We start from the raw sequence: 144,179 nt of genomic DNA, 5'->3' as shown, positions 1-144,179 counted from the left end.
TTTATCAAGCCTGTTCTTTTCTTGGAAGAGTTTCTCTAACACAACAGCACACCACAATATTTTGGAGTTGGTAAAGAATACCATACACTTCTTAAACATACCTTTTGCAGTGTGTTACTAGATGCCTTATACTTGGAGTAAGACTTGGCTTTTTAGTACACATTTGTCTAGCTCCTCAAGACATGGAACCTTAAGCCCTGATAGAAAGGAATTTTTATTCAGCTGAGTTTTCTGTGTGAGTTCATGACATGCAATTGACCGCCAGATAAAGACAGGCACCAAAACTGAACCTCAGCAAAGGACTCAGTGTATTCAGTCATCCTTCTGAAAAATATGCAGACCATCATTCTTTGATCATTAGCATGTACTATTAATTCTGTGGAAACCCACACTGGACGCAGCACACGGGGCTGAAATGGCACACAAAAGGGGAAGGCCGACAATGTCAGCTGGAGTGCCACAATGCTGTATGCCTCAGAAGTCTCCTGTGTGATAGTGAGATCTGAGCATCACATCAGCAGAAGAAGATTCCTTGGCAGAACACACCCCAAGGACGTGACACTGCTGCTGGCTGCCATGGAGCTGGACTTGCACTCAACTTCTCCAGGTCTTCCATATGCTATGTGCTATCCACTCTGCCTTTCTGCTCAGACACACTGAGAGGCTGACACGTCCTGTGGCTTCTGCCTGTGCAAGATTTGTTCTAGAAGGCACCAAAGCCAGTTGAACATCTTCACATCATGGGCCTTTGTGGACTACAAATGAGAAACCCGAGTTGTCACCAGAAGATGTGCTTTGCAGGCTGATCTTGAGTAAGCACTGGACAGGAGTACAGGGATATTGTTGAGCCAAAACTGTTCAGAATGTAAACAAAATTGAATGGAAGGGAATATGATGTAGAGCTTGTGTCCTTGAGAGCTAATTTAGGCTCTTGTGGTTTTAAACATTTCTGGTGATATGAGGGGGACAAGCAGCTGCAATACAAAAGATAAGAGCTGAAGGCTGATTAATATTGGTGTTTTGAAGGAAGAGTTTCCACAGCCCATCTGGAATTGATTTATTCCCACTCTGAGATACCACCAAACAGCCATTTCAGAAACGAGTACTCCCAAAACCCATAGTCCTCAAACTGGAGTGAAGAGAGGGGCAAGTGCTAAGGTTATTCAGCCAGAAGCTGAATAACAAGAGATGTCAGTTAATAAAAACTAGCAGGAACTGCAATTCTGACCATATTCTTAAAAGTAAATAAGAATAAGAGGGCATTAAAAAGAGGTAAACAGCATCTGAGTGCTAGGCAGAAAGCCTAGTATGTTCCAAAACATTGAAGAGCACCTTTCAATCCCAAGGGAGTTTGCGGGTTTGAACACATGAAGAACTTACTTCTGGGTAACAGATTACCAGGTGTCTCCTGATCCATGGCAACTGTCCCTGCAGATTTGCATAGTGGTATATGTGGGATAAGCTGTGATCTCTGCATCTTCCATGGAAAATGAGAGGTCTGTGCTAATATGTACAACCTCATTTTGCTGCAGCCTAAGAGCAGTTGTGTACACAGTTGTCTTCTACCAGTTGACTAGTGGCAACTGGTTCTCCTGTGCTTTCTTGTTTCTGTGGCTGAGCCTGGATAAGTGTGTTATTGCCTGTATTTTAGACATTAGCTTTTCTTACTGTGATATTCTTTTCTCCTTGTCTCTCTCCACAGTCAGTGAGCCCAGTGTTGCTCACCAATAATGGGACTGTTCCTATATAGAGGGCAGAGGGATAAGCAGACCATCCTGTGGTGAAAAGTGATTTGGGGACCTTCTGGTAAATAACCACTATGATTTTGACATGACTATGGCATTCTTCTAAAATGTAGGTCCCATGTGGCCACTGATTTACCTTCCATCTAAGGCCCTACCTGCTTTTGATTTTGATTTTGACATGACTATGGCATTCTTCTAAAATGTAGGTCCCATGTGGCCACTGATTTACCTTCCATCTAAGGCCCTACCTGGTCTGTAGGACCCGAGTACATCCCTTCCTTGGAAACAAGGAGGTGAAGAACATTTGTTATAAAAGCGGGAACTGCACAAAACTAACATGAATTTAGTTTTCATTACAAACATGGAACCCGACAAAGGTTAATTGAAGCATTTTCCAAGGGCCAATCTAAAGTTTGATGAAATTAAAGGGGGACTTTAAACTTACTTTAATGGTCTTAGGGTCAGGTTGTAAGGCAAATTGAACAAGTTTCAAGGTCCGTAAGTCAATGGATTTCTTTTTCTTTTTTTAAATCAAACCCACACCATGCTATTAGTTTAAAAGACATTTTAGCCATCAGCCATGTGGTACCAGTTCAACAGGAACTGGATCAGCTCCTCCAGACCATAGAGTACAGTGTGTAATGCTTAGCTCCTGGGGTGTTATATTGCCCTCGTGTAAAATGCCTGTCTCTCTGGTAGGGGGGTAAGGGAGAAACCAGGTATCAGGTACTCCTGGGTCTGAGAGTCCCAGACCTCACCGGGGTGACCCACGGCATGGCACTCTAAAGAGATGACCCTCACCAATAGAGCTCTTCACTGCAGAAGGCAGCAGCTTGAAGATCTGTGAGGCACAACACAAGGCTGATCATCTCTTCCTCTAGGTATTTGCTTGAGGGAATGGGTGGGTGGGTTGTTTATTTTGTGGGGAGGAGCCTTTTCCTTTTGGTTCTTGGGAAAAAAGGAACTGCATTGTGTATGTTTACTGGAAGTCCGATGTGTGCCCTGAGGCACGAAGATAGGGAACATCCTTATAAATCAGGATGGAGAAAAAAACCAGAAAGAAATGGGCTGGCAGAGCTGCAAAGACAGCCTGTGTGCTCATGTGCGCTCAGCCAGCAAGGGGAATGACACTGACACTGTTTCAAAGGAAGGTCATTGCGTAGACCATAAATCTCAAACACTTCGAATATGCTTCATTTGTCTTTGTTAATTTTATTTTACAGGAAGTTCAGCATCTATCTGAAAATTTTGAAATGATTATTTATTTATGTGGCCCTGCAGCTGTTCATGGCTAGTGATTTAAAGTTTGATGCAGCCAAATACAACACATCTGGCCTGAGCCTACCTGTGAGGGACCTTTCCTTATCAGGGTTGCCAGTGTCTGCAGAGGTTGCACGAGTAAGGGCCAGGATGCTGGGGCAAATGGTATGGGAATGTGAAATATAAAAGCCCAGCAGCAGCACTGGTGTGAGTGTTCCCTTTGCCTGGGTGTAGTCAATGCCAGCAGCAGGCAGGAAAGGGGGAGAGCCTTCTGAAAGGGAGCAAACCTTTGCCATAGACTTACACCCACCCCCAGCCCTCCACTTCTGGGTGCTCGGGGGAAACAGACTTCTGCTTTGAGGTGGTGGAGCCGTTCTTATATCTGCTGCTGGTCTAGCTTTGCTGCTTTGGCTCTTCCAGTTAGCTTTGTGCCCATGAGGTTTTGCCAAGTACCAGACATGGTTCGTGAGTCAAGTTTTCCAAAACCCTTTTGCTCAGAGAAGAGGGGGAGGGAAGAGTTTTCTCTAATTGGTCACAATTAAAGTAATTAGTACTTTGCAGTTTTTCCTATCCATGCCTCTTTACCTTTGAGACCTTCATTCATCTCAATGCCTATTGCCACTCTTAATTACTTTCAGTGAGCCCACAGCAAAGAATAGATATGTCATTCTCTTCTGTGATCAGCTGTACAAAAATATTGGAGACAAACTGACCAGACAGAGCATTTAGTCAAATTTCAGCTCTGCCATTAACTTGCATGGTAGCCATGGCAAGTCATTCCACTTTGATCTGGGCTGTTCCATTCATATAGAAAATAGAAATAACAAACTGATCCATATTAAAGGTCTACTCCAGCCCCAACTAGGATAATAGAAGCTTGGCTTTGCTTAGCTTTGCTTGGCTTGGTAAGTCTTTCTGGAAATGTAAGCCTTATTGTTTTGGAAAATCCTTGTTAATCACACAGAGAAAATCTATTGTGCTGTTTAAATAAGCAAACTAAACTGAGGAAAATAACTACAGCCTCCTTAGCAATTGTGAAGCAGATTCTGTAGGCCCATGTTTATAACATGCAGAGCACCCTGGTCTCAGCATGCTTTCCACCACTGCGTGTTTCCAACAGAACACTAGAATGCTTCCTTCAGAAAGTCCAGGTCCACCAAAGGTCAAAGAGGACCTTGATTTAGAAGAAGTTTAGTTAGAAGTACAAGAGCTCCTTCCCAAGCAGTTGGACACTTGACATCAGCCTTTGCTTGCTAACTAGGAGGATTAATGACCACTTTCCAATTCCATCTTCTGCTACCAACCACAGACTGTCATGCTTGACTGCCTCCTTTTCCAAGACCAGGGGGCTAGAGACATCTAATGGCAACTACATGCATAGCAGAGCATCTTCTCCCACTTGTAGCAGGCTGTCCTGTGAGAGGCGAGTTCCAATATTTAACCCTTACAGTACCTCAGAAGTGTGTGCATGCAAGACCAAAGAAATGACAATGGCCGTGTAGTTGTATGACACCATGGCATCCTACTGGAAGGAAAAATAAGTTGTGCAGATTGGTCTGGGGTAGAAAATAGACAGTGGTTGGCCAAAATATGTTTGGGTGCCTGTGTGTTGCTGGGCTGTCTTGGCTCTCTTCTCCTTTTCCTTGAAGTGTGGGAGAAGGATGTAAAACAGGAGGGGTGCACAAATGAATTACTACTGTATTCTTGACAGTATCCTCACACTGGAAAAAACCCTATGGTCTTCAATGGAAGAGAAGGGGAATAAAAGAACCTATCGCTGGAGACAAGAAAGGGAAAACAGACTAGGTTGAATGGACAAATGCCTTTTGTTCTGCCTTCAGGGTGCCCCATCCCCTGAGTGAAACAGGGCCAGAGAGGAAAGCTACGAATTCCTGAGCCTGGAAGATGTAATATTTCCTATCAGTCTTTGCTGAATGGAGAGAAATAGGTGCTGTTGAGCAATCCAGGTAAAATGCACAGTAACAAGTATACCTTCAAGGAGGTGCTCAGCAGCTGGATGGTTTATGGCCCTGCCTGTCAGGATCCCTCAGGAATGACACAGTTGATGACTCAGGCAGTGTGAGAGATTCAGCATGGGATTTAGAGGACAGCCTTCACTTAGCAAAGCCAGTGATTTATACACTGGCACAATGTGTGTATCCAGAAGCTTCATTTTTGTGCAGAAGCCTCATTTTTGTGAGGGGACAGCAGAAAGCTCCCCTCCTCCACAACTTCAAAACAGACTAGATAAATGAGAAGAGACCAAACAGGGACATGATTCAGAAGTACTGAAGGCCCCCTACCTTTTACAAAGGAATCCCCTTGTTTGTATAGACCTGATGTGCCTGGGGATTTCCAGGCATGCTGCAAGTTCTCAGCTCTTGTCCATACTCAGCCCCTTTGCTAGCAGAGGTGGGACAGGAGCTAGAACAGGGCGCTGCGGAGTTGGCTGGATCATGACACTGACTGCTTTCACTGGAACATTCCTATTTGTAAGACCGGAACAGCAATTCCCCATGCAGTCCCCAAGGATGCTGGGAGAATTCACCATGGCCATTGACAAGCAAGTTGCGGAGAATCTCACTCAGCACTGGAAACTGTTCCCATCTGTTCCTTCCCTACCAGAGTCACTCTCATCTCAGAGTCTTCAATGTCAGAAGAGATAATTCAACTCCTTTCATGAAAAAGCCAGACATACTTAAACTCACTGACACAGTGGAAAGCTGTGAGCAGTTACTTTGTAAACCAGCAGGATTGCCTGTTGGCCTCCAGAGTAATTAGTGTCCTAGGGCACTACAGCTGAAAGGTGGAGAAGCAAAGCCCAGGAATGGCTGTAGAGCACACTGACATTTAAAAAAACCCCAACACCCCCCCCCCCAACCCAACCCAAACCAATGAACAAGCCACCCCAAATGCTGAAGTTTCTAAACTACAACTAAAGCCACCATAATCTGCGTCTGGCAGAAGCATCCAGCCATGCTTTCCACCAAGGGTGGCTAAGAGGGATCCCAGGGAGCAGAGTGGGAAGTCAGCCTCCCCACTTGGTGGAAGGTCACCCTCAGCCCTTTGCCAGCTGTGCTTCTCTCACTGCTGTGGGGCACCATCCTTTCCCTCCCTATGTGGTAGTGGTGCACTTGCTTGCTCAGAACACCAGGACTGTGTGCATGGTTTCCTCCAAGGAGGGTATTTAAGAAAGCTGTAACTGTCACAGATAGCCATGACAGTTAAATATCTACCTCTCAGCACATCTGGATTAGCAGTGGAGTTACAGCCCAGCTCTTGCCAACACCTAACACCCAGTCTGCTCCTCCGAGACTGGTCAGAAACTAAGTGGCAAAACAGTAGTGTGACAAAACACAAGAACATATTTTGTTTTGATTTTATGATTTGTCATGACTTACAATTGGCTACATTTTATTTCTGATATCCTGTTATATGCTATCTGCAGGGAGTTTCATGGCTTGTCCGAGACCCATTTAATTTGGTGGCTTTGTGTTAACTTCATTCAGTGCTGAATCATACTTGGGCCGAGAATGGGTCCTTTAAGAGGTACAGCTGTAAAAACACATTAGCTACTTCTCTGTAGGCCTGGTTTTTCTTTCAAGAAGTGTGTATTTGCAGAAGAATGGCGTTTCAGATCAAAGGAAGCTGTTTTCCATTTCAAGTTGAATTGGAGAAATAGTTATGACTTAATTAAAAAAAAAAAAAAAAAAAAGAAAGAGGGAATGTTGAAATTTTGGCATATCCAAGCCATCTTGTTGTTTTTTTTGGGAGTGGCCTTCTGTCCACAGTGGCTCAAAGGATAAAGCACAATCCTAAATGCGGGACACTTAGGTATACAAGCCTTACCTGCTTATACTGGAATAAAAATTATAACCAGTCTCTTTTCCCCGCCACTGCAGCACCAAGCCACCAAACATTCCAGAAGGATTGGCTCTCCATGTCCTGGCACAGCTATTGCACTCGGTAGAAAAAGACACTTCAACATCCACTTTAACTGGAGAAAGAAAAGGACTCTATAAGTCAGTAAAGAAGACACTCACATTTTTGGTCCAAGTGCTGGAGAGCTCAGACATTGACTCTTTGCTCTATAGGCTACTGTGGGTAGTGCTTATGGGGTCTGAATCAGAAGGCAGTCAAATGGCTTTCTGCAGTGCAGATGGTCAGGCTAAGGTGAAGAGAGAAGGACAGTTTGTCTTGTACAGTTGTACCAGCAGTGACTAAGCTAATGTCTAAGATGTATGATCTAGAGTTTTGATTCTAATCTTCTCCATTCTTATTTAAAACACCACAAAAGAATCTTCTGTTCTCTAAAAAAATTACTAGGTCAACCTCAAGCAATTTTGCTTCCATTTTTGAGATCTTACACGACATTGAAAAATTACTTTTATTGGAAGCTGCGTCCCATGTTTCCCTGCTAAGAAGTGCGCACAGTGCTTCAATACTAAGCTGTCAAATTCCATGGGACCCTACCACCCTCTGATTACCTCCTATTGATTTCGAAGCTGGGAACTTCTGTAGAAAACTGATAGGCTGACCGGATGTTAGTGTGGGTCTTGAGGCAATTCAAGGGTAAAATGATCTAATGTGACAATATGTGAGAACTCAGCATTCAGGGTATTACCATTCTTGTCTAATTGCCAGTGCCATGAAACTGGCCTTCTGTCAATCACAGCCAAGGAGAAGGCTGACATGATACCTCAATACACACACAAATACCTAATCTGTAGCTTGCAGTAGACTTAATGATCATAGAAGATTTCAGACAGAAAAAAACAAGGCAGCATCTATAAAAAAAAAAAAAAAAAGATAGATAATAGCTGATTCAACCGGGCTTCGTTAGTGGAGAAAGATGGCTGGCTGTGGGATGAAAAGAGGCTCTGATATTTTCTTGAGCTGAAGTCCTTTTGATCTTAAGCATGTCCTCAGATTTTGGGTTGGTTTCTTAATCTTAAAATGATTAAAAAAAAAAAAATCCTTTTTAGCAGAGGGCTGCCCCAGTCTGTACCCTGCTTCCTGCACCTGGACACCGGACAAAGATGTTACGGCTTTCAGGAAACAGCACATTTGTCAGCGTGCAGCCCCCAGCTGAACAAAGGGCTGGATTCATGAATGCAATATCAACCATGGAAATGTTCCACCCCTGCCCCTCCCTGGCTTCTGACTCAATCTGTTGAAACAAAAAATGAATTGTCATTGGATTTTGCAGCCTTTGAGGTTCCTCACCAGATCAATACATCTTGGACATGCTGATGGCCCCTAATTTGAATGAAGCTGCACAAGAATTGCAAGAATTTGAGCTTAGACTGTGAGCTGCTTTTTGAGGTTTTGTTTCTAATAAGGGGAAATAATACAAAGCTGCTACCAAAGAGGAGATGAGAGGCAGACTCTGCAGCAAGGAAAGGTAAGTGTGCAGTGACTTACAGTCAGATCTGACTTCGCTCCCACACAGCAGCACCACTTCAGAATTTCCCTTGCCCTGGAGAAGCAGGGTACCCTTTTGACAGGAACTTGGTGTTCGTTAACAGTGTTTGCTCTGCCTGACATGACATTTAAAAGCTCTAGACCTGCACCACATTTATTCAGTGTTGTCATATTCAGGAAAACATTTAAGCAGTTAAAGCACCTAAGTAGTCCCACTGTCAACAGCAGGACTTCTCAAAAGCTTAAATTCATGCATGTGTTGAAGTACCTGGCTGAATCAGGGCTTCAAACCCTAACAGCCTGCTGAACTGGAGTGATCGTTCCAGTCTTTATCCCTAAAGCCTTAAAGCCACCCTGGGAATGCAATGCACAAAACTAATTTTGGTTAATTGAATAAAATTGCATATGTACACTCAGTGATCCCTGAGAGTTTTGAAAACTAGTTATGGTGGTGTCACCCTGCATACTTATTTCTATGATTAGTCACATCCACCTATAGGGAATGTGGTGCTGACAGCAGAAACGCTCTGTGATCTGTCCTGAAGGCTGGCACTTCTCCAGCTCCGGGTGGCTTTCCTTCACAGTTGTCACACAGCGCGGTGCAGCTACCTGTGATAACTGATGAGCAGACAGACGTCTTCCGCACTGCCATTTTTAATGTGTTTCAGTACATATCCCTTTCAAAGACTAATAATTTCCGCCGGGCAAGAATACTGTCAGCCTGGCATCAGATAAGTTCTCAGGCAGAGAGCTGTACCCTGCATTGCCTATTTTATCTAATAAAGACTTTTCCATCTCTGGTCTACTGCTTATAATTTAGCTTTCCCAAATTGACTTGCCAACACGGTTGGATGGAAAAAAAGTAAGATGCTGATGTACCTTCAGACTCCTTTCAGCTGACATAAATCACGCATTGTCAAAACAGGGTAAGTAGATGGGAAATTTACCATCCTCCTGCCTTTCTGGTACTGTGACAAGAAGCAATGCTTTGGTCATTCGCATGCTGACACAAGGTAACATTTTGAGACTGAGGCTGAAATTCAGTTTGAGATTAACCTTATTATTTTGTGGAGGTGAGTAACTGCTCAACCTACCTAGCTGAAAACTTTAAATGAAAACAGGGCTGTGAACAGCGCAAGTAGCATCAGAAGTATCATCATCTGTTTCCTCACATGCAAGAACAGCTTTTCAAAGGTGTTTAGTCCCACTTCCCTTTCCTCCTTTCTTCAGCTAAGTTTGGTGCCACATGGCTTGGTCTCTGCTATTGACAGAGCCACCAGTACCTTCCCAGGCAGGCTGCAGCAGCCGGTGTGTGCTCTGCATCCACAGACGTGCAGGGTCTGTAGCACAGCTGGCAGGATAAAATGGTCCCCAGATGTTTGAAGAGTACACAGCGAACATTCCCAGGTGATATTGGCAGCAAATATTAGGAGGTAACTGGGCATTTCCGGAATGCTGAGGGGGCTGGGTTTGCCGTGGGTTGGATGCAGGCAGGGAGGGCAGGAGCAGAGCTTTCATCTGCATGTTTGGCAGCCTGGTGCCCACATGCTGTTTGCATTTTCCATGTTGCCTTAGTTCAAAGGAGCATTAATACTTGTGTTGCTAATGAAATAAAGCATCTGACTGCCTGCTGTGCTGGCTTAGGGAACAAGCATGGCTTTTACCACTCTGGTTCTCCTAGTGCTGAGCTAAGGGGACATCTGCCTTGGCACACACAGCCCTGTGGAAAGGTTTCTCCTCTTCTGCCCATAGTCCTCACCTGCCAGTACACTGAGGCAAGTGGCGCTTTCCCTCTGTCAGACTATTACATACCACAGCCCAAACTCTGCAGACACAGGCACACACGAGAGACCCCACAGAGGAAAGCCAGCAGATTCCTGGGAATGAAAGTGTTCATGGATACCCCCGCATGACTGAGTCCTTGTAATCTGGGAAAACTAAGCACCAGCTCCTAGCTATCCAATAAAAGCGCGCTATAACCTCACCCTGTTATATGTGTTAATCATGCCTTGATAATAGTCTCTAGAATTAAGCTCAATAACAAATAAAATGTTTCAGGAGTTTCCGTGGCAGGAGAGTTCATAGAATGTGCTACCTATGCATGCTGGAAAAGAAGATTAAATTATACAATCTAACCTCTGGGAGAAATAACAGCTTCGATTTGTTAATTTTGGACAACATTTAAATTCTTCTGCCTGCACAGTTTTAAACTATAGCTCTATAATGCATCTCCTCATACTTTTACAATTTAGAAAATTGGCTAAAAGATGGTAATGTCCCTTTTGGACCTCAATGTATCTTTTGAGTATCATTTGTTTAGTTTAATGAAAAAATAAAGTTTGTGCAGCCATATTCCAGTCCCAATAACAATATCCTCTGTTGGGATAATAAACTAATCATGGAAGGGGCAGGCAGTGTGCCTCCACAGCAGGGCAGAACCAGCCCTCAACAGCCCTCAGCAGCAGTGCCACTCTTCCCAGCTTCCCCACATCTAGGATAAAATAAGCATGCAAACAAGACAGAACCCAGTCCCTAGGGCTTCCCCAACTGGCCTGAGGGGTTCAGGATCACCAGGACAGGAGTGCAGGCTGGTACCTGAGGTGCCAGCACATCCCACCTCCTTAACTCTTACCACACTGGAAAGACAAAGTCTGCATAAAGACTTCTACAGAAGCTTGTGAAATTTGAGGGGTTAAATTGGTAGCTGGGTTGGAATTTCTTCAGCACATAACACAGTCAGCAGAGAAAGAAGAGTTGTTCAGATGAAAGTAAACAAATACTTCTTAGTTCTTAATCATAGCATGTTCACCAGGTATTTGACAAATGATTTGAGCCTTTAAAGTCATAACATGTTACCTGAAGATGTGGCTTGATTACAACCTCGACACAAATGTATAATACCAGTATTCCAGAGGCCAATTAGGTTCAGTATTTCATGTAGCTGTTCCATGAAGAGCAAAATTATGCCAATGTATGTTGATCATTTTGGTTTTCAGAGGCTATTTCTTAGTCTGATGACAGTAGCTTTCAGCAGTAAGAATGCTCTCTGCAGGGACTGCCCCTCAACTTGGGTTACAGCTGGAAGCTACACTGGTTTAATTACAACTATTCAAAGAGAGAGAAAGATTTTATTCTGACTTTACTGAGATGGAAAAGAAGGGGCTAATGGAAATCCTTTTATCATTCCAACTGTAGGGGTTGTGACCGAGAGCATGCTCTCATTTGCTGTCTCTACAGCTGTAATTAAATCACTCCAGCTTTCAGAGTTTTAGCCATACCCCAAGTTGGAATAAAAATTCACTGTGAAAGAGATAACACCACATGAAAGCGGTCAACACAAATCACTAGCTGCAGCAGCAAGAGAGTTTACTTTCTTCCAGAAAATTGAAGAGCAAAGCAGGACACAAAGCATGCCTCACTGCACTGGTGCTGCCAGCAAGGATTCAGCTGCACCTTACAGCCACACACAGCAACACTACCTGCTACTGATGTGCCCACTGGCCACTTCTGCTGGTTAATAAACCAGAAATCCCATCCATGACCAAAACTTGTGAAAAAAGTTTTGGAAAAGCTACATTTCCCCAGGGAATCTAGAAATCTTTCTTCCTAAGTGCCTTGAAGAACATAAGCACATTTTAATTCAAAATAACCACCCCACAATTGCATGAAATCAGCAAACTAGTTATGGAAATTGAAAAAAAAAATAGGTGAAGCTAAACCTCAGAGCAGGGTTTTGCTACAGATAGATGTATTGATCAAGTTCTGTACAAGTTTGGAGACATTCATTGCCGCTGTCACCTGCTGTGCTCTTGGCCAAAAACGTAGCCAGGCTGCTAGGGAATTAGGTGAAGTTTTGTGCAGGATGGCAATGACAGCAGGGTTGTGAGAGGTGTCTGTCCTCTGATTCAGCAGTACCTGGTCAAGCAGGCTCTGTGCATCCCGAAAAGCAGGGACCCCCCCAAGACAGGATGTCAGAATGAGCAACCTATCTGTTGTTATAGCTCGGCATCTTAACTGTAATATCTGGCCCCTGTTAGAGCTGGACATTTCTCTGAATCCTAGGTAGCGTTAGCTTGCATCATTACAGATGCTTGATCCTGTTGTTCTTGAGCAAAATTCATATTCAACTGCATGGACATTTTGCCTGATTCACAGCTGCTTGGTTGGACATTTTGGAGGTCAGGTTGAGAAACAGTGGGGAAGAAAGCAAAGGTAATACTCTGTACCTCCTAACGCAGCAGACCTTCTCAGTTCAAAAGCCTGGCAGAACTTAGTATCTCCTTTGACAAAGCAACAGTCAAATCACCATGATAGATCCTATAATTATCAATTCTGTTCTCAGGTGATATGCACAATTCAGAAGTTTTCTGAGCTCAAGGTAATAAGATAACACTTCAGGGGAAAAGCAAAAACACCCAAAATTTCCAGTCCAGTAGAATTTCAGAGTTAAACACAAGTTACAGCAGAAAGATTCAGGTCACTGCAAAGACCAAAGTATTTCTCACTGCAGGTGGGATGATGACCTGTTGTACAGACAGCAAATACAAACTGACCCAGACAAAGACTAATGAAAAAGTATTGCATCTGTTTGTATCCTCCATAACTAGTTTGGCTTGTAAATGTTGCAGTTTAAACTGCAAATAGTTTAATTTCTCTCTTTATACACAAAATCCTATCTTTTTCAAAGGTTCAGTTTTCTGGCTGAGATTACCCATGCTCAGAAGAAAAGTGATTTTAGGGAGTTCTCCAGTGAAATGTCACTTGGAAGACTGTCTTCTGTTTAACTGTTCTCCAGCTAAACCAAAAAGCTCAGTCTCACCCTTATGAAAGTAGTCTAATGACCTGTTTCCAGCTTGGTTTCTGAAAGCTGGGTGAACTTCAGCAGAAATTTGGCACAAAGGCATAGGACTAGTCATATGCTGCAGTCTGGGAGGTGGGGAGAATTCAGAGATATGTGATAGGAAGAAATCCCCTGCTGAGTGTGTTCGCTGAGGATCATTTCTACCCTTTCTGTGGCAAAACCAGCAAAAGCAATTAGGGGAAGGAAAATCCCTCCTCTGAGAATTTGCATGCAGACACTTTCACATGAACCCTTGCAAGGTTTGTGTTTTCCACCAACGTTCTCTCAAAAACAGTGATATCACTGTGCAAATGCTGGTGAAAGACAAATATAGGCAGATTTTTAAGGTTTTCTCTGAATGAATGTTCACAAATAATGCTTTGGAAAGCTCCTGGCTAGAATAGAATCTATCTAGTCAGAGTTTCCAGCACAGCTAGGGACACTAGACTAAACCAGCAGATGAGTTGGAAAAAACACACCCTACATACAGAAATGTCATGGGGACCTTCTATGACCCTCCTACTGATAATATAGCAGAATGAGCAGAGCACATAAACCTGTAAGCCTCCATACTGGGAATTGTCTCTTACTGAGCTCTCCCTTAAAAGCGTGCGCGTAGGATGTTGCCGTAAACTGGGCAGCGCTAATGCATTCATTGATCAGACAGGATCTGTCCATTTAACAATGCAGTGCAGGTTTTCCATTTGTGTACCCTTTCCTATGTTCCAGTGGCATTTTCATTTTAAGCAAATTTCAGCATAATCGCTGTATTTGCTTAAACCTGCGCATGTGCGGCAAAGCCGTTCCTAGCCCATCTGCTCTGGCAGCCTCTGTCATGTAAAATGGACACTCACCCGAGGTGTTAGAAGCAGAAGGAGGGATCCCCTGTCACAAGTGCAGCCGATGACAGAGGGGCAGAGGCACTGGGGAATTGTTATCACCAGACACTAAGAGGCACGTGATTCAGAGCCAAGGTTTTACTCCCCTCACACATGCATATGTATTTTACCTCATTATTGGCTTCAGCTGTACTTATTGTTACCAATTTGTGTCCCCATGCTATTTTTCTAGGCAGCCTCAGTGGGAGACACTCATGTGCAGAGGAATATTTGCATTTCTGCAAGCCTTTATGGGTATACATATTGTTAATACGCACATAAACAGAATGCCATTCATATTTAAACAGTGCTTTTGGAGTCGGATGGCATCACAGCTGAGGGAATGGAAATGTTCTGATTTGTATCACTTATTTCAGTGGAGGTTGCTTCCTCCACATATTCTGACTTCTGCAGAGCCACTGCAATAAGGTAGTTATACTCACATAGGATGAGACACTAGGCATTTAATAACCCCCGCTTCCTCCCCCCAAAGCCTAATAAGCTTGCTTTGCCAGTTGATCTTTACAGTCACTCGCCCCTCCGTTTTTTCCAGACTACTGTGCTTCCTTTATACTTCAGCTTTTTTCTTCATTTGCATTTGCATATATTCAAGGCCCTAAAGAAAAACAGCTCTGCATTAAAAGGCTATTACAGAAATATATGCTATTTAAGTAACAATAGAACATGTTTTTCATGGGAGAAAAAAAAAAGAAGAGAATATTTTAGTTCCGAATAAGATTTAAAAGGATGTCGGATGATGTTCAGAGCACTTTGGCTCTCAGAATTTGTCCTCCACTTTGCTGCAGCTTCTGTTTTAGTTAGTTCATCTCTTTTGCAGATACGGGACTATAACAAGACTGTGTGTGCTCAGACATGCCACCTCCCTCTTCATCTGAGGCTTTCTCCAAGCACAGAGGACCTGAAGCTTCACTGCACTGCACCCTCTACTGCAATTTTGCTAAGGGGGTGTAAAGCAGCGCTGCTCATGCTGGGCAGCATTTTACACTGCCTTCAGCAGGCTGCAGGGAGCCTGGCTCAGCAGGGTTCATTCAGGCATCAGTTCCAAAAGCTTTTCCTAGAAGTCATGGCTGTGTCAGGCAGGATGCTTCTCCACTGCCTCCATGAGATAAAGTGCCAAAGCGTATGCAAAAACATACGGTGGAAAAATTTTGATCACACAAACAACCTCTCACCGTTGTGCCTGGGGATCTGTCTTATCACTCCTGATGGGTTTAATACTCAGGACTGAGGCAGCTCTTGCCTGCTGTGGCCTTCATCTAGTAGTCACTGTCACTCAGGAGGACTTGACAATGGGCTGAGTGTCCTCTCCACAACTTTCTCAAGGTCCAGCTGTGCAATTGAATTAAACTGACCTAAAACTACATTCCCTCCCAAAGGGATGATCCTGCCCTCCTTCGCCCGGCTGCGTGTTCCTGGTGCCCCTCTGCTGCTGCTGGCTCTGCTCACCCTGCAGCTACGCAGGGAGTGGGAGCTGGGCTCTGATGGAGCTGAAAGCTCATCCTGCAAAGAGAGAAAAAGATCCTTTTCCACCGGATCAGCAGGGCGACCTGTCTCTCCCTGCAATGAGGTGGAGGCTGGGAGCAGTGGGCACTGTCCCTTTCGTTAGTCCGTTAGACAGTAGTTCAATGATGGCAAAGTCACATTTTGAGTTTACAGCTCGAGTGCTAATTTAAGCTGTTGTCAATTTTTGGTTTGCCTTAGCACCCAGGGCTGGCAGAGCCGCAGCCACAGAGACTTGCCAGTGCCTCTGCTAGGGGCAAGATGCTCCACCAGAAAGAGAGAAGGGCAGAGGATGGCAGCAATATCTGCACCTGCTGCAAAATCACCTTCTCTCTTGTACCTTCAGGAGGGCTATTTTTAACTGGATCATCTCGGTGACCCAAGATGTCAAAGTGCAGCTTCACAAACAGTTGTGTCAGTGCAAACAAAGTGGAAGCAAGCTGTGAGGACATGGGGACAGGGGAAGCATACGGGGGCTCTGGAGAAGTTTAGGAGGAAAGAGGCTTCCCTGTCACATTTGGGTATGTAAGTGTGGTGTTATCCATTCCCTTCAAGACTCAAGCTGGCTTTTAAGCAGGAGCTTTGCCTTTGCCTGGGCTCTGTGAAGGACTGAGCAGGATACATGAAAAATCCTAATGTTTTCCCCAGTGACAGAAAACTAATGCTCTAAGAGGAAGCAGAGTTTGGTTGTATTTTCATCATATAGTTTTCTTTCTTTTGCCAGTAAATCAAGAAGTGGCTGCTTTATAGGTGTGAATACAAAAGCCAAAGGACAACAAACTATTGCTTCCATCCCTGTATTTTAGAAAGTAGACAAACAGTCAGTTTTTAAATGCAGGGCGAAAGGTCCTCCAAACAGAAATGCACAGAGTTGAACTCTTCAATGTTATCCTCAGAGAGGATTAAAAAAAGAAACCTTAAAACCCCAGTGGCATATTTACTAATTTTGTGTGTGAAATACCAGAAACAACTAATTTATCGACCTTTATCCAAGTATTTCCACAGCTTATTTTTACCGGGTATCTAGGGCAGACTCACAGATAACCGCACTTCATCATTCCACCAGGAAGCTCATTCAGACTGAATCTTGGACTATTGGTTTTTAATTTTAATGCAGTTTTTCATTTTGATAGCTCTTCCACCTGACACGGAATTGCCATGCTGCAAATTGAATACAATAAAATTGCTAATCAGCCCATTAGAATATGTTGATGGTATAACATCTATTAGTTGTTGAATAATGTCTTCCTCCGATGTATTTTGAATTAAGTCTGCATGATAACAAAATTAATCCAGATAAGTGTAACTACCCATAAACACAATGTGCATGCAGCTTCCTCTTGGAAATCCATACAACTTTTTAACAATCCCATACCAATACCACAGAAAGAAAATGTGTCATCAAGTAGTGAAATAAGCAATTAAATACAAAGAAATTATCCACGAAGCAAGACAGCCTACAGCAGTTTGCTCTGATCATGTGTCTTTCATGGGAACACGAAACCTATTACAGGCTTCAGTCTCACATCACAGTGAATTTCTCTGACTTCGGGTGCTTCTTATCCCAGGAATACCTTCCACATTTTATTTTTCCAACAGTTAAACGAAATCACTCTCCTGCATTGACATCTTCTCACCCAATTTCTCTTGCCTTTTCCAAGCTCTTGCCTGACAATTGCTTAGGTCCTTAATTTTGATATGCAGAGGCTACAAATTTTCTCAGCACCCCAAGAAGAGCCCTTAGCCTGTTTCTTTTAAGGCCTCGTTTAATTTCTCTAGCCCAGTGCAAGTCTTCCCTTGCTCTACTATTGCAAAGACCAAAAACGTGAACTTCTTTTCTTGGTTTCCCCTCCCTGGGGAAAGATAATTTCATACTCTGGCAATTTCTCCTGTCAGCATCCTCTGGTGCTACATCCCCTGTGGCTGAAAGCTGCTACACCAAGAATGCCTTTGTTTGAAGCCGAAAACAGAAAGTAGTAGCAAATCTCAAATTTCTCTTATTTCTTTAATATGCTCCATTAAAAAGCTCCTAATCATTATAAAATAAGAATTGTTGAAGCTGTTAAGGGGAAATGTGTCCCTTTCCACAAACACAGGTTCTTTATATTCAGCAGAATCAACTTTTCTTGTAATCTTCTAAAAGAAACATAATGGTCCTATTGCAAAGGCCTATAATCTGGAAGTTTATCTTCTGATAGGAATCCTGGGATTTTAAACAGGTCAAAATCCAGACTTATCCCGAAATGCGTAATAAGAATGTAATGTTACAGAGATTTTCTCGACGAATAGCACAGCCCTCTAAAAGAGCCACTGTGGTCAGAATCTTACTGACAGTTTGATTTTCATATATTGGAAATGATAGTCCAGGAGGATTTGTAACCTTGGACATTTGAGAAAAATGCCACTAGGCATTTCTGCGTCTTTATGCATCTTCAAGGATCAGGTTCTCCGTGCACCTAATGCTCACACAAATCAGCATCTGTGTCACTTAAAGCACGGTTCGAGAGTCATCTACTTGCAAGAAATGTTAGGACTCTCTCATACACAGAGAAGAAAAGGAACAATACAGTTGAAATGGGCAAAGATGATTCAGTTCAATCTGAGGAGAGTTGCTTTGTATTCCCAGTCAGTTTAACAATCCTTTCATCCTTCAAGGAAATTATAACTGTGATTCATTGGGACAAAGTTAGCAACTTCTCTTTTTATCTAAGTCCTATTATTGGTGCTTGTCACAGCCATTCAAGGACCTCCTGGGAAACAAAATGGACAATTGCATCCTCCTCTCTCTGCCAGCAAGAAGCTGGGTATCATTAACAATGCTTAAATTAATAGCGAATTTTGGAGGGAGTAAATGTACCCCTGCAGGAAACCACGGATGAAGAGACAGGATATACATTTCAGTTCAAAGCCCTGCCTGTGAGTGGAGGTCTGTGACATTTTCCTGTTCAGAATTAGGCATTCATAAGTTCACTGCAGCAAGGTGCACATTATTGTTTTGGTCTATGGAATCAATAGCTGTCAGGGAGGGGGTGGAAGGTGGCTTTTTGAAAAAGGAAGTGTTTTTCAAAATGGAAAGAAATTCATAATGTGTAATAAGTGGCTGTAGGTGGTTCCCTGCCCTTGCTTTTTTTTGTGCAATATAGGTCTCAGGGCTCTGAAAGGAACTGGAACACAGGGTGAGGTCTTTTATCGAACCTTGTACTACTGTGGATAACATAGCGTCCAAATTTTGCCATATTATGTGAGCAGAGGAGACATGTAGAAGCAAAATAGCTTGAGCTTAGTCTAAGTGAGGTCAAAGTGGGGCTGGTAAGCACAGGGGAAGCCTGGCTTGTGGCCAGCTGTACCCCGCCAAACCTTCATGTGCAGCCAGGCAGAGGGATTTCATATTGGTGGCTGAGAGCCAGCTGATCTTGGAGGCTGCAGTGATTCTGCCTGACAGCCGCATAGGAGGGGCTACACTGGGATAAGTGTCCTGGTGCTCCAGGTTGGAGCTATAAGCTGGTTCAAGCTGAAAGCAGCCTGCGCCCCTGAACTTACCAGAGCACAGAGCATTCTGCAGCAGCGTGCTTCTCCATCATCCTGGGTACCTTTTACCTGCAATGAGAAACCATTGCAGAGCCTGCCTCGTGGGTACCACACCGCTGAGGCTTAGAGGACTCTATGCTTTCACAGAGATGGAAGGACTGGGAGACATACAGCCTAACACTCAGGAGATCAAGGGGCTGAATTGTCCAGAGGCTGGGGCATTTGGTGGCCAAAGCCTTTTCTGCAAGTTGCAGCACACGTCAGACTGAGGTAGTGCTCATCCTCAGGCTGAACTCTAATCCAGAATAAACAGAAAAACTTCTGAATTTACATTGTTGACACTGAGTCCGATAGACATGTAAGTACTTATTGCACTGCAAATAACTGAATAACTTTTGCTACCACACTGCAATGCTCCATTTACTAAAGAAACAAAATTCTGGGAACCATTGGTCTTGGGGCAAATGCCAGAGTTATCCCTGCCCCTCTTAGAAAGGATGTACATCCAGTCTGGGGTAGGATGGCGACATTGTGAAGAACCCACCACTGCTATGAGACTGAAGGCAGCAGCAGCAGTATTTAATGCCTTGTCTCACTTAAGGCTGATCAAAGTTGCTATATTCGTTCCTTTCTAAAGTGGACCAGACCGGTATAATGTATTTTTTTTGTAATTTGGAGGCTATGTAAATGTAATGCTGTCCTCCTAGTCTGAAGATCATAAACTGACATAAAAAAGAACATTAGATAATGTATTCCATCTTCCCTTCCTTGCAGTATCTTTCCATCTTAAGTCACAGAATCATAGAATGGCTTTGGTTGGAAAGGACCTTTAAGCTCACCTAGTAACCACCCCCTGCCATGGGCAGGGACACCTTCCACTAGACCAGGTTGCTCAAAGCCCCGTCCAACCTGGCCTTGAACACTGCCAGGGATGGAGCAGCCACAGCTTCTCTGGGCAACCTGTGCCAGTGCCTCACTACTCTCACAGGGAAGAATTTCTTCCTAATAGCTAATCTAAATCTATCCTCTTTCAGTTTAAAGCCATTCCCCCTTGTCCTGTTCCTACCTGCCCTTGTCAAAAGTCCCTTTCCAGATTTCTTGTAGGCCTCCTTTAGGTACTAGGAGGCTGCAATAACGTGTCCCCAGAGCCTTCTCTTTAGGCTGAACAAGCCCAGCTCTTTCAGCCTGTCTTCATAGGAGAGGTGCTCCAGCCCTCTGAGCATCTTTCTGGCCTCCTCTGGGCTCACTTGAGCAAGTCCACATCCGTCTCATGTTGAGGATAGCAGAACTGTACTCAATACCCCAAGTGAGGTCTCACGAGAGCAGGGTAGAGGGGCAGGATCACCTCCTTCGACCTGTTGGTCACGCTCCTTTTGATACAGCCCAGGGCATGATTGCCCTTCTGGGCTGCGAGCGCACACTGAAGCTGACTCATTCAGTTTCTCATCAACAAACACCCCCAAGTCCTTCTCCTCGGGGCTGCTCTCAATCCGTTCTCTGCACAGCCTATGTTTGTGCTTGGGATTGCTCTGATCCAGGTGTAGGACCTTGCACTTGACCTTGTTAAACTTCGTAAGGTTGGCATTGGTCCACCTCTCAAGTGTGTCAAAGTCCCTCTGTATGGCATCCAGCATGTCAATTGAACCACAAAACTTAGTGTCATCAGCAAACTTGCTGAGGGTACTCTCAATCCTAATGTCCAGGCTGCTGGCAACTATTTTGAACAGAGCCAGTCCCAGCTGTTCCTAGTTAGTATTACATATTGTTTCCTTAGAATTAACTCCATAGTTCCTGTTTCACTCTAAAAGATACTGTATTTTGACTTTGTTTTCTTTCACATGAACTGATGAATTCTTATTCAGCATCTTCAGAGAAAGCTGAGAGTGATCTCAGCCAGGATGAGTCTACGAAGGAAGTGAGGAATGTGTGTAGCTGTGAGGAGCTGCCCTATTCTTTCTTGCCCCATCTAGCACAGCCTGGTAGTGCTACAAGCAAGCAAGCAAACTGGCTAGACATTAGCAATACTGTTGAAATCCTGGCAAATTATGTCAGGTTCTCTTTTAAGTAAACTCATCAGGAACACTTTGAGCATGTACCTGAATAAAACCAATTGCCAGACTTCAGAAATTGGAATTGCAATGACCCATCCAGTTTGTGACTACCTGAGTTTCAGCAAACCTCTTCGTGCCCAGCTCTTCTCTCAGTTGCCTCAGTGGCACTAGCAGGAAGCACCTGCTAGTAAACTGGTGTTATTCTGGTTCCTCTCCATTACCCTTCACCAGAGCGTCTTGCCCCACTTCAGATTCTTCTCTGTCCAGTGGTATTTACATACTTCAGAAGCATGTTGTTGATTATTTTGTCACCCTCCTAGCTGTCACTTTGTTGAAATGTACGTATTTCTATTGTCTCCAGTCCCAGCTGAAGTGAGCTCAATTTGAGTGAACTTCAGCAGATATCATTGCAATTACAGCTTCCTCCTCCTTACCCTCTTTGCACACATTTTATCACAGACTAACAACATTTACCCTTTCTTTAGCATCTGAAAAAGCTAATGTGCTCAAAGTGGAAAAATAGAGGGTCTTCGCAGAGTACCACAGCAACAGGAGTTCTTGGAGGTAATATGAAGGATGCAGTGTATGGCTTTGTCCCCTCTCTGAAGAAAAAGCTGGTTGAAAAACAGTGATTTTCATGCTGTTAAAGAAACTCAATCAGTAACAGGCAAGAAACAATCCTCTTATATAACAGGTCAAATAATAATGTGTCATCAAGGTGCTTTTAACTTCATTAAAATTTGTCCCTTGATAAGTGACATTTTAATTATGTGATCAGGTAATAAAATAATACATGCCTGAAAACTTATGTCCAACCCACACATAATTGATGGTCCTAAATTAACCCTGGATGATAGGCTAGAACTTAATTTTGCATAGAAAATACTCTACTGGACATTTTTCACATGCCTGTTTTGGAGTTTTGAACTGAGGGTTCAATTTGGCAAAATAACTGACATAGTGATATTAATCTAGCCCATAGAATAAACAATAAAGGTAACAAATACTTTTTAATCTACACCATAATGGTGCCATAATCTAACAAAATGTCAGGAATTTGAGGATTAGACTTTTATATGGCTTCAGCATAAGTATTCCCCCAAGGGTCTTGGCATTTCATCTCAATGTCTAGCTGGGAGGTGGATCCCAAAATAGTGTGTGGAATGAAGCCTGGATGCTGGTTGGACAGGGCTTTGCTTCACCTACACCAAGCCTGCCTCGTCACCAACTGAACAGCTTTTCAGCTCCATGGGAAAAATGGTACATGATGTAGGGAGGTAGCAACCACTATTTTCATCTTGGGTACAGCTAGATGAAAGTTGTCCTGGAGAGCATGGCCTGGTCATCACTGTGAGCTTGCTGCTAATTTTTGAAAAACCAAATCTGTAGAGTTTTTTTTCAAGCACTGCTATAAAACAGAAACGTAGATTCTGTAGGCTTAGGCATGAAGAAGCTGGTCTAAAGCCAGTGCTTGTGTACCAAATATTTAAATATGCCTGGCCAAAGGCAACTGATCTTAGGTGATCTGCATTTTTATTTAGTGACCTTTAGAAATAAAACCAATCCTTGCAACTAGATCTGAATGTGTGCACTTTCAAGACTGCTTCATTTTAGAGCTATTTGTTGGAGCAAAATCCCTGGGAAAAAAAAGAAAAAAAGAAGAAGAAAAGAAGAATAAACTGTGCTGGTCAGAAAATTCAGCGCAAGCCCTAAACTTCAAGGGCGTAGCTCCGGATTTCAACCACTATGTCGTAAACAACACAAGTCTCAGCTAATGCATAAATGTCTCCAAAGCATTTACCACTGCAGTATCTGGGCCATGCACATGGATTGTGGGATACAGCAGGATCCGTCCAGAGAAGATCAATTTCCCATTCATCTGCTGTGCTTCCCTTTGGCTTCACCATTACATTTAAAATAATGAAAGTTACTCTGTGATCACAAGCATGTAATTCGCAAACGTGGTGTCCTGATGTGACTTTGATGCCAGCATTCAGGTTAAGATTTACTGGGGTTTAGATTTCTTCTTCTGTGGCTTCCCAAATATTTCCTAAGTATAGAATTTCTGGGTACATTGCTCCATCCACATCCTGCTGCTTCTAAACATCAAATTTAGGTATCAGGAGCCCAAGGAGTAAAAACAAACTGGGAAGACATGGTGTGCTGTTTCAAAGATGTTTGTGCGCATCTGTCACCTCTTTTATGCCGCAGAATGGAAAGCTATTGAGGAGCTTTGATGTTCTATGGGAAGATATAGACCAGACAAGGATGGGACTGGCCTGTCCTGGGGATTGTTCTTTTTTTATGCCCAAAAGGACTATTAAATTCTCCATACCACTTAGGAACTAGCAGAATCTGCACCTTGCAGCTTCCCCAGCCCCTTGAATTTCTTCTAACGGCGTGACTCTGATGCTGGGTGCAAGCATGCCATGTTTAAATGCTGAAAGATATGGCAGTTACCCCTAAAATATATTGTCCACCTCCAACTGGCAACCCGATAGTTCAAGAAGACTAGAGTAAGACAAGAAAGATGGGTGTCCAAGTACCCAGGTGCCACTGTTGTGACAGTGTTCCTTCAAAAACAAAGCAAGCGAGCAGTGAGAATCAGAATGGTTCTGAAGTGCAAAGTGTATAATAAAAAATGTTATTTATTAATAGCACTGCTGGGAACTCCCTGGGAACCATATCTGCCAGCAGTGATATCTGTGTGTCAATCTAACTCCCTTTTCTTTTTCTGTAGCAAAAAAAGCTGCATTATTGCTCTTGCCACTGTGATCCCCTCCCAGGCTGCTCTAATACATCCCTCTTTTTGGGATAAAACCCCTCCCATGCCATCTGTCTTACGCTCCACTTCCTCCTCAGCCCCCGTCACCGCTTCCCACACACAGCCTGAAACAGAGGCTCCTTAGCACCCTGCCAGAGCCTGCAGCAATAAAACCTGTGCTGAGGGAGGTTTGGAGGTCACCGATACTTCTGTTGGCCCAGAGGATCTAAGTGATGAGGCTGAGATAGTGAGGGACACTGATGGAGTGCTCTGTGTCATACCTGTGCGCTCAGGCTTTGCCAAACATAGAAGTATGTCATGTATTTCCTTTCCCGTATGGAGCTTGCCTGGCCAGAACAGCACTCTCATGAACACTGGCATGGGATGCACCAGGCAATGACAGGACCTAGTGTTTACTTCATCCCATACCCTGTGCTTGTCCTCTGTTGGTTTTGAGGACACTGCCAGTGGTGAGCACTCTGACCTCAGAGGACTGGCAGAAAAAGGTTTCATTACAGAGAGTGGCTGCAGAGCAGTGGCATTTTTGGCAGGATGAAGGACCATGGTACTGTCTCCAAAACCATTTAGATGCCCACACAGCTGAAACAACCAAGGTTATGGGGTAGTATCTTATCAAAACCCTTACAGGCGGGCAGATAGAGTAGAATTTGCCATATTTCCAATCATCATCATCTAACTGGTGGTAAGCCAGATTGGTGTCCAGCTGGACTTGAAGCTTTTACTGGACAGACTCTTCCAGGTGCTCTGGTCCAGACACTGCTTTTGGATGCATTTTCCCAAATGAAGTTTCACAGTTGGTTGTCCCCAGATATTAACCAGCAATCTGGTGTGCTCCCATGGCCAACAGGCAGCACAGGGGAAAAGGAGTTTCTATCAGAGCCTGCATGATGAGAGCTGGATGTTGTGGAAAAAGAGCAGGCCTCATGGAAAGCAGGCTCAGGGCATCTCCAGTGTGCAAAAGCCAGTAGGTAGCTCCCAGCACACTGGATGCAAGTAAGGAATGGAAAGGGTTAGGGAGTATAAGCCTGGGCCAGCGTGATATGACTCCGGAGAACAGAGGTAATGGCAAATGCTGCCCGCTTTTGGGTAGCAGGATCCTGTGGGTGAGGGGCACAATGCAAATGAAAGCGTGTTTGATCTGGTTTCCTTTCAGACTGCAGCTCTTTGTAAGAGCCTGCCTACACTCGGGCTGTGTTTGGCAGGGCGTCCTACAGGGAGCCAGCGCCGCTTCACACACTCTGCGTTGGCAGGATGCAGCCAGGCAGACGGCACAGTCACCAATTAATAGCAGACAGCAATATTTAAACTAATCATTACGGGGATCAGCATAAAACAAAACTCTTGTTAAAATTAACAACATAGCCACTAAAACTGATGCTGTTTCAAGCTATTCATTATAATTAACAATCAAATCCAGTCAAGAGCACTTGATCATGACTGGGGGTGGTTTTAGTTCTGTCTATTCTTGGAGACAAGGCTTACCTGATTTCAAACTCTCTGTGAACACATCGACCAAACAGAATGGGTCACGCTAAGCGGAAAGGACTCTAGTTCATTTTGCTGTCTCCCATTATGGTTCCAAACCCACATGTTCACATCACATCTTTACCAGCCATGAAGTCTGTGCTAGTGCAGTCTGCAATAAGATGCACCACACAAATCCAGAGCGCTAACAGCTGGCAGACCTCCTGTCTACTCTGCAAGTGGAGCACCTTGGGTGTCAATTCAGTGTGTGCCTCCAGCCTTGGGTCCAGCTGGTGGGAAATGGCCCTGACCTGGTCACTGCTGTGGTCAAATGGATGCCTGACTGCAACTGCAAGACTCAAAGGAAGGACACAAGGAGCATTTATACCAAGAATCCCCCCAACACATTAAATTGCAAAGGTAGACACCTGTTCCTAATAACTTTGGATCACTTTGACAGGGTATGAAAGGTGTTAATCAGCCTCCAAAATGTGTAGGCAAAGGGGCAGGCAGACAGAGCTGTACTAATGTCCCCACTGAAGGAAAGGTTGCAGAATGAATTTGGACTCCTCTGGGAGGAGTGAATCTACTCGTGACAGCACCCTCAAACACAGCTGCCTTGAGTGATCAAATTAGCACAGGATAAGAAATATTTGACCCCTAAAAGAGGGGGTTCCTGCCCCTCTGCTGATGTGATACAAACCTGTGATGCATCCTCTACTGGTTCACTGCAAATAGACAATGAAACATTTGCTTGAAAAGCTTTTCTATTTTACCTTGCATTTGCAATGGTCTAGACATGTATGCACCATCGTTTACCATGTATGTTAAGGGGAAAACCTGCTCAAACGTGATTTCCAAGAACCTGACTTGATACAACAGCAGATGCTAAACTGGCACAGAAAACTGCCATCAGATTTTTTTTAACCTTTGTATCTGTCTACATCCTTCATTTGACCTCCCACTCTCCCTCCCGTACACTCTTGAACTCTTCACTTTTATATCCTAACTAGGTCGTACTTTTGCTTGGTTTGCTTTGCTTTTGGCTTCAGATCCAGCACTCTCTCTGCTGACCTCCAGCCAGCTAATTGTTCAACTCCTTAATGTTCCAGAGGTCGCAGGATGTGTCACCTCCCCGCTGACCTCCAGGGCACTTTCAATCTCTTATGAGTTGAAGCTAGCAGCCGCCTCGTCTAAAACCTCCTCATCAGCTATACTGCAGTAGCATCAGAAGGACCCAGGGAGGATCAAAGCCCCATTGTGCTTAGATCTGCATAAACACCCAGTGAGAGACAGCTCCTGCCCTCCTGAGGTTATGGGCTGAAAGGGAAAGCAGGCAGAGTGAAGGCGAGTGGGAGACATGGAAGTGAAGTATTCATGGTGATGCTAGTCACATTGTTTGTTAGTTTCTCTATTATTTGTTCCTCTATCCCACCTGAAATGAAAATAAAATAAGTTGGCTTGTTTTGGGAGTGTTGTAAATTACTATTTGCGAAAGTGATCATCTGTTTCCATCCATCTTGGTCCTGTGCCAGTGCTGCTCTGGGCTGCACTTCCTGAGGAGATCCTGAGGCTCTATGGGAATAGCGCAGCACACAAGCACCAGAAGATGAAGGGAAAACACTTGATTGCCCACATGCCTTATAAGAGATGGCTGCAGTCTAGCAATAAGGCCACCAAGAACAATCTGAACACCATGTAGCCTGGTGTGTCCTGTCAGCCACCAGCCTAGGGCTGGAAAGGAGGGAGGGACTACATCCCTTCGCTTACCCTCATTACAACCCAAAAGGGAGGAAGCATTCCAGCCTGTTCACAGAACATACAGCTGCTGGGGGAGAAGGGAAGTTTTGAGAACTGGAAAAATTGCTCTGGAGTACAGCATCACTTCAGTCTAACCCTAAGGAGCATAATTTATTCTCCTCTGTCTTGGGCAGTGGAAGTGTACCAGCACCACAGAACTGCAAGGACAAAGGACAGCCTGTCCTGTCCTCATGCAAAAAAGTCTTACCTTTAAACAGAGGCTTCAGAACAGTGTGTGAGAGTTTGATTTGCATCCAGAGTGGAAACATGCTTGCCAGCCATCAGGCTGATGTGATTTGAAGCAGCTGAGATATTAAATGCACTAAACCAGAATGCATAATAGCCATGCTGGCAGACCTTTAATTATTGTCGTGCTTGTAGGCACTGATATCATTCAAATTAAAAGCTTTCCCCACCAGTTGCATTTTTTTAATACGCCGATGTACTCTGCGCTGATGGATTGTCCTCTCTTGTCCTTCTCTCACAAAATGCTTGGCACAATTTGCCTCAGTGCAGAAATAAAAATTATTGGCACCCACCTGCCATATTTTTGGTGCTCTTTTTGTTTTGTTTCGAAGTATGGGCCTCCTAACTAGAAACAAAGTTTGGCGAGTTTGGAGGGGCAGTGTTAATTCCTCAGTCATTGATCCTCCTCAGAAAAAGCAGGAATGGTCATAACTAATAGCAAGGCTGAAGCACCAGTGCAAGAGCTTCCCTAAAGCAGTGCCTTTGACAGTGCTGGCTGACAACATAGCAAAGTTTCCTTGCTGTGTGCTGCACAGGTGCTCTAATTTTCCTCTCAGCTGGTCCAGAGACAGATACTTTCATCCAGTCCAGTGCTCAGATACAGCAGCAGAAAGCTCTTGCAGCTCCTCTGAAGTTGAAGCAGCTTCTCTGTTTGCACCGTTGTCACTGATACCAGAATCTGGCTCCTTGTTTAGTGCCATGATAAGGCTTCTCGCTCACTCGGTGTAATGCTGGAACAAGTGGAACTGTTTTAAGCAGAGTGAGCAGAGCACCAGCACAAAATACTTATCAGAAAAGTTGCTCACACCCTCTCCTGAGATGGAAAACCCACAAAATAGGCAGACAAATATTCTTATTTATTCCCCTGGATGACAGGCATAACACATCATATCTCCATCGTATGGAGGCTCATTTGCAGGAGATGCAGCACTCATCTTCCACACTGCTTCCATATTACAGCTCCTGATTTGCCACAGCTGTTGCAAATTCCTTTCAACTCCTGCTACACTCTGCAGCTCCACTTGCTGTACGTGTTATGCAGCTCATTTTATCTTCGGGGCGGTAACAGAGCACAGTTAGAAAGCTTGGACCAGGACCGTGCTTGCCCCTACTTCACCTCTCTGTAGCTCTAAGCCTCAGCCTTTCTGTAGACCCAAGAGCAATGCTATTGCGTCAAGGTGGAGGTCATGCCTTGTAGCCTATTTTATCCATTGGAGACTTGGTCTAATTTCCTGCATGCAGAAGCGGGAGCCAGAAAACTCCTATGTTTATAAACCTGACTGCAGCACTAAATCTTTCACTAGCCTTGAGCAATTCACTTCACCTTTCTGCCTTAGTTTCCCCCTGTGTAAAAGTGAGATAATGTTTACTTTCCTCCCAGGGATATTGCAAGGATTAATTACTTAACCGAATTTGCTTGAAAGGTGAAAAGCATTTTACATATGTTAAGTATTGTTTCTTTGGGACAAAAAAACTTCTGTCCACTTTACACAGCTAATTTCAAATGCTCAGACCCAAAGAAGAGCTGAGGATAGTGGCTAACTCAAAACTTGCAGGATGTGGGAATACTGAGGAAGGAAGATCATTGCAACATGGAAAGGTTTGCAAACACAAAACCTTTCATCCCTTTGGAAATCAGGTGAGGTGAAAATGAGCAGCATGTAGTAGACAAGTAGGGTCTCTTCCTTGGTTCCTGGTTCAAGCCCAAAGGAGTCAGCAGCCAGCTATCCTGCCTGTCTAGTGGCCTCTGAATCCAGTCAGTCTGGAAGCAGTCATAGCATGGACCTTACTGGAGAACAAACTATCCCAGCTGGGCTTCCAGAAGGGCAAACAAGTTCAGTGCTGCCTCAGGTATGCTTCTGAAAGAGATCAAGGAAGGGCAGATCAATTTGCACTTTCCCTGCTCAGGCTAGAATCCAACATTTGGGATTAAAGGCAGGACCACACAGTTATTCTTCCTGCTTCTCACCAGTGTTAAACTAAAAGAATTAAAAAACAAATGCCCAGGACACAAAAGGAGCTGTTGTCACAGGGAAGCTGAGAATCTGCTCAGGAGTTTGGGATGAGCAGCAGCACTAGCTCCTGACAAGAAAAACAAACCCCAAAATTAGGCGGGATGAAGTAAATGAAAAGCAAACAGCTCTCGTAGGGTACCACTTACAGAGGTAAACTTAACAGGACAAAACCAATTACACTAGCTACCCTTGGAAATGCTGTTCTGCAGCTTCTCAAGCTGCTGTAGGTGTTTGGGCATCAGCAGGGTACCTACAGCCACAACCAGCCAGTCTCTTCTGCATGTAGTAGTCTCTGGGAGGCATCACTACCCTCAGGCCCACCTCCCCACCAGAGTATGGTCCTTCCAGACGTTATGAAGGAGTATCCCATATGCACATTTTCTATCCCACAGCAGAAAAGGTCAGGCATAAACAGACTGAGCTACCTACCTATTTCTCCTAAAGTAAAACAAGCTGTTTCCTGCCAGACCTGTCAAGGAGGGATTTAACGTCTATCAGCGAGGTGCTAAGGAGTACTTGCTCACTGACACAACTGGATCCAAAAGGTGGTGTCTGCTTATAGCCTGAGTGACGTGAGAGCTAGAAAAGGTGAGGTTGTATGATCAATAACTGGCAAAACAGTAGATGCAACAGGTGTTGCACTACTTCTGCTGTGTTCTAAATGGCATAGTCCCTTGCATAGCTGTAATTCAGCTTTCTCACATCTGCCCCATCCCCCTTCTCTCCTTTCCTGTATTTGTACCCACTGTGCTGAGATGTATTTGCACCTAAATTGATACACATATTTTGGCTCTAAATGCACTTAGTGGTCCTGTACCTTCTTGTTCTTGTATCAGTGTAAGTCAGGAGTAATTCTAAAGGAGATTCACAAGGGCAAAACCAGTGAAAAAATGAGTGGAATTGAAAGGAGGTCCAATGTACAGAGGCTGAAAGCTGATTTCCTTTCGAAGGGAGGCTAATCCAATCAAAAGTAAGAAGCTTCCAGGTTTCAGGACTTCTAACAAAGAAATTTTTTAGATATAAAGAACTGATCATTCCCGGCTGTCACAGGCAGTGCAGATGATGAAAGCAATGGCTGTATTGACTGGCTCCAGCTGAGGATCTGGCCAGGCGGAATTAACATTGTTCTGAAGAGCAACCCTGCATGAGTTTACAGGCAGAGAAAAGTCCACGTGACAGGTCTTGGTGTAACCTTCCAGGGGAAGTGATGGCTTGAGATATGTTCTTTGTTCACAGATAGGAAGGGCAGATGGGACCAGGCTGTGAGGCATCTGCACGATGTTCTCCCCATTCTGGATTAGCCTAAAAACCATAAGTGTTTGTGGACTCCTGTCTCACTGATGTAAGCAAGCAGTTCTTACTATTGCTCAGCATGAGAGAATGGGGAGAAGTTAAGGAAAAATAATAATAATAAAAAGAATATACATAGTATTTAGATACTGCTGGAGCCTGAAGTCAGTATTGCCTGCTGTTCACAGAGTTGCTGCTTCTGTTTGAAGGACCCTGTGCCTCTTCCTTTATCACATTTGCAATTAGCTTTCCATACACATCTGCTCCTGACCTTAAAATAATTTCCCCTCCACCCTCAAAGGAAATTACTTTCAGAATCACAGTTCTTTTCTCATCCTTCAGTGGCTTTGGCAGGCAGTCTCATACATCCCAGCTTACTCCAGAAAGAATCTGTGCCTTGCTGAGCATCACATTTCATGGCCAAGATTTTGAAGACAGCAAAAGGAACCAAAACTTCAAGCATCAAGCCCATTTTTCAGCCGTGCGTAGTGTGTCGTAGCTCCAGCTGGCTTCTTTTCAATCTTCTTCTCTTTTTTAACTCCAAGTCCCAACATATCCACGATGCTTTGATACAATAACAGGAGCATATACTGCCTGGTAGACTCAGATCTGTATTTCTGCATCCCGTCATGGTACTTCTCTGGAAAGGCAGAAGAGTGAATATCCGTGGATCTCACGGCCATTTAACATAAACAGAAAGCCAGAGCTGAACCAGAATATTTCCATGGCATTAGATAATTTACTTTGTTCCCTCCAGAGGCAGTTTCATTCACTCCTGTTTTCAGCCTACGCTCTAATTGCATTCCACAGGAATTCTTGAAAATGGTCTCTAAAGGGACTCGTGTAACGCAAAGGGCTCTTGCTGGTGCAGAAAAGTATCTTGTCAGGTAACAGCTTGGTCTTGGTTAGTCCTAGTGTAGATAGTTGAGCTTTTAGTCTTGTTTACTGGGTTTATTTTACCTTGGTTTGTTCAGCCCTTTCCCTGGTGTCCGGGTGCCCTCACAATACAGGCACAGAGCAAGAGGACTCATTAAGAAAGGCTGGGAAGAGGGATAATATGGATTTAGGTTATCAAAAAGAAAGAGAAGCTACAAAACACTCACAGCAGAAGACAATCTGAGCTACAGAAATTCATCCCTGATGTAACTTTCATTTTAGTTGGTTACCCAAGAGCTGGATTTGGCTTGCCTGGCAGAAATTGTTTGGGTTAGCCAGTAACGTTAATCGGAAAAAGTGAGCAGTATCACTTTAATTGCACAAAAGAGAGGGAGGACAGATCCTATTTCAAATTTCAGAGTAAGGCTTTTTTTAAGGGGGGGATAAATATTAATACTGAGGCTGTGTTGATGAGCTTTAGGGGGGTTGCTAAGCAACACAGCCCTTTGTCTATAGCCCAGGCGATGCTTGGGAGGGGACCGTGTAGGAATAAAATTCATATGGCTTCTATAGAAACATATTTTTGCATCTTTCTTTAAATAAACAGGAACCCAAATCTGTCTCCTTGACTTTCTTTATTTTTGATTTTTCTTCCACATGAAAGAATATCTGCTGAAAATGTAATAATCTGAAAGCATGCATTTGAAGGATGTTGTGTGCCTGACAGCAAAGTCAGGGCGATGCACACGTTTTTCGCACATCAATATACACTCAATGTATCTCCAAATAGTATGCTTTTTTTTAAAACTCTCAAATTCATATTTGTGTACTAATTTGCTGTTCATGGCACCAACCGTTACATTTTAGTCCATTATATTTTCTTTTTTTTTTTTTTCCAGGTCACCTTAAGGAATTTTATAAATGTATCCCAGTCTAGCACAGAAATGGCATAGGTAATAACATGCTGTAATGTAACTGATAAAATCAATCTACACATTTCCAGGTATTAAATTCATGTATGTGTTGGTCTAAGCTTTGTAGTAAAATACAGCTCCACAATACTTTGAATTCAATATGTTCATTTTTATTTAAAACTTGGAGCTCAGAAGTACAGGGCAAAGGAACAGCTTTTGATTTGAGATGAGCAGAGAGAAAATTGTATTTTATTAAGTTAGTGAAAATGCTGACTGCAGAGAAATTTTAAATAATTTATTTTTTTAAAAATGGAAGTACTCTTATGTTCTGATATGAAGGAAAAGCTAAAGCCTTTCTGTTTATATAGGGAAGCAGAGGTGAAAAGTGGTAAACTCGGTGCACTGCTAACAGTCAGTGTCTTTCTTCTATGATTTGTCCTGGAATCGTCTCCTCAGAACACATACACCACATATCTTTAACTACTGAAGCCACGTTATTGTAGAAAAATATTAGGTGGACGGGAAGATCCCACCGTGCTGGCAGAGGGGCTGTGGATTCAATATTTATTCCATGAAGCATACACCATTGTGAGATCCTCTACATATGGACAGAGGGTCTGGAGAAAAAGGATGTTCCTACCCAGAGTGATAGGCTTGGGAAAACAATACTGCCTTACTTTAACCTGCACTTTGTGAAGACATGATGGTCTTGAAAGAAAGGGGCCATGCACTATTACTTATAATTGCCTGCCCCAAGGAGCCAGGAGAAGGACTTATCGAAGGCTCAACAGGAGCCAGCTACAGGTTCCATCTTTTTCCCCTTCTTCTCTTGCATCCTGTGTCCCCAAAATCAGAGTCATCTGTTCTGCTTTGCAAGAGATGAGGACTAAGGAAACAACTTGGAGCTGTTACTTTGCTGGCCATTGAGTGCTCCAGCTCCTTCCCTATTGTCCTGGGTTCAGCAGCAGCAGTCAGTTTTTCTCCTTCTTAGTAGCTGTTGCAGCACTGTGTTTCTGACTTTTGGCCTGGGCACAGCTGATAACACTGATGTTTAGACTGACCAAGGACTTTGTGAGTCTCATGCTCTGCCAGGGAGGAGGAGAAGCTGGGAGGAAGCAGGGACAGGACGCCTGACCCAAACTAGCCAAAGAGGTATTCCATACCATAGCACGTCATGCCCAGGGATGTAACTGGGAGCTACCTGGAAGGGCAGGTTCTCTTTTCGGTCGGGCTCTTTTCCGGCGAGCGGTATCATATTTTCTTCCCTTGTTATTTCTCTTATCATTATTATTATTGGTGGTAGCAGTAGTGATTTGTGTTATACCTTAGTTACTGGACTGTTTTTATCTCAACCTGTGGGAGTTACATTCTTTCGATTCTCCTCCCCATCCCTCTGGGGAGTGGGGGGGGGGAAGTAGACTGCGTGGTTCTAATTTACAGCCGGGGCTTAAACCACGACAGTTCTTTTTGGCGCCCAACGTGGGGCACAAAGGGTTGAGATAACGACAGATCTGACCAGAGTGTGTCTAATCGTATTTGTGATAAGCATTCAGTGTTTTGGATTAATAGTCACTTGTCACAATGCTGATTTATTGGCTCTCAAAGTTGTTGTTTTTGATCTCACAGTCTCAATATGCCGTAGGTTACTTAGAGCCGGTATTTGCTGTGTTGGTGTTTTTCAAGTGTGGGGCTTGGGCTAAGGTTGTTGTCTCGTTGTATTTTGTGGCAATGACTTGTAATACAATAGAAGGATTGATCATGAAACTGATCTGGCTTGTGTTCCCAGTGTGGTCACCACCTTTATACTTTGGGAGGTATATAATACAAATGCTTAGCAACTATACATCTTTTTTCTCCTTCCTGGGTGGTCAACCTTTGAAGGAGACATTCTTTTACCCTCCCAGTGCCCCTTCCAGACCGTTTACAGCATCGTTTGAGAGTTTTGAAATTTTTGAGTGGCCTTTTAATATTGTTGAGACCTGTTTGCTGATTGTGATGGGGGTCACCATGTTGGCACGCATACAGAGTGTGTTTTGTTCACAACCATTACGTCTGATCTCAAGAGTTAAGCAGAGTCGGGTTTGGGTCTTGTCTGGGGTTAGACGACAAAATAGGGGGACCGAGAGATTTTCCCCGAGGTTGGATAGCCATGAGTGGCAGGGTGTGTGGGATAGTATGGGCAAGTATCTAGGTCAGTGGGCCCCTCCAGTGTTTTGGAATTTCACCACCGAACAACTGCAAAATCCAGAAGAATTAGTAAAACACTTAAATGAGGTGTGCTGTCATCCTGGTCATACCAGAGAGGGACAAATCATGTCAACGTGCTGGGGCTTGGCCTATGCTTACCGGGCCTTGTTCAACACTATCCAGCACCTTCAAAAGGGAAAAAATGTCCCTGGATCTGAGGGCGAAGCAACAGACAGCGCAGCTACTCCAGCTCTGAGCACAGCAGCTACACCACCCCCAGCGACAAGTACAGCCGCTACTCAAACTTCAACTGCAACAGACAGCGAAGCTACCCCAGCTCCAACCACAGCAGCTACACCACCCCCAGCGACAAGTACTGTTGCTACTCAAACCACAGTGATGACTGCAGCTAAACCAGAGGACCAATTCGTACCAATATCGATTGCCCCTGTACGCAAGAGAAAAAGCAAAAAAGAGGCAAGAAGGGTGAAGCAAGATGAAGAAACAATGTATTCACCACCCGGGCTACCATCTGATCAGGAGTCATCATCCCATGACGAAGAAGAAGAGGTGACTTCTCGACCTCGGACCTCAACCGAGCTACGGAATATGCGAAAAGATTTTACCCGTCAACCAGGGGAGCACATCATCACCTGGTTGCTACGATGCTGGGACAACGGGGCCGATGGTCACGAACTAGGAGGTACGGAAGCCAAGCAGCTGGGATCACTTGCTAGAGAAGGGGGAATTGACAAAGCAATTGCAAGAGAGAAAAAGTCCCTCAGTCTTTGGAGGCGGCTCTTGGCAGCTGTGAAAGAAAGGTTTCCATACAAGGACGATGTTACGAGTCGTTCGGCCAAGTGGACTGCTTTAGACAAAGGCATCCAGTCTCTGAGGGAATCAGCCATCGTAGAGATGATCTATCACATCAAACCGAATAACGGAGATATACCCAGAGACCCAGATGAAGTCGAATGTACACGACCCATGTGGCGAAAACTTACACGGAATGCACCCTCATCATATGCCCATTCATTGGCAAATGCCCTGTGGGGGTGGTTGCAGCAATGGAAGCAGAGCAACTGGCAACGCAGAGGTAAACCCATCTGGGCTGCTGCACTGTGGCAAGATATCGCTGCCCGGGTGCAGAACCTGGTGGTGAAGGTACGCCATGTAGACGCCCATGTACCCAAGAGTCGGGCCACTGAGGAACACCAGAACAACCAACAAGTGGATAAAGCTGCTAAGATTGAAGTGGCTCAGATGGACTTAGATTGGCAACATAAAGGTGAATTATTTTTGGCTCGGTGGGCCCATGACACTTCAGGCCATCAGGGCAGAGATGCAACATACAGATGGGCCCGTGATCCAGGGGTGGACTTAACAATGGACACTATTGCCCAGGTTATTCATGAGTGTGAAACATGTGCTGCAATTAAACAAGCCAAACGGTTAAAGCCTCTTTGGTATGGAGGACGATGGCTGAAGTATAAATATGGGGAGGCGTGGCAGATTGATTATATCACACTTCCACCAACCCGCCAAGGCAAGCGCCATGTGCTTACCATGGTGGAAGCAACCACCGGATGGCTGGAAACATACGCTGTGCCCCATGCCACTGCCAGGAACACTATCCTGGGCCTTGAGAACCAGATTTTGTGGCGACATGGCACCCCAGAAAGAATTGAATCAGACAATGGGACTCATTTCCGGAATAACCTTATAGACACTTGGGCCAAAGAGCATGGCATTGAGTGGGTATATCACATCCCCTACCATGCACCAGCCTCTGGGAAAATCGAACGGTATAATGGGCTGTTAAAAACTACACTGAGAACAATGGGTGGGGGAACTTTCAAGCATTGGGATACACACTTACCAAAGGCCACCTGGTTTGTCAACACCAGAGGATCTGCCAACAGGGCTGGCCCAGCCCAGTCAGAACTTTTACATATTGTAGAGGGGGACAAAGTTCCTGTGGTGCACATGAAGAATTTGCTGGGGAAGACAGTCTGGGTTATTCCTGCTTCAGGTAAAGGCAAACCCACTCGTGGAATTGCTTTTGCTCAGGGACCTGGATATACTTGGTGGGTAATGCAGGAAGATGGGGAAGTCCGATGCGTACCTCAAGGGGATTTGATTTTAGGGGAAAACAGACAATGAACTCAATTGTACGCTGTTGCCTGCTATAGCCATCAACTAGAAGTCTGCAGGGCACCAGCGACTGGCCCTGACTTCCCTCCGACCATCATCCCAACAGAGAATGAACTTTGATAGAACCGGACGAGTTCTACAGTAAAGGAATGATCAGCATCAGCAGACAACGATCCAACACTGCACACAGCTTCTCCTGCCCTGAAAGACTGTTACAAGAGATGGAGCCCAACATCATGAACCGAATGGACTCAGTAGCTTTATAGGAATTGGTCCGTGCACTAAGATAACAGTGCACTGAAATGAGAGTGAGGGTATATGGAAAATGTGGGATCTGAGCATGACGTGAATGGTATGGAATAAGGGGTGGATACTGTCCTGGGTTCAGCAGTAGCAGTCAGTTTTTCTCCTTCTTAGTAGCTGTTGCAGCACTGTGTTTTTGACTTTTGGCCTGGGAACAGCTGATAACACTGATGTTTAGACTGACCAAGGACTTTGTGAGTCTCATGCTCTGCCAGGGAGGAGGAGAAGCCGGGAGGAAGCAGGGACAGGACGCCTGACCCAAACTAGCCAAAGAGGTATTCCATACCATAGCACGTCATGCCCAGGGATGTAACTGGGAGCTACCTGGAAGGGCAGGTTCTCTTTTCGGTCGGGCTCTTTTCCGGCGAGCGGTATCATATTTTCTTCCCTTGTTATTTCTCTTATCATTATTATTATTGGTGGTAGCAGTAGTGATTTGTGTTATACCTTAGTTACTGGACTGTTTTTATCTCAACCCGTGGGAGTTACATTCTTTCGATTCTCCTCCCCATCCCTCTGGGGAGTTGGGGGGGGGGGGAAGTAGACTGCGTGGTTCTAATTTACAGCCGGGGCTTAAACCACAACACCTATTTATATGTTAAGTTCTGGCCTATATCACAGCCGCACACTTGCCCCTAAGGATTCTCCTCTGGTATAGGCAGAGTAAGATCATCTAGGCTTGTTAGGGTAGTACGCAAAGAAGATTCTTCCTTTCCAGACTCATGGAGATTTGCAAGAGTCTGGTGCGTTTACAAGTAGAAGATGATAGCAACAGAGCAAGAGGTGCAAACCTCAAAAGTAAAAGGTAAAGAGAGTTTTTACGTCTTAGTTACTAAAATGCATAGTGAAATACAGAAAAATAAACCATTTCTTTGTTTATGTGGGTTTTGCCACTGAACCTACATGAGAACCAAAGGCAACCATAAGGAGGTTCTTCAAAGGCTCATTGTCCATGTTGCCAGCACATCTGATTTCACGGAACTCAAGGTGAGTCCACCACTAAGCACGTGGAAACCACTGGGGATAATAATGTTGGTTGGTTTAGGTTTAGTTTTTAAAATGAAAAGTTTTTCTTTACCTCAAGATGATCTCCTCTGCATATGGGCCCACTGTGAATGTGTGACATCAAAAAATTAAACAAGATACTACAGGACTCCCAGCAGGGTGACGGGTACCATATCCCTGTGCTTGAAGGAAATTTTGACTACAGGCTGGTACCAAATTTCTCATTTTCTTAGAATCCACCAGACATTGCTTTTTAAGAACACTCTATGTAACAACATGGTAACCGGGGTGTGGTCATGCATGGCCTCATAAACACCAATAGTCTGTCTAGCTCAGTTTGGGGTCCATGAACTTATATTAAAACTGCTGGTATTTGAGACAAATTCGCGTAAGATGTACGTCCAATATCTCTTCCATAAGAATTCAGCTTTCTTCTTGCATATGTAACTTCTGTGGCTTCACTTTCCTCCTTTCCCAGCTCCTTCATCTGCTGTGTGTTGTAGAACTATCAGAGAAGTCTTACGAGGCTTTTGAAACCCACAAGAGTTTTTAAATGCACTGGGCTAGCAGAGGTGGGAGACTGGATCATGATGTAGTTAATAAAGTGCAGGCAGCTCCCAAAGAATAGTGTTCCTGGAGGCCTGATGGCTTGCAGCCCCTCTACAGAGGTGACACAAGGCACCGAATGGGGAGCACTTTATCTTAGGATCTATCTGCAATATACAGCACCCAACAGTGAGCCAGAACCAAGCTGTCAGAGTCTGGCTTGGAACCTCTGCCAAAAAAGACAGTGAGCCATGCTGTTCTCCTAGATCAGCCTACAAACTGAAATAAAAAATAAATTAGATTTGATCTGAGGCCTGACAGAACAACACTGGGCAACCAGTGTCAGTGTGCCGGGAACAACAAAGATTTTCCAAATCCTGTCCAAAAGGAGGTAGACCTGGCATCTGCTTTTCATTCTTACTTAGCAGGTATTTGCAACACTCAGTCTTCTATCCCAGCATGGAGGTGGTGCAGAGCATGTCTGTAAACACTTTTTCCAGCAGCCATCTGTGTGTAACTAGCCTCTTCTGAATTCTTTTTGACATGCATTTAGACCAAGCCAGTCATTCTCTGGTCTGGAAGTGAGTCAGCTCCCATGTTTTGTTCCTTTGAGGTGCACTGCTATTCAGCTCAGGGACAAGGGGGATGCCTGCAGACACCACATCTAAAATGAAATACACAGTCTTGGAGCAAACCCACAGAACTTTTAAGGATCCACCCATACAAGGATGCATACAGATTCAGGTAGAACCCAGCTACTCATAAGTAAGAGCAATGGGGGAAAAAAATTGATTTTTGCAGTGTGTGCAGCTAGTAAAAAGTCAGCTCTTCCATAGCAATGTTATGGAATTTCTTATCATGGTAAATTTTATGCAGAATCAGCGCATGCCAAAATTAGAATATGCACATGTAAGGTTCAGATTACCTCAGTCAGAAGGGACTGCATGTTACAGTAGAGCTCAAGATGTTATGTGTCCATCACCTGCAATGCACATCTCAAAATTGTGATAAATGTATGACAAGTGAAAAGCCAAAATAAAAAGTGTTTTTCCCAACAAAGATGTATCAAGTCCTTCTACCTATATATTAGTTGCTCTATAAACAACTCAGTTTTGATTATATCTATTCAGATAATTTCCTTTCTTGCAGTAGAGAGGCACATCACTCTTCGTCTTCCTTTTGACTTGTCTCAGAGGGGTTTTCTGTTAATGTTGTAATACTTTCAGGCCCTTCCAGCAGCAAAGCAGAAAGGCAGTGTAAGTGTGACTCTTACTCAGCAACCCCTGCCCAGAATTTAATATTCAGCTACCTGGTAAGTGACTTCTTACAAATTAACATGAAGAGCTGTCCATGTTCTAAAGTCTACTCAGTGAAAGGTATAAAACAACCTGCAAATGGGATGCTGGGGATGGAAAAGATACAGCAAAAAGACCTTGAAGAGGTGAGACATTTCATCTGTATCCTGCTAGCCTCTAGCATAATTTTACTGATGCGGAATCCTTTCTTGGTACATTTGATCAATGTTAAGAGGAAGAACTAAAGGTTTCTGGATGCAAATACAGCATATTTTCATAGAAAAAGCACATTTATTACCCTCCATTCTTGTCTTAAATACCTACAGCAGATGCAAAATATTGTTGATTCATACAACCCACTGAAGCAATAACAAGTGAGTCACAGGGCATTTCCTAGGGATTAATGAATAGCTGGGAGAGTTGATAGCCCAAAGCAAACTGAAGGGCCATTAACCCCAGCCAGCCACTAATTCCCTGGGAAATGCCCTATGCCTCAACTGTCATTTGCTGCTATGACCTCCATCCCCTTCTTTGTACTGCTATACAGAGGAAAAATGTCTTGAGGAGGGATGGTGCTAGATGCTGCTCCTGCCAGAGATGGGTATTTCTTAGCCTAGGGAATTCCCGGCTAGGCCAGGAGATACTACTGGCACTTTGTGCTCATGTGCTGCAACTGCTGATCACACAATAGTTTGGACTGGAAGGGATACTAAAGATCACGTAGTTCCAAGCCCCTGGCAAGGGCAGGGACACCTACTAGACCAGGTTGCTCAAAGCCCCATCCAGCCTGGCCTTTAACACTGCCAGAAATATTTCTCTAGATCTTTCTGAAAAAGTGTGTGTCTGTCCAAAATGCAGAGATAATGAAGTAAATTCTTCTGTTCTGAAGGATAAGCTTACGAGCCACAAGGAGTGCAACAGTCAGTGCTCTAAGAACTGGGCAAGGACCAGAGAGCCACCCCATCAAAATGCAACAATGAAGAGCACAGAAGAGTGCTCTTAGAATTAGTTCTTGTTTCTCCTTTTTGGAGGTGCTGTGTATATGTCCCATGTTTGCAGTCTCAGAAAGAACAAGGAGATGAGCACATCTTCCTGCTCCAAAGCTGAATGCAGCAGCAATGGTAGTAGAAGAGATCCATAGCATCTTCGCTGCCGCATGATACAGAGTATGTGCCATGCAAGAAAAAACAAGCTGGAAGACAACTGCTCCTATAGGCATGAAATCCTGTGGCTCTTAGGTAACCTGCTGCACACTGGGCTCATTCAGAACAGAGCAGTTTCTGCCCTCTACTTTAAGGCCCATCCTCCTCCTGGGACACCACCCTGGAAAGGCAAGATCCATAGGTCGAAAATCTTTCAGAGCACCTGTGGCTGGTTCCCTTCCCCTGTAAGAACTGGAGCTCAAAAATATTCTCTTCCATCCGAAGAAAGAGATTTCCAGGTCATTTTAATGCAGTTTGCTGTTTCTGACAGCACAAACGTGTGTAACTTGAATTAAATTAGCAGAGCTATGCAGAACATAAGCCACTGCCTTTTCTACCCTCCCTGGTAGCTGATATAGTGGACAAAAAGAAAATCACTCAAACCTGAACAACACTACATGAAATAAACACTTCAAAAAATAGAGTTATTTAAATGAAATATGAAATGAAACCAATTCATATCAGGGCCTAAGATGATATCATTTATTAAGGCAACATTCAGCAACATGTTGTTACTGCTGAAGTTCTAGTCAGGTGAATTAGGTGGGTTCCCTATGTCAAGCATTTGCTGAAGTAGAAAACCAGATTTGGAAGCAGTAGCCTCTCTGCTCATACGGAACATTTAATCACTTAATTTTATTCAGTTAGTTTTATTCAATAAGTTAATTTTGAGTTGAGAAACCATAGAGGAGTTAAAAAAAGGGGGAGGACTTGCTTTTCCTTCTGTAATTGATTAACAAAAATGGATACAATGAGTCCTGCAATTTCTCAGCTACAACTTACTTCAGTGGCTGATCACTAATTATTAATAGTAAAAAACCAGTTACTTCTAAACTTACGAAAAAGTATGGGGTTTTGGTTTTTGTTTTTGGTGTTTGGGTTTTTGTTTTGTTTTGTTTTTTTTTTGCCACTTGAGTTAGTATATTGAAGTAACAGAGAAGATTAGGCTATTTTGAGAAATTCTGATTGAATTCTAGTTTTCATTCATAGATTCATAAAACCAAGAAAAAAATCTGGAAATAAATGAACCATCCTTCATTTTCCAATTAAAAATATGACAACATTAAGAAACTGATAAAGTGATTCTTAATTTATCATCATAATAAATGTGCATAGATAAATACTTTTGGTTAACAAGAAGAAAGACCTCACTGAGTACTAGCTCATGTTATAAATCAAGGTGTTCTAATGGCTATGAACCCATGAAAGAGAACTTTTCTTTCAAAAAAGAACTAGCATAAGTTACTACTGCTAGAAGAGATAAAATCTATTATTTAAACCGAGATTTCCTGCTTGGTGGTTTAAATCTTGATTTAAATCAGTTCACTGTGGGTGTTGGAGTTGGCTTACAGCCCTCAAATAATTGTAGGGAAGAAAGGAAATTGCTGAGGCACATGCTATAAATATTTGCAGGTATCTGAGACTGCACTGATGTCTTTACATTCGGAACCTCTGGGTTATCTGCGTTAGAAGACTGGGTATGCCTTGAATTGCACAAAAAACCCAGCTGCGGCTAAGGAAAGACACAGCAATTGGTACTTGGCTATTTTAAACATTGACGTAAAATGGTGTGTGCAGTGTTTGAACACTTTTTAACAATCAATCTGTTGGCAAGTTAGCTTACAAATTAATCTTTCAGTATAGGACAGATCCTGTGATCTCCAAGTTTCACGGGCAGCAGATACAATCTCCAAATCATGGTACCAGCACACATCAGAATTGCTGCAGGACAGCAAGAAGAAAAGAAGCAGAACCATATACTACTAAAAAAAAGAAAAATGGCTACAGGCAGAGGCAGCTGGAGAAACCTGCAAAATGACAGTTCATAAAGCATATATATATAAATAAAAAGACTGAAGTCTGTAAGGTGTTGTAGTCTCTGCCTTTCCATTTTCTTCAGTTCCTGGTGAGCTGACTCCAAAGAACTGTATTTTCTTCTCTCTCGGCTATGTCAGCAATCTCCAAATCCACACACACAGCAACACGCCTACAGCTGGTGTATACGCTCAGAAATAGCTTCTCAGTTCATCCAGTTGCTTGAGTGATTAGCCTGAATGCCTTAGCTGGTTGGTGCTGCACACTACAACTGTATTTTTCTGTATTTTAAGAGCATCATGTCTTACTGTGGTTCCCAAACAAATCTTTGTCAGTGGTCTAAAAAAGGCAAATGTTGGCTTTTCTATCCAGTACAGGCATTTTCAAATACAATTCAAGAATGGTTGGTATTCATTTAACTAAAGCCAGCAATCACTTAGATTAAAAAAAAAAAATTATTACTATGAAAACCTTTAAAAACAATGTAAGGGCTCTCCTGCACTTTCAAGTGCAGACCAGCACTGTGATTTACCAATTGCATGGGTTTAAAAGGGATACAACATCAATATCACCCTGTGTAGTGTTTAATCTCAGTTTTGCAATGGTGAAAGGCTTCATCACCTCCACAAAGCTTTCCCTTGCTTCCCTGTTTCCCTCAGTTAATATAAGAGACCTGCAAAGAAATACACTCTCCTTACAGGAGGAATAGCTGTGTTGGTGTTCAGACATGGTTTCTTTTGGTAGAGACCTCCCTTAGCAGACAAGGAACAACTATGTCACTGATTATTTACATATAACAACATCTACAGGTGTATCTTTTACAAATATGACAGCAGTGGCAAAAAGTCACTCTCACAACTGACATAGTTACTTGTGTGCAAATTTTCAGCTCTGATGAGGGCAAAATATGACCTCTAAACACTAGTCTAAACTAAAAAGTTAAATCAGTGATTCCAGGGGGAAAGGGACAGAAAGATTTCAGCACTTTTGAGCAAAGTTCTTCAAAGAAGCAACCCTTTCCAGCTCTGATAGTCTCCTGATCAAAATAAAGAGTTTTGTATGACGCTTGAAGCTCCATTTGTGAGCAAATGGTCAACAACAACCAGGGAATATGGCATCTGCCAGAGAGCACTCTGCCTCACAAAACTGAATCTGATTTTTTCAAAATCAGATGGCAATCTGAGTGTGGTTAGACTGAAAGCCAGGTATATAGTAACGTTCGTATTACTTCATTCACCATGGAAGGAGAGACAAACTTTTTCAGCCTTGCCTTTAAAATAAAGCTTTGACAACTGTGGTACAGAAGTGATAGCTTTTTTATTTTATGCGAAGAATTGGAATAATTGTTGATACACAGCTTAACCAAGAAAAGAGTAATATCTCTTTTTAAAGATTCTGCAGTGCTTGCAGGCATTTTATCAGTCCCACAAACCCATTCTCTGATGTAACTAAGTATGATCTATTTTACAAATGGGCATGCTGTGATACAGGAAGAGACTTGGTCACATGGGAGGTGGTGATAGATGACCTATGAAACACTTCATTTTTGACACATGGGTTTTATTATCACTGTTAGACAAGGCTACCACCTTAGGAACGCAGAGGTACATCTGCAAAGAGTTTTGAAGATACAGCATTCACTTACATCACAGCTGAAGTCGATGTGAATTCTTTAAGGTCAATAAACCCCAGAGCATCCCATAGGCTGCAGCCCACATTCATTGCTCGAGTTCCTCTGAAAGGCAGATGGGGTGTGCATGAGAAATAATCTCACTTCAAACATTGCAGAAGGACTCAGTGGAATGGCCAAACACACTACTATTTGATGGAATCCCTTTGGCTGGAAAAGACTTCCTTTTCCCAAAGGCTTCTCTTTACAGCGATCTGCCTTGGCTGTGAAGGTTCGGAGGAGGCTCCCTCTGGAGCTTATCTGTGCTGTTTCTTGAGTGCTGCACAGCGAAGTAAGCTTTCCAATCCTTCAAGAAACATGCTAGGCAAAAGTCCTTTACCACACGCTCAGAGCCCAGATGACAGTGCTAACCCTGTGGGCCAGCTCTACAGCTCATCTGTTATTAAATTTCAATCCTTCATCGCTTGTGATAACATAGAAGCCAGAGGGTGGATGCACAACGAGCATTCTTGAAAGCCCTACCTGTATGATAGTTTACTCTGTGATAGCTTAAATACAGGCCAGAATGAATGCTTAAATTAAAGCGCAAACTTCTTTTCCCTCTGAGTAAAAAAGTATTTTAAACATTGCTGGCCTCAAGGTACAAAACCAATATTTGCTAAACTTCCAGACTTCAGAGAGTTATCTTTTCTAAGGCAATTCCTTGCTGCTGCTTCCCTGGGAAGCTTTTCCCTTTCTCTGCTTCCCACCTTTTGGGAAGAACATAGGCAAGGACTAGGAGTGCAGACTTTATCTTCAGTTCCCTCTGATCCTGTGAGATGATCATCTCGGCTCCACAGCTGTCAGGCAACACTGAGAAGCGAAAGGAAAGCAAGATGAGATAAATACCATCTTATACAGATGGTTTAGAGTTGGTTTGCATTGTTTTCATAGTTTACTATACAGACCTCAAGGAAACACTGATCTTATAACACCACAGGATCAGGAAGCTTGCTGATACTATATGTATGCTTTTATGTGCCTGGCACACTGCACCCTCTTACTTTATGAGAGGGAATGTGTCTTGAAAGGTGTCAAGAATGTAAAAATGTGATTAAACAAAGAACACCCCCACCACTGCTCTTAGTTCCTAGATCCAGTCAAGACATGGGTTGGGATTATGCATGTCACAGAAGTTGTCATTTATTTATTTCTTGTCATCTTTTAGAGCTTACTCTAGCCTTTATTGAAGTTCAAGTTAACCTTCCTCCATCCCCCTACATGTTATACAAATAACCGACTGGAAACTTACACTGCCATCATAGCGTCAGTGCTTATTCTTGGTACCTGGACATGGTTTTAGGCATAAGCTTAGCAGCAGACTGCGAAAGCTATCATTTGACTCAATTCCTTCCTGTCTGGCAGCAAAGTCAGGGAGAAAATAAAACCCTTGCCATAGTTTGATGACCATTCCTTCAGCCTCAGTGCCAACACAGGCAGCTCCTGCACTTTGCTGCTTGCTCCTACACCATGCCACATCTTGATTGTGCTAGAAGGGCTGCTCATGGGAGATGCTGTGAACCAGACAGGAAAACTGTTGTGAGTTAAAAATAGCCAAAGCAACAAAAAAGTAGTATTTTTGATCATGGAATGGTTCCCTGACCCAGCCGGGCCACCACACATCAACCTGTTACACCTTCTGCATGGCAATGTGAGATGTGATGTTCATTTTGCACTGTCTCAGAGCGGACATGTTGCAAGGAGCTGCCAAGAGCCAAACAGTTAACAGGGAATTTAATCATCCGATATCTGATACATGTCCCATGGGGTGCCACAGTTTGCCAGACAGACTTAGGTTAATGTCACAGTGAACTTAGCTGCAATGGGTCCTCTCCCTTCACCAAGTGCAAACCAACCATTTCAGACCAGGAATATCCAAACTTTTTGAGAGGACTTTTTGAAATTAAACACTTTAAATTGAAATATTTTAGGATATTCCGTCCCACTGAGAAATTAATTTTAGTTCAGTTTTCATCCTGAGTCCAAGTGAAAACAGATTTTAAACATCTGAACAAAATTGAGCAAAAATTCTTCTTTTCAATGAAGTAAGGCTTATATTTATAGCAAATATAAATGACAAGAGGGAGAAGTGGTATTTGCACAATACATGATGCACAAAGGATGAAAACCCAAAAATCAAATAAGTATTATCATCTTTACACAAATATTCTGTAAATGTAATAAAATAACATAGCTAAATATAATTCATTACACAATTGCTATACAATATATCATCATGCAATGCTGTCATACAATAGTGTCATACAGTCTACACATAACTATTTAAAAATTGCACAAATGCATATAAAATACTCACATATATATATATATACACACAAATTGCACATAGAATTGCTCCTCTGATACTCTGGTATAATTCTAGTATTGTTTTAATAATAAATACTCTGAAGCATCTTTAGTTGAAGACTCCAGAATATGAGAAATGTTGAAGCAATTACTTAGTTTCAAGAAAAGTGTTGTCAGTGGAAGGTAAAAGAGGATTTTGTTAAATTTATCACTTAAAAATGCTTTTTTGGCAGACAAGTAAGTTAGAATTTTACTGCCAATGAGGGAAAGTCTCAAATATTTTATAAAAAAACTCAGAAATATCTCCACCAAAAGAAAGGCTTTCTTCTTTCTGTAACTTACCTTGCCATTTTGTCGATCAGTCAAAGATTTACTACTCACAGCTACAAATGCTTTGCTTCACAAGTATTAGTGCTAAACAATGATTTCTAATAATAAATCCATATGACTATATAGATACAATTACTATGACACAAACATGCACTGAAAAGTCAAAAAGGTATTGGGGAAAACCTAGCAAAAAGAAGATACAGCGGGTCAGAAGAAGCTGAGAAGAATTTCTGGATGAATTATGGATTTACAGAATATAGGGCTGAGGAAAAGATCACAAAAGATCTATACTTGGATCAGGAGGAAAATTACAAATATTTCTGACATGGCTTTTTTAGTCTCTGTTTTACGACCTACCTCTCTAAGTAATCTCCTGTAATGCTTGCTGTTCTGACTTCTGACCACAAGGCTGGGAGGAAGTCTCTGCTGCTAAAATTTCAAGCCCTTACATCCTGCCACCCCAGCCCAGATTTGGTGAATGAACTATTCCTTTTTCTCTTCGCAACAGATTTTTCCACAGGATTCAGGGAGTGATTTGAAGCTGAAAAGAAGGAAGTCGTCATGTTGAGGTAAAAGGTTAAATGAGACAGAAATCAGGGGGCAGAATAGCTGAACGTTATTTATCCAAAACAAACAAAATTACCTTGGATGAAAATCTCTGTGAATCACTGAAGGAATGAGGGGGAGAAATCACAAAAAAAGGGAAAGAAATAAGATCTGAGAATCCATGAAACAACTTAAAAATGCAGTGTGTCGGGGCAGGTGAAGCAAGTACTTCTTCCTGAGCAAGAACAGAGATGATGGCATGATGAAGCCTTTGCTGGAAGTGAGCTGTCCTTTTTTAACATTAGTGATTTTTTTTTCCCTTTGGTGTGACTGGAATAAAATGACCTTGGATACAGGCGTGGAATCTGACTTCCCCCATTGTGCTCAGATGCTAAGGGAGAGTAAATATTAATCAAATTTGATGCAGATGAGAGGCAAACATTTACCTTAAAAAAACAAAATGTCTGCAGGCCTGGGCTTGGAAATCTCTGCATTTACTAGATCTGTGGTAATGACTCATTTTTATTGTAACTACTCGGTGATGGTCATAGGACAGTTTCTTACCTAAAACATGTGCCCAGAAAAATGCTTTTAAATAAAAAAAAAAACTCCTTTAGCAGTGCCTGCAATAGGTAGGACTGCAATGAACTAAGTTAATTATATAAAGTCCCAGTAATAAATATTGGCTTATGAAGAAGATGCCACACATTTTATCTCTCAAGCTCTCTGAATTATGGATTTGTTTGTAATTTTCAGGGAACTCCTGGAAACTGATCCTTTCACGGAAAGGACAATGTGAGGAACCCACATGGCACAGCTTTTTCACTCTGAAAAAAGGAGTCTGATCCTTGCAGACTCTGATGCTCAGACCCTATAATCAGTGGTTTGACACTGTTATTACCACCTTTCTATGATCTGCTCTGAGAAAACTGTGGTTCCTGAAGCACAATGTCAGTGGTGCCCAAGTTCACACATATACAGGGACTGTGGAGTCAAAGGTAGAGACCAAACTCTGCCCTGGGCCCAGGACTGATATTTTGAGTTGTCTGTTCCTCTCTTCACGAAAGTCACAGAAGCTATATAAACAGAACTTGAGGAAACTACACCTCCGCATTTGCTTGGATTTCCTCCTCTTTTCCTCCCTTTTGTGGGTGTCACAAAAGGCTTAAAATAGCCTGTGACTTGCAGCACTTTTCTAGTACTACTTATTGCAAATATTTGAAAAGGGTAGAGGCAGGGAGGTTAAGATCAGAGGTAGTATTTATGAGCCTAGGGAAATCATTATAATGGTGCCAACCTAGCTCAGGATCAGCCACCTACTGGACCCAGAGGTCAGATTTTAATTCCACAGTGTCTCTGATTTTGCTGTTTTAGAAACGTGCAGAAATTAGGAAGCTGCGTCTCCTTTTGTCCCAAGGGATTTGGCATTGTTCACCATCCTGGCAGTCCTCTGTGTCCTTTGAAGAAAAAACCCCGCTCGTACCTGCCACTATTTTTAGTGCATGTTTTTGAAGGAAGAACTCTGTCTACATCGAACAGATCCTTGAAGACAATCTCCAGTGCGGGCACATAATGACATATGAAAATGAATGCAATGCTCTGAACATTGTGTCTCTGCTTCATAGGCCAATTCTACCGATCTACCACAATTTGTGATTCATGAAAGTAGGCCTTTATTATTATCATTATCTAATTTGCCTCTCTCCTGCATCAACACACTGAAACACTAATTGTTAAGGAATGTAATAGTGTCCATTTGCTGATGTAAAAGGCTTCTGGTATGAAAAAAGCAGTTTTTCCTCTACTGCTCTGTGGTGAGAAGCAGATTTTGCACAGCAAAGTGATGTATTGTTAGAAACAGCGAAACCCACAAAATTCCTTCATGAGATTGAAATAAATTCTGTTTCTTTTGTAACTGTGTTTGCTATTTTTGTTAAACTTCCCCCTCTCGGGTCCTATCCCGAGAAGAAATCCTGTCAAGAAGGATTATTTTTGGCCAATTCTCCTTCAAAGAGTCACAATCAATAATCTCTCTTACAGAAGGCAACCTTCGGGAACACAGTAAAGGATGTTAATGGTAGTTCCTACTCAGTGAGGAGGACATCTCACTTTCTGTAAAGGCAACAAATGAAATATTAAAAACTAAGTAGCATTTAAACGAGTCACTCACCATGAAGCCTGTCTCCAAGTACACAGACTAATCAAAACCAGAGCAACACAAGGGACCTTGGCTTTATGAAAATAATCTTTTCTCCTATATTATCAATTTCATAAAAGTCCTTCCAAAACCACAAGAGTAAAACTGTTTCTCACTTAGAGGAAAAAAAAAGCAGTCCGTGAACACTTCAGTCTTTTTAAAGGAAGTAATGTAGCAAAATTGTAGCCTTTAAGTAAGCCAAGTCGAAAACATATGGCCTACAAGGTTGTGGGGTGGGAATTTGGTAGGGTCTAGAAATTCAGAAACATCATAATATCCCTACTATCACCTGTGAGTGGGATATCTCCATATTTTGTCAGCACTAAGTGGCTTATCAATATGGACTGTCAAAGAAGAGCTTCAGATTTTGTTACATACCCTGAAAACCCTGTTTATCAGCCATCACCATATCTATAGATACAAATATATGTGTTTTTGTCCAGAAAGCATAATCTGAAGCATCCCAATTTCTTGCCAATATCTGCCTAAAAGATTGTGCAAATTTGGGTAGGTCTGAGATCTGCTGGGTATTAGAAGTAATAGTTGGGGTTGTTTGCCTCTGCAGCAGTAAGCAGTTACAGAAGGAAGTGCTCACAATACTGGTTCTCAACAGGTAGGCCAAAAATGAGGCATGCTGTGGCAAACTGCCTTTTGCTGTCCTCATTCCCTCCAAACCCCAGACAGAAAATACTGAGCTTTACTGAATCAGGAGCAGGCCTGCCTCTTCATTGCAGGCACAAGGCAAGATCTTTCCTGTTACAGTTGGTGAAACATTGGCAGCCACAAAATGAAGATCAATCAGAGACAAATCTTGTCTCTTACTAGACAATGAGGTTCCACAGATCCTCCTCTCTTTTACATAAAATAGTTGGTAAAGACTTTTCCTTCTCTCTGTTCCCCTTTGCTCCTGGCTGCCCTGCGCAGGTTTCTCTGCATATGACTTCTGTGCTGAGCTCACTAAAACTGCAGGCAGAAAAGCAAAGAACTACCCAAACAACCAAAAGGTTGTCTCTCCCGTGAAGCACTTCAAGTGCATCAAGTGCCAGAGAGCCAGCATTGCACTGAGTTTGCCAGCCAGAACAGGACTTTAAATACCCCAGACAGCTTAACTGAGAACTACAGCTAGCTACAATTTCACTATAATGAGTGTTATATATATATTTTGCAGTCCCATAGTTGTGAAAATCATTCCTATGCAACTGTGCTCTGGCATCTCCATTTAGCTTTTAATTGTGCTTCTAGCCTTTTCACTGTGAGGATAACTTAAAACCTATAAGCTGAATGCAAACTGAGACAGCATCATCGTCAGATGATGTGCAGCCTGTTCAGGGGTGTCTGCTGGATAACAGGCTTCGAACACCTGGAGATACAGTGCAGCAGGGCACTCTCCCACCCTGTCAGAGGTTATGCTTTCAGTTTCACCCTCAGCACTAACAGGTAAATCTGACCATGTGAACCTGCACAGGACCCCTTTCAAGAGATAGCAAAGATATATCCACTAAGTCCAGAGCCTATGCAGTGTGCACCATTCCCAGTCTGGCACCAAGCTCACTGCTGGGAGGCACTGGGGCTCTCTTTCCCTGGCCTGCCATGTCCTTCCCTCAGATCCCTCTCCATCTTTATTTGCAGGCACTAACTGTTTTGCAGCATGTGCACTGCAAGGCTGTGCAGCCTCAAGCAAGAGAGATGGAGTACACTTTGACACAAAGATCAATAGCAGCCAAAAGCACAGAACAGCAAACTTTCCTAGTGTCAGGTTAGTGCAGCAGCTGTCTGCCACTTCGAGAGCAGGGGAGATGATTTCCTAAAGATGGCCATGAGCTTCGCGCTTTCACAGCGTATGTGAGGAACGTATGTGTGGAGAACATTGACGAGCTCAAACCTCAAAGTCAGGGAGATGCATTGCTGAGAACAGGTATACATTCTCCCTTTTCAGGGCATGGGGCTCTTCAAGTGGGTGCAGAGAATGAATCCTCACCCTCTAATGTTCCCAAAGAAGGGAAAGGAAAGCTTTCCCCCATTCCAGCAAACAAATTCATTTAGTGAACTCCTATGTCATCTGTTGGAATTTGGAAATAATTATTTGCTTAAGACACTTGACTGCAGAACTTGCAGAACTATCCCTTTTAAGCCTAAGCAAGAAAATGTGTTGATGTTCAAAGCAAAACTAACAGGCAGCAAATCCTTTGACGTCAGCTGCTCAGTGACAAACTGTGAACCGAGCATTATTCATGGGAATCCTTCTGTTGGGACACTTTCAATAGAAAAACTTTATATTTGACTATCTAATTTGAATGAAGCAGACCTCATCTGTTCCATCCAACTAATTAAACAGGCTCATAATATATCAATCATATCAAGAGCATGGGCACAACGTTGTTTGGGGTTTTTTAAGTATTTAAAATAAACTTATCACTAGCAAAGATGTGGGAAACAAAATGTTGTATTATCACAAACATCAGAACTTCAGAGGGAAATACAAAATTAAAGTACAGTAAATATACTGGTACAGCTTTCCAGGTCCAGTTTGAATGAGGTTGGAGACAATAATAAATTGGCTGTATCCCCCAGGTTCAAATGGTAACGCAAGCAAGCAAGCAATCTGACTATATTCTCTTTGCTGATCCTACACAAACTGATCAATCATGGTGAAAACTCATTCATAATCAGACATTTGAATTGGTCTCAAGTCAGTGCATGCTGCAGAAGTGTGCATGTCTCTTAAAATACGTGTTGACCTTACAGCATACCTAACATTATGCACATTCTTAACTTTAAGCATGGGAATAATTCCTTTAATATGAAGTATTTCTGTGAATACTTGCAGACTGAATCCTAACTCTGAGCTGGTCTTCACAAAGGTATTCAGGAAAATTAATCCAAATTAGCTAAAGGCTTAATTTAAAGCAGATTAGTTAAAATGCATTTAACCCTGTAAAGACTTTTCAAAATTAAAGTAGTCTTAATTCAGCTTTGTATAAAGTTTAATCCATTTTCAATTAATCCTTTAAGTGAATTTGGACTAATTAAGTTGAATGTCCTGTGCTGATGAACCTGAGGCCCCAATTCAAAACTGTGTCCAAGCACAGGTGTAAAACTATCCCTGTTCAGAAAAGCGTATCTTTGAAATCAGCTGTTTTCAATAAAATGCATATAGGTACTTACACACTTTCCCAAATCACACTCTTAACTATTTTAAATTCTTAAACCATTTGAGAATTACAGTTTCATGGTAAGGAAAAATCATAGCCCGAAGGGCTGCAAGGCAGGTAAATATACTTCATTTACTGTCCTCCGGATAATACCAGCTTCTCCAGTGTGTGTACAAGAAATCCCCAATCGCTATTTTCTGCAGAAAATCTCTGATTGACACAGAATTAAAAACTGGTTCTTCAGGCTGGAATTATATTTTCCTTAAAAGGGGAAAAGAAAATTAACCCTTCATTTTCTGGGAAGACTTCTGGGAATGTTGTTTTCTTAACCCAAACTGGTACAGCACCCTATCCATTCCTAACTGAAAATATGAATTTCAGCAACTGCATTTATCTAGGATTTTACATCTCAGAGTTTTCAACTTTTCTTTGAAAGCTCCCTTCCATCGGAGTGTACTCAACGTGTTTGAATTTAGATTATTTTCTTGCTCAATATGCAGCAAGAAACTGAGAAAAACCCCAAGCTTTATAACAAGGACTTAGTAACTAATCTACTTCATATTTAAGTTAAAATATTCAAACTTAGTTATGTATGTGCTTAACTACTTCACTGCAGAGAGGTAAAACTATACAACATTATTATCAGTAGCAATGTAGCATCAAAGGTGTATTAAGTGGCAAGCTGTCTGCTGGCTACCTAAAGTGAACTAAGTAAAAAACACCTCCTCCAGAATAAAATTAGCCAACTAAATTAGGCATGGATCCAGAAAGGCTATTTAGAGAGTCATGGAGCCTAGGCAGACATCCCACGTCTGCTTACTCAGAGTGGGTTGGAAAAGTCAGCTCATGAGCGATACAGCTCAGCTCCTGATCCATCCAACTCATTGTCCAAATACAAATTCCTTCAGCTCCCCCTGGTACTTGAATAGCCATATTCACACAGCGCCACAGAACATGGGACAGCAATCTCCAAGATGCTAAAGACCTGAGATGTTATGATACATATAAGATGTCCTGTATCCTAGAACAGAGAACCAGTACAGCTGCATTTTCATGGCACTGGGCCCAGGTAAATACTCTCCACCTCTCAGCAAGGCAGTACAGATTCGAACACAAGCTGCATGGATATGGCTGACTCATGCATCTTCACCTGATCTTCCTCTACTAGAATGGGTATGGGTAGAAGTAGATTATGTCTGCATCACCACATACTTACAGTCCACCCAAAGCAGTGATGCAGTTATGAGTGATGTCCATCTGATGGCCACAACAAAACTAAGCTTTGACAGCTTTGTACATCAAATTCACCAAGTGTCTGTATTTTGGATAGTCTTCCCCAAGGAGAAGAGTCCGAAAAGATGACTTCTTCATCTTTTTCTAACTCTTGTAGTGAAAGAGAGAGAATTGTATCTATGTAGGTTCTTCAAACATGCTTATCACTATGTTAGCTGAGCACTGTCCAGAAAGATGAAGAGGAGATATTGCAAGGAAATCCAAGTACAGTTACTACATCTTGCTCAATGACCTAATACCTGCTGCCAGGAACAGCAACTTGTTTGGCCTTCCTTTCTTATACTGCCTTACCTTATGTTATCTTTCTACTGCCTGGTGCAGTTATTACTACCATCTTTCCAACTTTGATTAAAAATGAGAAGATATTCACAAGAATATAGACATGGTTGCCTTCAATTGTGCTTTGCAGAATGGCAGTGTTGTGAACTTGGCAGTAGCATAATGTGGAGGGGGCACTGCTTGTAAATGGGGCTTCTTTTTAATTTCACTATCATTGTTTCCAGAATTTCCATGGCTCACTTTTGGTTGAAGAGATGTTTCTGCCACACTGAGCAAAAAGAGCCTTTTAGATGTGTTTGAAGGCTGTTAGCCACCATCACATGCCAGCTATTTTCTCCTTGTGTTATGTAGCTACCAGTAGTTATTAAGCACCCAGTAGTCTCTGCACTTGCTGCTATCTTCTCTTGAACCAAAAGCTTTTACTATTCTCCAGTTTGCAGATGTGGTCCAGATTGGGACCAGTGCCTAACTGAGGTCTGTACAGTAGAATAATCGCCCTAGACACAGAAAAGCAACTTCTCCCATGTACACATTAAGCTGGCAGCATTTAACTGGCACCTAGATAAGGACATATATTTCACTGCAAAACATGGTCAGGACTCATAGCCATGAAATGGACTTGATGGCCTTTGAATTTTGTTTTACTGTGCTGGCTTATAGAAACGGCTTGGAGCTGATGAGGCAGCTCATTAACACTCAGTTAACACTTCTCTATATAGCACAGCACTGACTTTTACATGTTTTTATTTTCAGGGGAGCAGTGCATGTAGAATTAAAGGGAGGGGAAATAGCTTAAGACACACAAAATACTATGAACATATCAGTCTTAAAAACATTGAAATAATAAAGCTACAATGCACTGAAAGCACCATTTGTGAATATAGAGTCCAGGAGAAGCATTACTTTTACCTTGCTAGGTTTCCAGTGTATGTGTTTTCTGAGTCCAAGCTTCAGGTACTAGAGACAGACAGCTATAGAGGAGCAGTTCATTTTATGGGGAAGCATGCACCTAAATCAGCCTTTGTTTTCAACCTTATAGCAGCATCTGTTTTATTTAAAAAAGAACTGTAACTCACTTTTAACTGTTAGGCTGCAAAACTGAGGAGAACGCAACTCACATTCTTTGATGCTGTAGCCTTCAGCTCTGAAATGATCAGAATGATCTCTTCGTGCAAAAAAAGCAGTAAAAGAGGAAGTAAGAATGTCAGACTGCATCTGATTGCCGGAAAACTGACCCAGAATAAAAGAGAGTAATCCCCATGTGAAATGGGGATCTTGTCTACTAGTTGTCTCAGACCTCAGACAGCGCAGTGAAAGCATGCAGCAGATTAATAGGCAGATTATTTTCCAGCCCTGCCCGCTGAAACATCTGTCTGTGTTAACGGGTGGCCTTGCACAGAATGTGCTGAAATCCGCTTAAGTTGCTCTCCATAAGAACAGAACATTTTGACAAAAGGAGGTACCCCTCATGCTTCCCACCACCTACAGGAGGTCATGAGTCGTTTAAAGGTCCCTTTTTTGCTAATCCAGTCATTCTGACATCCAGAATGTCAATCCAGACATCAAGGGTTTGAGTGTGCCACACAACATGATGCCCTGCATCACACCAGACTAGTTTTAAGAGAGCTAGCACGGTAGTATGGGCAGTGTAGCTGCAGTACTGCAAAGCTCCACCTGGCCCCATTAGCCTCACTGGAAACCACTTTGTGTGTCTCTGTGTGGCCTAGCATTATGCCAAGTAAACAAATATATACAGCACATTTGCAAAGATGGCCTTTACAACTGCGCCAGAAACATTCATGCACAGATTGAGTCGTTAAGCAGATTTCAGCTGGATGGCCGTGCATGAACTCTGGCGTTTTGCACATGGAAGATGGCAGGCAACAACTGAAGCAGAAGGTCCTGATCTCTGATGGGAGCTTGTCTGACAGTGAAGAAGCTGTCCTATCTGTGGAAGCTGAGGTGCTGAGCTTTCTTTTGGATATGTGATTGCCGGTGGAGATGGAAAGCAGTAGAAGAAGCAGTGAGAGATGATAAATTGAGACAGAAATCTCTTTTTGGCTACAAGTGTACAAGAGAAGTCCCTCCATGTAATGCAATAAATTCCCCTTTGGTAAGGGGGCGGATGGGACAACGGCAAGACAGAAACAACCTAGGGTTTTGCTTGCATTTGCAAATGAAGGAACTATAGTTTAGAGGACTTTTAATCACCTCTACTCTTCCCTTTTCCTTTCTCCCCATACAGCCCTATAAACATTCAGCCACAGTCATCCTTCTAGTTGATCAGTCAATACTGGGTCTCTTGAACATTTTCTTCCTAGGTATTTGATAAACTAATTCATCTTTGGGTTTATTTTTTCAGATTTATCACTAATTCAGTGGGGTATGCTCCAGCCTGGAAAAGCAGTCTTTCGTATTTTTAATCAAGAAATATTAAATGACATCTTTTTTTCAAATATTATGATATTTGAAAATACAAATACAACACTTCTATATTCAAACACTGATTTCAAGTATTGAACCTTGATTAAGTTAAAAATTTGACATTCCCCTCTAATTCTCACCTCCCTTCTGGACATCAGAGGCACGAGTTTTCAGCAGGAAGAAAAAAGCCTTTTACCTCTCCCAACCATAGAAAAAGCAAAGTAATTTCACAGAACATTTTACATGAAAAATTCAGCTTTGTATCTTCTTTCACACTCCAGAACACCCCAGATCAGAAATACAAAATACTCAGGGGCTCATAAATTGGCCAAATATGACTTTTTGTTACATCAAAATAAAAAAGCGTACCTCCATTTAATACTGTGTCCCTGCTATGGATGTACTGAATACCTTATATAAACTGAACATAAGATGTTTGACATGGAAAAAGGAAAAGTTTTATAGCCAGCCTCATTTGGAAAATTAAATGATATGAATCCTCATCATCCCTGCCTCCCTCCCACAAAAATTACAATCAACTTAGGATGTGTAGAACTGAAAATTTCAACCTCAACAGTTAAAGTTTGGTAAAGGTCTGAAAAAGAATTACAGTGGGAAGCACCGGGTAACCTTAAGTTGAAAGAGTTACTACCTGCTTCACCTGTAATGTCTTCATTACTGGGGCCTGAGAGTTGCTCCTAAAACACCCCTGACTAATATCCCTATATTAATCTTTTGGTGATATTGGAAAAAATCCTGTAAGCTAATAAGTGCTCAGCACATGGGAGGATCAGCTTTGATATAAGTGAACTAATTTTTCTGAGGCTTTTTCTGGGCTACATACATAAGAAGCAGAAAATAGAACAAAAATGGCAAAGTAATATGAAAGCACATGATGCTGGTTTATTAAAAGACTTACAGCTGAAGAATATGAATGCCCCCTTTTTGTCTCTATACGTGATGCATCAGCCCCTCTCCCATAGCTCTTTGAAGGCAGAGAATCCAGAAGTAACAGCTGAATTCTCAAATCAAAAAACCAATGAGCTGGAATATTCCCCTTGAAAGAGATGATGGTGGCTCTATTGAAATGACTCTCCAGGAAGTGGCTGGCTCGTAGAGTGTGGTGGGGTAGCCAGACATCTCTTGGAACAGATTTGGCATGAATGAGGAACAATCCAAAGCAGTGTCCACGCCAGGCCTCTTGTCATGAGCTGACGGCGCTGCTGGGATTTTTAGTCTTGGGACCCCTGACTCCAGGAATACAGGCTTCCTCTTGGCCAGAGGCTTCAGTCGGTCTCGTTCAGAATAAGGAGTCAACAGTAGCACAGCCAGGATTTTCAAGAAGGTACCTGGTGGGGCATAATGAAAGGAAGCCTGAGCCTCAGGGATGAGACTACAAGGCAGCACTGGCAACTAACTTTGCTAGAAACAAAGCTCTTCTTGCAACAGCATCTCCTCTGCTGGGAATAAGCATGAATACCAGCCAAGCTTACGTTCCAGTAGACTGCAGGGCTGTTTGAGCAAAAAAAGGCATCTGAATGGAAGATTGTCTTGCTCTTAACCAGTCTGCCTGGCATAGGTGAGCTGCTATATTCACAGATTCCTTGGTTTACAGAAAAATGAAGCAACTATAGGTAACTGCAAAAGCACTGCCACTTTTACACCGTATAAATAAACTTGTAACAAACACATTTTACACACAAACTCTTTGGGTTCTTTAGCATGCAGTACTGTGGCTCAAGACCTTACAGGACAAAAAAGACCCCCAGAGTACTTAAAGAACAGTATATTTGTTTCACTATAGAGTATATATTACACAAACTTTGCATCCAGATTTAGCAATAAGTTTATTGCTTTCCATCATGCAAATTGCCAAGTTGCACATCAACAATTGCTTTAGTTTCAGAGAAAGTTGCACATAAGAGGTGGAATTATTTGCAAAATAAGACAAAGCGTTGACGATTGTGTTCTCAGCATATGATAAAAGGATATTTAACTGAGCTTCAGGATGCAGAGTAACAGCATGGTCCCTCTTCTGATCTCTCTCAGGGAAAGGTCAGCTAGGTAGAGAAATTATATTTACTTTTGGAGCATTGAGCTACATAAGCTACCAGCTGGGAAAAAAGTGTGGAGTGACTCAGAGGGAGATGCTTCTACACCCCCAATGTGGATTGAAGCTATGAAGGGTTAACAATGAGAAACGGTGGAAGATGGTTCAATCAACTGATCAGTGCCCACTGTTCCAAAAAGAAAGCCCAAATGTTCCCAAAGTAGGGAGGATTCTCCAAAGCATTTAAAGCCATTCTCTATTTCATAGATCAAAAGGTGCGTACACATCCATGTTACCATGGAGAAAAATACATCTCTGCTCTGCCCTACTTGTGAATTTCAGGCTTTTAACTTTAGATTAATACAGGTCATTTTTACCTTCACCTACCCTTCACCACAACACAGATGGTCCTGAAACTGAAAAGTAAAACCATTTACTAATGGACCCATAGGGTTAGATTCAAACCCCAAACATTACACTAAAACTCTCAAACCTGTGGCATATTTAAACCTAGCTCTGTGTTTTGCGTGGTACTTATTTTTCTTACGCATTGGATCATATTCTGAAGCCTGACCACTCAGGCCAGATTCTGATACCTTTCACAATGTGTATAATTTTTTCCCTTGAAGAGACCCAGACTAACAGAATTTTTATGAAGAGAGACAGTAATGTGACACTTTATAGCATTCAAAAATCTGGATTCAAATTCGTATTTTAGAGGTTGGGTCTAGCCCACAGTCCAACTCACTTGGCAACACTTTTTCTTCTAATAGAGACATATAGTTCAGCACTAATGAAATACTTCCGCAGTTAAAGACACTAAAAAGCCTTTTTCCAACAGTTAATTGAAATTAATTTTAACGTAGTAAAAGTCTGATTATAGAATGATGTCATTTGCATGGACTAACTTCATTCTAATATTAGGCTAAGTCAAACGAACAAATCTAATGAAGGTAAGAAGAGTAGCAGTGTTCTTAGCTGAAATTAACTCTTTCAGCACCGTATGTTAAAACAGGTAATAACCTCCTAATCTTTACTTTGATATGTGCTTGATTTCCATAGACACATTAGTGGCAGGAACATCAATTAATTAGTAAATGAAAAGAAAGATGTCTAAGGCAATATGAATATTTAAAAATTCAAACATCATTGTTTCTTATGCTGTTTTCTTTAATCTTAAATTTTGTTTGTGGAAACTGAACCTAACTTCTCCAATGCATATATTGCTCAGGGCCTCCTGATGCTAATCTGACCACTGTTCTATATGAGTGTCCAAAAAGTGAGAATACTTCAAGTATAAAAGCAGTACAGAAAAGTGACTATGCAAAAATGTTATTTTCTCATTCCTCACACACCGAACCAGCAGGGCAAGGGAAGCTTCATGGCTGAAGCGCACATTGTGATTCCCCAGTTGCTCCCAAGAGACCTTTTGCAGAGCACCATAAATGACTCCTTCCCTGCCCTATTCCCATGGAAGCCACACAGGGCTTAGGGAAGGAGGTGAGCTTCCACATGTGGTCAAGGCATTGCCAAGTTGGTCATTCAGAGGCAGAATTTAGGATTTGCTCTTGGTTTAGATGTAGCCTGTATCTACCCACTTTATAGACAAGAGCAGCTGCTAGCCACTGCACCCCCAACCCACTGAGAAAGCTCTGAGAAAAGAGTTAACTTCTATTTTGAGTTCTGCATTATCAATCAATAAGATTTTCTGTTAATAACATTGGAGCAGACAAGATCTCATGAGTTATTGAATTTGAGGTCCTTTATCATAGAAACTACATCACAAAATCTCTTTCATAAAATTACCAAGCATAATCTGGTAAGATTGTTTGCCACCACCACTCTTCCTGGGACACTTTTCCAGAACCTCGCTATTTACATGACTGGAAACCTACTTCTATTTTCTAGCTTTAATTTATATGCCCCTGGGCATTTTTACCATGAGCAATGATAAGCAAGCCAAAAAGAGCTTAGTTTAATTCTCGAAACCAGCAGGAGCAAAGAAGGAAAGTCATTAGGAGAAGGTACCTCCTGGGAAGTAATCAAGTTAGAATTCAAAGGTAAAAGTGAAAATAAGCATCACTGTTCTCCTGTTCACCACTGACAGATCTTAATTGAATTTTCTGGGCCCACATAAACTTTTATCTGGTTTGGTTTCACTACTAGGAACACAGTCCTATTATTTAGAACTGCAGAAGTTTTACCTCCAACTCTCCTCTGAACACCTAGCCAAGAACACACGCTTCAGATTTATGGATACCAAAGAACTGAATGATATTTATGAGGACCATTATAAAAAAATCTAGGTATAATCCAGCCTGGGGAATGTTTAGATTAAAAATGGTTTTTATTTAGAATAGAAAAGGGCACATGCTTTCACAGATGAAAACCACCATTTTCTAGCCAATTCTAGTTGCAAGCACGAAAGAATATAAAAACTTGAGTTTAAGTTTGATTTCTGAGTTTACAAGTGACTCAGCCTGCATTCTCACACCAATCCCTTATCCTCTTTCTGTCTCTATTTCCTCATTTTTAAAATATGGGTAATAATACTTCTGTATCCCTTGAGTGTTTCTTAAGCTTAATTAATTCAATGCTTTATAAAGTGCTTTCTGATCCAGAGATGGAAGTGCTACACATATCCAAAGGATTCCATTTTAGACCATTTGTAAATAAATAAAACTGTACTTTCTAGATCTTATTTTTAATACAGAATAGGAACAACCCAGCCTCAAGCGATCTTCTCTCATGGAAAAGGCATTGGAAGCCAGGTCTGCAGCCAGCATTTTCTCCCAGGTCAGTAGCCCTCCCTTGCTGGGGGAATGTGAGAATGCGGCTGCATGCCAGGCCTCCTGTGCACAGAGGGAGGGAATTGGAGCAGCAGGCCTCTGGCCAGCGCTTGCCAACCAAAGCTGCACTTTTCTCACAGAAAGCAAATGGGAAAATGCATGTGCAAGCCAGTGGGTCTTGCTCAACTGAGAGCTCTGCAGCTGTCCTGCTAGGAAACAAACGTGACACAGGGGCAGTGAATTGTACAAGAGCTCAGGGGCCCCTTGTACCTTGAAGGAAGGGGAAGCAGAGGTCAGAAACTCTGGCTGGTCTTGTACTTCGTTAGGACTACAGCTCCGCAAATCAGATGGCTGAACATAGAACATGATTTTTGGAGCCGAGACTCCGCTGCAAGGCCAAAGATGGGAAGCCCAAGGTGGAACCAAGGTTTTTCAACTAGGGTTGAAGTGTTTATACGTATTCAGCTGCAAATGTGTGTGGAGAAGGGAAGGAACAAGAATTATTGGCCCATTACTTCTTAGTCAGGAAGGGTCTATTACTCTCTAAACTGAAAGTAACCAGGGCAACTAGGATGCTTTTCCTACAATACATCTGTTAAAGCTGGTTTTGCTCCTACACATTATTATGGTGAAAATTAATCAGAAGGTGGCTTCTGGCTAGCTGTGATGTTTCTTTAAAATGAAAGAATGGTTTGTCATGGAAAAAGCATGGTCAAGTGGTTAAACAGCAAGTTCAGACTCAGGAAGTCCAGGGACGTTCCTTATGTCACCAGAGGCCCAAGAGCGGTACTTGTATTTCCTACAGAACTCCTCATTGGGAATGCAAAGTACCTCACACTATTTTAAGTCACCATCTTCGCGTCTCAGTCCCCCATGTGTATAATGGGAGACAATAGCAAAGAAGTCTCACAGGGACTGTGAGATGCTCAGATGCTAAAGAAAGAGAGCCCATATGTGTTCCCAAAATAAGTAACAGCATGGATAGGGCTATTTTGGGACAATAGAGCTGTGCTAGCTTTGCATGCAACTGCCTGTACCACAGCAGAAATGAAATCTATAGGAGTTAACAAAAAAAAAAAAAAAAAAGTATAGTCTTGTATGTTATGTTCTAAGGTAAATGGTTTGGGGTTTTAGACTGCTCAGGTAATAGCATTCAGAAATTATGGCAGCTACTGACCTCCACTTTTAAATGGCATAGATAACGCTATGAGCTAGTGTCATGTAGCTCAAGTGTTACGGCATTAAGGGTGATGTCCATGGAAGAGATTTGGTGATTCCCTGGGGTGGGTGGTGAACCCTGGGCACCCACACGTGCAGGGACAGTGAGGTGAACACCAGTGCCATGTGTAGGACCAGAGTGGTACGGTGAAGAAGCAATGATGGTAGTAACGCTGCCTCATTTTAGTAAGTTCCTGGCTGAGGCTCTAAATATCAGACTTAATCACTAAGTGGTGGCTTATGCCCTCCTGCAGGTCTAGCTTTTTATATCTACCTTCAAATGATAAAAGATAAAAGCTTTGAAATATACAGCTATAAAATAGAGAGCATTTGGGGCACATATATAGCTTATGGCTGTTTGCCATAATTAAGGTCTGCACAAACTCGCTTTTCTTTGTCAGGTACAGCCATTCCTCAGACTGTGCCATAATCCAAGTCACAGTGAGAAAAAAGGCCACCAGACAGGATGACTAGAACTGGTAAGCAGACTTTTAGCAACTGGAGATGAGAGAAAGGGTTGCTGAATGTATGTCTGGCACCCAGGTACCTTGTCATCCAGAAATAGTTTAGGTATTTATTTAGATATGGACCTAGCAAACTGGTTTGTTTTCAACATAGACACTCAAGTCTGATTTAATCAAATATCCCAGAGTTTCACCTTATAAACTGGTATTCTATATGTGTGTATTAATACATATACCCATATATTTCCCATTGTTGTTTACATTAGAAGTGTCTTCTAAATCCATGACCAGATGCAAAAACTAGAGGACTGTAAAAATTTTATGTTGAAAATCAGCTGTGTTTCTCCAAATCTGAAAAAATATGCACATTTGTGTTAAACTGCTTTACATATTCTAATTTATTTGGTCTTATCTGTGAGTAGTTCTAAGGCTTCTTTGCCAGCAAGTACAGTGTACAGGTACGTGTGCATGCAAGATAAATCATTAGATCAAATTGCTACAACTATAATTTTAACTCAGGGCTCCATCTTGGAAAGGTGCTGAACACCGTAGCCAGATGCACCTGAAGTCAAGTGAATGGATGTGCTCACAGACATTAGTGTAATATACATTAAAGATAGAGATAATTGGAATGACTTGCAATATTGGGCATAATTGCAAACTTTTGGTAGGTGAAGGGGCTACAGAGGTGAACCATGTAGGAGGAGATGAGAGGCTGCCCTATGTTGGTCACAGCCATTTCCAGCTGGCTCCGCAATGGACAACACTGACCCACTTGTGTACCAAGACCAAACCAATAAGAGGAGCATATGGTGTCTCTGCAAATACACATTTAAGAAAGGTGGTTACCACTCAACAAGAAGAGATGCCAAAGAAGCAGGGATACTAGAGCTGGCACAGACCAAGAGGATGTGTTCAAGCAGGGGCAAGAGAGACATCAGAGCAGCGGAGACACTGGAGGAAAAGGAGGGACAAGAGGAGCCTGATCCAGGATAAAGCAGGTGCAAGAGGAGCCTGTGGAACAGGTATGTCTTTGAGGGGACAGTGGCCTGTGGAGGAACCTCGTCAGAGCATTTGAGTAAGAAACAAGGATCAGTGAAAGGAAAAACTATGCACTGACCAGCTTCTCCTGTGATATCCTTTGTCTCGTCAAAAGCATGACACGAGGGGACTGGTGATGGAGAAGGGGAGGACAGGCTTCTCAGAGGGAAGTGGTATTTTCCCTAAGTGTTTGTCTTCTTTATGTCTCAATACTGGAATAAAGAATTAAAATTTTATATTAATTGCAATAAACTAAATTCTGTGAAATTCCCCAACTCAAGACTGGTTTTGTCCACAACACTTGGATAACAAAAGAAATAACCAAAGCTTTTATTACAAACCTGAAATAATTGCCTACAATTTAGCAAAACCGAGAACCTTTCCTTTTATATTTCCACCAGACTTACCCCAGATCCAAGCAGGCCTTCATTTTATGAATTGGACAATGCCCAATAACTATGGGAATTAAAAGATAAGAATGTGCTAAAACACTGACTGCCAGAGCTAGACAGACACAAGGGACAAGAAGAAATGTTTTTTCCTGACTATCCAGCTGCTCTGAATTCAGCTGAAACACAGTCTCTCTCAGCAAAACCAAGTGAAAATGGCTTGCAGTGTGTGAAGCTGACCCGCCTGCTCACTTGGGAGGGACTCAGCTAACCCAGGACATGCAAGAAGTGACATGAGCTTTCTATGGAGGGGGGCAGATTGTTCCCTGTGCCAAGATATGTTGAGCCCAGGAGAAGGGATGGGATGTTAGGGAGCCCATGCTGATTCTTGGACGATGCTGGCCCTCACCCAGGCTCTCTCATTACAGGGTGCTTAAATGTGCGAGAACGGGAGAGGGTCCTTGCAGGGCTGGAGCCAGATAAATGCCAAGCGAGTAGAGTTTCTCCCCCTCTCCAGCTTCCTTTCCCTTGGCGTGCTAAGAATTCCCTATTGCCAGACCACCAGCCCCAAAGCATTTGAGAATGAGCCTTGATTGTTCTTTAGGACTCACAACAGCCAGATACAGTTCGGAGTTTTCCATTTTTTTCAAACACAGGAGTATTGCAAATGCTAAAGTTAAGGAAAACTCAGATTTAACTGCGGACCCTGCAATTCTTCTCCATATACCCGATTTCTACCAAACAGGTTAAAACTTAAGTATTTTGTGGATGAAAGCTGGAAAGGCCCAGGAATTTTTCAGAAAGCTCCTATGGATGATTTACGGCCAATCCATTACTAATTCACAAAGGACGTCAAATTTTTAAGTATGACTGCCTTTTCAGGCATTCCACACAGCTCCAGATAGAACAAGCGTGATTAGCACTTTAGGGGACGTACAATCAACAATCAGCAAAGCTGAGGTATGCAGACACTATTTATCTAAATGAAACACTTTCTACATTATGATGACCTGGATTTAATTACATCAGCTTCATCCATCAGCTGACATGCAGTCTCTCCAGCTAGATTGTCTCTCAGGGCATTGAACTTGCAGCATAACCAAAAAGACATCAGCCCTTAAATCATCTTCTGTAAAGCACGGAAGCACAGAAGTTCTTTTTTTTCTTTAGTAGGGCCTCTTTGTTAGGCATGTTGAGTCTAGTAAAACCCATGTCCTGTAAAACTTCACTGGCTTATTTGTTTTGCATAAAGTAGCACAACACAGCTGCTCTTTATGGGCTGAAACTTACCTGGCACTGAAATGATGCTTGGCTTCATTTTATAAAGCTGCGGAAAACCTCAACCTGTGATTATTTTGTTAGCTTTAAAAACTACTTTTGTTTTCATATGCCCTTAGTACTCTCTAATTGTGCTAGGGAGTTAGCTGCCTAATTTCCCTGTGTTGGTTTGGAAAGTTGCAGCATGGAAAGTTCCAGTTTGCGATTCAAAGCTGCCATTCAATTAGATATGGACACTTCAACTTCAGTTTGGCAAAAACACTACAGTGATTTCCCAACATCACAGATGCTTTATCTGCACACAAACCTTCCAGATGCTCATGCTGTCACATACATACCATTGAAGGCTGTCCAACAATGCTCCAAGTTCCTAAAAGCATTTACAAAATCAAGCTCAACTGCACTCACCAACAGAGAAATCACTCTGAAATATGATGAGAGTGAGGACATTGCAATGAAAACAATGACCACAACGGCCAGGCACTAACAGGATCTGAGCACCTCTGGACAATTAGCTTAGGGTGGAAATGGACCTCCAAAAGTCCCAGCTGTTTTATTCTTCATTTTGACAACCAATCCATTATTTAAAGACAGGCAAGAACAGGTTCAAAGCATTTAGGGCCTGACTCAAAGCCCCCTGTAATCAGAAAGAAAATGCCATTGCTGTAGGGCTTGATGGTGTAGGTCTGTGATGTATCTTTGAGAAAACATCAATTAAACACAATAAATGGCAAAATTTCATGTGGATAACTGTTTTCTAAAGCTTATTTTTTCATATTACTTTTAATTTTGCTTGTAGCTCTTTCTATTCGAAATTTTGCTGCTTGTATCCATGACCTAGACCTTACAGAATGGAGCATCATTATGCTCAGCTGCAAGGAATATCCATCACAAACAAGCCCTCAGCCTTGCCCAAATCCAACTCTTTGTATCTTAGGCCCCTCAGAGAAAGACCGCAGCCTCACCCTCATAAGTAAAGAGGAAAAAAGTGCTTGCCAACACGATGACAGCTCAGAGCAAGATACAAGGAAGAGAAAGAATGTTGCCTGGCTCATCCATGGGGAACTGGCAGTTTCTACTGGGGTTTCTCCACAGGGAAAGTCATCAACACCATGGGAATTTCCCCTGCAGCAAGAGAAATAACGAAATTCCCCCCAATGAGACTGCAATTCTCTTAAAGCCATCTCTCACTGGAGAAATGGGGCTGCAGGTTGCCCACTCAATACCAGCTAGAGAGAGAGAAAGAATGTTCACTCATTATTTTCTAAGGTCTGTTTCTGTCAGGGGAAAGGGCTCCAAAGCATTTTATGGGCCATCAGTAAAGGAAGGTGGGGCTTGCTGTGAAAAGGAAGCAATCTAAATCAGTCAAATAACACAAGAACAGTGTTAGGAGGAGTTTGGGGAATTATGAAGGGTTTGTATCAAAATTCCTTTCAATGCAATGTGTTGAGATAATATCTGATGGAAACACCAGTTCAGCAAAACATTGTGGGTACTTAATGTGAAGTTAAATATAAATTAAAAATTAACTGAAGGCAAGTATAATTCACAAACTTTCCATGAGTCCTTTTAGTGACTTCTTTGCATGGATTTATCGTTTATTTGACTCATGAAACCACTGTACTTAATCTATTCCCAGTTTTCTCTTTTAAGAATGGGCCAAAATATTTTCTTTTCTTTCCCAGAAAATTATTTTAGTAAATAAAGAAATATTCCCCACCCTCCTGCTTATGGAGAATATGTTGTGGGCTTATACTATGGACTTCAACAGATGCTCATAATTACACAAATGTTTTCCTGAATCAAAGTTTGGAAGAAAAAATGATATATAGCACATTATATACCTACCATGGCTGAATTTGGTTCAGAACATGCACATGTCAAGGGTTTGCTTAAAAAGCACAAGATTCAGAATGTCAAAAGGACAGAATTAGTATACTTACATATATTCTCATCTCAGAACACTGTGCACAGGTTCTGCAGTAATGAGTTTGATAAAATCTCTCAGGTTCATCTGTGCCACCCTGTACTTTTTAGAGGCACAGAGAAAAACATCCTCCAAAGCAAGAGTAATAAATTTTGTATCTGAAAAATGTTCAGCTCCCAGAACAGTAGCCATGCATGCAGATATGAAGTAGAATTATAGAAGCATGTTACTCTGACCAACTTCATGTTAGCTCAAGGGTGGGAAATCTTTCCCTTGCTGAGGCTCAAAGAGACCCATCTAGCCCCATTACCATTCACCTTATATAAAAATGAAAAGAATCCCACAATGTGAAATTAAGTCATAGGTGACAGCCAGCCAAAGGCCAGTATTTCCCATCCTTGCCCTAGATGAAGCTTTGTGGAGCATGAACCTTATCTTCTTGTCTGTAACTGCAAAGCCTAATGCACACATATATCACACTGTAAAATACCTGCAATCTTCATAGTGGAATACTATAGGTTCTGAAATGGCCCACACTTCTATATGTTCTGTGCATAGTCTTGTTTTTGGAATGTAATGTGTGAGACTTTCTTCAGACTTAGGAAAAAAAAAGGGGGGGGCAAAAAAAGCACCTAACTTTCAGATTTAACTACCATATGGATTTCAGAATGAGGCAAGTATTTTTCCAGTCTTCCTGATGCAATTCCTTTATTTGCCTGGTTTACAAAATAAGAAATATAATGCTTTTTTCCTTTTTATTTCACCAGGCTGCTATGAAGACCATGCATACACTATGAAGACCATAGATACAGCACACTGAATATGCAAAATAGTATTTAGCTGTGATATTTGATTTTGCGTTCAGTAATCACAAAAACATGTTCCTTTAAACTCCATCTAGTTTTATTGGAAAATTATTTCCTTCAGAAAATTTCTATATGGCACTTTCCAAAGCTGTATTGTATGATAACTTTTTTTTGTTCTCATCATTTATTGGTTTGTTAAGCCATTTCATTTAGTGTTAATGATGCAAACCATCTTGTTTAATGCTTTCATGCTGACCAATGTATTATTGCTTTGGTATGTAGAATAGGGCACTTTTAATACCTCTCTTTTAAAAAACATTATCATTATTTAATTTTGAATACATAAGTTCTACAAAAATGCCATCTCAGAACAAGTAATTTATAGATTAACTAATACCACAACAGCTTTCAAAAATCACTGCAGTGTTCCATAGCATTGGCCTAAGACATCATTGCAAGAAATTTATGAGCTCTTGTGTTTGGCACAAATACTGTGATTTATCCACACTACAATGTCTCTTTTTAACAGCCAAATGCAGTACAGTGCAATGCAGTGTCACAACAGCATGACTACACTGGAATGCCATGTTTATTGCAGAATTTTTCCAGTGAAAAAGACAGGGTAGCTTTGGGGGCAACCTTTACTTGAACAAAGTTCCTTGTTCAGTGTCAACAGAAAGTGACTTTTTCTGATGAAGAGACTGTTGACAGTAAAACAGGCTGGAGCAAGCAGCAGTGGCAAGCTGAGCTGCTTCAGGGAAATACTGCAAAGCTCATGCTGACTACTACCAACCTGCTGGGTGGGCATCAGCAGGACCACATCAAGATGTCTGCACCAGAATCGTCAGAGACGATGTAAGACCAAGCTCTTGCAATCTTACATGGGAGAAAGAAATGGGAACAGGTTGAAAATACAGAGTTCTTGCATGGTGGCACAGAAACACAGCAGAGCTACTTTGCTTTATGCGCTAAAGCTGCAGTCCCCCAGTCACCCCTCACAACACTGCCTCTACCCATACGTTAATTTCAGACAGAAATTTCTTGTTACTTGAATAGCTCTTCAACTTAAGCAGGTAATTATAAAACTTTCAGCACCAGAATCGCTGTGACATACTTTAGACCCTCTGTTCTGACCTCACTTCTTTCAGGCAGGTGTCTATGGCATCGTAGATTGTCAACCTTAACGTAGCTGCTGACATTTCCACCCTGTTCCTAATGAATGTAGCGGTTCTCTGGGCTTCACTCATGTTTTGAATTATTTATACGGAAGTAAGTATTTGTAATGTGCTCCAAGAACGAGAATATAGACGCTGAATTAAAAAAAAGACACTGAATTCTGCAAGTGTACAACACACATTCTCTGTTACACGATTAGTATACACAAAAATAGTATACAGTGCCTGTGTAGTAGTGTCCCCCAAAAAGTAACTTCCTATCAGAAAGGTCCTTGTTTTTATAGGTCTCACTGTATTTTTTACCTTTTCTAAGAAATAGACTAAGCAAAATTTAATGATATTAGTCAGTTTAAAACATCTTTTATCCACCCCCAAAATAGGTTGTATGGTTATTGGGTGTTTGGTTTGGTTTTTTTTTTGTTTTTGTTTTGTGTTTTGTTTTGGTTTAAATCTCTTCTTCCAGTATTCCAGGTTACAACTTTTTCTTTCCATTCCAATAGTTCCAGCAACCAAATTGTTTACTTCAAGGCTCTATTTATTCCTGCATGATTCTCAGCTTCTGTTGCGCTATTATACAAAAGACATGTTTGTTTGACATTTTGTAGTGGCTTACGAAAATAGTACACTTCACGCATCACCTTTGTATTTCATTTCAAGCCACTAAAAGGTGAACTTCATTCAACCCCACTGAGGTTCTCTCTTATTACAAGTCCACACTGGCTAGGAGAGCAATTTTGCACAACTGCTCAGGCAAAGCCCTGCATTTTGCATTGCTAAAGCTGCTTCCTCATCCACAGCTCAGACCCCTCTTGACCAGTTTCTCTCTTTCACTTTATGAATAGATACTTTTTTCTTTTTTAAACACAGGGGACACTCACAACAGTTATTTTAAATCTGACAACAGCTCTCCAATAACTCAATGACAGATAGAAAACCATGAGACGGAAATCAGCCAGACAAGTCTGTAAACAGTTTGGGAGACCACTAGGGAAAGTACCCAAAGCAAGCATCAAAACTTACTTACAGAAATTGTTAAATAAGACAAAGATATTTCGTCTTCCTATGGCTGAAATGCTGAATCGTCCTTTACCCTCCTAAACACGTATGTAGCTACACTTTGTTTTCAAATTCTATGAGGTAAGATGCAAAGGGAAAGGGGTCATTTTCTCATATGGTATATTATCAAAAATTCTTGTTATCTCCCTTAAGTTCACTGTTTTGCCCTACAGATGTTAACTATTATACTGCTGTCCCCTCGGCTCTCAAGCATGCTCTCTCCTCCCACAAGTATCAGTAATAAATGAGATCCAGGATGCAGCACAACTGTGTATGAGTAGAACTGGCCTGATTTTCCTAAACATTAAGTCTCTACTAAAGAAAGTGAGATTAACAGGAGAATGGTCAGCATGTTTGTGTCCAGGTATCTCATTTGGAAGCCTGATTTGAAGGGCACAGAAAAGAAAAATCTGGCTTAAAGACATGGATACATATTCACTTAACTCCGATACGAATCCGCACAGGTGCTGACATGGTCCCTTCTCCAGCCAGTGGCTCCTGCCTCACTACTTGCTGCAATATCAATGTTCTTATGTTCACAGATATGATATGACGCAGAGTGCCTACCCCAGAGGAAGTAAAGCTCCCTCGACTTGAGCTTTAGCATGACAGAGACAGCACAAACAAGGAGAGAGAATCAGGAATTTTTCCGTCAAGAGCAGCAACTGGATTAAAATGACTGTTTAATCATGGCTCCTGACCTTAGACGTAAGGCCAAGAGGCATAATGCAGCCTGTGCTAATCTGGGCACTGAATGCTATCAGGGCACTGAAATAGGGAGGATCCTACTCCCCCTGCTCTCATCCACACAATCCTGCCTCTTCCCTTGCCCTAGCTTTGATGCTTACCTGGCCTCTCAGTAAGCCAGTTCAGGTTCCTGAAACTTAAGAAAACCAATTCCACAAAAGAGCTGGGTCAGAATAATCACACAGTAAACTTAGAGGAGACCCGCAGCCAATGTGATACAGAGGGGTGGATAACCACATTTGGGGGAGAATAGAAACATCATCACCCCTTTCAAAAGCAAGAAGCTATGAGCTTAACTCAGCAACCTTCACACTAATGGTTGCAATGATTACCTTCAAAATATAGGACATATCTAAAGCACCTGGACTCTTCAACAGGAGCTTCTATTGAGCTCAGGACAGAGATAACATAAAAGCTTAATGACAACAAATTATATTTTAAGTCTTAACTACTCCACTGTTAACCATTTTGGTAGAAATAGCAAGCTAAGGTGTTTATCTGCTGGTAATGACTCCTCCCCTGGGTGAACTTCAATTAAATCTCTTCGAGCACAGGGGAAAGAATGTCAAATTTAACTCTCTCTCTCACCACATCCTAAATCTTCTCAAACTGGAAGAAAAGGTGCATTTCCAGAAAGGATTAGTAGTCCCAACAGCATATTAGGTTTGAGCGCAATACACGAGAGGTCAGACCAGAAAGGCCTCATTAACCAAAAGTATAAAAGACCACATTTGTCCTTCTCAGTTGGGGAAGTGACACAGGCATGTTTCAGAAGCCAGCTCTTAAACCTGCTACCTCTGGAGAAAGTGTGAATTAGATTTACCCTTCACTGAAATGGAGCCAAAGCACCCTGCCCTGCTGTCACAGCTGTGTATGAGTACGCACACAGGCAGTTACTGCTGAGCTGCTGCAGAACCACTCCCCAACTTACTGTGTGACACCTGCAAGCTGACACCTACAAGCTCAGGTTGAGTTCTGATGTTAGTGTTAGGAGCTGTGACAAAGAAGAGAGAATGCTCTTGGTACACTGTGTATATTCTGCATTTAGGACAGGATGGAGGAATGCCAGTACCTAAACCAGTCACCCAATGTGCCAGTGTGTTCTCTCTAGCTAGTTAGCTTCTAGGGCTTCTTGAAAATTGGGGGAAAATGTAGAAACAAACACAAATATCAAAGTTGTAGGTGGGAAACCAAGTAGAGAAAGAACTGGAGTAGAAGAGAGGCTTTGGGGGAGAAGAGGATTAGCAGCGTTTCTCTACTGCATACGACCAAGGTCTCACTCCTGCTTTACAGTTTTTATTTTCCAGAGCTCAGGGCCATGACTGAAAGGACGTGGGAAGGATGTAAGACCTTTCTAGTAGGTGATCAGAACCTCTAAGAATGGCTTTATGTCAAATAAAAACACAGTCTAACTTTTTCTTTTAGCTTTTGAATGACTAAGGTACCACCTTTGGTCTTTAACAAGAATTAAGAACAGAGATGCTTTAAGTATTGTCAGCTAAAATGTGCTAAAAACTAAATGTGCAGCTTATGAGATTTTGTAGGTTGTAAAATTTAGCCTGGCACCACTGAAGGCAAGCTCCTCCTAATAAGGTAGTAAATTGTTCTGAATGACCTTCTTACCTGTTACCATGTAAGCTCAAAGAAGTGGGAGAGAATAACTTAAATTCTCCACTGACCTGGAAGGAAACAGTGAAGGGTGATTTCACTCCAGGCCCCACCAAATGTTTTTGTTTCTTTGCTCTGACTCAATTTCTCTCACCTACATCACCAGTTTATTAAAAAGGCTGAGTAGCGTCACAGAACAGGAACCTACAGATGGAACACTACATGAAGTGTCCCCGAGAGGCTGCGTTTCATTTAACTTTCGGTGTGAGCACGGGAATGCCAACCCAGCGAGGCTGCAGTCGTATTTTTCGACCACCAGATGGTGCCGAAAGCGTTTGCGATCTAGGGATGCTCATTCAAAACACTCACCAAAGGCCGCCGGCAAATCTGCTTTGCTCAAGTCCTTACTACTAAATTGATAAAGAGAAGTTGAAGGAAAACGTAATGCTATGATTCATAGGCATCACACACACCCCTCTCAATTCTTCTTCAAAATTTCAGGAAAAGACTGGGTTTCTTTCTCCCAGGCTTCTTTCCTCATTAGTGCTACAACCTCAACATAGAGAAGCTATGTACCTTTAATTATATCAAATATCCTTAAAACCACACTCTCCCCCTACCTTCAATGCCCTTAAAATAGCACATTAAAAATGCGTTTTGATTAAGCTGACTTAATTAAAAGATAGTGATTAATGCGACTTTGGAACTACTAAAATGTGGATTACAGATGACCATCTTGTCCGGAACTGTTACATCAAAATTACGCTTTTAGCAGCCTGCAGTGTTATGTACTGGAACAAAATGATTTTTAAAAATGTATTTTACAAACAACTATGATCACCACAGGCACAGAGATCCCTCAGGGGCGGAGGGCAGCATGGGCTGAAGTATAGGCAAGAGACACAAGGCCCTTCCTTGTCTTTCTGCTGATCTACTGTAGGAGCTCAGGCAAGCCAGTCACCTCATGATGCTCTGTTCCACCACCACAGCTACTTGGACTGCAAACTGTACAGGATGGGGACTGCCTTTAACAAAACACACGTACAGCAGCACTCTCACCTCCAGTAAGCCCGTAGCTGCTGGCAAAGTGATAGACAAAGCCAGGGAGAGAACTGTTAGAAAATGTCAAGAGTCTACAGGAGCTGCATTTTGAGATCACAATTTTGACATTGCAACATTTGTACTGACAGACAAAAAAGATGTAGAGTTCTTTTTATATGATGTGCATATAGAACCTAGCAAAAAGAGTCCTAAAATGCGTTTCTCATGCTTATTTGGAGACTTTAACTGTAGCTCAGTCCTACAGATAAGAAAGCTAGCAATCCTCTTTATGACAAAGTAGGTCAGCTATTGACTGACAGAAATAAAAAAGAAAGGCACTTCTCCTTTCACAAAGAAGTACAGAAGACATCACCTTTTAGAAAGGGCAGCACTAACATTTTGCTTATGATTTGACACTTCATGAAATCAGCTCTGACACAGCCTAAGATTCAGCTCTAACAACAGGTTTGTTTTTTTTAATTTATTTTGGGGGTTTTCTTTTCAAGTCCTTTAGAAATTATTTAAGTTGCCTTTGATTTGTTTAGCCTTGGTGTCCACATTTGCAGGAACTACAACTGGTTCTGTTTACACAGATAGAATCTGCAAATGGGGACAGGAGAACTGAGACCACAAAGCAGTTCAGCGGCAAGGACTAACAACTTTTCATGAGACCTGTCTGTCAGCTGCAGACAGGATAAATTGCCAAGCCAGGCACAATTGCCTTGTCTCTCACATCCCAGCCTCCCAGTATATCAGCAGCCCCAAAACCAACTGCCCAACAGAGAGTCTTTCAAAGTCATCCCATTCCCCCCCCCCACCAGGTCAGGGGGTGTCTGACTAGTCATACTGTGTTAAGCACATGCTCTTTTAGCATATCAAGGTCATAAAGCATCACAGAAAACAGTGGTTTATCTTCTCAGTTCTATTTTAAAAGTTTATGCTTTTCTTCAGTGCATATACTTTCTGTGAGATTGTAAATCCCAGTACCAAAAGTGATATTGCTCACCCCATGTTCTTCTGGACCTGCTAACTCAAAATGGTACCTGTCACTGGGAACTCATTCTTTCCCATAGGCTATGACTGGCCTGTTGTTAGCAGCAGCCAGGCAAAAACTCTTCAATTAAAGCACTGTTTCAGAAATGACGGTTGAGACAATTACTTCTGCTAGTAGCTACACTAGATTTAATAATGACACAGTGAAACCAAATAGATAACATAGTAGTCCAGTACAGACAAATGGCTGGCTCTTTGATTTAGCCTATTCCTCACATTCCCTCTCCTACAATCATTCCAACGCTGTTAGTTCAGACAGGGCTCTACCAATTCCTGCTGAAGATATTTTTGCACAGCGTGCTACTAAACCAGTCCGCGAATGTGGGTATTTTGCCTATAGCTGGCACTCTGATTTTGTGACTGCTGCTAGCAGTATATGGCTTTATGAACATTACTTCTGACCTCATGTGCATGTTGTCTCATTTTTTACTTGCCCTGAGTGGAAGCTCAGAATGAAATCAGTTTAACAGAATAACTTTACTGCATGTAGATTTTGTCACAAGTATTGCTTACAGTATTACAAAACTCACTCTCTTCAAAGCACAGCTGGGATCTAAATTAAGCCTAGAGAAAATAGCTAGAACTCTGCCAGCCTGTAAAGCAATGGTATCATTTTCTTATACTTTAGTATAAGTACATATGGGCTTCACTGACATATAGATATACCCCATGGGCACCAAAAACAGTGTAGAGAGTTAGTGAGACTTGACTATTTCATAATAAAATGTATTGCTTCTATTTATTATTTTTCCAAAGAAGAAACCAAGATGAGAACAGGCAAACATAAGACAGAAGAACTGAGAATTCTTCACAAACCATGTTTCTACTGTGATTTCCAGAAGAAAAGCAATTCAAGTAGCAGAAAAGACATATATTAAGATCCAAATGCAGAACTGATTTCTCTTTTATTTCTAGAATTAAATTATAGTACTGCGAGCACCAAAAGTTCAGAGAAAAGGGAGAATGTGAACCCTAAAGTCTCAAAAATACAATTCCTACTGCAAATATGAAAAAATATGATGACAGTCTTCAGTGGTAGCATGACTTCCAGAATGAACACTTTATGGAAAATAGTGTCAACGTAATCATAACAAAATTTGAAATATTGCTAACATGCATAGATATGAAACACAGGTATAGTAACAGATATAAAAGAAACAACTCCTTCGAAACAGTCTTATTCACCCTGCCCCCTTCTTTTACACATCCTATTTGTAAGAAATCCTTGATTTAGATCAAACTTCTTCCCCTCACATGCTCCTTTCCCTGCTCTCCACTTCCCACTGCATTCCCACCTGAAACACCATCACATTCACTTAATGCCCTCTAGTAGTTTTCCAAACGTATTGCTTTGAGCAACCCTTTTTGCCTTATTCCTACTCAGATTTTGGGTGTAGACCCCATCTGAAGGGGGGGGGGGGAAGGGAGGGAAAAGGGTAAGTGGGATGATACAGCACTACAGCTGCTGCTGTGACAAAACAACCCACTGTATATCCATATTTGATATCCTACGGTCACTTAATTCAGACTACAACACCTCTGTGCAGGAAACACATTTTCCCAGATAGGTAAAACTTTGTGAAGTGACATTAAAATATACACAGTAAATAGCACACTACACTTGCAAAGTCAAGCATCCAAAAGCTAGTAAATGCCAAAAATAAGTTAACCCACGTAAACTTAATTCAGAGCCCATGGGCATATAGGTTGTGGTATCATTTTCATCTTACAAAATAGGATATTATTTTTTTTAATATCATCCTGCCTTTCTCAGTGCACAATCAGTCTGAGCTGATTGAAAAAACAATCATCCAATATCTTCGTTGTTCAGTGATCCAGGCCTTGTCTCCTGCGTGCTCTTCTAATCCTGCTCTAAAGGCAGAAAAGCCCATAAGGAAACAACTGTTTTGATCGTACTCTTTGCTACAGTATCCAGCTAATCTCACAAGCATTTATTTGCCTTCATTCTACAAAAGCTGTTATGCTGGTGCTGGTGATGCAAAATTCAGAGTAAAGAGTAAGTATTAATTTGAAGTGCTCCTACCTTGCATGGCTGCTAAATTTTAGAGTACTCTACATGTACATCATGCATGGTTCTCGTATTTAAAGTATAGTTTCCACCTGACAACACTGGGAGCAGTAGCTCCTCTTCACTTGCGCAAATCGTTTCACAGACAAGGAATAGACTATTATTGCCACCTAAGAAAAGCTGGGTTTAGGTGATTTGCCCATCTTCACTCACTATTATATGGCAGATGCAGGGATATAACTTTACTCTCTTAAATACTGTTCAACTGCTGTACACTCGCTTTTCATTTTATTACCTGCCACTCCACAACTCATTCACTGATTCTCCTAGACGGTACGTGAATGTTGTTCGGACAATTTTCAAAGTATTCCTATAGTTGACTGGGATTTCTAAACACATAGCAGAATAGCTCTGGTCAGATAGCTGTATGGCTAGTAATCTCCGACATGTTCAGCACATAGTCTTGCCATCTGGATGTGACACAGTTGCTGTGTTCCAGGAAAGCATATAAAGGAGAATCATAAAACTCATCAAGATTCCTGAGCCTAAAAACATACAAAGATCCCAAGAACTACTCAAGACTTGACTGATCGTGGCATTGTACGACATACAGTGAACAGCACACACCTGCCTGCCTGTTTCTATTACAAGCAAGAACAGCTGAAGTGAAATAAGCAGGGCCTGGGCAAGCAAGTGTGTATGTCACTGTAACTGTTCTCAACAACCAAACTTCCTGGAAAGGGAGCAGCAATTTTCCAGCTGAACACTTCATTTTGGCCCCTCTCCTTCACCTTAATCAGCACTCACTAGCTTAATGGACGCAATCAAGCCCCTGAAGGCTACTTCACCTGCAAACATCCAAGCCCGCAGCTGCACAGAGGTGCCAAACTCTCTGACTCAACTCCTTTCAGGGGTGAAGTGTTGAGGCAGATGACAGGCACAAACACATGGCTACTTTTAAGAATTATTTAAACCTCACTGAAGAGACAAAAAAGCAAACCAACGAGAACTCCTCTCATCCTCCTGAAACAAGGGCTCTCACTAGTGGTGCTAACTCCCCTCTAACATGGATTTTTGCCCTCCCCTCTGTGCTCTCTCAGGTACACGGCCTGAGGGGCACAGGGGAAGAACAGGAACACCAGCCACAGCCACCGCCACAGCCACAGCCATCGCCAAAGAGCCCGAACTTCCCCTAACAGTCAAAACCTCACAGCCACGGCACCCCGCGCTACACAGGTGCGAAGTAGGCGGAGCCTTCGCTCTCTGAATGGTGCGTTACCCTGTCAGTCAGAGGCTCTTCCCGCCCCCCGCGCGGAGGCTGCCCTATCCAACCGCTCCTCCGCCAAACGTCAAACTGACGCGCAGTGGGAGGGGCAAGGCCGCGACCCGTCGCTCTCCGATTGGCCGAATCAGCTGTCAGCTCACCCCGGCGAGGCTCCGCCTCTCACCGCTCCGCTCTGAATCCACAGTGCGGAGAGGGAAATGGTGCAGAGATCTCTCACGATCTGATTGGCCAAGTGTAAACGTCATTCAAACTAAGACTCCGCCCCCCTCTGGGGCGGGACAGCGGCTCAGCTGACTGATCACCCCGTGACAGGGAGGGGGTGGGCTTCATTGCTGATTGGTCAGTTCCGCCCGTCACTCCCGTAGAGTTCCGCCTCGCCGCCCTCAATCCCCCTGCTAATTGGCTGCGGTGCTTGTCCGTCAGCGCTCCCCAGTGGGCGGGGGCTCGGGGGGTTTCGGTCCGACGGTGCAGCCCGGCGTCTTCCCAGCGGTGTCTGGTAGCATGGGGGTGGCTGGCATTGCGGCGGATATGGGGCAGCGCGGCGGGGTGCTCTGGGTCCTGGAGGTGGCGGTGCTGGTCACATCGGCTTGTCTTGCCGGTGAGTGAGCGCTGGCCTAGCTTGCTGCTGGGGGTGGGGGTGAGGGAAAGGGAAGGGCTGCCTGGCCGCTGCGGGGAAAGGGGCGGCTGCGCGCCTCAGCGAGACCGACCGCAGCCGTGGGAAAGGGGTGCGGGAGCGATGTGGGTGAAGGAAGGGGAAGGAGCACGGACGGAGACCCCCTTGCGGCCGCTGTGGGTGGGAAAAGACCCGGGACTTCTCCCACACGTATGTGTCTGTTTGTCTGTCTGCCAGCTTCAGGACTGAGATGTGGGAGCGGAGGGCAGTCTTTTGCTGCGTCTCCTGCCCCCTATCTCTACACCCACCCCGGCTCCTCTAGAGACTGTGCTTAAAGACTTTGCACCCCCTTTCTAGCATAGAGCTTTATGGAACGTGTTACAGAATCACAGAATCTTTGAGGTTGGAAAAGACCTTTAAATCCATCAAGTCCAACCATTACCCCAAGACTGGCAAGCCACCACTAAATCATGTCACTAAAGGCCTTATTTACATGGTTTGTGAAGACATTGTTATGTTATTTTGTACAAATTTTTATGGTTTGCTGATCTGGAGGCTTTCTGTTACTTGTTTTGAGTTGGACTTGTGGTCTGTACTTAAGCCTTCCGGGCCCCACAGATAATTTTCAGTCAGTATGCCTTGGTTCTTCAGTCCAAGCTCACAAAGGCTTTTGGGAGGTGAAGTTCTCTAGAAGTACAACTTTGGCAAGGTAAAAGGCTTATTATGTATTCTGTGGGTGGGTGGGTGTGTAACAGCGTACGGGATTAAATGCATCTCAGAATTTACTCTCTAGACTTAACCACTTCTGTGGCCTAGTGGGGTATTGTGGTCAAGCAGTTATAATGTATCAGAACAAAAGGCTTGTGTTTCCAAGTTCAAATTCAATTTTAATCACTGAGATCTTGAACAAGTCGAGCAAGGCAAATTTCATTGAGAAGAGTAATGCTCTAATTTTACCCATCCACCTAAGCAATCTTGTCCTAAGTTAAGCCAACTTGTCCTAAGTAACACATGGGACTCTCTTACAGCCTTGTGGGAAGTGAACTGAAATCCTGCAGGCTGAGCAAAAATATTTGTAGCAATTTCGTAAATTCCTTCTTAAACAAATCGGTTTGCAGACATTTCTGTCCTTCAAAATGTGGGTTGATGCACTGTTAAAGTTGATAGCAGCTGATCCAATGAACACATCAATTTAAACCAAAGAATGTTTGAATCTGCTCCATATACATCTAGTGGTTTGGCCTGTTTCCTTCATTTTGCCACTCTTCCCTGACCTGCCTTGTGGTACTTTGTTCCTTTAGTATGTTTACCATAACATAGCTCAGATTTACTGTCAACATTTGTATGCATGATCATGAGCCGGGCTTTAAAACAGCATCTTCAAGGTCACATTGGTTAAATTATTGTTTAGGGAAGTTTATAGCTGCACAACACATCAGTTTACTATTGCATTATTTTTATAAACAGCCTTTAGATTTGCAGATGCCCTGGAAAACTATGATATGTAGCTGCTTGTATTGGTAACTGGTTTTCAGTGATCGTATGAGTAAATACCTTTATTTTCTGTATACTGTTATGTATATATTTTTTGAAGTATGCAGTCAGACTGGTTGTATAATTAGAACTTCAACAGCCTGCAAATATTTATTGCTTTCTTGATTTTCTGAAAGTGAAAACCCAGCAAGAGAAGTGTTGCGGACTGTGGCTTCACACAATTAGCTTAGGTCTAGTACTGCATCCAAGGAAGAAGAGTGTCTTACAACATCGTGTGGTTGAGAAGGCAGAGCAGAAACACCGGAGCTGTTCTGCAGATGCCAGATTGTTCCTCGCAGTACTCTGTTCAAGCCAGCAATGACAAAATGCTGATCCTCCTGGCTCTGGGTTCAGTGGCTCAGGCTGTTTGTGTGAAAAGAGGTGGCAAACCAAGCAGTCCTGGAAGCAAACAGAGCTGTATTGATGCTGATTGTGAGCTAACAGGATGTTGGAGTCTCCCTGGCTCTGCTGAGAGTTAGTTCTACCAGTTGTGAACTGTAACACTGCTTGCAAGCCGCTAGTATGTATGCAGAAGCGTACTGTGCTGTTGCTTGAGTAATTGTTCTGCTTTTGTTAACGTGGATTTGTATGTCCTTAGTCATCGCTGTATAGAAACCTTATTTTGTATGCTAGAGCATTAAAATGATTGGTTCGCATTACTTGTGTTACATAAACTGGTAGGTGTGAAAGGGAAGAAGAAAGAATGAAAACTGGGGTTTTTTTCTGTGTTGTATAAGATTTCAAGAACTCTGGCTTTTTATGTTTGTTTTTCAGGTGTAAGTGGAGATGAATTTAGTGTCTTACGATCACCTCAATCAGTTGTTTTTCGAGATGGAAGTTGGCCCATTCCTGGCGAGCGGATCCCAGATGTAGCTGCATTGTCCATGGGCTTTTCTGTTGAAGAGGTATGTTTCAGTTCTTGATTTTTGAAATGCCTCTGAAACAACAGACCTGCTCACTTAAAATGCAGATCTTCTGTCATGTGCTGGAATATATAAAATATCATCCTGTTTGTCTTGAGGAATGTGTGACTTATCAGAGTGTGGTTTCCAAGTCATATGAGCAGCAAAAGGCTGTGCTAGCCAGCTAATCTGAATCATCAGTTATAGAAGGAAGCACGCCTGTGGAGTCTTTACTGTGCTTGTTAATTTCCTCTGAGAGCCACTCACATGCTGTATCCCCCCCCACCCATGGTCGCGTACTGGGAATCTGTTGAAGCTAGTCACTTCTTGCCTACAAGCTATCCATAGGGGTTGTTGCGCCTGGTACACTGAAGACGGTAAGAAATGTCTTGGCTGGGCAGGCATTTTATCAGCTCAGCAAGCTTGTCTGCTGAGCATAGATAATAAGAACCAAGTAGACTGGATATTTAGGAAGTAATTCAAAGACTTGAAAACTTATCTTGGTCAGATTTTTGAATATAGCTGTAGTGATATTTAAAGTGGGGCACATGAGTAGGAGCCCTTGGATTGATTCTGTCTTGCCTACTGAATTTCTTGCAGGGCTTCAGCAGAGATGAGTGGCTGTTGAAGCAGAATCTTAAAGTGTGATACCCAGGTGTCTCTAGATACTCTAAGCTACAAGCTGGGATATGCTCACAATGCTGGGGGGTGATGGAGGCTGGTTCCCATTTTTGCTATACTGCAGCTAGGCAAAAGGTCCTTTAAGTCTGGTTTGAATGCAAGTCTGTTTAACCTGTGTCTTGGAATTTGTCTGAAAATACCTTGTTGTCAATTAATTGTGCTTTTTTGTCATTAAACTAGTAACACACTCTTATGAGTAGTGTTCCCAAAAAGTCTATTTTGATTATTTTATAAAGAAAAAAAAATACATCAGATGGTGTTGTGTGCATTACATGTAAGGACACCCAGGAAAACAGTGAGGTTTGGCTCATTTTGAACACCTGACTTCTGGCATACTGGTCATCCAGAGGTATGATATGTTTATGGAAAAAAGTGTTTCAGTACTCACTCTGTGCCTTTGGCAAAGCATGGAATTCATTTGCTGTGATGGGTCCATAGCATCCTTTAGAAATAGTTCTCTACTAGCAGTATTTCAAATCCTAGAAGCAGGCTGGAAAGGAAGTGTTTTAATTTCTCTGTTCAGTGAAGCTCTGAAGCGGAAAGTTACCAGCATTGTCACTAGGGCATTGATCACTGTCTAGGCAGCATTCCTTGGTATGGAGGATACCAAAGGGCCCAAATGTTCAGCTTTACATTAAGGCTGTAGTCTAGGAACATAAATTGGCAGTGCAGTAGGTGCACTATATATAATTGAGAATTCTTGCTGCATTACATTGAGGGTTCTGAACAACAGTCCTAAAATGTTCTTCTTGCTAAAGCAACATAAAATTGGAACCTCTTTTTTTGTCCCTAATGATTCTTTAGAAGATTTTTCTTTTGTTTCTTTTGAGGTGGTACAGATCGTGATGTCAATGACATTTAGTTCTGAAATCCAAATAAATCAAAATAAAACAGTTTCATAAAGCTTAAACAAGCAGATATGTCTTTTACACAGAAAAAGAAATCTGAAATCATTCTAAACGGATGAATTTGTATTTTGTGCCTGAATAAACCAGCCAGGTAGCCTTCACTGTGCTCTTACCAATACATAACTGCAGTAATCTACTAAGGAATCTTTTTTCTATGTTTTCCATGCAAATTTGTATGGTTTAGATTACTATGTTGCTGTTATGATGGACACTCCCTTCCCTTTGTGTGTGTGTGCGTGTCTCATTTCTTTCTAGTACTGAAAATACGAAGATGTTAGTGTTTTAATGTGCCTAAACCCTTTTCTATGGTATTTTACAGAAGGTGAGGGATGTGTGGTTTTTTTTAATTGAGCCGTCACTTATTAAATACAGACTATGATATATTGAATTTAATTATGGGAAAAAACTCCTGATCTATCCAGTATGTGTAATGCTTTCTCAGTGTAGACTTTGTTATTAAGTTGCTGGCACCTTTTAAACCAGGAATTTCTTCATGGCTAACTTGAGACAGCACTTTTCTAGAGGAGTTCTAATATTAACTTGCTCCCCCATGAAATTTCCAACAGACTGTCCTGCACAGAGATATTAACAAGATAGTAAGTTATTTTGCTGTAATTGTTGGGGAGGGGTCCTCGCTTTCTCCCTTTGAAATACAAGCGGTTTTTTACCATATTCTAATAGGACCTTTCCTGGCCTGGCCTTGCAGTGGGTGATCTGTTTCACAGACCACGAGCTACTGTGCTGGTAACCGTGAAGGGAGTGGACAAGCTGGCACTGCCTGTGAAAGGGGTTTCTTACCCTATTGAGAATGTGAGTATCCACATTTGCTCAAAAAGAGGTTTTCTTATCTTTGCAGACTTTTGTACTTAAGCAAATTATCTCCTTTGATATCATTAGGCCCTGTTTTATCAAAAATCTAACTAGATATTGTCTTCCAGGCTGTTCCTTTCAGTCTTGACAGTGTTGCAAATGCTATTCATACTTTGTTCTCTGAGGAAACTCCTGTGGTCTTGCAGCTGGCCCCCAGTGAGGAAGTGAGTATTGCTTCACTTCTGATTCCAGACGTTCTAAATAATAAACCGCTTTCCACTTGTGTGGCTGGAGCAAAACCGGTCAATTTTATGAAATATTTTGCATTGGAGAGGGATTGCAGGTGTGACTGGGTATTAATGCGTGACTGGTAAAACTGAAAACTACTCTGGTGCTGTTCCTGCAGAGGGTGTACATGGTGGGCAAGGCAAACTCTGTATTTGAAGATCTGTCTGTCACACTGCGCCAACTGCGAAACCGCTTATTCCAGGACAACTCCATTCTGGGCTCCCTCCCTCTCAACTCCCTCAGCAGAAACAATGAGGTAAAAAATTTTTTTAATCAATGGGAACTAAGAACTAAGGAACTAAGCTTTTAGGTTTCGGGGTTTTGTTTTTATAAGTAAGTTTATTGAAAGAGTAATTTCCTTCTAGTGTATTTTGATGCTGTAACAGACTTAACCTGTTGTAAAATACTGAGCCTTGCAACAAAATGAGACTTCCCTAACTTTGGTCTCACCAAAGGAAATACCTGTCTCTTTCTTTCTGCCTCTTCCCCCAGGTTGACTTGCTTTTTCTGTCAGAACTACAAGTCCTACATGATATTGCAAGCCTGGTAAGGTTTTTTGAAACACTTTCCCTGTCTTTTGTCAAAAACTTCGGAGATCTCCTTTAAAGGTATAGAAGCTGTAGTCAGGATACTTGGCAACCAGTGATATATATTCCAGTTTGTCATCAGTTGGCTGCATCAGTTTAAATAATGTATTCTGAAGCTATTTTCATCAGCCCTGTCACTGGTGGAAGAAAATGAGAACCTTAATCATTTGTAATTTCTTTTGTATTTTGTACTGTCTTGTTGCTGTGGTTTAGGGTTTGTTTTGGGGTTGGTTGTGGGGGTTGGCTGTTTCTTTTCTTTCTTTGTGCTGCAGCCCTCAGCTATTTAAAATGAAGGAGGCATTAAGAACTGAAAGTTCACCTCAGCTGAAGGTCTGATGGAGAGAAATAGGGCTCTTGAGAAAATGAGGTAGAACAATGTGGTGTCTGGCAAACTAGAAATCGTGTAGTTAAAGTAGATGGAAAGATATGAGCAGATTAAATGCTTTGCTTTCAGAGACTATTCTCTTGTGCAGGCAAATGTCAGTGCTGCAGCTTCACACCTGTAGAAATGTAAGAACATCACTCCTGTCCTTTGAGATAATTTGGACTATATTGGTTGGGTTTTACGACAATGGGATAATACTTATTAAGTAAAATACTTCTGTACATGGGTTACAGCAAGGTAGAAGTTGCAACCTACTCAGTTTTGCAAGTTCCAGCTTCAGCAGAGGGATTAGTAGTATCTAAGTGTCATAGTTATGTTGGGTTTTGTTTGGTTGTTTTTTTTTTCTCCAAGTTTTGTTTTTACAGCAATTACAGAACAAGGATTCTGATGTGAATAAGTATAATGCTTCTTTTTAGTAGAGCTCTATATTACATGTATATAACCTCATGTTAGGAATAGATGCTGCATGATGATCATCTTGCTTCTGTAGAATAGGAAAAGAAACAATTGTGGATATGCAGTTGGCAAGAAATTCCACTTCCTTATCAATATGGAATGTGACTGTGGAAAGTGAGGCTGGATTAGTCCCAGCGGCAAACTGATTATTGTGAAATGTGTTTTTAAAGTAACCTGTGTATATTTAATTTCTTTCTGCCCTCAATGGTGTGCCAAAGCTGTCTCGACACAAGCACTTAGCCAAAGATCACTCTCCAGACCTGTATTCTCTGGAACTGTCTGGTTTGGAAGAGGTTGGAAAACGATACGGGGAAGACTCTCAGCAGTTCAAGGATGCTTCTCAAATTCTTGTAGATTCTTTGCAAAAGGTATGCTTTCTGCCTGATGAGCAAAACTCACAAGAATACTAAGGAGATATTTTTTTGTGTTAAGTACAAGGGAGTTAGTTTATTGACTGTCTTCTTCTTTGAATTGTCACTTCATTAGTGATGGTTTGCCTGATGCTTGTTTTAGTTTGGTTTTCAAAATGCTGTTGTAACATTAAATTTTGTAGCTGAACAACTTGTCACTCTGGAAAGTGTTGACATGATTTTACGATGTGTTAGATGTTTTGTGTAAATGAGTAGGGTTATATTGAAACATGACTTGGTATATTTGTTTTTCCTAAATAAATATCTTGCATTTAAAACCAGCAGTAGGTCTTGCAAAAACCTGCTCTTGGAAATGTGGGAATCTCTTTATCTCAGGGTACAGTGGTTAGTTTCCCCTTGCCCACAAAGCTGTACAGATCTGTATTTCCAAGCCTCTAAAATAACTACTGTCATCTATCAATGTGCTCAAAGTAATTTTTTAATCAGGTCTTATGTAATTGTTAGATAAAATCTTTATTATGACCAGTCAATCTTGGGATTTTCAAAAGCATGATGGAAAAGTATAAAAGTGTGAATAATGCCAAATAAGTTTGGCCAATAAGTCAAATAACTGTTTTCTCTAAACATTAGTATTTGTCCTCTTTGCAGTTAAGCAGATGTATTTAAATGCTGGATGTATTAGTCTTCAGACCAGATTGAATTATTCAGGTTTATAATTTCCCAGTGGAAGGTTGAGAACTGAAATATTTTGTTGAAACTAATAGACATACAATGGGGAAGCTGTGTGCTGATGGGCCTTTTGTGAAAGGGATGAAAGAATGAGTTCAGCCCAGAAAGCAGTCGTAAGCTCCAGTTTCCTGAGCAGTGTTTGAGGTAGTTTAAAGAGATGCTGTAAACCAGGTGAGTCAGCACTTCCTGAGTGCAATTCTGAAATAGTGTAAGTTTTTACAACTTTCCAGCATTATTCCTGAAGCTGATGTACTAAACCGTAAGACATCTTGCTAACAAAACTCTACTTAATTCCTGGCTTCAGTGCAGGTTTCAAATTAAATCACTCTTGCTTTTCCAGTTTGCAGACGAGATGTTTAATCTGTATAGTGGGAATGCAGTAGTAGAAGTGGTAGCTGTGAAGGCGTTTAATTCTCCCAACATAAGGAAGACTCGCTCAATTCTCCAGTCTTCACAGGTAGTAGATGCACATTTTTCTGTATCTCATTTATTAGAAGTGATCCAAACTGCATCACTACTTCCATTGAGCGTAACTTTTTTTTTTTAAGGACTAGACTACTAACCGATTTAGGCATAGGTGTGAAGAGGTCAGCTTCCCTGTCTTGATCTTCACTTAATCAGATAGTAATTTAGGTTGAAGAGGGCCTCTGGAGATCATCTAGTCCAACCAACTGCTCAAAGCAGGATTAATTTAGGAGTTAGATTGGGCTGCTCAGGTCCTTGTCCATCCAAGGTCTTGAAAAGTCCATGGCTGGCAATCCCAGAGCCTCTCTAGACAGCTTGTTTCAAAGTTTTACCCATTTTCACTGTCAAAATATTTTCTGTTATGTCTTGTTAGAATTTGCATGTCTGCTCTTTTCTCCCGAGTGTAGTACTGCATGTAAGACCTGTCTCCCACATAGGGAGAAAAATGTTTTCCCTGACTTGCTGCCTACACTCCAGATGTAGCCCAGGGTGCAGTTGCCTGGCATCATAGCAGGGGCACACTGCTGATTCCTGTGCACCTTGTCCACCAGGACGTCCAGGTCCCTCTCTGCAGAGCTGCTGCTCAGCGGTCAGTCCCCACCAGCCTGTGGGGTTATCCTGTTCCAGGTGCAGGACTTTGTATTTGTCCTAACAAAATTTCATGAAGCTTCTGTCAGCCTGTTTTGGATTCCATTAATGTCAGTCACCGTAATCACTTTTGCATTTTGTGCGCTAGCATCAGGATTGCGTAGACAAAAATGCATCTCGCGTATTCAGATTACTCAGATTTTTGATGTAGGCAGAATGTGTTTTGTATGCAAGCTAACTTTAAAGTAATACACCTTCTCTTTATTTCAGAGCGAACCAGACAATCCGTATAACCTTGCCTACCCATATAACTACAACTACTCTGTAATCTTCAACATTATTTTGTGGATGATGATAGGTCTTGCTTTAGCTGTGATAGTTATCTCCTACAACCTCTGGAACATGGATCCTGGCTACGACAGCATTATTTATAGGATGACAAATCAGAAGATAAGAATGGATTGAACTGCACTCTATTTCAGTGCAAGGAAATGGTCAAGAGTAAGGTCTCCTTTAAACTGTCTGGAAAACAAATATTCTGACATGGTTAATTGTGGAATTTTTTAAAGGCCTATTTATTTCTAAGTTTGTTTTTTTTTTCCTCTTAAGCCTATTTTAAATGTTAGTAGTAGCACCAGATGGGGTTTAGAAATTGAAATCTGCTTGTTAAAAAACCCCAACAAACCAACAACAAACAATCCCCAAGGTAATTGCTATTAAAGTAACATCATTCCATTTTTATCACGTAACATGAGGTTTTGAAATACCCTGTGCTGCCTGTGACTGTGTGCAAACCAGATGAAATTATGATAGCAACATGTTGTTTGAAACTTTTACACTGGAAGATTAGAAATTATAGCGAAATTGTTGTGTTGTATATTATGAACCAGTTGTAAATGTTTGATGTAAATATTTATAATGGCTATATGTAACTTCAGAGATGATAGTAATTATTCTTTAGTAATATACTAAATATAGAAATATTTCTACAAGACTACAGTTCTAGTGGCACAAATGGCATTTTGATTTCATGTTGATGGCTCAGATGTGAGCTATAGTCAGAAGGATCCTTTACCTAGAACTTGAATGATTTGGAGGTAAATAACACTAGTGTGGCTGGACTGTACAGTGGAGAGTCTATAAATATTGAAGTAGCACCAGTCTGATAATGGTCTCATGTCATGTACAGTTGAAAGTTCCTATTATGATGCTTCATATTCCTTCCATTTGTGTTGATGTTATTATAAAAAAAATAATTCTTTTTGATGATAAAAGTGGACCAACACGTGATTGAAATACACCTGGCTTATAGTCCTGCTTCAACCAGTCAATAAAACAGAACAGTTGTTCTTGAATGCATTTTTTTCTTTGTGGCTTCATAGGTGTAGCTACTTGTATTTACTATTAGATGAATAGAGTTTGTGCTGGCAGCCTCCTCTATGTGACACTGAGCCCAAGTCTGTAACAGTTTAAATTGTCTTTCAGAAGCAAATGTTGAAAGAGCACCTTGTATGGACTAATTTTCCTGAACCAAATAACGAGTATAGTTAAACCAAGTTAATCTCTGTCCTGAATCTTTTTTAGAACTACCTACCTCTTTAGAAACTCATTTGCTCTTGTGGTAAAAGGAATTCTTCTGGACTACAGCAATGTGAATGGAAACTGTTTTTTTCATCTTGTCATCCTTTAATGCGCTTGACTTTCCCTACTGTTGGGAGATATTTGTTCCACTACCAGAAGAGATCTGCTCATTGAATTAATTTGCCTTGTTTACTGGGAATGTCAGGTTTGAAGGGATTGAAGTTGTTTGTGTTGTGGTGATCCTGGGTACTGCTTCATGTTGAATTGATTAACGTGCTGCAGCCTTACCCAAATCTAGGAAATCCAGTTTGTTGTCTGTTACAATAATTTGAAATTAATTTGAATGGCACTTAATCTGAGTAAGTTCAATAGGTAAGAAGAGTTGCTGTGTCAGTTTCTCTAATTATTGAACATCCTGTAACACACCTGCACTGCTTTGAGAATCAAATCCAGCTGATGGAGCTGTACAACTGCTATGAAACCAATTAAAATACAGCTCTGCCACAAGGCAGGGACTCCTTCCGCTTGACCAGGTTGCTCAAGGCCCCATCCAATTAAAACACCTGTACTTTAGGGCAGATGGGACTTCTGTAGTTCTTTCCACCCCACTATCCAAAAGGTTTGTTTAAATGCAAGACCTGCCATTGAGATGGTCGTCCCTATCAGCTCCCTTCCAGCTGCTTGCTGCTGCTGTAGGTAGGCTGTAGTTTTACTTTTTAAAGCTCGTCTTAACTACTTTGAAGGGCACATTTGAATTCCTGCCTCTCATGTTAGTACCATATTTGTTCATTCTCATGGCTGTAGACCTCCAGCTCCTACTGAAGGGGCTTTTGAGCACTCTAATGTGTGCTGTTTCTTAAATATGAGTTGCTTTGTGCAGCACAAGCTAATTTTTTTAACCACTCTAAAGTTGCTATGCTTTAGTTTGAGCTAGGTAAGCAAGACACATTACACTGTACAACAATACTGGTCCTTAACTGCTAATCAAACAGGCAGTTACAATAGTGATCTGTGTGCCAGGAATAGCGTTTTTGTATTTAGAATTCAGTTAATTTGAATGAAAGTGCTATCACCACCTTTAGACCTGCTATTGATCTTTAAATGTAATTGCGAAAAGATTTGTGATATGGTAGAAATTGCAGGTTTTGTGGACAGTGCTGCCAGGAAGGCAATGAAACTGTCATGTTTGCTTTGTGAAGGAAGACAGGAGTGAGAGCAGAAACCCACAATGTTTTCCAGAGGGAAGTCACCACCTTTCGAGGCATTCCTGCAAGGCTGAGAAAGGGAGAGGGATGTGAGGAAAATAGAGCCTATACTAGGATCCTGTCTGCTTGAAGTGGGAAATGTAGGACAGTCGTTATGCCCATTGCAGAGGGGCTGGAACTAGATGATCTTAAGGTCCTTTCCAACCCTAACTATTCTATGATTCCAATATTTAGCAGGAAGTAACTTTCATCCAGGCCAGGAAAGGCTTGATCCAGTGCTGACTGTAGGATCTGCCATGTAACTGCTGCAGGGAGTGGTGATCTGGTCACCAGGGAGAGTTTGTCCTTGGGGAGCTTGGCCTTGGCAAAAAGGGTGAGAAGTATTTGGTTGGGTTTGCTTCAGACCGTAGTCATGTATTGCCTGGTATTTGTACTGGGGAATACCTGGGGCCCAGGTAGCTGTTCTCATGAAGCGCTGGTATTTGTGAAAAAGGAGAGAATTCTGAGTCAGAAATGAAGCCTGAGCATTGCTTTTGATATCTAGATTGAAGAGAGGAAATAAGATATAAAATAAAGCGCTTTTAAAAGAGTCAGTGTGCTGCTCTTTCTAGGTAATCCTCCAAAGTCCAAACTTGGCAGAAGGGAGGTGTAATGCAGGCTTAGTCTATGCCTCAACTGTTCAGACTTTGCCGTGCTGCAGGCATGGCAACGGTCAGAGTTCTTCCGTCCAGTGCACTGCCGTTGCAACAGGCAAGATAAACCTAAAGCAGATCTGAAATGTATGTTACGTTCAAGCATAAGGAAGTGGAAATGAAGAAACTGTGCTGAAATGCAAATGTTGAGCAACCTTGCAAATGAGTGCTGGGATTTGAGCTAAAATTTACAAATAATATTCTCTAGAAAAAAAAAAGATATTTTGTGCTCAAGAAAGGGCTGAAGACTGTCCTGTGTTATTCATTTTCTCTTCTGCAGGCACTAAACCATATTCTCATGAATTTTCACCTTTGTCAAAGAGGGTGAGTGAATCCACAGAAGTATTGAAGGACAGAAATGGAGTCAGGTCAAAGAAGGCAGAAGAGGAGCTATAGGATTTCAAATCTCTCAGAACAAAAGGAACTGGAATAAGCAGGAAGCTCACAAATTTATTTCCTGTCCTTTTCTGCCACTCTCACAAGGTGTTGCTATGGAGGAGCTTGACTTGCAAGGCACCTAACTATAAAGGGCTTCTACAGCTCACGGTGTGAAGGGTGGAACTGAGTGAATGCTAACCGCTGTACACAGAAGTGGTTTCCCGGCAGGAGCAGGGCTGGTGTGTGGTGTGTCACGGGATCAGGGAGCGGAGACTCCCAAGAACTCCCTTTGTGCAGCGCTAGCGCAGATGCAGGCACTGCTGCTGCCAAACCCCCTCCAGGCACAGCTTGTAAGCACAGGGGACAGCAGGTCTCTGACCTCAGACCCGGGCAAGTCTTTGGTCATGCTGTAAATTACTGCGGTCTCCTGCTCCAGTGGCAATTCAGGTCCCTCTGGTTTTGGGGGGAAGCATTTCAGGAGATTTGGAGCACTAGCAGATAATGCAACACCTCCCATACGTCTCAGAGACATATGCCCTGACACAATGCAACTGTAGTGAAACTTCTGCCCTGTTCTTTCTACTCAGACTTGTGTAAAGCATGTCCTGCCTGACCAGTGATGAGGTTCAGGGTACAGAAAGCCCAGGTGACCACATTCCTCTCAAATAAATGGAGCAGAAACTGATGGATGGCATGAAGCCAAATACCCTGCTCCAGTGCTCTGTCCTACCTAAGCTGCTGGAAAATCATCCACTACAGATGTCATCTGCCTAGGAACAGGCAGGAGATGGATCTGCTGAAAGGCTGTCTAAACCCAGGAATGGATGGGTGGTACTCTGAAACTAGAGATTCTGATAGCTGTCTGTAACAAGTGACTAGAGATGGGGGAATGGCTTTAACTAAAAAAAAGTAGATTTAAATTAGGTATTAGGGAAAAAAAAACTTCCCTGTGAGGGTGGTGAGACAGTGGCACAGGTTGCCCAGAGAAGTTGTGGCTGCCCAATCCCTGGAAGTGTTCAAGGCCAGTTTGGATGGGGCCTCGAGAAACCTGGTCTAGTGGAAGGTGTTCCTGCCCATGGCAGTGGGATTGGAACCAGATGATCTTTAAGGTCCCTTCCAACGCAAACCATTCTGTGATTCTATGATAATGAAATTATCAGCAGTTCTTTTCTAGAATAGGTCAACAAGGCATGCAGACAGCATCAGTACGCGGGAGTGGTTGAGGACAGGTTTTAGAATATTAATACCATCCTTAAACATGGATTTACCTCACCAGCATGCTTTCAAGAGTTTAAAGAGATTCTTCTATTGCTGAAGAACAGATTCACACTAAAGGACTCTGGCAATCAATTCTAAGTCAAAGTGACATTGATGTCATTCAGCATCACCAAAAATACATAGCTAAGTTCTTGGCATGAGTACACATCGTAAAATATTTAGAATGCTTCATAAGGGAAACAAAATTCATGGCTGCCCCAAATGTTTTCATAAGGGCAGTCAAATTACACTTTAATTATGCTCGAGTGCATGAATTTATGATGACAAATTTACATGTCCTTAATCTAGCAAGCATATGCTTTCCATTAGGCAATGGGGACAGAAGCAGTATGGCTCAGAGGAATTCATGGTAATTTAACTGGTAGCTGATGACTTCAAAGACTTCAGTGCTGCCTACTTACTTGATCAAGCCCCTTATTTGAAGTACTTCCTTAAAATGCCATGGTCAAAACACCCAAGGAATTGATAAAAAAGAAGTCTGTTGCAATACCTGTGTAATCAATTACAGCATTTGGAACACAGGAGAGCTAAATGGGAGCTCTAACTGCATCCTACAGTAGGTCATCAATCAAAATCTTGACTAATGTACAGCATCAGCTTGGAAAGAAAAAACAGTTCTCAGCTCCTATTGGTGTCACTCTTGGTCTCTGCTGCAGCAAAACAAGAGGAAAAAATACATAAACCCAACTGTACTGATTGTTTCAATCGGCTCAAAAAGATGTCCAGTAAAACATCCACAGGAAAATGGTGCCCACACAACTAACATCCCAAAGGTGATGCTGACTACCAGAAACTGGCTTTAACGTGTGCTGCCTTTGCAGAAAACCAAAATAAGCATCTCAAAAATAAGCACAAGCGAATCAGGAAAATAATCATGCTGGGGCACAAATAGCATCACCAAAGCATAATGGCCTCAGTGGCAACTGCAGCACAGGTTCAATTTTGCAGCACACTTTAATTTTCCCTGTGTCCCTTAACTACTGTTTTTTATCCAAGGGAATGGAGGAGTCGGTATTTAAAGGAATATAGGGGGAGTTACAGGGCCAGGCGCGGAACTGAAAGAAACAGTATCTCCTCCAGGCAGCTGCTGATGCCACAGGACATGTGCCAAGCCTGTGGCTGCCAGTCACTTTGGTACAGACTCTTCCATTCCCTTGGATAAAAAGCAGTAGTTAAGGAACAAAAGGGACAAAGTCGCCTTTCCTGACTTAGGGAGCCAGGGGGAGCGCAGCCCTCTCCCTTCTGCACTGCCCAGCTGAGAAGCAACTTGTGTCCAAACTTCCCCCTGAGAGCCTGAAGCTTTAGAAAGTCATTTTAGGGCAGCACTTCTTGAAGTCTGTCTTCCCTGACATCTCAGGGTAAAGCCGAAGCCTCCCGTGCTCCTAGCAAGGAGCTAGCTGCCAGACAAACCACTCCATCCCAGGAATCTCGCTTGGGAAAGCAGCCTTGGACATGTCGCAATAGCATCACTGATCATTGTCATGAGACCAGCTTCCTTGTCAAGATAAGGGCGTCAGACAGTCCACATTTAAACATCCCAAATGACCATTCTGCATTTCAGTTCCTCCTCTGCTCCCATTTATTTTTTCCTTTTCCTTCCTTTTTTTTTTTTTTCCTGTTATCCCAGAAGTTCGTCCACACAGGAATCACCTTCATTTCTTCTTTCCACCCTCGGTTTAGCTACTTCCACACCACAGACCTTATTCTTAACAAATTCCACAGCTGCTGAAATATTCAGATTGTTGGCAGCAGTAAAACAAGTCCCAGTTGCTATCATAGCCAGCACTGTGTACGGGTCACTGGTTGCTGTAGCCTAAATTAACTATTTGGTAACTCCCACTACCAGGGCAATTCCTGGGAGCTTGTGCAACGCACATGTGCTGGACCACACCTCCATGCTCCATGGGAGTTTGAACAGGGAGTCGATAAAATTTGTGCCGTGTCCAACACTGAAACACCAGAAGGATTTTTTCTAGTGCTGAGAGCACTAAGTTTCCATGTCAGAAGCAAATCTGTGCTAGAATAAAGGTTCTCGTATTACAGTCTATGAAATGCCACATTTTGGCAATGGAGCACTGAAGGTCAGGATTTGGAGGGATGGAGAAAGGGAACCGCAGACAGGCTGGGTGGTCTCCCTCAAAGTGAACAGAAGCAGAAAACCCCTCCAATACTAAATCTTGGGTTTGAACTAGATGATCTTTAAGGTCCCTTTCAACCCAAACCACTCTGTGATTCTGTGTGATTCTGTGAAAAGCAAAAATATTCCTACGGAGTACACAGCAGAGCCAGATAGCAGGTAACTGTGATACATTAAATAGAGAAAGTGGAAAACTTTTGTTTTCATTTTTTATGGATCCAGGCATATCCAAAGAGCCATGAGGTTAGAAGTACTCACAGAAATTGAAAGCCTGCTACAAATTTTAGTGAAATATGTGGAACACAGACAAAACTAGGCTGGAGGATATTGTTCCCCAGAAAATATCAACACTTCATTTAAAGGAACATTTCCACTGTCTTTATAAGAACTGTTAAAAACAACAAGAAGAAAAAACCCAACAACAACAAAAACCCACTTGCAAAAGGTAAAATTAGGTTTGTTCTATCAAGTCATCTGTGACAATAGGAGAGTGGAGGAGGAGGAAGAAATGCCACATTTGCTAAAAGCTTTAACTCCTGATCTACGGAGGAAAACAACCAAGAGCTGTGCAGGGAGGAGGGCTGGAGGAAGCTGTTAGCCAGACAATAGCAGAGACTGTGAAAACCAGAGCCTTATTTAGAGCAGGAAAATGGGGTTCTGACAGCACAGGTCTTCTAAGTGCATATCCAAAATTAAAGGTCAGAAATTACCAGTGTGGGCAGCGGTTCACAACTGAACCCCAGCCTTTTTTCTTCCCAAGGTTTCCATGTCAGCTTCTGCCCAGAGATTTCAGGGTGCAAGAATGAAATGGAAGAGTTACGGGGGGGGGGGGGGGGGGGGGGGGGAACAAAGGAACCCATTTCTCTGGGCAAAACAGGACTCAAAACCAGCGAAATCTGGAACAATGCTGCAAGGTACAACAGCTGGGTTCACCTAAGGTAAAAAGAGTGTGTGTACTTGTATCTTAAGCACTCTCCAACAGCTGGAAACTAAAGGGTTAAACACATCTTCCTTCTCTCCTGTGTTCAAAGCCATATTTTTATAAAAGAAGAAGAAGAAGAAAAGGAAAAAAGAGAAAAGAAAAAGTCTTTCCCACAGTCAAAGTGTTTATGGAGTTCAAAAAGGCTCTGTGTATTCCCAGATCCAGCACTGAGAAAGGTTCCATCTGGGAGAGCAGCCATGGGGAAGGAGGGAAGAAGCCAGGGACAGTCCCTCTAACCAGCCTGTGGCGGGTCCTCCACAGGATGCTGAGCATCTCTGGGCCAGTCTGTGCTGCACTCCTTCCTCCGGCTCCCTCTGCTCCTCGCCGTATTTTAAGATAGGTCTTTGAATGAGAGCTGTCTCCGGGTGGATTTTGTTGTTTTTGCAGGAGAATGAATCAAGATGCTTCTAAAATCATGATTCAACAGCTGCTGCCTGACCATGGTCATAACTGTGCCCAAAGGGACTGGAGCACAGAAACAAGATGGAAAAAGGGCAGTTTTTTCCTTGGATGCTTACAAATATCACCTCATGCTCACAGCTTTTTGTAGCTGACATAATCCCTGTAGCGCACTACAAAGCTCAGAGCAGTGAGGATCTCCAAGAGCTTCACTCTCACAGGATACTGAGAGGACTTGTAAGTTTAGGCAAGAGGACAGAACTTTAAAATGGAGCCTGCCAAGTTTACAAACAGCATTTTACAGCGTGTTTGCCTGCAGTGGATCTCAGTTTGGAGACACAGGAAGCCCAGCCCTATATTTCTCATTAAATGCAAAGCAGAACCGCTTGTTTTACCTTTTTTATAGCTGTACAAGCAGTCAGAACTCTGGCACCTTCTGCAACATGCACAGTGAATCTCGTGTCTCCCTTCCAAACACCTTCATGCAGCAGGAGGAAGAAACTCTCCTTTCTGCAGAATGCATCAGTTCGTTGAGGGCTCCAATCCCCCAAGGAGAAGGTGAAGAGCAGAAGCAGCATCACCATAGGGCCACAGCCGCTGTGGGCCCAGCAGTGGTGCTGCCCACAAATACCCTGCGCAATATAGGGCTGTATGGCACTATATGCTGTGGAAGAAAAGAGGACTCTGGAAATGTTCCGGTCAGGAGGATGACCTCTGTGACTTTCTGCTAGTGGCTGTCTTTGAGGCAGCTGTTAAAAGGGTCTGTGCCACCAAGCTGGTCCAGAAACCTTCATCTGTCCATGAGCTGGGTAAACCTGCAGAACAAAAAACACGAGGCTGATGGGTGACCTTCAGCTTCAGCTGCACTCTCTGTCCAGCTTCACTACCAGGCCATGAATGCCACTGATGTTTCAAGGTCATGTCATCTGAAGTGAATGAAACAAACCGGAATAAAACTCTCCCAGGATGCCCATAATGTGCTGTTTCCTAGTCAATGGTGTGTTTGAAGGCTGATTCCTTCAGACTTTAATCTTTCCCTGTTTGAGCAGTGGACTCTTCAGTAAGAGCTGAATGTGGATGGTACCACACTGTGCCAAACTGTGCAGTGAGCAAGAGGCAGGGTGTGTGTAGGCAATCTTTTCTCTTTCAAAGCACCTGTCTGCAACAAAACAAATGCAGAAATGTATAGAGGAAAGCAACTTACAAACCTGATTTCAGGACCAGTGAGTGTGCTTTCAAATCTAAGATGAGTTCAAGTTGACTATGACCAACTATGTATAGACCCAGGCACATGGAGCATAGAAAAGAATGCCCTGGTCCCCATTTGTAAGACACCGTGAAAGGAAAGGCACTATCCAGCACAACAGTAAGGTAAATTCCAGCCCACAAAAATCAAAAGGAATTTAATGTTTCCAAACATCCAGAGCTATTGCAAAGGCACGTGTTATGCCTGTGCATTCAATATGGAGTGTCATAAAGGTGAGGTATTCCATTTACACTGCTACACAAGGAGGGCAGAACCTGGCCTTGGCCCCTAGGACAAACAGCCCTGACTGGCTCCCACCCATATATGTGCATACCGACCCTGAGCAAATTCAGCTTGCTGAGAGCTAGCCACAGCCGTCCATGCAGGGCTGGGAAGCTCGTGAGCCTGCCAGCTCTGCAGGTCAGCACAGCAAGCCCGAGTTTGGTCCACTTCTATTTAGCAGGGACAAACATGCTCAAACAGAGTCCACCCTCTGGAGACTCCTGCTGAGCAGCAAATCCAACAGCAGAACGCTGCAGGGTCCCTAAAGCTGCTTAGCAAAAGCCAAGCTCTGAGGTTCAGTCTTCCCAGCTGACTCCTGCATCGCCACTGGCGCAGTGCAACACAGTGTACGCAAGAGATGTTTTTCCATGGCAGCAGCCACCAGGAGAGCAGCTTCTTACGCTGACATGCTAATCGAGAGCTGGACTGGAAAGCTTGAACCCAAGAGAGCAGAGTAGGTGAATAGGGTAGAGCTAGGTTCAAATACAGGTTAGGTCTCAGCTGGTAGCTGGCAGCTCTCCTCTGGGCACTGAGGGTGACAGCCAAGCTGGACTTGTGGCTAAGATGGGCTCAACAAGCACTTCGGGAGGATGGGAAGGGGAGGCATTGTCTCAGTAGTATTTGAAGTTACACTTCAGTTCTCACACAGTGATGTTATTAAAATAGCTATTTTAACGTAGCTAAATCCCTTGGAAACAGTCAGCTTTGCAGGCTGCTCAAATAGTTCAGGCATACATCCATTTTACCCCTTTTGTTTTACATGCTCATTGATTCCATATGTACACAAACACTTCCTTTCTTTGCAGCTTTTGATGGGAGAAGGAAGAAGGATAGATGCAATTAAACAAGATCTAGTCTGTCCTGCTAGCTGGTGTTTTAACAGACCAGCAAGTTAAAGCGTCAGGTCTTATTTAACAGCACAAGGGTGTGATAAGTGCAACGTCGTTTAGTACTGTCGAATTGCTTCTGTGGGGGTACACAATGCACACCACAGCTTCTCAGCTGTGCATGAAAATCATGGTGCATTCCTACAGCATTACAGCACTTCACTAGCGGAGGCCTGATAACAAGTATGAACTGGGAGAGGAGTGGCTGGAGAGCAGCCCTGCAGGAAGGGACCTGTGGATGCTGGTGGATAGCAGGCTCAAGAGGAGTCAGCAGTGTGCCCTGGGGACCAGGAGGGTGAGCCGCATCCTGTGGTGCATCAAACAGTTTCACCCACCAGAGAAGAGAGGTGATTATCCCGCTGTATTAAGCACTTGTACGGCCTCACCTGGACCACTTTGTGCAGTCGTGGGCCCCACAATGTAAGGCTGTGAAGGTCCTTGAATGCATCCAGAGAAGGACAACAAAGCCAATGATGGAGCTGGAAGGAATGTCCTGTGAGGAGTGGCTGAGAACTTCAGTCTTCTCTAGTTGGAGAAAAGGAGGCTGAGGGGCAACCTCCCTGCTCTCTACAGCTCCCTGAGGAGGGTACATGAGAGACGGAGGTGCTGAGCTCTTCTCCTTGTTATCCAGTGACAAGATGCATGGGAATGGCTCAAAGCTGCACCAGCGGAGGTTTAGACTGGACATTAGGAAGCATTCCTTCACTAACAGCATGGTCAAACACAGGCTTCCTAGAGAGGTCCTTGATGCCCCAAGCCCGTCAGTTTTTAAGAAGCACTTGGACAATGCCCTTAACTTTGTCAGCCCTGAACTGGTCAGGCGGTTGGACTAGATGATTGTTGTAGATCACTTCCAACTGAAGCATCGTAGACTACTCTAGTCTACCTTGAAGAGCAAGGTAGGCGCTCCCATGCAGAGCAGCATCAGAGATGCCACCACCATCAGCTCTCAGCCCCGAGCCAAGCTGGCTCCATCCCCGCTTTGTGGGATCGACACCACACAGGTGTGTGTCGAAAGCACAGCAGTGCCCACGCTGGCCTGCAGCCTCTCAGATTCCCCCTCTGTCCCTCACTCTGCTGCAAAATCAGCTTCAAAAGATGGGAGTGCTTTTCTCTGTCTCTTTCAGTGCAGTATGTATCACTCCCCTGCTGTCATCTGGGGGAGCTTTTTGGAGAGTGAGAGAGCTGTGTTCCCATTTGACACTGGCTAACATTGCTATGCCAGATCTGTAGATCAGTTCAGAACTGCTGTATTCCTCCATGTGATTAAATGTTTCTTGTCCCACAGGCAGGTTTATCAGAAACAATCTACAGGTACCAGAGGATGTAGAGTCAACTGTGACACTCTTAGTGAAATAAATGGAGAACCAAATCTCCTGTAACGATGAGAATCTACAAAACAGTCCCAACGCAGCAGATGGATATAACATCTGGCTACCAGAAAACTACCCTGAACACATGAAAAATGAAACTTAAAATTGCACTTGTATGACACACAGTTGTTTCTTTGAAAGGAGAAAGTGTCAGTGGGAAATGCTTCCTTTTACTAGTAGCATTTTCCTTAGGAACTTATTTAGGATGTGGTGTATGTTTTCACATATACTCGTATCAGCTCTCAATGTTAAAACATCAGTTTAGTTGTAAAATGGTAGAAATAAAGAATCTTTCCAACTGAGTAGCAGCAGTTAAAGATTAAACACTCAAAAGAGTGCCAGGGTTTTCTCTCCAGTGGATAAGTTTTGTATAGCAGAAGTAGAAACTACATAACCACCTGTTAGATACACACAGGTCAGAGAAGCATTGATACAGTACCAATACCCAAACTCACAGGTTCAAGGCTGAAATCTGCAGTGGACACCAACCAAAAGATTCTTTCTAATGGCAAGAGCTTTGAAAGAGGTTCATTCATTCACAAGGAAGGAAGCGCTGCAACAGCTGTAGTGGCAAACGGGCAGCCTTAATGCCAGCAAGGCAGGCTAGGATACATCCACCAAAAGGCTTTTAAAATTAGTTTAAAGCATCCTTCAGCTGAGCAGGGACCTGACAGAGCCCTGCAAAGGGAGTGAGGCAGCACAGCAGAAAGCTACTCTGGCAGGAAGTCAGGAAACCAACTTGAACACAATAAAAAAGTGGAGGACACTGATCCATGAGGACAAATGGTTAAATGGCCAAGTAATTCCTAAGGATGGAATTACTCTCAGTTACAAGAGCCTTCATTCATCCCTGACAAAGTTCTCTACATACATCCAGTTCAGAAAGTTACATGTGAGGCTGTTTCTTCTCTGGATCAAATTTTTTTGGATCAGCCTCTATTTCATAGTATACAGTTCAAGCCTCTATCTTACCTGCCTTTACAATAAAACAAGTATCAATCTATACAGAGGTGTCTACAGCTACAAACTCCATGACAGATGAAAGAAGGTCCTTTCTTCCACTAACCTTTCCTTTTGGGACAAAACATATATAGTTCCTTATGACTGTAAGAAACAAAGCACTGTTTTAAGTAATTACTAGTTATTTATACAACCAGGAAAATGAACAAACTCTGCATCCTATGACTTGGAACAAATCAAACCCACAGAATAAATAAATAAGGTTTTGGTTTGTGGGTTTTTTTAAGATAGCAGCACATGTGTGTGGAAACACCTACAGAGATAGCTAGGCAATTGCAAATACAGAAGGTCTGGCCCGTAGCTACAGTAGAGAGGAAGAAAGTTTAAGATTATACAACATCCAGTTTAAGATTTTTTAATCCAGTTTATTAAATATTGCTTTTTGGGGACATGTTTACAACAAGCCCAAATAAATTGTTTAAGGATTCAAAGCAGTCATATTAAAATACAGCTTCAATATAAAGTTTGTCACAGTTTTACAGTATTCAAAATGACAGACCTGCCTTAAAAAAAGACTATTACACCAAAAACATAAGAAAAAACAGAAAAACAAACAAGTTTGGCATTTTCATAATCTTTATAGTATAAAACAGAATATTAAATCTATTACCAGCAAGCTGATACTTCAATCTATTACCTAGTCTGAAGTGTCTCCCGTTAAAACACACTATACAACAGCACTATACAAAAGTCGTGGTGATACTCATTTGATGAAAGTGCATCCCTGAAAGTTTGCCAGTTTATTATAGTTAGCTCTTAAAAAAAAAAAAAAAAAAAAAAAAAGTCCTCTTTTAACTGAAGGCTTTATTTTTTATTTTTTATTATTTTTTGCGGTTTTGTCTCTCAGCCTTCTTTTAAAAGTGTCTACGGACGCCCACCAGGGGGCAGCGTAAGATTAACCATCAAATCACGAACGGCCGCAAATATTGTGCATTCACCTGGAATAGGGAAAAGAAACAGGTTAGCATCACTCCACACACAGGCCTTCACCCCAACAAGCAGGATCTGTAATGATTTTAAGGGAAGTAGCTCCGGCTTTCCCAGCAGAACAGCTCTTGTTGGTCATGAAATTGCAAGAAGCTTTTAACTTTTAATCACTTTTGAATGTCAGATTGAGTCTATACTGGCATTTATCGTATGTGGCACTGCAATCTGTATTTTTCTGCATGCTATTAATTAAAAGCACTACATCTTCTAAAGAAAAAGAAACACTTCTCCAAGTCCTATTTGTATTGATTTAAGAGCAGAAAGTAAACATTTCAAATGACTCAAATCTGAAACAGCTGGAAGATGTTTTCTGCCCAAAGCCTAGTTTTGGAAACATTTCTAATTCCAAGACTGGGCAAAAGTCAGAAGACTGTTTCTTTCAACCAAATTATTCTGGCTCTACCCTTGACATCCAAATGCAAAATAAAATACAAATGGACTTTTGTTTCCAACAGCTGAGATCCAATACAGAGAGGAAAACCCAGCCACAGCTGTCTCAAGTTTTGAATACCAGTATTTTTTTTTTTTTTTGAAAAAAACACACATTCTGAAGTATCTTAAAAAAGTTAAAACCAATAGAATCAAGAGGGTTTAATTAGAACAACAAAAGGTGAAGTATTAGGCAGGTGTGACTTTCATCTACTGTTTCCTGGTAAGAGAATACAATTAATAGCTTCTATCATACCCTGGTCACCGGGGGCTGAGTTTTTCCTGCACATATCAAGAAACAGCAATGAGAAGACATTGAATTTTATTGCTGAAGGAGCAACAGTGTGAGCAAAGAGATAGGAGCAGAGCCGGTTGGGATGCATTAATCCTAACTGCCAAAGTAGGGATTCCCAAGATAATATTGGACACATCATTATCATACCCAAGCTACACATCTGGGCTAAATACCATCCACTGCACCACTGAAAATCAGACAATGAAAAATGCTTAGTCATGAAGTGCTTTAAGAAATGCCACAAGACCCTTGAGCTCCTCTCTAAAGGGTCACCTTCGGCATCTGCAAGGACTTTCATTTCCTTACCAGACTGATGTCCACTACATAACATAGCTTGTAGACTTACAGCTCAAGTTTAACCCTATTATTCCAGAGCACTGATTCCATCTCAGTTCATATCATTATTTCCCACAAATAAAATATTTTTTCTCATGGAGGCATAGGTAAAGTGATCTCAGAAAGCCAGTGCACTCACAATGAGTCAATGTTTTACTGTTAAACACAGCAGAACGTGTTTGCCCACAGATCTGAAAAGAAAACTCTTCCAGAAGAACTTACTTTTCAGGCACTACCGTTTTATTAAGAGGAAAATTAAGCTGAATACAAAATACTTTCTCACAAAGAGAGAAAGGTAAAAAGGATACAGCCAAAACAAGGCAACACTGATTACGGGTTACAATGAAAGTGCCAGTAATATACGTGCATGATGGGAAGCCCTGGTCCTTTCTGACTTAAACAGTGCAAAGTTCACTTAACCAAGCAAAATGCAATGAGTGCAACAGAAGAGCTAACAGGTAGGAAAATCCTGGGTACAGCACAATAGCATCAGAAGAGAAAGGATACGCATCTGGGATCTCCCATGTACAGAAATCTCCCAACTATCTACATTCATCTGCTGTCTCCAATCCTCTTTCAATGGCAAAGAAGGTATCTTGTTCTCTTTTAGCAGATATAATAATGCAAGTTTTGACAGTAAGAACACAGGAAAATGCATTTCAAGTGTCCTCAGGGAAGAAACTCTTTTGGCTGGGTGGCGGTGGTGGAAATAAACAATTAAATAAATAAAAAAAATCCATACAGACTAGTTCTTTCTTTTAGAAGTCAGAGGAATGACTACTAGAAAAGTCCGCTGCTCAGTTAGCTACATTCTTCTTTGCCTGGATAAGGTCCTACTTCTGGCCACAAGCTCTTTAGATACGCTTTTCTTTCCCTCTTTGTTCTCTGTTCCCTGTACCACAATCCCAAACTACTTCAAAACGTGTGACAAACAAAAATTGTCTGTCCTGATCTCTATAACAATCATCAGACGACATCTCACTAGGGTTACTCAAGAGCAGCTTTGGCAATTACTCCCTATGCTGCAGCATTTTGTGGAGGGTTTACCTTAAAACAGAACTTAGTGCAATAACAAACAGCAAAACCAGTATCTACCCTTCCCCATGCTAGGGGAACTCAGTGGGGAAGCACCTTCCAAATGAAACACATGAAGTTTAGTTAACTTATCTCGACACAGAAGTGCTACAAAAACAACAGTTCTGCACCACATACAGAACTCCTACAGGTAAGCTCACATGTTCTGAAGTCTACTTTCTCTCCTATTTACCCACACTACTACTATATGTTAAACAGAAAATGTGTGTTAATTTAAATCTTTTCACAATTTTAAGAAATGTATGCATATCCACACCAACTTGACATGAACATTGCTCATGTTCTAGCAATCGAAATAAACCATCAAGCATAGTTAAAATTACTGCATAACAACAAGATGAATAATTATACAGAAGTAGAATTCAACCTCTGGATTCACAACTTCAATCTGTTCACTGGGTTATTGGGAAGAAGGCTTTGTTCTTCAGCATGTAACTACAGCAGAACTGAAAGTTATTGTTCTTATGAGCCATCTGTGTATTAACAGACCCCAAGCCACTGCTTAAAGACAACATGCTGCCCAAAGAACCTGTTACTGTTGTTCAGTGTTTCAGATACTACAAAAAAAACCCGAAAAACATGACAAACAAGAGGGAAATCAAAGCACAACATTGCTCACAGTGCACTACCTAGGGGCCAATGAACATTCAGAACAACCTATTTAGCTCAAACACTTCACAGTACGTTTGGTGGACAAAACTGTATGCGCCTCTGTTAGTGCACATACTCCCAAAGGCGTATACAATCACTCCAGTTACTTTTTAATCATTCACAGCACATGGACAAGTTCCAAAAACTTCTTTAACATCCCTTTATATTCTACTGTTAAGCTCAGTAACTTAAGAATTAGCCATGAAAACTAATGACTAATAACTTGACCATAGCATATTTCTTGTGACTCATGCTGGGCCCATTTGTTAAAAAGTGTGACTCCTGCTGTGCAGCAAGAGTTGGGCCAACAAGAGATGCGTTTATCACTCAGGCAGAACAGCAAAATTCAGCCTCCATCATCAGTGTAACCTTCTGATGTGTTGCCAGCACTTGCTATTAAGTTACGTATTGCCTGTCACATCAGGAGTTTATAATCACTAAAGAAATATGATAGAAACCAAGAAGATTTCAGACTTAAGAGAGGTTTAGTTTGACACTGGAGATTTGTCACAGGTGTCTGGGTGAAGAGAATGTATCTACTGGACATGTACAGTACCTGCTCGTGGCGAATTCAGTTCAGCAAACCTCTTTAGAATATTGCTAACCATCATTGGAGCAGCAACAGAAGAGTTCTGCTGCCTGGGAATGTCAGCCTGTTGCGTTGTACCCGAAGCCATATCATAAATAATTGGGACAATAATACTAACAGCTTCCTGTGGGACTGTTGTTTTCTGTGTTAGCTGGAGCTGTGGGAAAGAATCAGAAAGTGTGTTAAATCGAATGACCACATACTCCAGTGCAACTTCTAATACAGTTAAACGCTCTAGGCCTACAGACAGCATGCACTTCCACCCCCTCAGTTTTCAGACATCAATTCTGTAACAGGAAAGTTATCAATCAGGTGTAGGCTATTTTCTTCTCAAAAGCCTCCTACAGTGAGCACTGTCTCAGAAATGACACTAAGGTAGATCTGTTCAAAAAATCTCATTTCTCTTATCTTTTCCCATCACTGCAAATCTGTGCATCACTTAATCTGTGTGGTTAGAGCCTCCAAGAAGAAAAACATATCCAGCAGTTGAACATTTGAAGGTACCCACAGCCCAGAGGGAACTGAAGTTTATATACTGTCAACATCTCTCCAAGAACACAAAACATGAAGAGTTGTTGTGTTTTTACAGAAGGGAGAATAGGAATACTAACTAAACTCAAAAAAGAGATGCCTCCAAATGGCAAACCATTTTTAGCTATTATAGTTGTCAGATATAGCATGCTTATGTTTGGCTACTAACCCATGATGATTTCAAAGACAGGCAGCCCACAGAATTTTAAAACAGATAGCTCTACTTACAAAAAACAACATTTTGGATTTCAGCACAACAGCAGGTGTTCCTGGAGGCGCAATTGGTGGTGCACTGGGAGGAATTGTTAAACAAAACTGCACATTCCATTTCAGCTGACTCGCCTGATCAGGGAACTGTTATGAAAGAGCAGCACAGAGAAAGACCAGCAAAGGTCTCACATCAGTGACATACATGGTGATGAACTAGGGGAGTGTTAGAAAGTAGAATGTGTCTCTCTAGCTAAACTTGCAGATGCTGCCAGGTTTCAGAATGACTCAGGAAGAACTGAGCATAGGGTAAACAAGAATACAATCAGAAACATTCCAGCCAGCTTATGTATGTGCCTATTATGCAGTCATGTGCCTGAGGTTTGTCGAAATCATCAGTTTAAAGGAGAAATTCTGAGAGTTTCCAGGAGGGCTAGTAGTGAAATTGAAACTTCTTTATTAACACCAAATAACATATATATAAATTTAGAGTAATGTATGTGTTTATAGATAAAGATACAGCACCTTTTATTTTAAAATATATTAACCAAAGTTGGGTGAACTAAATAGAGGAGTTAACTTACCAGCTCAAGTTTCATTATGTGTACGCAGTCCCTGAGGATATGCGTTGGAGCCCCTAGTAATTTTGTGAAGGCTATTAGGGTGTTTGCTTTAAAAGGTGGTCCTGCAACCTAAAGAAAGACACTATTTAGTACTGCCTATTTAGATAATAGCTGTATCATTTAATATGGTAACCAGCATGCACAGCTGTTCATTTTATATTCTGCAGGCCTTACACATGGCCAATGAAAGTCAACAGTACCACTCAAAACAGCATCAGAGATTAAAAGTAATAAATTGAAACAGTTATGATTTGAGTACATACCCTTGTTTCAAAGAACTTCTCCAAAACTTGTAACTCCTCCGATTTCCACTGCCCTGTATTTTCAGGCGTTACTTTCAGTTGCAAGGTCTGGTTGGTTTTGGGATTGAGAGCAACCCTGCATTTCAGTGCCTCTGTCTTAAACATTATTACACCTGGTTCATTGGAGTTTATTAACTGTAGCTGCGTAAAAGGAAGCATCACATTTTATCCATTACTCGTAAATAGCATGTACATGCACACATTCACTTCCAAGACTGTAGTGATCAATCTGCCCTTCTTACAGAGAGAAACAGGTGATAGTTGTATATAGGTAAAATTGCCTTGAGAACGAAGCTTATGCAAGATTTGGCTTCTTTTTCTGTCACTGAACAATGCCAAATAAGTGAGGAGGTGCACACTGTCCTAAAGCAACATTCATGACTGGGTAGTTCAGTTACTGTCAACTAGTAGCTAATTTCACTGACATTCCTGCTAAGTAATGGCATCCACAGTAACCCTGTGGCTGCTCTAGTTAACTCTCAAAGGACATGCAGCAAATACTTATTATATATGAAGCATTTTAGTTTGTGCTTGATTTGAAAAACACAGGGTACAGAAGCATGAAGAACAGTTGTGAAATCATACTCACAGGTCAATATTAAAACAACCTAAATCATACCGTTTCCTGTTGTATGATCCTCTGAAGATGCCTCCTCATAATAACTGATCCAAGGAATCGCTCAAGAGGGGAGCAAAGATAGCTGCCAGCTAGTCCTGGTACAAGCCCAGGGGTAGGAGAGGGCAATAGCAGAATATTCAAGGCACTGTGGGTGAGGATTGTAGGTATGGATGCAGCCCAAGAGCGCTGAGGTAGTTTACGAGGTGGAGGCATGCTGGTTGGCATTGCTTGGGAACCTATTGACAAGGAAAAAGTACTTGTAGTAAGGAAGTATTTCAGCTGTAGCATAAGATATGTGTTCATTTTATCTGCCATCACTACACAAGCAATGAGTTCTCTGGGCCAAAGCTTAATCCTTCTTATTTAAGAATTTGGCTGCCTAGTGATATCCAACAGATAGACAAAGAATTAGCGTTTCGACCCTCCACCCATGCAGAGAATCTCAGTAACATAAAAATCCTACTCCCTTTTCCTCTTTCTGCAAAGTGCCAGCAGATAGCAGGCTTGTACAACAAACTCAATGAGATGCAAAGATGGCTAAATCAGTTGTGCAAAAGCAGCATAACAACTTATGATGTGAAAAGTCAGTATGTGGGTAAGCAAATAAGTTTATCATTGTTTCTATTCCAAAGAATTTTCTCTCGGTCACAGAGCTCAGTAGTTTAAGACTTATTTCTGCAGTGCATCAAGAGGTGTCAATCCTGCGGTATGATTTAATTAATTTCACAGTTTGAACTAGGACAGAATAAAGGCTTCATTTCTTTAGATATTTTACTGCACAAGGCAGTAAGGGCTGTTAGGCTGATGCACAAAACTATCAAAAAGAACAGAACTAGAAATGTTAAACATTAGTGTTTCACAGTCTTAACGCTAATAAAAAAGCTTACTTGTTCCAGCTCGTGGAGAATGAGAGGCATCTGGGACAGGTGAATGAAGGGAAGGGTTGGCTGGTGACATTCCAGGCATCCGTGCTGCTGGTGATGGACCAGAGACCTGAGGAGATCCTGGCCAGTTCCCTGCACGCTGACTGGGTGACATCATTGTGTATGGCGAGCTTGGGTCTATCGTACCTACAGATGTTACAAAACTGTTATTATTTTTTAACAAATTACAAGATTTTGTAATGTAGAAATCTAAAAAAGGCTTACCAAAATCTGTAAAGCATGGAAGTGATATATATAAAAAAGTGATATAAAAAAACCGCAAGATACAGAAGTCAAAGTTTTTCTGGTTGTATTTTTAAAAAAGTAAAATATAATTGAATGTTACAGCAAATGGGCCTGTTCAACATGTAACAGGTTCTAAACTAAAAAGAGCTCTTGCCTATAAACCTGAACTTCAACTGCTCCTTAGGCAAATGAAAGCCTCAGCTAGACCATTCCTTATCTATTCAGTATCTTGCAGTTATCTCTTCAGAAGTAGCTTTGGTTTTGTACTCTGCTACACAGACTGATCAGAACAAGCTTCTTAAACAGTCTGTTGTACATCTATCTCACTTTCTTCATCTTGACAGTTAAACTGGTGTTCTAAAATTACAGTCAGAATTGTTCATTTATTGTGATCATGGCATGGTTTCCAATGCATTGTGATTATAACAAACAATTGTTTTGGCAGCTTTCCAAAAAAAACTTAAAAAAGGCAACAACCAAAAAGCATGTTACTCACATACAGTCAAAGCAGCAGGACAATGTTTTCAAAAGGCAAGTGTTTGAATTTCTAACCTGTTCCAGCAACTTTTCCAGGAAACATAAGCAGTGAAAACACATTAACTAATCTAACAAGAGACAACGCTGATTAAAAGCTGCAGCCATTGTTCTGCTAGAAGACCACATGGAATTTCCCCACATTAGTAAGCTGAAAAGAGTGACTGATAGTCAATTTTTAAAACGTTAGGTACACTTTAATATGCCATGCAGCCACTTTTGATTACTGCTAAGGCTTACACCCACACATATGAAAACAACTACTTAAGCTAATTACAAAACCAAAGTCTGCTCTTAAAGACTTAATTTCAAGAAGTAAGTCTGCTCCCTGTCACTAACATATACACCTGCCAGTAAAAAACTCACCATGTGGGCTGGCAAAGTTAGCTGTCTGTCCCATTGTGATTCCAAGAGAGGAAGGTGAAGGAGTTGGACCAAAGGATGCTGGTGATGGTGCTCTTAAAGCTCCGCTAGGTGAGCTTGCAGCATGCAAACTTCCTAATCAAAGACATCACATCACTCAAATTAGAACAGAACAATGGGAAATGTGTAATTTTTTTCTATCGATTGCCACAGTTATCTCCTTTTTTTGGGAGACAGCAAACATGATTCACATGCACTCAAAAGGCTTTAGTTTGTACATGCATAAGCGTAATATTGTCCGACTGATTCACTACTCAAAGGAAACTTTCCAAGATACTTGGCTTGAAGAATGGCATTTCCCCCTGCCCAGCCATTCCCCAAATTTAAGTATTTTCAGCTGTTGTGTGTAACAGCTGGGAGCAGAAAGCTTTGGTGTTAAAAAGCTTTTCTGGAGAAGAGGGTATTTAAAATTAACAGGTTTTGATCTGAGCAAGTTGAAAGCTGTAAGAATGAAACAGTCCCAAATATTACGTATTTAAAGATGACAGTTTCATGGATTTTTTTGTTTGCTTTAGCTTCAAAATGTAACTTTCCAAAACATGTATGGCAAGACTTTGCTATTTTTCCACAATATAAGGTGTATTCTCTTGGCTAACTTGGAGCCAAACACAGCTCAAGTAACAAAAAAGGCAAGCACAAAGAGCTGCATTTACATTTCCAGCACCCTATTAGCATATAAACTCTCAGCCATCTTACCTGGTGACTGTGTGTGCATCATAGACGGAGATGGTGTTACTGTGTTGTGATAGGAGGTTGGAGGTGAGGTAAGAGGGTATGCTCCCGATGCTCCTGCCTGTTTTGCAAATGGCTGAAATTGTCAACACAGAACAACAAAAAATTTTGATCATTTTGTACTACAACTAAAATTGAGTACGTGCACAAGAATACTAATGAGAGTTTAGTCCCCGCCTATGAAATCTTATAGGTCCATCAACATAGTAGCTTTATTCTCTACACCACCCTGCTCAGTGCTCACTATTTTTGCCAGTGAATTTTTGCAGTTTCTCCTCAAGACGTAACACCTCTACACCTCACTTCTCACTATCTGCCACCCCATAACAGCAAAGCCTCCTAACTCCCCCCCCATCTTTTATTTTAAACAGTCATTTTCCCTCCCTCCGTCCTTTGCTTCTAAAGCAACAAGTCTCATGTGACCTTCCAAAGCTGCTGCTCATACGCTATGGGCTATTTACACTGGAATGAGAAATAGCAAAATAAATTAATACATTTTGCCCCAAGGGGAATTCCACAGCAGAGCAGTTTTATAGTCTCCCTTTCTGTTTTTTACTGCTAATCTTTTTAGAACTTAAGTTCTTAGAAACCTGCAGTTGTGGAAGACAATAAACATTGCTTATTTTGCCTGGAGGGTACCTGTTGTTGTGGTTGCTGTAGTGGCTGCTGGGGTTGAAGCTGCGATATCAAAGAATCCATCATGTCTCCTCCAATAGGAGAAGGTGGGTTATCGTCTTCATTTACAGATCGTCTTCGTGCATCCTGATTGCTGTCAACAAACATGTTCAGGAATGTCTGCGGAAAAGTCACTTTTGTTAGCAATTCCCCATTTAAATTTTATTACATAAATAAGCAAAGTATTTGATGAGCTTTAATACTATCTTTATCAGCTACAGCATGTAAGAAACAGGCAGGTCTCTAGAACTAACTACCAGGGGGCATTTATTACATGCAGTATGAATAGTTTGCAAAATAGATCAGTTCATAAACAGAGCTTCTCAGTGGATAAACTTAATTCCCTCTCTCTTTTAAAAAAGGGGTGTCTTGCATCACCACCAACCAAGACACCTTGCTCATTAATATGAAATATCTCTAGTCATATGCCAACATTTTTATTTTTTCCTGAAAAATAAGGAAAAGCCTACCCTCAAAAATAGCTGTTCCAGAACAACTCAGCAGTATCCAGACCCTACTGAGCTTTTGTATCAGACCTACAACTGCCCTGTTTGGGTAAGAACATCCAGGGCACCTCCTCCATAGTATTCTGTTGTACCTAGAGGAACTTCCCTATCCTCTTGAAATATTTCCTCCTTTACATTCCCAATTTCATTCGCTTATGCTTTCCACTGGTATCTACAAATCCCCCTCCTCTTCCCGTTAACCTTCCATTTGGAATTCATGAACAAGCTGTTTAAGATCAGCTACATGCAGTATCAGAGAAGGAGTATTCAGTTGCAACTGTCAGAAAAAAAAATTAGCAAACTATATTGTTTCACAATGGGTGTCACTTTCCAATAGTTCTGTAAAACTAGCACTGGTACAAGCTGCCCCCAGTTAACTTGATGATCTTAAGGTCCTTTCCAACCCTAACTATTCTATGATTCTATGATTCTAAGGTATTCTGTCAATGGGCATTTTTTCAGGAGAAGCAAACCAGTATTCAGAAGAAAAGCCACAGGCTCCTGCCACACAATGATAGAAGCTATTCTAAAAGAGAAGTTTCTCTGTAGGACTGCAGCTCTTCACAAAAGAAAGTTCCACAAAGCTCTTCACATCAGAATCATACTTCCTACTGGAAGCTCAGTTGCTTATAATATGCCAGAAAATACAGAAACGGTCACCTTCAATCCAGGCGCAGGGTAAAATCCTTCAACTATTTTGCTGTTGTCAAAGAGACTGTACGCCCCATCACGTATCGCCACAACACCACGGCTCCGGCAGTAGATGTCAATGCAGTACATATTCCTAAACGCCAGCCTGATATGCGTGGGTGACTGTGGCAGAATGGAGAAACACTGATAGGCAGTGTTGGTGCGTTGAGTCAGACCCAGCATGGGCACAGTTGGAAGTTTGTTTATGGCATTTAATGGAGCCTGAGTGTCAAACAAAACCTGAGAGAGAACAGATATTGAGAGATCAAGTAGCTTACTTTTGAGTAAGGTCAGGGAAAATGGGGACATGGCGGGGGGGAATACAATCTTCCCCAAGCCACCTTCTGCAAATGAGATCCATAAACAGTAACACACACACACATGTAATTTCAAAGAGAACAATTTAATCCGAATTCAGCTCTTAATTATATTGCACTTGGATTGAGACAAGTTCTAAAACCTTACCTGCAACAACTGCATCACATTTGGTGTTTTATTAAACATTTCCTGGAGCTGGTGCAGAATTGTGTTGTGACAGTTACTGCAACCTGAGTTTGGGCCAACAGTTCCCAGTGAAATGTGGAATTTCTGGAGTATGAAATTCCACTGAATGCTGATCTGCAATATTAAGAACATAAAACGGTCTTGGAAACTAGAACAACTATGAGGTTATAACAAGAAAGCTGGTTTGCTTTAATTTTTTTCCTCCCATTTTTCATCAAACCTCAACAGATCCTTAATTTACCTTCCTCAAAAGTTGCTGAAGTTATGGGGAAAAAAATAGTGCTGTTAGCTTTAACAACCATTTAGCTAGCTGGATTGTTGAGAACCACAAAACTGGAGAACTATTTTAGCAAGTAAAACAGAGAGAAAAATAGCCTTTTCTGCCAAAGGCAAGATACAGAAAATTAAACTTGAGAGATTCATGCTGCAGAGAACTGGTTAATGAGCTGCTGGAGGTGGACAGGTTTTCTCAGTCATATCACACAAAAATCAGAACTAGACATGCTAGCATGTAAGGAAGTCACATGCAGAATCCACACTGCTACTCTAGTTACTTATTAACTGTACCAGTAAAATGCACACAGAAATACTCTTAAAAATTCAGCTTAGAACGTGAACACAAAAACCTTCCAGGAAGCAAATTTCAAGTGCATCAGCTACTTTGCATCAGTTGCACACAAAAATATATTCATAGTCTAACACATGTGCACTTACTTCCTCCTCCACCTTGCATTCAAGGCAAGGGTGTGAGCAAGAAGTCAGTTAATTACAAAGTAAGTGATAAGCTGTAAATTCAAATACTACAGAGTAAGCTAAGGTTCAAACAAGGGAACAGCACCACTACAAAATAATGAAGGATCTTCTCTTTTGAAAGCAAAATACTACAGTAAAAGTTTATTAAGTCCTTTCTTCTAAGGCAGAATTAGGCACTCAGCTTATATATATATATCCGTATATCCCAGTACAGCAGTGACCAGCAGCAACACTTAGCATAAGTTTATCAGAAAAAGGCTGCCACGCCAGCTTTCATCAATCAGAAGCACACAGCTGTCCTTCCCACAATTTAAAGCATCTTACACAAATACTCAAAAATTCTGAACATGTAGTAACCTAGCAAATTAGCAAGCTGGCACCCTCTCCTGCTCTCTTCCACACTCATCAATATTAATTTCACAATCACGTATTACAAAGACATATTTTGCAGCAGAGTTCTCAGAACTCTAGCCCTACCCATTGTGTTTTCAAACATACATTTTAAGTGCACTTAAGAGTTACTTACTGAGCTCCCCTTGGTAGTTCCATAACAAAGGATAAGTTTTCGGTAATTGTAGATACGAACTTCTGAAAACAGGTTTAAGTGGTTGGGTATGTCTTTGAAGAAAGGAGGCAAAAGACAGTGAGAAAACCACAGTAATCTGTAAACACGTAATTTTCATAGACAGGAGGTGACTTCTGTACCTGGTAGGGACCGTGCAAACTCCAGGACACATTCATACAGCCGAGCAATACTGTTCCAGTCATTAAGGAATGTCTCAACAACTTTGCGACCTCCAACTGGTTCAGACAACTGGTTTTCATACGTTAGGTAAACGTGACGGGTTGGTCCTGCAGCGTGAGAAGATTGTAAATACTGATTAAACTAGTGGTTCCTAAACTGTGGTTTATAGTCTATGAGTGAACTGTAGCAAGTGACCAAGAAGTATATTTAAATAATAAAAGTGCATCAACTCAGCAGTCAAAAATTTCTTTCAGGTACACTGTGGTTTATTAGAAATCTTAGGAGCAGACAGTTGTCCAATAACTCCAAAACATTACTGGAATAGACAATGTAAACTACGAAGAAGCAAAATGTACCAGTTTTCCTAAATAAAACTTACCTTGCTCCCGAGATGAAGTGCTATTAAGTGGACAGTTTGCAAACACCAGCTCAGCCACCCATGTGCGATTATTTCTACCTTGTAATCGGAAAGTGCAATCAAGAAGAGATCGGTCAAGAGCCTTCTGTGTTTCCTCGTTTACACCTTTACAGGGAGGAATTCTATTAAGGATTAAAAAAAAAAAAAAAAAAAAAAGGGCAATTAGACACAGTACAGTTCCAAAACTAAAACCACTACCTTCCAACACTTCCTGAAGGACTTCCAAGTCTGGACATGACAGAATGAACAAATCAACAGCAAAGACAGCTAGACTGCATAGCGAGATATCCTATTCCTCTTCAAGGACCGTAATAAGTGTGTTAGAAAAGCACTCTAAGACCAGTTTTTATATGGATCTTTTGAATTGCCCCAATCTCCTGGTGAAGTAAAAGCACAACAATATAAAGCCTTTGTAAACAGAGAAACAAGACAAAAAAGATAAAAAGTGCACCCTCAGTGAGTTTGCCAATGACACCAAGCTGTGTGGTTCGGTTGATACGCTGGAGGGAAGGGATGCCATCCAGAGGGACCTCGACACGCTTGTGAGGTGGGCTGATGCCAACTTTAGGAAGTTTAACCATGCCAAGTGCAAGGTCCTACACCTGGATCAGAGCAATCCCAGGCACAGCTACAGGTTGGGAAGAGAAGAGATTCAGAGCAGCCCTGCAGAGAAGGACTTGGGGGTGTTGGTTGATGAGAAACTTAACATCAGCCAGCTACAGTGTGCACTTACAGCCCAGAAAGCCAACCGTGTCCTGGGCTACGTCAAAAGGATCATGACCAGCAAGTCGAAGGAGGTGATCCTGCCCCTCTACTCTGCTCTCATGAGACCTCACTTGGAGTATTGTGTGCAGTTCTGGTGTCCTCAACATAAGAAGGACATGGAATAGTTGGAACAAGTCCAGAAGAGGGCCACGAGGATGATCAGGGGAGTGGAGCACCTCCCACATGAAGACAGGCTGAGAAAGTTGGGGCTGTTCAGCCTGGAGAAGGATGCTTGGAGACCTCAGAGCAGCCTTCCAGTATCCAAAGGGGGCCTACCAGGATGCCAGAGAAGGGCTCTTCATCAGGGACTGTAGTGACAGGACAAGGGGTAATGGGTTAAAACTTAAACAGGGGAAGTTTAGATTAGATATAAGGAAGAAATTCTTTACTGTGAGGGTGGTGAGGCACTGGAATGGGTTGCCCAGGGAAGCTGCGAACGCTCCATCCCTGGCAGTGTTCAAGGCTGGGCTGGACAGAGCCTTGGGTGACATGGTTTAGTGTGAGATGTCCCTGCCCATGGCAGGGGGGTTGGAACTTGATGATCTTAAGGTCCTTTCCAACCCTAACTATTCTATGATTCTAAAAGAAGTAAATTCTGTGGCAACCTGAATTCATGAATGTTTGCCTTCTAGAACAAGCTTGCTCTAAGTGCAATGAATGACATAGCAGTTAGCTTACTATCCACTAATTTATTCATATCCCAGTGTGAGAATCAAACTCAGAGGACAGACCAAATAAAGCTTAAATAAAAACATCCCACACATTTCCAAGACTCTTGAGAATCTATTCAGAAACTTCATATACCACCCTTAACTTCAGCTCACAATTCTCAGTACTACTCTGTTCATATGCAAAATTAAAAAGTAGGGCCTGGTGCATTTAGAGACTGATGCCTTTATATCACTATACATTTCTACAGCACGAAAGGATTTAAGAAGGTTTTACTCTAGAAGTTGTCTTTGAAGTTTATTTTATATGTTTTAAACTGATATAGTCTGTTTTACTTCATAACACAATCCAAAGTTTAAGTGGTGAGGCTTGATGCAGGCTCACAGAAGTGTGTAAAACTGGCTGGGCTGCAAGGTCCACTGCACTGTGGTCAATAGTTGCAGATGCAATTAGTGGCTGGCTGTGGCTAGCATTCCTCAGGGTTACCAGAAGCCAATACTTAACTATTTCAACAACCTACACAATGCAAAAGAATAGCAAGCTTGCAGATGATGCCAAACTGAAGGAAGCACTGAACATGCTGAAGAACAAGGCTTCCATTCAAAGAGACCTCAAATGGGTGGAAGAAAAAGTTAACAGGAACCTCATGAAGTTCAACAAGAATAATGCAAAGTCCTGTACTTGGGCCAAATAACCTTGAGCAATAGCGCTGTGGGGACTGACCGGCAGGGCAGCAGCTCTGCACAAAAGGAACTTGGGGCCCTGGCATACACACTGAACAGGAGTCTGCAGTGTGCCCTTGCAGCAACAACAGACTGATACATCCTGGGCTGTATTAGCCAGGCAATCAACTGACTAACTCTCCTCTAGTCAGCATTTGAGATTGCTGTGCCTAGAGAGGGCACAAACACCCTTGAAGATTGGAAAACACAGCTGATCAATCCTGCTTTGAGCAGAAAGTTGGTCCAGATGATGTCTTTTTGGGGATTCCTTGAATTTTCATTGGCAGCATCACATACTGGTAATTGTCAAATAACATATGAAGTACGTAGGCCTCTGATCTGATCTAAAATTGCAATTACATGTTGAAGAATCATCACCATATCTTCCTGAGCACTGCCTTGATTTTAGGATTGAAGACTGTCAGACTGTTTTCAGACCTTCCCAGTTTAAGCTAATGAAGAAAAAGAAATTATAGTTGGCTTTGTGTCTACTCTTATTTTCTGTTCTCCAGAACTGCTTCATATGAAGAGTGCAAGACACAATAATTAAAAAAGACCCACAAAACAAACCCCTCCAAAACCAACAAAAAATCCCAAATCAAAATCCCGTACAATTTTTTTTTTAATGTTACTCTCCAAACAATCCCTTCCTTCTCTCAAGCATATGTACAGTAATAAAATGAAAACGCAGGAGCATATCCTCTTACTTTAGTAAACGTATTGCATGGCTGAAGCCATCTCCTTCTACTTGTACTCCCTGGTGAGGAATGTCCATATTAGATAACTAGGAATGAACAAGAAAAATGTTATCCCAAGCAAAAAGTCAAACAAATTAACTCCTCAAGGATTCCCCTACCACCACCACCAAGGGTGACAGATATTTCATATCTTCAAGCATTGGAAATCCAAAAGAGAGTCTATGCAAATCTGGTATAAAGCTGTCTCCCAACCCCTCCCATGACTGTCTTTCATTCTCATTTTTCCTTTTCTCTAAGTTTTTCAAGCTTTTTATGGCGCTTGGTAATAGAGAACTAGCTCTAACAAGACTAGAGGAACGAGGCTCAGCTGGTGGGGAAACTCCAAAGTGAACAAGTTTGCTGAATAGCGACATCTAGACAAGAGAACCGGGAGCAGTAGAGAGGAAGAAGGAAACAAGGTATTTTTTAACACATACCTCCATACGAAGCCCTATAAATGGCATATTTGTATCACACATGGCTACAATATGAGCTAGCACTTTATTGAAGGCACACATTTCTCCAGACCGTTTTGGCTTCTTAGGTTCTACGGAACATGGATCACCAGATAGCTAGAATTAAAATAAAGACAAAGGTACTTGCACATTTGGAAAAGATAACAGAGAATAATCTCATTCATCCAAGTTTTAAATGAATCACACCCTTAGCACAGTCTACTGAAAGGATCTGGTACTTCAGGATAGATACAATTCAGTTGAAGTAATTTTAAAATCACCTCCTTCCTTAAAACACTATTTACATATCACTAACCCATGTCAGGCTGACCCCAGAAGTAACGCTTATCAGCCCCTGCAAGTCTTTCAAAGACTATAGCTACATGGCACAAAGCGTATGATGCAGATACTAGCACTCTGTGTATACAAGCTACTCTTGCTACCTCTGCATAGCGCTCAACAGCTGACAAGGCCCGGCAAGAATTAAAAGACAATTGTTTCAAAATAGTCTCTCAACATCTCCCTAGGGAAGCAGCCCAGAGAACCAAGCTGTAACACAAGCAGGATGTAAGCCACACAAACTTTTGAAACACCACTCCTAAAGCAGGTATTGATACTCAGAACATGTGTTCAGCTTTCACGCTCTACAACTAGCCCAATGGCTTTTGAAGCACATACCTTACGCTTGACACCACTTTTCATTTGTTTCCCACTTCTTGTGTCTAGTACCAACTCTTCGATGTTTGGCTTGAACTGCTGTAGTAATAGTGCAGTCGCAGGGCTGTCGTCTCCTTCAGCATAGCTCACAGAGAGAAAATAGTACTTGTACTCTAGTTCTGTGGGGTTGCCAGGAACATCAAACATCTCTACAACCTATATTAAAATAAAACAACAAATTCAAAAGACTTTCAAGCTGAGAATATGTCTACATAAGTTCCTACCCTCTCCCTGTCAAAGAAAAGACACAAGTCTTTTTCAAGATATTAGTACTGTGGCTAGGAAAGTGATCCAAGATGAGAAAAATTATAAACTTTCAGGAAACATAAAGAGAATGGTTGCTGAGAATGTTGCTGAGTAATTAAACTTTATGTCCCCTCCCTCTCTATAAGCCTGACTCCTTAATAAACCCACAGAATGAGAGAAGGGAGGGAGAGAGGAGAGTTGAGGATTACATTGGTGACTTGGTTCCTAATGTTAGAGTTAACAGCTCAACAAACAAACTGTCTGGCATATCCATGATTGGGAGCAAAAGGCAGAAGCATTTTTCAGCTACTTACGATGTAGTACTGTGGAAGGCGAGTGAGTTTGATAAACAATTTGTGTTTGGAAAGATTTCCCACTGGATGGCTAGCATAATTAGCTAGTTGAAGCGTTTCATTGCTCACTGTAGGCAGATGCTTTATAGACTGTTTGCAACGCTGCTGTCCAAGCCAGAACCTTGCATTGAAAGAAAGGCATTAGTACCCTGAGGCTGTTTTAAATTATTCTAGTATACTGCTGTTTAGAGCATTAGTGTCAAATTAAGTCAGTCATATTCTAAGTCAACATCTATCATTGCTGCACAAGTTATACACAGAAAAATCACACAGATGATTTGTGAGAAGAGTTTGTATTTTCTTATTACTATGTCCGTATCGTCTTCAGTTTTGAGTAAAAGATAGCTGTTAATATAAGAAGAAAAGCCCTGATTTTTTTTTCCTGAAAGAATATATAAATTTTTATACACTACAATATGTAATTGCAATATAGAAAACAAAGGGACAAATTAAAACCCATGCAGATTACAGTTATTTTACAATTGGGGATATTAATTTTTTTTTTGGTATGGAAAGGAAAATTTTTGCTCCCATACACTGGTAAGCAACACAGTAAAAAGTAACCAAAGCTGGAGGTCACTTTGCATTATGTTATCAGCAAACTCATTCACCTGAGTAAGTTTGGACATGAAGAACCACATGCAAGACAAAAAATTATTCTAATGTTTGGAACTAAACTTTGTTCTATTCTAATGGATTTTGGCTATAATGAAAGGCCAGAAAGCCTAGCTAAGCTTGAAAGGCACTCAGAAATGTGTGGCTTGGTTTTTCAGTTAACCTTCCACTGAAGACATCAGTGGAAAGTGTGGGTGCTGACCATCCCTCCATCATGACACACCATGTTTATTCTTGTAGACACATTATAGCTGTCCTAAAAGACATTTCATGGATCTGTCTAGCTTCCTCAAAAACTGCAGCACTACCCAAGCAATTATCTCAAGTACATAATTTATAACAAAGGGAGGTTGATTAGTTTCTCCAGGGTGCCAGCAGTTCATGCATCATCATGCTTCTTTTAGAAGCAAAATTCTTCAAATAGAGGTTTCACCCTGCAATTAACTCAGAGTACTGGGAATTTCCAAAATCACAGAGCAGGTGGAACTTAAGTTTTCATGCAGATGCAAATTGTATTTGTATTATTTGCTACAACCTCTTTTGAGAGCCAAATGTATCTTATGTTTAAATCTCAGGGCTGTATAGAAGGAAGATTAGAGCTTTAAACAAGCAAGGGCTGAAGTATTAGCAGATAAACAGATATTATTTAAATCATCCAAGGCCACTTCCTGGTTTTTCCTCTATATGGTGAGAAGGGAGATGTTCTTGCTGAGAAACAAGCAGTTCAGTGGTAGAAACAGGGTGGAATAAAGGAGATAGAAAATAAACATGAACACAAAATGAGATCCTCAGAAAGCAAGTCGTCTGCTACTGACTTAAAGTGAAAAGACTTCATGCAGAGTATGTGCATACCAATGCATGAGGCTATGTGTAAGGGGGCTAAAGGAAGGCTATGGAATCAACTCCAAGCAAAAACAGAATTTCCACCACTCACTTAGAAGAGATGGAGAATACTTAAGGTTGCTTAGAACAGTGAGAATGTATATGCCCTATTGTGTAAAACACAAAGCCATGCAAGTGTGATCATCCAAAATACAAATATGGTAGTTCGTTTTATGAAAACGAAGTGAATCATTCAAGTCACTTACTTGAGCTGCTGAAGCCAAGGAATGATACGTTTCATATCATCATTAACAGACTTCTCTATATCATCAAGTGTAAGTTGATCTGCAAGAACATCAGGTAAGCGAATGGTCTTAACATCTGCATGTAAAAAAAAATCTGACTTTTTTAATGTGTCTTATCTAATTTAACAATTAATCATAGAATCATACACCACCCCAGGCTGGAAGGGTCCTTGAAAGATCATCTGGTCCAACCTTTCATGGGAAAGGGAGCCTAGATGAGAGATTATCTAACACCTTGAAAATCTCTAGTGATGGGAACTCCACACATCCCTGGGGAGGCTGTTCCAGTGAATGATTGTTTTCACTGTAAAAAAATTTTTATATTGAGATGAAACCTCTCCTGGTGCAACTTGTAACTGTTGCCTCTTCTCTATGTGGCTCATTGAGAAGAGAGAGATTAATACAAAACAAATGACCCATAACACTTGTAAAGCCACAGCAGTATGTTATTAGGCAAATAAACTAAAAGAACTCACTTTCCTTCTTTTTTTAAGTAATATGAAACCTGAAGTTAAGACTTCAACCGTTAACTCAAGATGTGTAAGGTCACATAATACAATTCTTAATCAGGCCCATATGAAATGACTGCATCCATTAACAGCACAACCCAGGAATCCCAAGTCATAAAGAATATGCATTGCAATGATGCCTAACAATATTTTGTCTGTTGTTCTCGTAAAACATACCTAAATGAACCAGGACTCTTCAGCATAAAGATTCACTTCTCCATTCCTTAAACTCAAATACCTAGATGATGACCCCAGTGGGATGTTCATTTGCATTATTGTTATTTACTTACAGAACTTTGCAGATTAACAGAATTGTTCACACAAAATTACTTCAGAATGAAGGATTTTTGTGAGATATTAAATACATCCTGCTTTGCACCTACTTACCAACACCATACAGCATTAGTTGAAACATTCCAGAGTGGAGATCAACAAATACATGCAGGCACTCTGATCGACCACAAGGTTCCAAAATCGGAATTACAAGAGTTGGAAGAGCCGTCTCAATGAATGCTAAACAAAAATTTATGTTAATAAGGTTACACAAGATTCAAGCTCATCATACTAAAAATTAGTCCATTATAATCACAAAACCAGTTTGTTTTTATAGAAGCCATTTTCACTTGCACATTATTACACTGTTAGCATAAATACTATAAGAATTTCTCTGTGAAAACAGTGCTAGTATCAAACCAACAAAAGACAGACAAGATTTTAAGGAGATTATTAATCCTTTAATATCTTTTAACTCAAAGAGTTAAAAGATACTAAAGATATAAGATCAACTCAAATCCCAACAGTTCCAACAACAGTTTAAGCAAAGTCTCATCCAAAGCTAGCTGCAGACAGTGCATGATTTGCTTTCAATTCTGAACATGTTCAAGTTTTACAGTAGACAACTTTTAACCCTTCAACTCAAACTATAATGTTCTACCAGGTTCATCTATTATACTGCATTTAGAGGTATAATTATTTTACAGTTATCAATACAGAATAATTTAAAGCTGTCCTGTTAATTCTGAACACATCTCCCTCTAATGTAAATAAAAAACATGAAAAAATTCTGAAAATAAGAAACAGTAAGAAAAAAGGAAACCATTCCTAGGCACAAATAGAAATACACTTGAACGAACTTCAGTAGAAAGCACATACAGTTGTCATTAATATTGTAGCTCTTAAGAATGGCTTTCAGCTCCTGGAGTTTTTGATGAGATCTTGCATGGACACTGTCTATTAGGAGTTTTTCTATTGATAGGTGGTCAATCTGTAAAAAAGGAGTGCACTTGAGCAAGTTCAAATTTGATGTGTAGACTTTATGCACTAGCATGCTGGAACAAAGCTACTTCAGAATCACTTCAGAAAGAATTTGCTTAGAACTGTGGTGAACCAAGTGAACTACTAACTTGAGTATTTGGATCACTGTAAAAATACAACAAACTAACATAAGATTGCGTCTGTGCAGCAGGCAGAGGGTTTGTTTTTTTTACAGTAAACTAGAAGAAAATGCAAAAGAAAAGACGTTTAACTATGCTATTACCACTGCATGTGTAGATATACTTGGTTTGGATTAAGGCTGGAGTATTTTCCAACTTAGCATGCATCTGTTTATCCAGTTATAAGATAAGGAAAAAGAACCAAGCAACCACACACCCCCAAAACAACACTCTATTAGAATATGGTTGCCTCTACACAAACAAATATGTAGGTGTAACATGAAATACAAAACACTAGTCTTAGTCCTGCTAACAAGGTAACAATGCAGTGAAGACGCAGCAGCAGCCACTACTAAACCCAGGAGTATCTAAAGGCTTGCATCTAGAGGCTGTTGTACTGTCAGTGCTGAAGCTTATGCCACCACGTATATTCACTGTAGCTTACTCATGCAACCTAAATTAAAGCATTTGCATTTAAATCCATTCATATGACAGTCATATTATTTACACATTTTGAATAAACAAAGCTACAGATTACTGCAAAACACTTTTCTAGTTAACATCACACCGCTTTGGAAACTTTTTAAGGTGAATTAAACTTGAATTTTATTCTAGCATGAGATAAATGCAGAAGAGGTTTACACCACAACAGAATCATACAGAATTTCAGTACATGCTTTTGTATACAGCAGAATGATCTTCCCCTAAAGTTTAGCTTTCCAAAACAAGGCCCTAAAAATTAAAGTGTTTATACACCCACAAGAGCATTTCAACTCAGCAGCTGCTATGGGCTAAATCTTCCTCACTATCAACTACAGGTTCTATAGCTATATCAAGTTTTCAGTAGGTTAATGTATAATAACCTCCTTACACAAACACATTTATTCATGCCACTGCTTTATATATAGTATCTTAAATAAATAGAAACAGTGTGCTATCTACATCATCACAGCTGAGATAATATTTCAAACACTAGAAGAGTAAATACCATAACTGATAATTTTTTTAAGCTCAGAGTAAATAGTTATAAAGGGAGTCAGCATTAACTTTGACAAATCTCAAATTTACAATAGCCTCATATCTTAAACTACAGACTGTAGGCCTGATTCAGTGACTTAGATTGCATCAGCTCCAGTGGAACTTCAGCAGATATTCTAGATAAAGCATATTTTCCTAGATTTAGGCATAACTACAAATTATAAGCATATTTAGGCATAAATACAAATACCATAAATAAAAATTTAGGCATAAATCTTCACTAAATTAACTGTGTATTTAGTAGCCTAAACGTGCTAATTTAGGTTATTAAATAAGTAAATTTAATATATACTTACTATACTAATAGTAGAATTTCTACTCTACAAGTATAGGAAAAGGCTACTATGCTCCACTAAGTTTCCCACATGCCTCTGCAGACCAAACATACGAAGTTTTTGCATTCACCATATAGAGACTTGTCTGTCAGACCTAGTAAAAAAGATGGGCCAAGAGGCTCAAATACAAAGTATGTACAGTAGGTGGAGGCTATCATCAGCAGAAAGTTCTGTAAGACAGGCCACATGATGTAATCTAGTTAGTAATAGCGTAAACCCAACCTTCAACTAACACTTGTAACAAGCAAACTATGTTAGCTTTTCTGCACAAGATTTCCAAATCATAATGCAAGATTTTAGAAAGTGAATAGCACTGCTGGGTTGCCAACTCTAGTGACATGGGGAAGCTGACTGTCAGAGGAAGTTTATGCAGCATCTCCAGGAAGATGGAGCCAGTTCTTCCCTTTTCTGTCTATAAAGCATTTCAAGCCAAACACTAACCATAACTGAAATGTTGTTGCTGTTTCCCCCCAGCCTCAGCATTCTGTCTCGTAAGTGGTACATAATGCACTGTGAAGCAGGTGTAATTTTTAAGATGAAGTAAAGGCCAATTAATTTGTAACAGCAATTCTAGGTCCCAATATAAACACTAACCAACACAACCTAGTTGAACTGTTCACTAGAAATCTTAGAAACACCTCTTTAAATAGAATCAAAGAGAAATAATCTGACAGTGCAAAGGATTTTTATGGTTTTGATTTGTAAAACTAGATGCATACTGCAAAGCAAAGCTTTACCTTCATGGCTCTCTCCATCAGTTTGGAATCACAGGCTGGCAGTGGAGGCTCATGAGATATTTGTAAGGGTTTTGAGACATCAGTTTCATCAATCTTAATAGTGACCTTATGAACAGATGCAGTCCCTGTTTTCCTTCCAAGCACCTGTTGACTTAAATTAAAGAGAATAATTAAACCACATAACTGAAACAGTAGAAAATATGTTTTTCAGTAGCTAATACTTGTTTTTGAGAATTCTGGTTAAAAATAAGACTATGTCAGCTGAACTGAGAAAAACCCAGATTTGTTTAATTTTACATTTTAATGCAGAACTGCTGGTAAACTATAGCCACATAAGGAAGTTTTAGATGGCTGCAAATTAAACACAGTCAGAAGAGCATTTGGATTGTTTTTTTTTTTTTTAAATTTTATCAAGTGCAAGTCAAGCAGTAGTAAAAGACTGACAAAGAACTAATTAGTTTAGACGTTCGTGTAAATACAAGCTGAGCTATAACTGTATCAATTTTTCTCCCATACATTAAGGTACATCAATCACTTCTCGGCAAGTCAAGCAACATGTTTAGGTACTTAATTACAAAATTTAGGAATCTCACATCAAAAAGAATGTACGTTTCTGAAAATTATGGCTCAAGCTTAGTAAATGAAAACCCTCCCTTTATTTAATTTATTGTTTGCTAACAGCCCTTTTAAAATCAACTTACTTCCAAACAGAGAGTGAGAGACATTTCCCTGCATGATACCGCTCCACTTGCACAAGGTCGCCCCAGCGCTCCCGAATCAGCATTAGTGTTTGTGAATGCAAGACTTCCAACTGAAGTGCTAAGCAGAAGGAGTCTAATGAACTGCGTTAAGAAAGTAAGACTTCCCAAGAGCCTGTACACTACATGAATCCATTTGTCACAAAAATGGACAGCAGCCATTACGGAGAAGGACTTGGGGGTGTCAGCTGACAAGAAGCTCAACATGAGCCAGCAGTGTGTGCTCGCAGCTCAGAAAGCCAACTGTATGCTGGGCTGTATCAAAAGGAGCATGACCAGCAGGTCAAAGGAGGTGATCCTGCCCCTCTACTCTGCTCTCCGGAGACTGTACTTGGGAGTACTGTGTACAGTTCTGGTGTTCCAAAATAAGAAGGACATAGAGCTGTTGGAACAAGTCCAGAGAAGGGCTGGAGCACCTCCCCTATGAAGACAGGCTGAGAGAGTTGGGGCTGTTCAGCCTAGAGAATGCTGTATGGAGAGCTCATAGCAGCCTTCCAATATCTGAAGGGGGCCTACAAGGACACTGGAGAAGGACTCTTCATTAGGGACTGCAGCGATAGGACAAAGACGAATGCATTGAAACCTAAACAGGGGAAGTTCAGGTTAGATATAAGGAAGAAGTTCGTTACTGTGAGGGTGGTGAGGCACTGGAACAGGTTGCCCAAAAAAGTGGAGAACGCTCCATCCCTGGCAGTATTCAACGCCAGGCTGGACAGGGCCTCAGGTGACACAGTCTAGTGTGAGGTGTCCCTGCCCACGGCTGGGGGCTTGGAACTAGACCATCTTTAGGTCCTTTCCAACCCTAGCCATTCCATAAAAGTCAGACCGGATGCTGTCTGAAAACACACTAAAGTACTTATCCAGAGATACTAATCCAGAGATAAAGACGTGTAAACATCCAATCTCTTATCTAGGGCAAGGTGTTAGACAAGGGTGTCACAATAGTTTTGTTTCATAGATTTTAGCTCTGATAATCTTTTAGGGAAAAGAAGATTACTAACAAAGAAATTCAATTCACCCTATAGTTACCACTAAACCCATCTCCCATGGTCACCCTAGAGTAACATGATTCTGTTTTGGTTTTGCAGAAACTGTTTCACTGAAAACTGTTTCTCATTGCCAAAAAATATGCCCTTTGCACGTAGCAGATAACTTTCTGCACATGCTGCATCTCATCTTATTTTTCACACAGGTGCAATACAGTTAGCATATCATCATCACCTCAGTGCAGTTCTTGGCAGCAAGAATTGCCAGCTCCCATGCCCTCCAAGTCAGTACTGTACTCTATCTCTGAAATAAGCACATGCAGCCAGCTGCTGCTAGACTGACTTACCACAACCTGCTGTCCTGAGTACCGAACCTCTACCTTTGTTGATTTAAGTGTGTGAAATCAAATTTTACATGCTGGCACCTGAGCATAACTGTTTCCAAGGCTATCATTTTTACTCCACATCTAGACGTTTCCCCCTAGCTTAATAGGGAATCCATCTTTCTTGATGTCACGGTTTAAACCCTGTCGTCAAATTAGCCATGCAGTCCACTCCCCCCAGCCCTTTCTTCCCCCGCTCCCAGAGGGAGAATGGAAAGAATGTAAGTCCCATGGGCTGAGATAAGAACAGCCCAGTAACTAAGGTATAACACAAACCACTACTACTACTACCAATAATAACAATGATAAAGGAAATAACAAGGGAAGAGAATACAATGCCAGCGTCGAAAACCAGCCTGACTGAGCAGTGAGCCAGCCCTTCCAAGTAACTCCCAGTTACATCCCAGCCATGACGTGCTGTGGTATGGAATACCTCTTTGGCTAGTTTGGGTCAAGTGTCCTGTCTCTGCTTCTTCCCGGCTTTCCCTGCTCCCTGGCAGAGCATGAGACTCAGAAAGTTCTTGGTCAGACTAAACATTTGAGCAGTAACTAAAAACATTGGTGTTATCAGCACTGTTCCCAGGCCGAAAGTCAAAAACAGCTCTGCACCAGCTACTAAGAAGGAGAAAAAGTGACTGCTACTGCTGAACCCAGGACACTTGACTTCCAGCTATTAGGAAGAGCAAGGCTACGTTAAAAAGCTTATTCAGAAGCAACTTTCAGAAGGATACGCAGACAGTTGTACATGTCCTGAAGTGGCTTTTCATCAGCAAACAGCCTTGACTGGACCAACTGATGGATGAAGTTGATCTGCATGCTGTGAACCAAGGCTCGACCATCTTTCATGAATTTAAAAAAAAAAAAAAAGTAATCCCATTAGACATCAGGAAACTAGGCTTTTAAATAATTAAATTAATAAATTAAAAAGAAAAAAACCCCAACAATTTCCATACCAGAATTTCTAATAAAATAACAAAATCCTTGGTTTACTCTAGAAATTTCAGACTACAACACTGACACAGTCTACCATTGTTAAGGTATTAAAAGCATATAGAGCAAGGTTAAAACAAGAATAGTGTACACAGCCTCATTATCTAAGTTGTGATATGCAAAAGACCCAGTATAAGCAAGACTTATACAACATCAGAGATGAACATCATGTTGAAAAGGAAGTGTTAACAATTGATTTCTTTTTTTTACCACCAGTTTCTTTGTCTTCAACCAAGATTTCCAGTTTGAGAAGGCGCCAGGGGATGTCAGGGTCATCACCCATCACTGTCAAGGTGGCCTCAAACTCACCCTCAACTCGGAACTTCACACGGCCATTGGCTAAGGAAGAAAATAATACTTTATTTCACTCAGTCTCTTAAGATCACAGAATCATAGAATGGTTTGGGTTGGAAGGGACTTTAAAGCTCACCTAGTTCCAACCCCTTGCCATGGGCAGGAACACCTTCCACTAGCCCAGGTTACTCAAAGCCCTGTCCAACCTAGCCTTGAGATGCCTCAAAACATCAGTGTGGTAGTTTCTGGCACTCACAATGGATTACTGCCCTATGGTTTCTGCTTTGTTGCACCTGTTTCTGTGCAGCTCTGAAGATTTCACAGTTGCTTCTGCATCAGAACCAGTGTCAATAAGCAGCATGGACACATGTACCAAACTGCCCTGAACAGCAGTACTTTAGTCACAATAACTTGTTAACACCTGTGACTTGTTAACACCTAAGACAGAGTAACACTGAGCTGAGTACCAGCCTGACAAGTTACACAAATAAAATGTCTGGCTTAATTTTTCCAATTCTTTGCTACATCAATAATGAATATATTAAGCACTATTCAAAAGAGGTTCAGAACCTGATCTCAGCCTAGGCTGAAATCTAGCCCTGGAAGCATATCTCATTGCAAACCATTTTATTTAACATTACAATATTATAACTCAATTTTCATGTGAGGAAGGTAATATTTTGCATAATTCATATATATGTGCACACAAGCAACGATTATGTACGCTATCTAATCAATATATACATCCTCACACCTTTGTGGACAGTGCTATCAGTTTCAAGAGCTGGGAACAAAGACTGTCCAGTTTACATAAGCAAGGTCATAAAGAGAATGAGTGGCAGAGCAAACTATTTAGTACAAGTCCTTATTATAACCTATGGGCCAGGCTTCTTCTCAGTCACTTAACAAAACATGCCATATACATCTGCAATTATAAACATATAGAAATATTCCTATAGAAATTTTAACCATTTAACTCAGAGTTTCATTTTCAAAAGCATCCCAGGCATGCTTTTAAAACAAATCAAAGCCCAAACCAAAAACTAATAGCCACTGAAATACTTAGTCAACTGAAAAATCTGAAGAGCTCAGACATATATCCGTTTACGGTTTTGTTAGACAAAAATGGCTCTAATGCTGGTACTACAAACATTCACATAGGGACCAGTGAAAATTATACTCATCAATTTAAGTCTGTGAGATACGGTTTACACATGGCTAATCTTTTCTTAGTTCAATGGACTAGGTCCATTCCTGCCCTGTTCTCTGTGACTCTGCAATAACCTAGTCCAGTTCATAGCCATTCATCCTGTAAAACTGATCATCTTAATGTCTACCACTACTTGGGCTAAATGAAAATAGGGATCTGAAAACAGATTAAGAGATGTGGCACTGCAGGGAGGCACAGAACAAAAGGCATGCATAAATACCAACAATTCTATGCATGAAGATGAATACTGAAACAGATTTAAAAAGCAACATTAGAATGACTTGTTTAAGATAAAGTTCAAATAAAGACTTAACAGTTTAATTAAACTGCATTTTAAAATAAGATAAAGCAGTTACATTGTTAGGCCTAAGACTCTTCCATAACACATCTGCTGAAAGAGCAAGACCATGTCTACAACCTTTTTCCATTACCTGCACAGGATTTCTTCCTGAAAGTAAATAGTATTTCAGCAGTATTATCAGTGCTCTCATTTTTCAAAAGAGGAAAACATATTTTGATGTCATATAGAAACAGGCTTGAAGCCTTAATAGATGAGCATGCCTAATGGTCTCAGTGAAGCTATATTTGTTTTATCACTAAAGTAACAATTTTAAATTAGCCTGCAATAATGTGTTCTTCAAAAAGTAATTCCAGTTCTTACCAACTGTAAGATTTGCCAGCTGTGGAGGGAGATCTGTAGTCACTAGTCGATGTCGAAGTATCTGGTTTAGCTGATGAAGTGTGGTTTGTTTCTCACTCTTTGTTATCGGGTCAGGAGGGATTATTTTGTCCTGTTAAAATAAACACAAATAAGTCTGCATATCTCAAACACAGGTAATACATGAACAATAGCAATGGTGAAAACTAACCGGACTAGAAGTCTGAAAATATAAATACTACAGGCCATTATACACAGAGTGATGTTTTGTATCTTACACTCAGATTTGTTTTCTAGTTGATTACATTTTACCTGAGACTGACCACTGAATAAAATTGATCAACTTGGGTCAATTAAATAAATTCAGGGCCTTACATCAGGCTAAACTTCTTTTTAAATACTGAGATTTGAAAGTCAATCCTTATCTGTAGCTATAGATCTAAGTCACAGGCATAACTATGTATATTACTTCACAAAATCTTGTTATTCTGCATTTTAACAGTAACAAAAGAGAGAAGCATTAAAGAGAACTTTTAAGTATTTCAGTACATCTCTAAATACAGGCAAAATCTCTAAGAACAACAGATATCTGTATCTCCTTTTCACACTTCATTTTTCTAGGATGGTGGCTTAGCATGTGCAAATATTTAAAGAACTAAGGAAGAAAAGTTGCTACTCTACTCATCCTAGAGCAGAACTAATTTAAATGGAGAGAATGTTTTACTGGGAAAGCATAACTTGTTCAAATAGGAAGTGCTCCGCATGAGAAAACTGTCTCTACAGAGACTTGGCACTAGGCCTGTATTAAACTACAGTTCCGTTTGCACATAGATAATTAATTTAACATGCATTTGATACCATACAGGGAATTTCCCCACCCCACCCCCAATGTATGGTAGCATTATTTACCCTAATGCAGGTAGGCAGACGTGGGTATGATCCAGTCGTCAGAACATCAATAGCATACGGGATAGCAAAACTAGGTAGACGAGCATGAACCAAAGCATCTCTAGCTAGCGATGCCAGACGATCAGCAGTGTCCACAAACAGAATAGCTTGCTGATCTAAAAAACTTGATATCATCTATCAAGGGCAAGGAGAGAAAAGAAAAGAAATTAAAAGAAAAAAAAAAAAAAGTAGGTGGGCAAAAAAGAATGCAGAAATCAATGCCCCTTTATATTCAGTTCATCTAGTTCACGTAACTAAGATGATTTTATCTGTCACTTCCAATTCAAGTAATCTGATCTTTAAAATACAGAATTAACATTCTGGCCATTTCTTACATTCATATGCAAGGACACTTTAAATCTGCAAGCCATTATTGATGCTCTGGAGGATCTGTAAAGCCTCACAGCTCTTCATCTCATGATTGCTACTGGAATGCAACCATACTTATTTGTAAGCACTAGGGGCTTGTTTTTTGCAGCATTCTGGACTTTATTCTTATTTAACCAAGAACAGGATGAAAGTGATAATAAGAACTAACACACTGATCACCATCTTCCCTGTGCTATTACCTAACCCCAAAGCACTCTTGAAACTCTGTCTAGACAAGCATTTAACTTTTTGCCACTCATGAGTTTTTAGGAACACAAACTGTTAAAAAGATTATACAGCTTTAAATAGGAAGAAACTGGTTATAATTTAATATTTGCTTGCCTATGAAATAGGCTTTTTTTCCTTTTTAACTTCTATGGTGAGCAGAAGTTAGGGTGTACCAAAATCCCATATGACTTACAGATTATTTCATACCAAACTCTGTTGCAAACTTACCGCACATTTTTCCACCTTTCCAGCATTATTAGCCCATTTGACCAAGGCTAACAAACGAACAAACAGTTGACGAGTGCGACTTGCAAACTGCACTATTTCTATTTTTCTGGAAAAAAAGGCATATGTAAAATCAGTGCTCAATTTATACAAAAAGCTGCAATAAAACTATGCCAATAAAAGAAAAAGCTGTAACGATAACTTCCAATTGTGTTAATGAAGGCATCACTAATATATGGTTTGTTTGATTAGAACGTGGAAAAAGCTCAGTGTTCTGAATATCTAAATGCTAACAACATACATAGATTCTAACCAACCAACACAGTCTGGGGAAACAGGATTTCACCAGGGCTTATGGTTGAGTTTAAAGCAGACAAGGCAATATACCTAAGGGTTAAAGGAACCGGTAGTAACATTACAATGACACAAAAAAACCCCAGAAATAAATCAGATACTGTACAAAATATCACTCTAGTAATTTTAGGATGTCTTTAAGCAGTATGCTACAATATACTACCATTTTGTCAGGAAATGGGGTGGGGGGTGGTGGTGTGTGTGGTGGTGGTAGGGAAGACCACAAAAAACCTCCACCATTTTTCTTTCAATTCTTACCTTGCAAAGAAATTTGGATAAGAATGAATTACTTAAAGTCAATATTCCTCCCACCTGCTTTTTATGAAGCAGTCAAAGTGAGGCAAGGAGCAAAGGAAAAAAGAGAACATAAAGGAAGCACACCCAGATTTTCCCCCTTCATTACAGATCTATATTGTAGATGCATTAAACAAGACATGCAGATCTACAATGTAGATCTGTAATACCATACACTCTGAAATACGATTTCATCTACTGTTTACAGAAGTTTTCCTCCCTTTCTATATGTTCAATTCAGTAATATCACCATGGTTTTCTAGTTACTCTGAAGAAAACCCAAAAACCAAAGCTTTTTTCCTGATGGGGTTTTCTGGACTAACAAAAATGTGGACAAAAAGAATACTAATCACTGCAGCAGATATTGGCATCTACCAAACAGAAGTCACACCTTCTGATCTGAATCTGGAAAACACATATTCATAACATAGATAGAGCCCATTTCTGCTGGAAGTTTTGGTATAATGAAGTTAACTGTTTTGTGTAGTAAGTAAAGCATAATCTGCTTGTAGCATATGAATATTTAGGCCAGAAGCACAACTAATGTTGTGCATAATGACCAGATGGTATCTGGTCCAGTTTCATGCATTACATATTACAAACATCATCCAAGAACTTGGGTATTAAGCCGTTAACTTCTCTGTGTTCTACAGCGTGAGTTTTAAAATGGCATTCAGCCCGATACTAAATTTTCAAGTGGTGGACACACCACTGTATGTACATACTGCTCGACCAGCTATGAAAACAAGATGCTGAGAACTTCGACACATTCAGAAAGACTTTATGGGATTTGAAAGATTTCTACAGTGAGACTTAAGAAAGCCAGCAATTTCTTAGACAAACTCCATACAGAAGTTGCTAAAATCTAGGAGTTACGTCAGTCAATGTGGTAAAAACAGCACAATAGCAAGAAAAATTCAAACTGATGTTCTGTACCAGAAATCAAAAGTATATCTTCCTTCCTCCCCCATCAAAAAAAAACACAACAGAAAAAAGCACAGCAATTTAATAATGAAAACAACTGATAAAACTATACACAGTATTTCAGTAACTGTTCCGTTAATACCACATGTATGAAATTATAGAAGACTTGTTACTTCTACTTTGCAGAATCAATTTTACTGCCTTCCTTTGTCCTTCATGACAGGTACAGGACATTATGCTGGGCTGCACAAAAGATTTTATTCAAGGAAGATGAAACAAGGGGAGAGAAGTATTAGCTACAGTAGAAGAGTAACAAATTAAGGACCACCTAAGCAAGCTTGACATACAAAAGGCCATTAGATTGGGTGGAATGCATCCAAGGGTACTGAGGGAGCTGACCCATGCACTGTAAAGTTGCTCCCTATCATTTTGAAAAGGCAACAGTGATCTAAGGTCTTGATGACTGGAAAAATGCAAACAAAGCAAACATCATGTCCTTCAAGAAGGATCTAGGGACCTATGGGCCAGCTGGCCTAAGTTCAGTTAATAAAATTTATAGAATAAATCCTTCCAGAAGCTATGTCCACATAAATAATGGACATTAAAGGAGCCTGGGAACAGCCAGCACAGATTTGCCAATGGCAAACCATCCTTGATCAACACAATTGCCTTCAACAGGATGATCAAAAGGAGAACAGAAAGCACATTTATACTGACTTTTCCAGTTTTTCATCAGACCTTCAAGCAAAGCTGGTGAGTTATGGTATGGATAAGTGGACTGCAAGGTAAGTAAAAAACTGGGTGGACTGCCATGAATGAAAGGCTGTGACCGGCTACCACTTGGGTTTCTTTAATGCTGGTTACTAGCAGTGTTCCTTGAGGGTCAGTACTGAGATCAATACAATTTAACACCTCCATCAACAACCTGCATGATGTGAAGGAATGCACCCCTTGGAAGTGTGCAGGTAGCAGCAAACAGAAGGACCTCAGCTGATTGGAGGAACTGGCTGACAGGAACCTCATGATGTTCAGCAAAACCACATGTAAAGTCCTGCATCTGGAAACAAATAAAGCAGCTCTGCAGAAGTGGACCTGCGGGTCCTCGTGGATAGGTGAAAAGGCATCAGCAATGTGCCCTTGCAACAATGACAGGCTGCATTAGCACCAGTGCAGCCTAGGTCAAGGAAGGCAATTATTTGCCTTGAGTCAGCATTTGTGAGACTACATCTGAAGCACGATATCTGGTTTTATACTCCCTAGCCAAGGAAAATATTGCCCTACAGAAGTGTGTCAGGGGCTGGAACACACGATATACAAGATGGGGCTGAGGAAGTTGTGTTTGCTTCTGCTTGAGAAGGCTACTGTGAGATGCTACTACCATCTTCAAATATCAAAAGGGGCATTATAAAGAAGACAGAACCAGACTCTTCTCAAAAGTGCAAAGAGCTGAGTGACAACAGCCACAAACTAAGACAGTAATAAACTAGTTAGACATGCGGAAAATAAAGAAACACAGAGTGATGCAGTAAAAGACTCAAGCAGGTTGGCTAGAAAGGTTGCATGATTTCCATCCTTGACATTATTTAAAACTCAACTGGATACTACCCTGACTTTGAAAGTGTCTTTTACTTTAAGCAGAGGGTTGGACTAGGTACCTCCAAAGTACTATTTGAACCAAAATTATTATCCATGTCTATGAAGGAGTGAAATAACAGTCATCTTGTCATTGGAAAAGAACAGAACTCAATGTTTCACAAAAATTGGCTCTGTAATTGCATGGTTACTGAAGTCATGAATAACATGTTTTTACAACAGCTCTGAATTCTTTTTTTTCTTTTTAATCTTGTGTAGATGATAAAGTCCTTACTGTGAGTTTGAGAAGTAACTAACCACTGCAAAACCCACAGGGAAACTGTCTGGTTTTAGGAAAACAGTATGTTTATATAGTTCTTGGAAGTACTTTAACAACACTTCTCTTTTAAATACTTCTCATCAGGAACTGTTCATTCAGGAACACAGGTGGAAAGTTTTACCTTACATTTCCCCACAACAGAAGATGGGGCCTTGCAAAAGTCATTATAATCCAAGTTCCAGTTAAATCTTAACTGAATCATAGAATCAACTAGATTAGAAAAGACTTTTAAGATCATCAGGTCCAACCATATATATATTATACAGCCATTACTGTATTTATATGAGTTTCCCACATATTACATTTTATTGGAGAATAAAAAGGGAAAGAAAGAATACAGAGCAGAAAGAGGTCTTCATTATCAAAAAGCCCCTGGATTTACCCCAGGATTCAGCATTATTGATTTTCCACAATGGCACTGATGGGGTTTTTTTAATCCAACCACTTCCTTCTTGTTGCAAGAGTTATTTATTCCTAACACAGATAACTAATAAATGAGCCTTTAGAAAGAAGAGCAAAAATATACTACGATGCATAATTTCCTGTTAGTTTTTCTCACCACAGCATTTAGCTAGGCACTGTAATAATGAACTTAGATTTTATGTGAACTTTATTAGAGCATAATACCATCATATCTTCACCAAAGCATGTATGCCATGTCACCAGGCTAGCCTGAAGAAACAGAGCTTGAACTACTGCTGCCATTACAGCTCTCAAAGCTAGGAAAACCAGAATAATCTGGATAATTAAACTACATTCCTTTCAGATTTCCTCCAAGAGCTGGAAGGCCACTTCCCCAAGAAGAACTGCAAGTCAGAGCTAACAAGCATATGAATATTTAATTTCAAGACAACCTCAACTGCAGAACATTCTTTGTAATTATTGAAGGCTGTCTTGTTTTCTTTTATCTGTAATACATTGTTGCTCCAGACCTGTGTGACTCGCAAAGTAGACTCCAGCTTTACCAAGAAATGCTAAACATTCAGATGGGAGAAGCCTCCCCACCAGTACAAGGGAGCTCTAGACCCAAGTTGAATGTAACTTCCTCAGCAAATAGTGTGATAATTAAAAACAAAGAAACAACAACACACACATTGTTTCTCTTTATAAAATATGATACATAAAGAAAAGGGGCACAAGAAATCCCAGGTTATGATTCCCTGAAAATGGGATTAATTCCACAACACGTTATAAGAGTTCTGGAAGATTTGAGATAACTGTACTAATAATCATTATGCTACACAGAATTCTTTATATTCTTTATTAGCATTCCTCAAGAGCATCACAGCTGCTGTACGTCTCCGAAGAAAGCTAGGTCAATCGGCATGTCAACATAAATAGAGGAAACAATTTTCTGACAAGCTCCATAAAACTTATTCAAATAAACAAAAAAGTAAATCAGGATATTACATCTTGGGGGGTGAGCGAAAGGCCTATTTTGGTCTCCTGCATTTGTTCTCTAATAATCTTCACACTCCAAAACCACACAGAAGTAGAAAACAGTGCTCATGATAAGAAAGATTAGGTAACATGGAAAAAAGCAGAAGAGAGGTTTTTACCTTGTTTTCAGGGTTGAACAGCTTCCTCCGAACAAAAAGTTTCTTTATCACACTAACTAATATCTATTTAGGTTCTTCAGTTCCCTTTCACATCAACTTTACTGTCACTTCATTGCTTCAAGAGTCATTAAGAGAAAAATGCCTGTAACAGAGCTCACCTACTGATAACAGCAACAGTATCTTACTGAAGAGTGCAACAAAAACAAAAAGCCAAACAACAACAAAACCATAATCCAACAAAAACTAATATTGGCATTGATGCCGAGAAAACTCTTGAACCTGTGTAGTGACAGCGAGAGACACAAGGCTTATTTTCTTGCATGAAGTCTAAAAGTAGGAGAAAAATATTGTATTTAAACAGTTCTATATTAATCTTAATATCCTGAAAGTTCTGTATTTTAACATGCATTACAGATTGTCTTTTTGTAACTCACCTCTCCATGTCAGTCTTTCTTGGTAATCTGTAAGGAAAAAAAAAAAAAAAAAAAGCTGTATTATAAATTTTTTATTACATTTCAGACTACTAGAAATCTCGCTAGTACCCTTCAACTAAGCACAAGAAGAAATTCCACATACCTATAAAGAGCATGTCAAAATTTCTATGATTGAAAACGTTTCCTAAATGCAGTGAAATTACATGTTTGATAAAGGAAGTAGCTTGGCAGCTCTAGAAAGCAGCCTCATTAAAGGGGGGGAAAAAATAAAGTCAGGTGTAGAAAAGTACCACAGGGCACCTGCCACTACTGTGTGCCAGGTAAGCTGGAACTGGACAAATTAATTTTAAAGCTTGATAAAGTGTGCTGAAATCACAAGAGTTGTACTAATCTAATGAGCCTGTGTATCACTGTATCACAGTATCACTGCCTGTGCTTCGTAACTGATGACTTTCACTAAGCATCCATGACTAGAGTTAACTAATTTGTGGTAGTAATCCCAGAACATCTGCAGCAAGTGTCAAAATATGCTGTTTCCTGAGTTGTCTGAAATGAGTTTCTCTTCTCTTTTTAATCAATCTAGAAGTGGAGAAATGCCATACTTCAGAAATATCAATGACCTGTGTGACTGATACTACTGCAGAAAGGGTACTGTATTTCTGTAACGTTTCACACGTATCAATGGCATCTCATTAAAAAAGTTATTTTTTTACTCTAGGACTAAAATAGCACTAAGCTGGTGCTGGTAAAAGAATAAGAAATCATTTTGTTGGAGGGAAGGAGAAGACTTTGCAGCTGGGCTTTCTACTAGCCAAGTTCATGCTTTATGGGAAAAATCTAGCTCACTCTGCCTTTGGAGGGGACATCACATAGCTTAGAAACTACCTGGTGAATCAAAGTGCCCAAAGCATTCCTCATGTGTTGTTCGCACCACCCATTTTATTTTGTACCTTAATTATGTACTGAAGTCAAAAGGACCTCCTCTACACCTTAAAACAAGAGTAGAAGACATCACAGGCACACACTCCTAGAAGAATGCATACAGTACCAACTGCTGTCTGCACATATCACAAGCACACAGGATGCTTCCTGAACGGCATTTCAGAAGTTCTTCCAAAGCAAAATTCTAAAATTCTAAAACTCCTCATCCTTTCTAGAGCTTGAACACTCTCAACCCCAAGTCAAGCAAAACTGTGTTTGCTTTCTTACCAGATATGGTATTTTACAAGAACTATACCTATTTTTTTCTATTTGTTCTCTATGTCACTTCTTAAAACATACAGGTTCCCCACAAGAACCTCTAAGGAAACAGGTTTATTCAAAGTACAGATGCTTTCAGGAAAGCTTTTCTTGGCCCAAACACATTCCTTTGTTTTGCCACTTCAAACACAACAACATCAGCATAGTAGATAACAAAGTAAACGTAAATAATTTACTTATTTCCCCAAAACAATCAGATGATATTTTAAAAAGTACACAAGTAACTCAAGGAGTTGCAGCATTTGAAAATATCAGTTTCACTTGTTTCAGTTTTGTGTGTTCTGGTATCAGTACAAACACCACTGCTGGATTTTCTGACAGTAACTTGGAGGCAAACTTAAGCTTTTACGAGGACAACCTGCATTAAGCTGCCTTCCACTCCCTGTCATCGTTTTCTTAGTCTGGGTTGGAAAGAACCTTAGAGATCCCCCAGTGCCAACCCCCCTGCCATGGGCAGGGACACCTCATACTAGACCAGGCTGCTCCAAGTCCCGTCCAACCTGGCCTTGAACGCTGCCAGGGGATGGGGCATGCACCACTTCCCTGCATAACCTGTTCCAGTGCTTCACCATCCTCACAGTGAAGAATTTTCCCTCTTTACGAGAACCCACTCGGCAACTTTCACTAAGCCACCGACTACGGCCCAACACAGATACAAGCCTGCACAAACACGGCATTTCCACGGGGTGGGAGAAGGGGAAGGAGCAACCAACTCCTCATCACCGGGACAGATCCCCTGTGAGGCCTTCCACCCCCTGGGATGTTGGGAGGTGGCACCGGTAAGCCCTAGCAGCTAGGTAGGGAAAGGCGCGGGAGCCGGCCAAGGTAGTTTAGGGCACTCACAGGTCAGCCAGGACGGTGAGCTCGGCGTAGGTCCGGTGCAGCAGAAAGTCGATGAGGGTGCTGAGCCGGTAGCCGGGACTGGCGGCGGCTGTCACAGCCCCGGGGGCCGGCGGGGCCGGGGCTGATGCGGGGCCCCCGCCGGCCGGCACCAGCTGGTTGCTCTCCAGCTGCACCGGCGCCATGGCGGCAGCGGCAGCGCCTCAACCCCGGGCAGGAGCCGCTCGGCAGCTCGGGGGGCCGAGGGGGGAGCGCGGCCGGCGCTCCCAGAGGCACCAGCCCGCAGCCCGACTCACCCCGGACGGAGGGAGCGGGGCGGCCAGTGGCAAGGGCGGGCGCGGGCCCCGGCACTGGGGCGGGCAGCAGCGGCACTGGAGGAGAACCGCAACACTCAAACCCCTCTGCTGAGCGCAGGGGCCGCCGCCATGTTGGGGGCACGGAACCGGAAGCGAACAGCTGTAGCGGACCGGAAAGAGAACCTTTCCGGAAAAGCCTTAGGGGGGGAGGTGTGGGGGGTGGAGCTGTGGGGGCGGGGTTTGTCCCTGCCGCCGGCGGCTGGGGGCGCGCGCGGGGCGGTCGTCGCGGCGCAGCTCCCCTGAGGCGGCGGGCGGGCCTGGGGGGGGGAAGGTGGCCGGGAGGGCGGGTTTGCGCGGCCTGTGGCGGTCTGGCGGCGCGGAGGCTGAAGGAGCTGAGCCTGGCTGCCTCCTTCCTCGTAGGGCATGGCAGGGAGGGGAAATGGCGCCGTGCTCGGGAGCGAGTTGTCCGGACAAGGGCTGGAAGGTGCCTTTCCTGGAGCGCTTCCCGACTGAGGTTTCAGTAATTGATAACGGAGGGGGGCACACAGCGGGGATGGCTCTCCCGTTGTGGTGAAATACAGGGCGAAGAAGAACCAGGTTAGAACGAGGTTAGGGGTAGCATTCTGTACATCGTCCTTTAAAGTCTCTGATAAAGCAAGGGAAAGGAGCAGTGGACAACAGAGTGGTCGGTGGGTTCTGGTGATAAACAAAAAACCGTGGGACCTTGTGCATATTCTGTCTTCTGGCGAGAGAAGGGAGGTCTGTAGATAACTAAAGATGGATTTTTTTGTGTACTGGTTAGCAAAGTGGATTGTGTAAGGAAAGGAGCAGTATAAATCTTGGGTATTTTATCATGATTCACTTGAGTGTTAGATCATAAATACTTCCCATATGATTACAGAGAAATCCCTGAAATAAGCACATTGTAGACAATAAATATCCAAACTCCTCAAAGTTTAATAAAAAGAAGAAAAGGTCTTACTTGCTTTGTATTAAATGTAGACTTTTCAAAACCTCTTAGCTCTAAGGGGAAAGTAAACAAATTTTCAACCTGAGAAGTGTGGAATCAACAATTTAATGATGATAATAGTAGTAGAATAATAATAATGGCATCTATGCCAGCAATCAGAATAGTCAGTTATATTCCTGCGGGGAGCCTGTTTCTTGCTCCAGGCTGTGAGCTGACTGGCAAGGAGCAGCTACCCTTATAGGCAGGCTCTTCCGTACCCTCCGTGGAGCATAAAACTGCATTGAGCAAGATGGACTGTTAACTCTGCATTGGCAGAGCTGTTCCCACATTACTGTATGGGCTGCCAGCCACTGCATCACCTCTGAGGAGAGAAGAGACTAGAAATCACCTGTAGACCTAAGTTTTGCTCTTTTTTTTAGGTTACTGGAGGGGAGTTTTTTTCAAAACAGGTGAATAAAAGTCATTTGCTTAATGTATTGTAAGTTCTTGCCTCCCCATTGCAAAAATGAGTTTTTCCAAATGTATGAAAATCTTTTTTTCGCCCTATACATGCATGAATAAATGCAGTGTACTAATTTTATGGCCAACTAGTTGCATTGTTGAAGAAATAGTGACTTGCATGCACAGAAATGTGGTTAGGCTATCTATGAGAACTATTAACTTAGAATGCAGACTTTTTTATTGTTCTTTTCCCTTCTTCCTATCTCTCCTCTTCCAATTTAGTCCCTAATATAATTCCTATTGATTTCAATGGCACAGGCTCAGGTTTTGTTGGTGAAAAGGCAGATGGGAAATAGTGGTGGAATGTGACTTTGCTCCTCTTAGAGTTGTCTTTTACTGGAGAAGCTCTGGTCTTGGTGAATTTTTTAGCCTTGGCTGGGGAGGAGGGATGTCCTCAGCTTGGCTGCTTTTCTCCACTTCTCTGGGAGAGGAGAGGTTAATCGGAGTCATGGCAGGGGTCATGCTGAGCACTCGTCTCACATGGCTGTATAGGAAAGAAGTGCTTGATACTGTTTTCAAAGAAAGCAGGAACAGCCACAGGGAAGTTTCAGAAGCTCAAGGCTTATGCTTGCGTGCACACAACAAACATGCTGCTGGGAGACTTGGCAAGATTAGTTGTTTTAACAGTAAGCTGGAGATGGGTATTAGGAGTTAAAAAATCAGATGACTGGCCTATATAATACTCGTGTAAAAGGAAATACATACATTTCCTGCTTCTTGTTGGCTTTCTGAAGTTGGCAGCACTGTCGTTCTTTGATTCAAGTGCTTCTAAGAATCATAGAATAATTAAGGTTGGAAAGGACCTAAAGATCATCTAGTTCCAACCCCCCTGCCGTGGGCAGGGACACCTCACACTAAACCATGCCACCCAAGGATGAGCATTGTGTCTGTATTCAAAACCCTAGCTTGCAGGAACTGGAAATAGGTTTCAGAAGTCTGTTGGGGTGGCAAAGACAAAACTGTGGGAGGGAGAAAGATGGGGCAGTAGGGTTGCTGCAAAGAGTAACAAAACTTCTGTGGGAGAGGGCTCCCTGCATACCACTTTCACATGACCTGATGAATTGCACAGTTGTTGGGAAGGTTATAGATAACTCCTGTATAATGTATCATTGTCCCTAAAGGGTGACAAAGTTGGATTTTCAAGCTATAAGGGATGATGGAGCTTCAGCTCTGACTGAGGCTGTTGGATCCTGCAGTCAGAGATCCTGAATATAAACTGCCATTGTGGACTGAAGGTCAGGTCTGCAGTTGTTAGAAACATAGATTTGTTGCACGTAGATAGTGAAAGTTCTTAAATGAATACTTCAAGGTAAATAGCATTCTCTAGATGCAATTCTCCAAATTACAGAATGGACTGCAAGTACAATACAATGGGGCATTTCAGGAGAATAGTCAGGCAGAAACAATGAATAATGCTGAAATTTAATCCAGATTATACTCTT

At 41.6% G+C, this 144,179-nt stretch overlaps 2 protein-coding genes across 7 annotated transcripts; one reads left to right on the top strand and one right to left on the bottom strand.

Annotated features, from left to right (window-relative positions):
* The first annotated feature begins 79,766 nt into the window (after nucleotides 1-79,766).
* ATP6AP2 (ATPase H+ transporting accessory protein 2) lies at nucleotides 79,767-89,946 on the top strand. 2 transcript variants are annotated; one of them, XM_080613741.1, is made up of 9 exons: nucleotides 79,767-79,895; nucleotides 82,218-82,348; nucleotides 84,616-84,744; nucleotides 84,873-84,968; nucleotides 85,151-85,288; nucleotides 85,525-85,578; nucleotides 86,679-86,828; nucleotides 87,901-88,017; nucleotides 88,884-89,946. In XM_080613741.1, exons 1-9 carry the CDS (start codon nucleotides 79,799-79,801, stop codon nucleotides 89,076-89,078), a joined length of 1,107 nt encoding a protein of 368 aa, XP_080469867.1. In that variant the 5' UTR covers nucleotides 79,767-79,798; the 3' UTR covers nucleotides 89,079-89,946. The 2 variants fall into 2 exon arrangements, with proteins under 2 accessions (XP_080469867.1, XP_080469868.1); XM_080613742.1 differs by lacking the exon at nucleotides 87,901-88,017.
* A 12,556-nt stretch (nucleotides 89,947-102,502) lies between these two features.
* MED14 (mediator complex subunit 14) lies at nucleotides 102,503-141,398 on the bottom strand. Of its 5 annotated transcripts, none has more exons than XM_080613009.1 (31): nucleotides 140,974-141,398; nucleotides 138,871-138,897; nucleotides 133,397-133,502; nucleotides 132,533-132,706; nucleotides 131,627-131,756; nucleotides 129,672-129,800; nucleotides 129,203-129,310; nucleotides 127,046-127,178; nucleotides 126,345-126,495; nucleotides 123,954-124,065; nucleotides 123,189-123,314; nucleotides 122,254-122,368; nucleotides 120,512-120,671; nucleotides 119,913-120,107; nucleotides 119,217-119,351; nucleotides 118,750-118,826; nucleotides 115,848-116,008; nucleotides 115,429-115,575; nucleotides 115,250-115,341; nucleotides 113,932-114,084; nucleotides 113,437-113,706; nucleotides 112,235-112,390; nucleotides 111,560-111,671; nucleotides 110,807-110,938; nucleotides 109,625-109,807; nucleotides 108,738-108,973; nucleotides 108,080-108,259; nucleotides 107,778-107,885; nucleotides 107,215-107,340; nucleotides 106,423-106,612; nucleotides 102,503-103,011 (listed from the first exon to the last, which is right to left on the bottom strand). In XM_080613009.1, exons 1-31 carry the CDS (start codon nucleotides 141,153-141,155, stop codon nucleotides 102,938-102,940), a joined length of 4,380 nt encoding a protein of 1,459 aa, XP_080469135.1. In that variant the 5' UTR covers nucleotides 141,156-141,398; the 3' UTR covers nucleotides 102,503-102,937. The 5 variants fall into 5 exon arrangements, with proteins under 5 accessions (XP_080469135.1, XP_080469136.1, XP_080469137.1 ...); XM_080613010.1 differs by having other exon boundaries at nucleotides 111,560-111,656; XM_080613011.1 differs by having other exon boundaries at nucleotides 118,750-118,799.
* Nucleotides 141,399-144,179: the final 2,781 nt, after the last annotated feature.

This window comes from Psittacula echo (assembly GCF_963264785.1).
Source record: "Psittacula echo genome assembly, chromosome: 3".
Taxonomy (NCBI): domain Eukaryota; kingdom Metazoa; phylum Chordata; class Aves; order Psittaciformes; family Psittacidae; genus Psittacula; species Psittacula echo.
The sequence above is the reverse complement of the archived record's forward strand: the minus strand, read 5'-3'. Positions and strand labels throughout refer to the sequence as shown.

Coding starts and splice junctions, on each gene's coding strand:
- ATP6AP2 (XM_080613741.1), top strand. CDS start 79,799: ATGGGGGTGGCTGGCATTGCGGCGGATATGGGGCAGCGCGGCGGGGTG. Junction 79,896..82,217: donor CACATCGGCTTGTCTTGCCG/GTGAGTGAGCGC, acceptor TTTGTTTTTCAG/GTGTAAGTGGAGATGAATTT. Junction 85,289..85,524: donor CCCTCAGCAGAAACAATGAG/GTAAAAAATTTT, acceptor CTCTTCCCCCAG/GTTGACTTGCTTTTTCTGTC.
- MED14 (XM_080613009.1), bottom strand. CDS start 141,155: ATGGCGCCGGTGCAGCTGGAGAGCAACCAGCTGGTGCCGGCCGGCGGG. Junction 133,503..138,870: donor AGAAAGACTGACATGGAGAG/GTGAGTTACAAA, acceptor CTTTTTTTCCAG/AAAAATAGAAATAGTGCAGT. Junction 107,341..107,777: donor ACATAATGAAACTTGAGCTG/GTAAGTTAACTC, acceptor CTTTCATAACAG/TTCCCTGATCAGGCGAGTCA.